Raw genomic sequence first — 135493 nt, 5'->3', positions numbered from 1 at the left:
TAACTCTCTGGGCAGTGGAGTGAATTCCTCGGTGCCTATGATCTACCTGCTTGGAGGACTGTTCTTGTATAACTGGCATCCTTCGAGGCTGTCCCAGAGAAGACCAGTGGGTAGGGTCTGCTACAGGGAGTTGTGAGGATTGTGCCATTCATTTCCTACTATTGCTGGGCTGGTGCCCTTTTTATGTGCTTTGGGACAGAGTCTTCCAGCAACATCAGTTAAAGAAAATCTCAGGCCTCTGCTTGCCAGCATTGTACATATATTTTTCTGGTGCTACAATTCCCATAAAACCTTGCTTGCCTGAGCATTTTATTTGGGGCGGCGGGGGTGGGGGTCTCTACTATAAAGCCCAAACCAGAAATCTTATCTTTCTTTGATAATCCCCAGGCCAGGTAGGGTCAGAACCTGGCTTGGCTAGGGTACTCTGCTCATCTATAGCAATTCCTCTTCAGTTAAGGGTCTTAGCCCCAGGGTACGAATGGTGCCTAATGAGGGGTGGAAGTGTCTAAAGGGAGCATTTCTCTGTTAATCAGCCTGGAAGGTTAATTAACCTGCACTTTTGCATTCCACAGCTGTCCTAGGTCTTTTAAAAGGGAGGCAATTTCACATTTGTCCAGCAGAGGGGGCTCAAGGGAAGATACTTGGGAGAGACTCCGAAGTTTGGTTTTGGGGGTTTTGTTTCTGTTTTTTAAACAAAGCTGGTTTCTCTGACACCCGACATTCCATCCCAGGAAACCATGCTGGTTCTGCCTCCAGACTATATCCAGGTTCTGGCCACTTCTCCACACCTCCAGGGCTACTGCTCTGGCCCCAGCCCTTTCCAGTTTCTCATCTGGATCACTACAGAGAATGCCTAACACTTGTTCTGCTTTTCCTTGCATCCTTATCATCTCTCCTCCACCCAGCCAGCAGCCAGATCCTTTTAAGATATACATACATTATGTCAACTCCTCTGATCAAAACCCTGCAATGGCTTCCCATTTCTTTAAGAATGAAAGCTAAAGTCCTAAAGCCCAACCCACTTGGTCCCCCAATGCCTGCCTGACAGCTTCTACACCTCACCCCCAATGCTCCCCTCCTGTTGCTTGAACACCCAGCCATGTTCCTGCTCTTCCCCTTTATGTCCATGGAGCTCACGCCTTGTTTTTCGTTTTTGTTTTTTTATGTCTTTGCTCAAAGCTTGCCTTTTCCATGAATCTGCCCTGACCTCCCTCTTTAAAATTGCAACCACCACCTCCCACTCTCCCCAAACTCCTTCTCTAGCTCTATTATTTCCTTTATAGTACTAAGCACCTTAAAAAAAATTATTTATTTATTTATTTATTTGAGGGAGAGGTGGGGGGAGGGGCAGAGGGAGAAAGAATTCCAAGCAGACTCCCCACTGAATGCAGAGCCTAAGCCCAGGACCCTGAGATCATGACCTGAGCCAAAATCCAGAGTCTGAGCCGCCCAGGCACCCCTTAGCACCTTCTAACATACTGCTGTATTCTGACCATAACAAATGTAATTGTTTGTTATGTTTACTGTTTATCATCTTTTGCCCTCCTACAGTTTGAGCTCCTCAAGGACAGGGATCTTTGCCTGTTTTGTTCACTGTGCTGTTCAAAGGAAAACCAATAGGCCCAGAATGGCATTACTTGGGCCAGGCAAGTCACCAAACAATCTAATTGCAGCTTCAACCTCCCCCAGAAAGGTCAGTCAGGAATTTTCTGATAAGCACCAATGAGGTCATGTGTGCATAGGTCTCCTCCATCTCCCAAAGGAAGATGAGGCAATCTGCATAAGACCCTCTGCCCTTCCCACTAAGGGAAAGTACCTTGCCTGGAACCATCTTTTCTTTTCTTTTGCTTATACCTTTCTCCCCCAACCCTCCTTCCTATAAAAACCTTCCATTTTGTACAACCCCTTGAAGTGGCTTTTCCTGGCTAGATGGGATGCTGCCACAATTATGAATCATTAAATAAGCCAATTAGATCTTCCAATTTACTTGGCTGATTTTTTTAAAAGATTTTATTTATTTGACAGAGCACAAACAGAGGGAGAAGCAGACTCCCTGCTGAGAAAGGAGCCTGATGTGGGACTCGAACCCAGGACCCTGGGATCATGACCCGGGCCGAAGGCAGCCGCTTAATCGACTGAGCCACCCAGGCGTCCCTGATTTTGTTTTTTTAAGTGCTTAGAATAGTACTTGGCTCAGACTAGGTGCTCAATGAATATGTGTGGAGTGGATCCATCGATACCCTCATTCCCACAGCTAAGATCTTACAGTTTTCTAATCAATGCTCTAACTTCATCTCGGGTGTGGAGGCGGCGTAGAGAATCTGCAATTCAAGGTTCATTTTTTTTTAAGTTTATTTATTTGTTTTTAGTAATCTCTACACCCAACATGGGGCTTGAACTCACGACCCAAAGCTCAAGAGTTGCAGATGCTCCTCAAGGCTAATTCTTGATTGGGATCGCAACAATCACAGTTAGGCTACCCTGGGTTTTACCATCTTCTGTCAATGCGGTCATTGCTGGGTAACAGATTGTCTTTGGCTGCACCCTACAGAAGCCCTTTGCAATGACCCACCCACCCTGTTTGCTGTGAAGTCACCTGAAGCCTCAGTCTCAGAGGCTTGAACTGAGCACATAAGACATCAGGGAAGCACTTAACCACCCACTTCACTACCCCATGTCAAGGACTGCCACCTCCCTTTCTGTGGTCATGTGTCTCCTTGCACCCATCCCCCCACTCAGCCGAGTCCTCAGTTTCTTCCAGGCGTTATTATGTGAACCCTCCTCTGGATGCTTATGTCTGAATCATTTAGGACTCCTTGGTCACAAGTAACAGACTCCAACACAATTTATTAAAACATTGGAAGGATTTATTATAAAGATACAGGGGTGTTTTACAGGGAGCAAAAGTGAGGTCTTACCTTTCATAAAACCCCAAACTTTTCTCCTTATACAATGGGAGCCCAGATGTGACGGAATTACTTCTTTTCTTCCCTCAAGAGTGTTACTTGTTAGAGCACCTTTTTTGGTTTGATGGCCTTACCAATTATCATGCCTTCCTCTTCCTTCTTAATCGTCCACCCGTTTGGGCCAGGTGTTCCTTCTCCATGGTGTTATGTGTGTCAGACTCCATCCCAAGCCTGGGGGCAGAACTTGAAGTGCATCGGGGCAGCTCCACTACCCTGGTTGTTGACTGGTTTAGTAACGGGCAAGTATTGGGTTAATTAGAGCAGAGCCTGAGGCAGGGATGCTTGCACAAGTGATTGATGGACAGATTGCCCTCAGGAAATGAGGGAAGCAGGGAAAAGGGAAGCGAGGATGTGGTCTCATTTGGAGATTAGCTTCAATCTGAGTACATGGGGGGCTTCGGAGTGTGAAATGCACCACATAGTTGCTCCCATCTGGGAACCAGGGGCCAACCTTTTGTATCTCCTTCCTCTCTTGGCTACAGGCTCCCCTGAGGAGGGGCAGTGGTGGTGGTGGTCGAAGCTCCATAGCAAGGTGGCTTTGGTCACAGCTGCAAGACTTTGGAGTTGCAGACAGCTGTGAGTCATTAGTGGTCAACCCTCAGCAAAATCCCCAGCCCAGCAAAGGGGATTTGAGTGAGACACCAATGGGATCTGCTACAGGATGGGGACTAGGGTGACCCACCATCTCAGTATTCCTGAGACTGTCTTTGTTTTAGCCTGAAAGTCCCACATCTCAGACAATCTCTCAGTCCCAGGCAAACCAGGATGGTTGGTCCCTCTACATGGAACCCAAGTTTGGCCAATGATCTGTAGGGGATGTCTGCCAGGGGGTTTCTGAGAAAGAGATACAAAATGGATAAATGATTCCTTTTCTTACTCTGGATGTTGTTGCCTGGATTTATACCTGGAACTGTTGTACTTGCGTGGCAGCCAAGAGAGTCTTCAGGTAGAGTTGACACCAGGAAAGAGTGATTAATAGTTACTCCACCTAGAAATGTAGGGTGGAGGGTGAACCGAGCCTTCTAGGTAATCTCAACAGTAGACCACTGTGAAATGGTGTACCTGTCTTCCCTTCACGAAACACACAGTGGGAAACAGTAAATGAAGGAGCTCAAAAGAGCAATAGCATGTGGAAAAACCAGGCAGTAATTTAACCTTACCTGTCCCGATTGTACTGCACAGGGGGAGGGTCTTCCCACCCTAAGCCTTAGAAAGGAGGGTGTTTAACATGGATGCTCCCTCTTCCCCAGCTTTCTCTGTGCCCTTCCCCCACTTCCCTTGGCACCTTTTCCCTCTGTAGGGACTGAGGACAGGCTGCCCCAAGATGGGTCACTTTCGCATGAAGAATATCCTAAGATGAAGGCAACAGAGATCCTATGAGCTCAAGAGAAACTTAAAAAAAGATTTTATTTATTTATTTGAGAGAGAGAGTGATGGCGACAGAGAGAACTTGTGGGGAGGAGAGGGAGAAGCAGGCTTCCCACTGAGCAGGGAGCCTGACACGGGCTCCATACCAGGACCCTGGGGTCATGACCTGAGCCGAAGGCAGATGCTTAACTGACTGAACCGCCCAGGCGCCCCTCAAGAGAAACTTTTGCCCCCCTGAGCCACCCAGGTGCCCCAATATTTTTTTATTTTTAAGTCATCTCTACACCCCACGTGGGGCTCGAACTCACAACCCCAAGATCAAGAGTTGCATGCTCCACTGACTGAGCCAGCCGGACAGCCCCAGTGTTTACATTTTATGACAAATAACTATGGCTCCTAGCTGAGCCATGGAGTTTATTATGATGACATTTCTTTTCTTATGCAATTTTTTGTTTTGCCTGGAATAAATAGTCTCATTTCTTCGGTTGCTTAATTTTCTTTGCAGCTGCTGCTAACTCTGCCCTCCCCTCCAATGACTTTTCATTATGTGTCCTCAAGGTCAAGACTGTCCTTCCAGAAGCCCTTCCCCTCTCTGCTTGGCACTCTCACGTGTAGAATGCCCTGCTCCCTCGATCCCATTTGTGGCAGAGATTACTTCCAAAGGGAAGTCTTCTCCACATACACACTCTTTTGTACTTTGCTTTTTTCACTTAACAATATATCCTGGCTGTTACCCTATATCAGTTCAGAGCAAACATCCTCTTTCTTTTGTTAGAGCTGCGTAGGACTCCATGTACGGACCGACTGTGATTTCTTTAGCCAATCTCCTATCTTTGGACATTTAAGTTGTTCCTAAAACTTTGCTATTATAAATAATGCTGAAAAACCTTGTTTTTTCCATATTGTTAGAGGGTTAGATTCAGGGTAAATTCTAGATGTGGGACTGCCAGGTCAAAGCATAAACGCCTATCTTGTTAGAGATTGCCGATTCCTCCTCCACAGGGATCACACCATTTTGGGCTTCCAACAGCTAAAGGAAAACTGTTTCCTCTATTCACTTCTGACCCCAAACATGCGGGACATTTTCCCACAGCCAGTTCTCCAAGACTTGGGAGAAGGAGAAGCAGACTCCCTGCGGAGCTAGGAGCCTGATGCAGGGCTCAATCCCAGGACCCTGGGATCATGACCTGAGCCAAAGGCAGCCGCTTAACTGACTGAGCCACCCAAGCGCCCCTTGCTCACTTTTCTAACAGAGAAGGATTATTGTAGGTATGCACTACACACAGTGCTATAACAAAGAAGCCCCATAGCACAGCGGCTTAGGTCAGACAGAGACCATTTCTTTCTCAATAGTGGTAAGAGGCGAACAGCCCAGGGCTTCTAGAGAGTCCCTGCCACCCTCAACATGTGGCTTCCAGCGCCCAGTCTTGGCCACTTCTCAATCAGCAGGGAGGGGAAACATGAAGAGCAAGCAACTTTTCCTCTAGGGAGGGGATCCAGAGGCTGCCCACCTACCTACTGCTCACCTCCTGTTGGCGAGGACACCTACAGCAAGGAAAAGAATGAAATCTGGCCTCCTGCTGGGCCACCACTTATCCCACTGAGGCTTAAGGGTGGGGTTTCCATTACTAACAGGAAGGAAGGAAGAATGGGCAATGCAGAGCACTTCAGCGGGTCATTAGATCTCTCTGCTCCCAAATGAGATGAAAGAGATGATGAATTCATCCTGCCTGGATGACTCACGTTTACTGAGTGGTTACTATGTGGACACTTCATTCTAAACACTTCGCATGTGTAAAAAAAAAAAAAAAAGCATTTAATCTGCCCATAATGTATGGAATGGGTAGTATGCTATTATTATAGAAAGGAAACTGGGGCAGAGAACAATTAATCTGCCTGGAATCTCCCAGGCAATATGATGGAGCCAGGACAGTCTGGCTCTGAGCAATAAATACTCTTAGTCACTATTTTATTCCACTTCTGGACCATATTTAGGTATTTTGAGATATTTTTTGCTCTCTGGGACCAGAACTTTCTTTCCTCTAACACATAAATCTATTTTTCAACTTTCAGACATGTGATGCTCATACACTTTTGTGGAAATGTGACTCTTTTCCAGTAAAGGGCTGCCTTCCCACAGTGGCACTGGAGACTTACGGACCACTCGGTCACCTTCCAGTCACCACATGGCGTGGCTGTTTGGTGGCTGGGACTCCTGTCCTCCTGGCTTCCTCATGTGGCCTCATAATAAACCCGCATTATATAAATAACTTCAGTGTGGCTCAGGTCCTGGATCCTTGAGAGAGCCCAAACCTCACCCCCTTGTGTGTGAGGCTGGGAGTCTGGCCTTTGTCTTGTGCATGTTGATATGCCATGAAGTGATTTCGGTGGGGGGCGGGCGGAAGCCAGGAGCAGCCCCGTGATGTAGAAGCATCCTTCGGTGGCCCTGTGGAGACCAAGTGGGAGGCGGAGTGGAGGAGAAACGAGGAGGCCAATGCAAGACCTTAGGTGTGGAAGGATCCAGCAAGTTCTAGCGGTGTTTGGGAATTTGGGAACGGACAGGTCACCGGGAAGAGGAGAGAAGTCTAGTGTGGACTTCGGTTTCCCAGGTGGTTGGGGGGGGTGCCATCAGTCAAGTTAGAGAGAACGCACGCTGGAGTGGAGCGGAGAAGACATACCTTCTCAGGGGTTGGATGTAGGCTCCTGAAGGACCTCTGTGTGCAGGTGTCTTATGGGCAGCTGTGTGTAAGGGCCTGAAGCTCAGATGAGAGAGGTCTAGAGAGAGATTGGGGAGCCATGAGGGTACGGGGGAGAGCTGCAACTAAGGAGTGGGAGTTAATATAGAAGACAAGAGGTTCAAGAATGAAATTGTGGGAACTTGCTAACATTTACTGAGCTTCTACCATATGCCAGGCACCAAGTTAAGGACGTCCTTTCTATACTTTCATCTCCTTTAATCCTCAAACAACTCCCATATGTGGTATCATTATAATATGTGGCATTAATAATACCCTGGTGTGGGTATTATTATTATATTCCACTTTTAGGCATGGGGAAACCGGCTCTGCATCATGAAGTGACTTGCTCAAAGTCTCCCAGCAAGTTCGTGGTGGAGCCAGTCACCCACCAGTCCACTCGTACATAGTTTGTACATAAATTTCATTTTATGTGGGATGTGCCCAGAGGATAGAGGGGCTCCGGAAGCTCTCCTGGGTCATCTGCTGCTTTGTCCCAGCCCCCACTCCCACGGGGCTCCCCCCTTCCATTGACTCAGCACTCATGTTTTCACCTGTGTCCCTTTGAGGACAGCTGCTGTGTCTCCATATCTGATGTCGTGGTCCTGGGTATGTTCGATTCCCCCTGATGCTGGGACTCTCTGCACGGCTGGGTCAGGCCTCCCTCTTGTTTGGTCAGAAGCATCACATTTTTGTTTTCCAAATGGGAGTTTCCTCACCATCTGCCCCACCTGCCTCTCTAGATGGGTCTTGCGCTGTTCCACACTGTGCACACTCCAGCCACACCACACCTGTCACTGGCCCCCCCCCCCCAAGCCTGCACCCCTACAGTACGTTGTCTTTGCTCATGAAGTCCCCCTGCCCAGAACGCCTTTCCTCCCCAGTGTGGCCTGGCCATCTCTTACTCATCCAAGGCCCAAGTTAAATGTCACCTCTCCTCTGATGCCTTCCCCTTTTGTTCCAGACTTACTCCCATTCCCCCTGTGCTGCCATAGAACTTGGTTCACACCGCTGGTAGGGTAGTCATGGTACGGAACTGTAATTGTGTATTATGTGTTTGCAGTCGCCATTAAAAAATGGTGACCTCCTGGAAGATAAGGATGAGCTTTATTCCTCCTTGTATTAGCCTTTGTTCCCAGAGCATGTGCCGGGTGCCTGGTCCAGGTGGGTGCTCAGTGACTCTCAGTGAACGAGCGGCGGGGTGGATAACCTGGCGGACAAGGGCATCCCCACCTGCACCTTCCCGACGCAACCTCTAGAGGGCAGTCTCACACCGCACGCGGCTTCTCGAGTCTCTGCCCCCAGTCCTTCCTGTCCATCCTTGGCAACGCCATAGACACAGGCGTCCACGCTTTTCCAAAGTCGTCAGGCCCCTTCGCTCTTACGCAAGACCTACCTTAGTACCTGTTTTCACTAACTGAAAGAAACCCAAAGAGGATCTTTGCTTTTATGAAAAAAGTGAGAATAGCCCTTGCTCAGCGTTAGTCTTGCAGCGAGACCGCCAGCAGCACAGCGGCCCCGCCAGGCCCCCCCGCGCCGACCCTCCCAACCACACTCAGCGTCTCAGCACCCAGCCTCCAGAGCTCTGCGCAGTCTGTGAGCATCTGCTTTATCTCCCTCTGTTTTGTGCATCCATTCGCAAGAAGCGTCCTAAGGTATCAGAAAGGCCTAAACGAATTTTCCATATAAATTAATGGTAATTGCTTCTTCACTTTGTGCCGTTTTGGCTTACAAAAGGTTTCACAGGATCACTCCACTTTTGGATATTGGGGAGAAATCTGTAGATAGATAGATGGGTGGGTGAGTGGGTGGGTGGAAAAACGGGTAGGGTGTGTATGGTCCAGATGGGCTCTGGGGTTGACAAGCTCTGGGACACAGGATCTAAGCAAGCCGGTGTAGGCGCTGGAGGCACTGCGGCCCGTCCCTTAGACACACAGGCTTAGGCCTAGGGACTATGGTTGAAACATGGAAAAATGTTATTGGTTTCAAAATAAAAAGAGAAGATTGCAAAATGTAAACTCAAATATTTAAGTAAATGGCTACAAAACAAAACATCAACTGATCAACTGCAACACCATTTGTGCATAGTTTGTCTGTAACTCACATTGCGTGTGGGATGGGAGTGCATCTTAATATTTTTAACATGATGTGGGCACAAGTGTCAAGGGCCCTGGATGCCCTTGAACAGGCCCTGGGAGGGAGTAAACCCAACAGAGTGTTCTGTGGAAGCCGGAGTCCCAGCCAGAGGGCTCTGGGCGCTGCTCTGGAGCTCAGCCGCCCCGTGGCTGGGTCAGAGGCTGCAGGTCCAGGGCCCCCTCTTCCTGCTGAGGGCTGTGGAGCCAAGCCCAGGAAGATAAGGCTCAGTAACAAAGGCCGCCCTCAACCACCCTTTCCTGATCTTGAGATGAGATGAAAGAGGGGTGGTATTTCATTTACTTAAGTTCCTACCCTGGGGAGATGCCGGATAGGAAAAGATGTCCCCTGGGACCTCCCGGGGCCGGGAGTTGGGGGGGGGGGGCATGAACAGGAGGCAAGAATGGAACTGAGTGATTCTGAATTTAAGTCTGAACCAGTCGGCATCGGATGGGGACCCAGGCAGGCTTCTGGGAAGAGGAAGCATTTTTTTTTTAAAGATTTTATATATTTATTTGACAGAGAGAGACAGTGAGAGAGGGAATACAAGCGGGGGGGGGGGGTGGGAGAGGGAGAAGCAGGCTTCCCGCTGAGCAGGGAGCCCGATGTGGGGCTCGATCCCAGGACCCCGGGATCATGAGCCGAAGGCAGACGCTGAACTACTGAGCCACCCAGGCGCCCCAAGGGGCAGCATTTTGAGTGGGCCTTGACCGGTGAGTCAGCATCCCTCGGGCAGTAGGTGGAGTGTCCTAAAAGAGCAGGAGAGAGGGAAAGGGAGATTCCAGGGCCTGTCCTCCAGGCCTCCCCAAATGCCTGAGGTATTGTTTCCAATTGACACATGAAAGGACTGAAGATTGGGGAGTTAATTATAGTCACAAAGGCCACTTGCTGAGTGCTCCCTTCCAACCAGACCCTGTGCTAAGCCCCTGACATATATTGTCTCATTTAATCCTCTCAATAACACTAATGCGAAGTAGATGTTATTAGGTTCATTTGACAGACCAGGAAACTGAAGTTTACAGAGCTTAAGGAAGCTGTTGAAAGTCAGGATTCAAGGGCAAGGCTGTCTGACTTCAAACCAGTGTTCCTTTTTTCTTTTAAGTTTTTTTTTTCTTTTCTTAAATTCATTTGAGAGAGAGAGAGAGAGACAGAGAGAGCACAAGCAGGGGGAGAGGGAGAGGGAGAAGCAGGCTCCCTGCTGAGCAGGGAGCCCGACGTGGGGCTCAATTCCTAGGACCTGGAGACCACGACCTGAGCTGAAGGCAGACGCTCAACCATCTGAGCCACCCAGGTGCCCTGAAACCAGTGTTCTTGATCCTGATCTCCTATCCTCTTTCAAGGAGGCCTGCCCAGTTTCACGGGGCTATTAATTAAGTGGTGGAGTGGAATATTTATCGAGGGCTTATAATCAATGTGGCGGACGCTGTTCTAAATGCTTTCCACATTTTAACTCATCGAGCTGAAGTAGAGACTATAATTATCATTGCCAAATGGGGAAACTGAGGCCAAGAGACGCTAAGTAATTTGCCTGAAGTTGTTGCAGGGTGGTCTGGTTCCAGGGTCTGGGCTCTTGACCGTGATGCTCTCTCTACTAGCCTGCCTCCTCGATGGAGACAGGAGGTGTGGGGTGGTCAAAACTTGGAGCCAATGGCAGACTCAGGGGGCTAGCGATGTGGTTGGTGGTTTGTGAGGTGTGTGAGGGAGCTGGGATAAGAAAGGACACCCCAACCAAAGGAGATACGGGCTGTTTTCCTCTGCTGTTTCCTCAGAAGGAATTCAATGCTGACTTCCCAAACAAGTCTACTGAGGGCATAACGCCTCCCCAGATATCTTCCTTACAAGGTGTTTTATTAAAGTGGTTTTTAATTAGCAAATACAGCCATTTTGAAATAGGGGCTCCTCTATCTACTTCGGCCATAGCACCGTGAATGCAAGACCTCATCTGAAATAGGGGTTCCTTTTTCCCTTGTGACCAGGGTTGCCTGTCTGCGGGAGCTTTCCTGAATGACTAGCACAGTCCCCCAGTTAGGGTTAGGAAACCTCTTTGTTAAGAGGGATGGGAGCAAGACAGGGCTGTACAGGGAATGGCTGGTGTGGACGTGGTCAGAGATGGACTTAAGTGATGGGAAGGAAACCAACCTTGGCTGTGGCCCCTAATAAATCTATTCAGCTTCTTTGGGACCAGTTGTAGGTTTCCCGGCTCAAAGGAGAATAATGGCAGGTTCATGGGGGTGAAAACTAGGGAGACACAGAGCATATTAATAATGAAGCACATGGGTTCTGAAGTTGGACTGTGTGAACTCAAATCCCAACTCTGTTACTATATGACCTTGGGCAATTTACTCAACGTCTTTCTTGATGTCCCATCTGTAAAATAGGTATATTAATGATATCTTTAATCATGAATTCTTCATTCATTAAGATTAGAGCAATGGCTTGTTGTGGGCATTAAAATCACCAAATACAAAGTGCTTCACACCGCACGCTTACCGTCTAAGCATTCAATGCCAACTAGTTTACTCAAGTCAAAAGGAGATACTGTGTAGTTGATGAGGAACAACAACAGAAACAATCCTATTGTTCGGGCTACATGAACAGAGACTGAAGTTGGCTACAGGTAGAATTTCCCACCCTTTCCCAACAAAGGGTGTGGAGCCCTGAGCAGATTGGAAAAGCTCCTCGGTTTCTTCCTGAGGGCCATGTTCAGCAGGGGGTGGCATGGGGGGGAGTCATTTCTGGGGGCTGGGAGCTGGGAGCTGGAGGTCTTGCCCTGGTGATGGGCACGGCTGTTTGGTTTCCTGAATCCATGGCAGTGGATAAACAGATGTTCTGTTTGGCTCTGCGTCGGGTTTACAGGCAGGAGACGGAGCGCCTGCATTGTCAAGATGCCTGTTTATAGCAGTTTCCTGGACCTGGGTACATTCCTGTTTTACAAGTACTCCTGCCATCCTGCCTAAATCTCCCTCCTGATGAACTGTTACAGTGACTTCTCCTGGGCTGAGTGGGGGCTGAGCTGCGGGAGAGGTGGGGTTGTGTGAGGGGGGCAGCGGGGATGGGTCCCGGTGATGGGGACGATGGGGATGGACCTGGATCTGGGCAGCTTTAGAAGGATTTGTCCTGACTTGAAGGTAGGCTGGAAAGCCTGGCAAGGAAAGGGTTACCGAAGGGGTGGCAAGTGGTGAGGGCAGCTCTGGCCAAGCAGTTCTTATCTTCGGAGAAAGTTTCAGGGTCATTGTCATTGCTGGGACTTTCCTGGACTATGAACTTAATTGCGGAGGACAGAATGGCTGGATGAGAGGAAGTCAGGCTCCAAGCCACACCCACCCCTCCCATCCCCCACAGTGGGGTTTGCTCTTTCCCCAGATGGGTGTGTTACACACCTAAACCCCGCTCCAGCCCCGCCTGCCCGGCTCTGCCACCTTCCTCATCCTCGATAAGCCTTGGCTCCCTCCTCTATAAAAAGGGATAATGGGGCACCTGGGTGGCTCAGTCAGTTAAGCATCTGCCTTCAGCTCAGGTCATGATCTCAGGGTCCTGGGATCGAGCCCCGTGTGGGGCTCCCTGCTCAGCGGGAAGTCTGCTTCTCTCTCCCTCTGCCCCTCCCCTTGCTTATGCTCTCTCTGTTGCCCTAATAAATAAATAAAATCTTTAAAAAAAAGGGATAACAACAGCACTGACTTACAGTAAACACTCAATATGTATTGGATTTAAATAATATGATAATGAAGAGTCCTGGGGTCAGCGGGGGGTGAGCTTATAGAGAGCCTCTTTCCAGGGGCACAGACCAGGAGGCAGTCAGAGGTGGTAGGGCAGGGAACGACCTCTCAGGGAGCAGATGTTGAAGATGAACGACAACGGATGTGAAATATTGACCTAGGGAAAAGTGCCTGGTGTTTGTCCAGACCAAACCAGTGTGGCAGCTTCCATGGGAGGAGGTGCAGGAAAGGGCCCCGGGTCAGGAGGGCCACGCTCCCGCAGGCTTGCCCAGGGGAACCTCTCTGAGGTCCGGAGGAACTCAGTTACTCCTGCTGGGCACAGACCCTCAGGGAGGATTTAGGGAAGGATGCTTAGGTTGGGAATCTAGGCAGGGACCTTACCTGTGCACACGCATCTAAAAAATTGGTCTTTTTTGGGGCGCCTGGGTGGCTCAGTCATTAAGCGTCTGCCTTCGGCTCAGGTCATGATCCCAGGGTCCTAGGATTGAGCCCCGCATCAGGCTCCCTGCTCCTCGGGAAGCCTGCTTCTCCCTCTCCCACTCCCCCTGCTTGTGTTCCCTCTCTCGCTGTGTCTCTCTCTGTCAAATAAATAAAATCTTTAAAAAATAATAATAATAAATAAATAAATAAAATCTTAAAAAAAAAAAAGAAACAGATGGGAATGTTAGTAGTGATTGTGTTTGCTTACTAGAACCACTTTTTCTCTCCACTTCATGCATTTCAAATGTTCTTTTTAAAAAAATTTTTTTAAATAATTTTTTATTGTTATGTTAATCACCATACATTACATCATTAGTTTTTGATGTAGTGTTCCATGATTCATTGTTTGTGCATAACACCCAGTGCTCCACGCAGAACGTGCCCTCTTTAATACCCATCACCAGGCTAACCCATCCCCCACCCCCCTCCCCTCTAGAACCCTCAGTTTGTTTTTCAGAGTCCATCGTCTCTAATGGTTCGTCTCCCCCTCCAACTTACTCCCCTTCATTCTTCCCCTCCTGCTATCTTCTTCTTTTAAAAAGATTTTTTTTTGTTATTTATTTGAGAAAGAGAGCATGAGTTGGGGGGTGGCAGAGGGAGAAGAAGACTCCCCGCTGAGCAGGGAGCCTGATGTGGGGCTCGATCCCAGGACCCTGAGATCATGAACTGAGCGGAAGGCAGCCACTTAACCGACTGAGCCACCCAGGCGCCCTATTTCAAATGTTAACAAGCATGTAGTGGTTTTTAAAAAGGGAGAAAGTAGGCGCATCTGCATGTCTGTTCAATTCCTAAAATCAAAGGTTTCTTTCCAGCCCTTCCCTCTCAGTATTTGACACTATGTATTGAACCTGTTTCCTGAAGCTGTTTTCTTGCTTGACTTCCAGGCTGTCACTTCTCTCCTGGCTTTTCTCCCCTTCTTGGATGGCTGCCCAACCCCTAAAGTTGATGTTATTCAGGGTCTGTCCTAAACTCATCCTTTCTCTCTTCTCCGGCCAGGCCAGCACCTGCCCTATGTCAACAATAACTTCCAGCCCCAACCCAGCCCTTTGCTGGAACATTTCTCCCATGGCCTACTGACTATCCCTATGAGTCCCTCAGATTCAACATGCTTAAAACTGAAATTCCCTCCCTGAAAGCCCCTCTTTCTTCTGTATGGTCTCCCTTGGTGGCCTGGGTCAGAACCCTAGGAATTATTCTTCCCCACCTTTCTGTAGTGGGTTGAATGGTGGTCTCCCGCCGTGCCACCGCCCCCCCCCCCAGAGATATCATGTCTTAATCCCCAGAACCTGTGACCATTACCTTATTTGGCTAGAGAGTATTGCCTCATAGGACAGAAGATGTGATCAACTTTTCTCTTGGATTATTCAGGTGACTCCTAAGTCCAATGACAAGTGTCCTTAAGAGACATGCAGAGAACACACACTGGGGAGGTATTGTGGCCATGGAGGCAGATTGGAATGAAGACACAAGTCAAGGAATGCCAACAGCCACTGAAAGAACGGACTGTCCCCGACAGCCTCTGGAGGGAATATGGTCCTGCCAACAGGTGAAAGAATAATTTTGTTGCTATAAGTCACCCCGTTAGTGTTCATTTGTATGGCGGCCCTAGGAAATTAATATACCCTCATTCTTTGGCATCTAATGGATCACAAAAACCCTGTTGATTTCAACTCCTTGAACAGCTCTGGCTTCTGCTTCCTTGTGCATCTCCAGTCTGGTCCAGGCCCTGGTTATTCTCTTGAACCGCTGCAGTGAGTGGTCTCCTAACTGGACTTTCTTCCTCCAGGCTTCCCCTGCTTACTATCCCTACCACCCAATTCATTCTCCAGTGTTCTTACAACCCAGAACCACGCTACAGGGATCATTCTAGAAGACAAACTTGATTACATCATTCCCCTATTAAACATCTCAAAAGCTCTCTATTGCTCCTGTTAAGACCAGGTCCACTTTGTTCCTCAGAATGGGACACAAGGCCCTTCCCAGACTGGTTTGAACCTTCTTTCCAGCCTCCTCTCTTACTGTGCCCCACTAGGGACACAGTACTCTCATCACATGGATGGTGGCAATTCTTTCATCTCAAACTGCTCTTTTGAAGCTCCTGTTTTGTTTTGTTTTGAAGATTTTATTTATTTATTTGAAAGAGGGAATGAGAGAGAGAGAGCACATGAGAGGGGGGAGGGGCAGAGGGAGAAGCAGACTCCCCGCTGAGCAGGGAGCCCGACGTGGGACTCGATCCCGGGACTCCAAGATCATGACCTGAGCCGAAGGCAGTCGCTTAACCAACTGAGCCACCCAGGCGCCCCTGTTTTTTTTTATTTATAAATAACATCTTTTATTTTGAGGTAATTGTAGATTCGCAGGCCAGTTGCCGAAAAGAGTACAGAGAGATCCTATGTACCCTTTACGCAGTTTCCCCCAACATTTTGCAAAACTTTGGTCTAATCTCACAACTGGGTTATTGACACTGACCCATCCGATGGTCGTACTGAGATGTCCCGGTTTACTGGCTCTCATTCACGTGTAGTTTCATGCAGTTGTATTGTGTGAAGGTTTCTTATCCACCAGCAGAGTCAGAGTGCAGTTCTGTCACCACATGGACCCCTGACATAGGCCTTTAGACCACACCCCCCTTCCCTTTCCTTCCGAGACTAGCTGCAACCTAAGCTCTGGCAATCACTGGTTTAGTCTCCATTTCTGTAATGTTGAAGTTTCAAGAGTGTTAAGTAAATGGAATGTATAGTATGTAACTTAAAACACTTTGCAAATTTAGCATAATTCCCTGGAGACTACAGTCAAGTTCTTGCATGGATCAGGTTTGTTCCTTTTTATTGTTGAGCAATATTCCATCCTGTGTCTTTTTCTTTTTAAAAGATTTTACTTAGGGCACCTGGGTGGCTCAGTCGGTTAAGCGTCTGCCTTGGGCTCAGGTCATGATTCCAGGGTCCTGGGATCGAGCCCTGCTTCGGGCTCCCTGCTCAGCGGGGAGCCTGCTTCTCCCTCTCCCTCTGCCTGCCGCTCCCCCTGCTTGTGCTCGCTCTCTGTCAAATAAATAAATAAAACTTTTTTATTTGCCAGAGAGAGAGCAAGAGTGAGAACGAGAGAGAGAGAGCTAAAGGGAAGAGGTTTCTGTGCCACCTAGAGCTCCAACCCGGAATGCTGGGAGTCCTGAAGCCTGGGATCCTGAGACACTCCTATATCCTGACAACCACCATGCTTCCCCACCCTCAATCCTGTCGCTTGAGCTCAAATGAGCTTGTTAGATGTGATTCACCTAGATTATAGTCTTTTGGGACAGAAACTGGTTTCTTTCCTTTTCTTTTTGATTTTTTAAAATTTTTTATTTTGAAATAATTATAGATTCAGGGAAAGTTGCAAAGATAGTACAAAGATGTTTCCTGTCTGCTTCACTCAGTTTCCCCCAATGGTTATGTTTTTTATGTCACTGTAGTATAATACAGAAACCAAGCAAATTACCCTGGTACGATGTGTGTGTCGTTCTCCTTCTGAACTATGACTTTGTTTTCACCAAGAAAGCAGGGGGGAAAGCTTCAGTGGACACAGCCTAAAGGCCCCTGAGTAGGCACTGGCCTAAGGGCCCCTGGAGTGGGGGTGGGTCAGCCCCCTCTTTTTATATTCTAGTACTTCTGCTTAAAGGTCCTTTGCGTTCTGGGCCCCTTCTCTGACTCTACTGCTCCCTCCCCCTTTGTAGAGACCCTCGGAATACAACCCCATTTTTGCCTGCCATTTCTGTTCCTCAACCTCTTCAAAAGCACTCTTTTTTTTTTTTTAAGATTTTATTTATTTGAGAGAGAGAGAGAGAGACCACAGAGGGAGAGAGAGAAGCAGACTCCCCACTGAGCAGGGAGCCCGAAGTAGGGCTCGATCCCAGGACCCTGAGATCACAACCTGAGCCGAAGGCAGACGCTTCACCAACTGAGCCACCCAGGCACCCCCAAAAGCACTCTTATAAGACATCATTGACTTGGTCACACCTTTGTTAACACTCAGGTCTCACAGCCCTTCCATCCTCAGTCTGTGAGATCACTTCCCTTACCTTTGCATCCTTAAATTGCTTTTGTGGGTGACTGTCTCTTTTCACCATCAGATCAGGAGACCCCTGAAGCCCGAGACACCCACCCTCAGCAGTTGAAGTGTTCCCTGAGGGCAGAGGGGATGTCTTCATTAATCTTGTAGATACCTCAAGGGAAGAACTTTTTTATTTTTTAAAATCCTGGCCCTGTGCTAGTTCTGCACACTGTGGGTGCTCAATAAATGTTGATTGACTGAGTAAACAATAGACTTAGTCCCCGGAGTGTCATACTCCTTCTTTCCACAGGGAGAAAATAATAACATTAGCCAGAGCAGGCTGGATCCCTTAATATGATTATCTGAAATTTGTGGCTGGTGACTCTCTCCCCCAACTTTATTGGGTACATTCATCTCCACAGAATAGATATTCCCAGAGACCACTAATGCTGCCGGCCCAAATGGTGGACTACTAATGATTGCCTGACCCTGTTCATCTTGATTCCCTCACAACTGAAGCTGCTGCCTGCTTCCAGCCCAAGACAGGGGGAGGACCCCACGCTGTTGTGGCACGGCCTCTACTGAAATAGGTACACTCTAACCAAGTTTGATAATGTGGGCCCAGCTCTGCGTCTGTATGTAAGACATTCTACCGTGAGTCAATGGATGACCTTGGCAAGTAATTTTTTTAACCTTTTAAAAAATACAACTTCAGATAGAATTCACACAGCGTACAGTTCACGCATTTAAAGTGTATAATTCAGGGCCCCTGTGTGGCTCAGCTGGTTGAGCGACTGATTGCCTTCGGCTCAGGTCATGATCCTGGAGTTCCGGGATCGAGTCCCACATCAAGTCCTACATTGGGCTACCCGCTCAGTTGGGAGTCAGCTTCTCCCTCTGACCCTCCCCCCTCTTGTGTTCTCTCATTCTCTCAAATAAAATATTAAAAAAATAAAGTGTAGCCCCGTATCGGGCTCCCTGCTCGGCGGGAAGCCTGCTTCTCCCTCTCCCTCTCCCCCTGCTTGTGTTCCCTCTCTTGCTGTGTCTCTGTCAAATAAATAAATATAATCTTTAAAAAAATAATAAAGTGTATAATTCAAGTTTGTAGCATATTGAGTTGTGCAACCATCTCCACGATAAATTGTAGAACATTTTCTTTACCCCCCCAAAAGAAACTCCATACCCATGAGCGGTGACTCTCCAATTTCCCCCCAACCCTCAGCCCTAGGAAAACATCTATTTTGTTTCTACAGATTTGCCTATCTTGGGTGTTTCATATAAATGGAATCATATACTACGTGGTCTTTTGTGATGGGCTTCTTCCACTTAGCATGTTTTCAGGGTTCTTCCATGTTGTGACATAGCAATACTCAATTCCTTTTTTTTTTTTTTTTTTTTTAGTGGGCTCCATGCCCAGCGTGGAGCCCAACACGGGGCTTGAACTCACAACACTGAGATCAGAGTTATATGCTTAACCAACTGAGCCACCCAAGGGCCTCTCTTTTTTTTTTAATTTTAAAGTAATCTCTACATTCAATGTGGGGCTCAAAGTCACAACCCCCAGATCACGAATCACATGCTCCATCAGCTGAGTCAGCCAGGTACCCCTCAATCCCTTTTTTTGGCCAAATAATACCTCATCCTCTAGAGATACTGTTTTTTATTTACCCATTCATCAGCTGATGGGCATTTGGGTTGTTTCCACTTTAAGCAAGTTATTTCTCCAGGTTTCAACTTACTCATCTATAAAAATGGGAGTTGATAGCCGTCTGCTTCAGAGACTACTGAAAGTAGACATGGAATATATGAATATATGCTTCCTAGTCTGAACTAGGAAGCACACATGCAGAGACATTACATTAATATTTACATGAGAGCAACTGAGAGTGCTGGGGCTTGTGGCCCAAAGTCTGGCCCATTGTTGGTTACTTCAGGGCAATTAGGTGTCTCTGGGTCCCCATGTTGAGGCCTGTTTGCTTTTTTTCTAGGTGGCTGTCTGTATCTCTCAGCCCGGGCCTGTCATCTCATTACCATTTGTTGCTAGGAGACCAGGTTAGAGCTGAGCTCGCCACTGCCACCGGAATCAGAGGGGAAAGATACTGAAACATCAAGGCCGTTTCATGTCATCCTGATTTTTAGCAAGACCAAGGAAAAGTGCTGAAGCCACAGGTGTTCTGGGGGGCCCAGGTTTATGGAATATCTTGCCAACTCTCACTTTTCTGATTTTAATTCGCTTCCTCTCGCCTCTCTCTCTCTCTCTCTCTCTCTCTTTCACACACACACACACACACACACACACACGTGACCAAGTGACTTCCCCTCCCCCCACCCATCAATTAAGTGTTAAGTAATGCAAAAACATTTTAATATTAGACCAAGAAGTGAATTAGGAAGGAAAGCTTGTTGCATAAGCACAAAGATGATAAAATCCAGTTTAGGCATACGTACTGTTTGCTCCCAGAAACTCCTGCTCCTTCCCGCAGGTATTTTATAGCCGTAACATGTGTGGGTACAGGGAGGTTAGAGGGGAAAGGCTGGGGTGAGGAGTGGATTATAGAAGAATGATTGTTTCCTTTCTCTAGGAGCTGCCTGGAGCAGAATTTCCCCTTCAAAGCCTTGGTAAGAGCAGCTGGGGATAATGAACAGTGGTTAAAGATGCTTTGTTTTACATCCAGCAAAAAGGATCATTAACACTTGGGTTTTTTAACCAAGCCTGTGGAAGGGCCCCTGCTGCTGTTGATAATCGCGGTAACCCTCGGGGTAGTGGGGGCAAAGGGGTGGGTAATTCACCAGAAAATGGTATTCACTGATTTGGATTATGTGCGCCACTGCGCTTCTCCATTCACGTGCTTAATTAAGGGCTTACGAGTACAAAATAAATGAAACTGCACTTCTTCACTGGAACAATCTGGGGAGCAGCAGAAATTCTGCAGAGAGGGAGAGGATCTGCCAGGAAAACAGTGGTACCATCTCCTCATTATGTTTCTGTACTGGAGTTAGTCTTAATGTCACATGACTCTTAAGGGGCAAAAGGCTTGAGACCAAGAGACATCTCCTTGAAATCGTGGTACGGGAGGAGGAGTATAGTTTTTCTTTTCTTTTCTTTTTAAAGGTTTTATTTATTTGAGAAACAAAGAGTGAGCGCAGGGGAAGGGGCAGAGGGAGAAAATCTCCAAGCAGACGCCCCACTGAGCACGGAGCCCAAAGTGGGGCTTGATTTCAGGACCCTGAGATCATGACCTGAGCTGAAATCAAGAGTCGAACATTTAACCGACTGAGCCACCTAGGCGTCCCAGGAGGAGTGTAGTTTCATCTTCATTTTATCAAAGGAGAAATAAAGACAAGGAGCCATGACCAGGACAATACTAGACAGCTAGTCTAGGGTGTAACAGGGAAAACCCCAGAAGGAAGTTGACTCAACCTTATTTGTGACATCATGTTTTACATCATTCAGAAGTTTTTGTAGAAGTCTCTATAGTGACCAACTGGTTGACTGCCTGAGAGTCATTTCCATTTGTTCAGTCCCGAGGCAGGGGCAGGGGAGCGGGGCAAGAGTAGGGGGTGGTGGTGAGAAAATGGAATTGCTTTATCATTCATAGGCAGATCTGGATGGAGGGAATTGAACCTAGTTCACAAAGGGTTCCCAAATGCACACTGACCACTTTCACAAAGTGCATGGAAGAAGCAAGAAGCCAGGGCTCCAGATTGCTTAAACTAATGCTCCACCCCCTTCCTCTCCATCTCCAGAGAACTGCCAGGACACTCTTGTTGACTAGTTAAGACAAGTGAAATCGACTGGAGGGCTCTACAATTCCCACAAGCCTGTTGGTTCCCCTTTTCTCAGAAGCTTAAAACAAAGGACCTGAAAGTCAAATGACCCAATTTAAAATGACCAGTGTCCCCGAAATAGGACGACTTTATTTTCAGTATTAAAGAGATTAACAATAGTTCTCATTATTCTGACTTATCCATATTCAAACTCACCTGCTCAGAAAGTTGCAGGCCCAGTTTCTAACAAGTCCTACTAATCATTAAGAAAGGACTTACAATAAAGGTTATGTGCATAGGAAAGATCAAAGAGTAGAAAATGCCAAACAGAGGTATCCAGAGAGAAAGAAGGCTTTCTGTGACTGAAATATTTTGTGTCCATGGTTCAGGAATAAGATGCTTCTGCTGGGAGCTGAGAAATCAAGATGAGAAACCTTTGGCATCCCAGTTGGATGTCAGAGTTCTCTGCGGTGGTATTTGTGGCTAGTTTAATGCAAACAGTGGGAGAGAGACCTGAGGAGGAGGAGGAAGAAATTCTCAACCTCTACTCAATCACCAGCTGCAGGGTTAGGACTGAGAACCGACTCCGAATACACTCAAGGCATGACCTTGAAGGGCACTGGGACAACTCGGAAGACGAATCACTTAGTACTCAAGTCAAGCCTGTTGTGAATGAAGGGCCAGCTCAGTTGCAGCCCAGGGCCCTTGTACTGGAGACCCTCAGAAGAGTGGGCACCAGAGGCGAGGATGACGCAGCTAGTTATGTGATTTAAAAGGTAGTAACCCACAAGGATGGAAGTAACAGCCCTCACCACTATTCTGCAGATAATCGACAGGACTCCAACCTGAGGGCAACAGGACTGACTAAATCCCTAGTAATTTCATGTTAGGCAGGATCGTGGGTCATAGCTCTAAGTAGAAGCTATAGGTTCTACTCTATAAAAATCGATGTACAGTATAGATCCAGGAGGCTGGGACACTTAGAGAGTGTGGCAGAACACATGGTCTTCAAAGATCTGCTTCTCTTTTGCTGGGAAGGTCTTGTCACAAACTGGACAATTCAAACAAAGGGTCTGCATGTGCTGCTGCTCCAAGGTGTGATCGAAAATGCCATCAGCAAAGTCAGATTTGCAGGTGGGGCATCTCTTCATGGCGAGCTGGGAGGAAGAGCAGAGATGTCAGTACAGATGGAAGCTGTGTGTGGCAGAGGCCATGTGTCCTGTTCTCTTATACCCTCAGCACGGAGCATAATGCTTGGCCCATGGGAGGTGCTCAAGAAGTAGAGGATGGATGAACAAAGTCACATCTGGAGACACTCACTGAGGCTTTCTCTACCCCAGGATTGAAAGGACCTACTATTGTTAAAGTACTCAGAGAGCTTTCAGCAGAATGGGCACTGGACATACCTTGTGGGGCTGGCTGCCTAGTTCTGGTACCAAACTCAGCTCACAGGGGGAGGTCTACAGCAGAAAGCTGATGGGCGAACTCTGCTTTCTTCTCCGCACCTCAATGGGCTCCCTCAGCTTCGGGTTTGACCCAACTGATCCAGCTGACTTCTGGACTTATCAAAATGAACCAGTCTCCCTATGGTTCTCCCATAACTGGAGCAGGAAGGGACTTTCCTCAAGGATTTTATACTTACCAGGCTCGGGGCCGAACTTTCCTGGATACCTGAGGATCATAAAAAAGATTTCATTCAATGAAAGAAATACCATCCCTGGATTCTCCAGCTATGATCTAGCAGCTGGTTTCTGTAACTCCCTCCCTTCCCTTTCTCCCCGCTGCCTTTGACTCTTTCGCTCTCCGACGTACCATTAACTGCTGACAGAGGGGATCTAGGTCAATGATAAAGGGAAAAGAGGAAAAAATAATGAAGTGGCATTTTCGATAGTCATGTTTATGCTATAGAATCAGAAAAAAACAAACCTCTTTTCAGTATGGGGAAAATGAGATTTTAATTAAAACAGTCACGATTTAATAAGAAAGCAATTTGAGAACAGATTTTAAGACTGAAGCCATGCAAACAGGTATTTTTAAATGAAATGCTGAAAAATATTTTTAAGGAGAAAATAAATGTGTACCCCTGACTGCTGTAAAGATTTGATTGTGACTCTTAAGAGAACACGACTGCTTTAAACTGTCCAAGAAAAGGAAACGAGGTCTTCTATCACTTTTGGAGACCAAAGAGGAAAAGTTCCCTGTTCCTTTGTCCCTGGCAAGAACAATCTGACCCTCTGTCCTTGAGTGACAAGACTGGTTTTCATCCCCATTTCCTGTCCTCCAAACCACCCCGGGGTCTCTGTGGGGCACGTTCCCGCTACCCTTGGTCACGTCATCGGGGTGGCTACCATAACTGCCCATTCCTGGGCGGCATACCCCACCTTTTACGCTTCCATTTCCAACTTAATTAGCTTCCTCAGCTTTGTATGTGTATATCTTCTACATAGACACATTTCTCTGATTTATATATTTGGAATAGAGCCACGGGACTCAATTTGTGTCTGCTGCCTCTAGGCGAATGATCTGATTTGCGTCTTCTAGATTCAGATTTATTTCTCAATTAACACTGCTCGCCTGGCAATCTTTCTATTGGGTCCTCGGCTTCTGCCCAGCAAGTCTTAACAATGAGACTGGCCTTAATTAGCATCTCAGGCCAAAAAAAAAAAAATGTAGTGGGGGAAAGGGATGCAGGCAAGGGCCTTCTAGCTCAAATGGCAGTTGTCTTACCAGAATATGGGTTTCCAAAGACAAGTCCTGGGTTTTGTCCGGCACCTCCTTGATCTGAAGTAGGTGCTTGATAGGGCAAAGAGTCAAAATCCAGACCCATGTAACTCAGCAATCTGCTGTTCTCCCTCTTCAAAAGCTATGGAGAGAACGTTTAGAGAGACATGTTGGAAGACGACAGCAAAGAATTGACCACAAGCAACTGGCTAGGGGATGCCCATTAGGGGTGGTTCTCAATGAACAATGTGGGGGTGGAGAATCCCAGGAACTGACAAATCGTAATTCTTCTAGGGGAAGCACAACCTCCACACGCAGAAGATCTGAGTTCTTTATGCCTGAATTTAAATGTATACTGAATTTTGTTTAGATTAATACAAAAAAGAATTTTAAGTCTCTACATACATACCAACTGAAGTGGGGTACAAACGTTGTATGCATATATGAGGGGGGCGGGAGCTATATTAAGGTTGAAGCTGTTGCAAATTATTGAGAGCAAAATGCTTCTTTTAGTCTTTCCTTCCTAGAACAATTTTCTTACACAATGTGAATATTCATCTGATACAATTTCCCCCTTTTTTTTAATTAAGATTTTTTATTTATTTATTTGACAGAGGGAGACACAGCAAGAGAGGGAACACAAGCAGGGGGAGTGGGAGAGGGAGAAGCAGGCTTCCTGTGGAGCAGGGAGCCCCGATGCGGGACTCGATCCCAGGACGCTGGGATCATGACCTGAGCCGAAGGCAGACGCTTAAACCAAGTCACCCCCCACATCTTTTTTTAAAAGATTTTATTTATTTGACAGAGAGAGATACGGCGAGAGAGGGAACACAAGCAGGGGGAGTGGGAGAGGGAGAAGCAGGCTTCCCGCGGAGCAGGGAGCCTGATGCGGGGCTCGATCCCAGGACCGTGGGATCATGACCTGAGCCTAAGGCAGATGCTTAACGACTGAGCCACCCAGGCGCCCCTACAATTTCCCCTTCTTCACGTTTTATCCTTTCAAATGGATATACCAACAGAGAGAGTGAAAGGAGGAAGGAAGAGAGAGAGGGAATGAGGGAAAGAATAAGAGAGAATAAGTTACAAGGAGAACAGATAGCATTTAAAAAGTTCTTAGAAAAAAAAGTAAACTGCCCCTTCACATCTTTTTTTAAAAGATTTATTTATTTATTTGACAGAGAGAGACACAGCGAGAGAGGGAACACAAGCAGGGGGAGTGGGAGAGGGAGAAGCAGGCTTCCTGCCGAGCAGGGAGCCCAACACGGGGCTCGATCCCAGGACCCTGGGACCATGACCTGAGCTGAAGGCAGCTGCTCAGCGACTGAGCCCCCCAGGCACCTGTGCCCCTTCACATCTTAAGAGGGCTTTACTATAGCTCTTAACAAAGCTTTCAATTATCAGATCGTTTCCTCCCTGTTGCAAATTGTGTATATCTTCCCTCCCTCTCACCGCCCTGTCAGACTATACCAGAAAATCGGGATTTCAAAGTCAAGCTCTGTTTATCTAAATCGGAGGATGAGGATGAGGAAGACAGGGCCCGAAACAGACCCCTAAGGTCCCTACAGTCCTGAAAGGCATTGTAATAAATGACATAATCAAAGCTAGAGATGATCACTTGGAGGCACAGCCAGGAAGGGTTACAGAGAGGGGAGAGATGGAGAACCATGGCAGGTGTAGATCTAGGAGCACAAGCCAGAGTGCATGGACACCTAACTTTGATGCAAGAGCAGGAAAGTGCCTTTAAGTACAGCTTTGTAAAAAAGTTTTTTTTTTTTAAGATTTTATTTATTTATTTGACACACAGAGAGAGATAGCAAGAGAGAGAGAGGGAGAGAGCACAAGCAGGGGGAGCAGGCAGGCAGAGGGAGAAGCAGACTTCCTGCATGAGCAGGGAGCCTGATGTGGGGCTCGATCCCAGGACCCTGGGATCATGACCTGAGCCGAAGGCAGCGGTTTAACCAACTGAGCCACCCAGGTGCTCCTAAAAAAGTTTTTATTTATTGTTTTTAATAATCTCTACACCCAATATGGGGCTTGAACTCACAACCCCCGAGATCGAGTCGCATGCTTCTCCAACTGAGCCAACCAGGTGCCCCCAAGTGAAGCTTCTTTATTTGCTGCCATCATCCTCAGTCAACCAAGAATAGCTTGTGTCTAACCCACAGCAGAAAACAAATATTGATTGGATGAATGAATGAGTGAGTGAATTAATGCAGAGCATTTTATTAGGAGCCTACCATGGGTCCAGCCCTGGCACAGACTGTCACTACTGCCATGGTTTGGCAGCAGAAGAAAAGGAAAAAGTTGTGCTGAAGGAAATGGGTCCCTTAGCTAGCCTAAAAATGATGTAGGATATTATTCTCCAAAGACAATACAATAGGTGTGAAGTTAAAAGCAAAATGAATTAAGTTAGATCTTCATCAAGGCTGTTCCTTTCAAGTTGACTATTGCCATGGCAAACAAGTTTCAGTTATAGAACCAAGAGAGGGTTCGTGGTAGATGAGGAAACCAGATTAAATTTACTCGTAGGAGCAATGGTCTCACCCATTGTCCCAGAAAGGGCTCTTTTATTTAACTTGTTAATCACCACATCTCTGGGTCACCCTGCTCCTTCTTAAAACCTTGGGGTTTCCAGGGGTGCCTGGGTGGCTCAGTCAGTGAAGTGGCCGACTTGATTTCAGCTCAGGTCATGATCTCAGGCTAGTGGCACGGAGCCCTGCATTTGGTTCCGCGCTCAGCACGGAGTCCTCTTGAGATTCTCTTTCCCTCTCCCTCTGCTCCTCCCCACCACAAGCTCGTTCTCTCTCAAATAAATAAATAAATAAATAAATCTTTAAACAAAACACCTTGGAGTTTCTAGCCTGTTGTATACACTTACATCATTTTCTCTTTCCAATCTCTCTTTCTCTCTCTGCAGAACATTACATATAATCTTGTTCTCATTCAGTGTTTTTGACAGACCAGAGTTCTCGTCCTGTCAATAACAAAAAACAATTGGGATTAGGATCACATATTGTCATCTGGATCCAAGGTGGGGTACCACAAGGGCCTGTAGAGGATCTGGATTCCCAAAGTGGTGGGGGGGACTGAGGTGGGGGAGGAGGCAGCTGGGGTGCAGAGGACGTATGGTGGAGGCGATGCTGACTTAACAGGGAAATGATTTAATAAAATGCCTGAAGGCCTGCCCTGGCATCGAGATGCCGTTTTCTTTTGGTTTAGCTGGTAGTATAAGTGACCAAAGAGAGGAAAAGTCATAAGCTTGGGAAAAGCCCCAAGGCTGACTTATCAGAATTAGGGATAAGTGGAGCCCTGTTTTAACTGCACCCAACCATGGAAACAAGCATCTTTGTCTTGAATAAACATCTCACTCGATGTAGTGTGAGGCACTTAGGTCGATGTGACGCCCTCAGTGAGGACAGGCATCTGCACTCAAGGAACACTGAGGAAGAAGGAACCCTGGAAGGCATTTATCCAAGGCTACAGGGAACCCGGACTGAGGTGTTGGGCGTCCCGGTGTGACGGGCTGACCTAATTTCATAAACCCCACACTGGTAGGCATGCTTCCGTGCTTCCCATCTCCTACCTACAGACAGACACGTGCACATACCTCACAGAAACACTTAAGCTAATCCTACTAGTTGTGTTTTTTGTTTTTTTTTTCCCGAGATTTTTTATTTGAACGCTGGTGCCCAAACTGCTGTGCGCTTCTAGCCGACCCTGAGGTAGTAACTCGAGAGGGGCTACCCGATGACAGGGCTCACTGCAGGCTCCCGGCTCCCCATCCCCAGTGGCTCTTGTTGGCTCTTCTGGTCCTGCTTCACTTCCTCAAAAGGCAGAAATAAGAAAGGGCTATCTGAGTCTGCACAGAAACCTGCTCAATGGTTACAAAACCTTCCCTGAGACCCGCAGCTAGACTGGGGCCACTACTTCCGGGGACCCCCAGACTGGTTTCTGGCCGCACACTCCATCCCTCCTCTTTTTAGCAGAAAGAAATGTTTCTCTTTAACAAGGGGGGGCAGTCCTCTGGGCTTGGTCTAGGAACCACAGACCTTCACACCCCTGGCTTCCTGGGCCCCTGAGCTCTGTCACCTACCAGTTGTGCAGTGGCCCTGAGTTGCCTGATCTGTCTGTGGAGTCGTTGACATTCTTTGTACTTCTCTAAGAAACAGGCTTTCCCGGCCTCTACCTTTGCCTTCAGGCGCTCCACCTCTTGTACTAACTGCTTCTCCACTGCTGTTTTCTTGTTCCTAGGCGCCTGAAGTATAAGACACACAGTCCCTCGTAGTTAGGGGCCCTTTGCGTATGTGAGGAAGAAAGAATTAAGCCCCTGGGTCTTGAAAAATATGCCACGAAAACCCAGGAAACCCCTACCTGCCACAAGGAGGTTCAAACCTTTGAAGGGCTATAGCTTATTTAAAACAGTGTGGCCACAGCAGAGGCCACAAGCTCCAATGTGCTGGCGGGGGGCCGGGACAGTGACGTTGCTGAGAAGGAGCTGAAGGCCACCGGCCAGTGGAGGCTGGAGGCGTGGGGCAGAGGGAGCAGGAACCACCCAGCCCGGGTGTCGCTGCTGGGTGGGGATGCATGCTCCGTGCTGCCAGAGCCTCCAAGTTTTCAAGAGGCTAGAAATACATTTTTTTTTTTTAAATGGAAAATGTTTCCATTTTTAATTATTGGTAGCCAGTTCAAGTTTTGAAAAACACCCTCTAGGCCAAATAAGACATTTCTCTGGGCTAACCTTAACCTGTGAGCGGCAGCTTTTCTAACTTCCTTCTCCTCTTTATCATGCTAAAGTGTCTAGTAGCTTCCATATGGTTGGTACTCTGCTAGTTGATTGAATAATGGCTGAGTGAACGATACCGCATACACTGCAGAGACGATATGACTTAAAATCCCAACAGTTGGACATCCTCCAGACACCGGGGTTTCTCATACCCTTATAGCAATTCAGATAATGGGCTTCCTGGTAGCCGTCATCACCACGAGGCCTCTTTTCCAACAATCTATTCTAGGAATTTATCAGTCAGTTGGGCTTTCGTTACTATATTACTATAGCTCAGAATAATTTAAAATGATAATTGCTAATATTACATTAACTATAACAAAAATTTTGACGGCTGTAATATTTTCTAACCAAAGAGCTTGACTTTATAATCCTTCATGTGTCTGCCCCCATGATGAGAAGGGGGTAGGGGGTGACTCTGGGTGATTCTTGACTCAAGGCTCTATTGACGAAAATCTGTCATGAAGCTCTTTAAATATCCCTCTGCCATTCATCACACCATAGAAACGGCCACCTCTCCTAAATGTTTTGTAGATGACAAATTCTCTGTCCCTCTGGGACATCTTGTTAGATGTCCAACGGTAAACACTATTCTCCTCTGCCTTTTTTAGCCTTTCCGTCCCCTGGAAAGAGGCCCTGTCCCTTCCTGCGCGCAGGCTCCCTCCCACAAAGCCGTCCAAAGACAGACGTGCCGTTAACTCCCGTTGCTTCTTCACGGCCGTCATTTCTTCCTCCTTCATCTGCTCTACTGTCTGCTCCAGCTTCTTCTGGTGCTGCCCCTGTACAGAAACAGATGTCGGTACCACTGCTGGGCAAAAAAAGGCACACACGCACTGGGGGAGGGCCTGCTGAGCCCATGGGCAAGCAGCCGGCGGACAGAGAAGCAAGTCTCCCCTTACTACTTCCGAGAAGAGCCACGAGATCCCTCATCTCAGATGGCTTCCTCTGAGACCCTTCCCACAGCTGGCAACAGCCGTATATGACAGAGGACACAAAGAACTATGTATATATTTTCTCGCAAAGGCCCAAAAACGTTGGGTCCGTCCGTGACTCTACCTGTTGTGTCAAAGTGAGAAGGAGCTGGCTATTTTCCTTTTTCAGATGCTCCAGCTGTTCTGTCTTATCTTGGTCTCCCTGCACAAGCTTCTCCATTTCTTTCTCTTGAGTTGACAGCTGGGCCTAAAGCAAAAACAGTGAATATAGCCAATATGATATAAAAGAAAGAAAACTGAACAGGAACAGTGCTGTTTAATGTGCACTAACACACAGAAGTGTGCGCTCCTTGGCAGCTCCCAACTGCCAAATATCCCTAGAACGCCCACTTTTCCGCTCTCCGTCACTCCCTGTGTCTAAGACTCAACTGAGGAAAAGTCAACAAACCACTCTTTAAGGCATAGCTTAGAAACCAAGAGTGATTCAGCTGTTATCTGCTTTACATTCTAGACTTTTTTTTTTCATTCTAGGCTTTTGAGAAAGACTTTGCTTGAAAAGATTTTGTAGCTAAAAGCAAAAAGTTTGAAAAGCACTGGTAGAGCTGACAGTCCTCCATCTTAAGAGTTCATGATAAATATAGACTGAATAAATTATTCAGTTCCTTGTGGACTGGGACTATAAAAGTTAACAGTGTGTGTGGGGAGGGTCAAGAATAGAAAACTCCGTGAACATTTAGTCTGATGCTTTGAAAGGTCCACTGGGGCACTCGCTACAGTGAAATGCATCTCTCTCTCTCCGGGCCGCCACGGAGGAGTGATGGCCAGGGTAAGACAATGCACTTTGGCAAAGATTTGGAATTACCTACCTGGAGCTGATCCACTCGGACTCCCATCTTCTCATTTTCTGAGGACATCTTTTGATTTTGTTCTTTCAGTCTGTGGAGGTGAAGAGGACTAAGTGAAAAAGACGCTGATTCTGGGTCAGATGCCCCAGGCCTTCAATGACTTAAGGCTGCCTTGACCCTAGGCTGTGCAATTAGTTTAAAATCCATTCTTGTTCACTCCTGTTTCAGCTTCCTGACCTCAAACTGCAGGTATTCGACACTTCACGCTAATACTTGAATTCCCGTTACTTCGCCTTACCACTTGGATACTAATGCTCCAACCTAGAATCATACCTATCACTGCCAAAAGAGGAACACTGTTTTCTAACGAGTTCTGCAGATCTAATCTCACCCTGCCCCGAGGTGTCTGTAACACAGCAGTTCCTCCCATCTGAGAATCACACTCACTGAAGCAGCTCTGTCTCCCAGTGGTCCTTCTGCGCCTGCACTTGCTGTTCCAATTTCTTATTGGTGCTCTTTAAAGTTTCTAGCTCCTCCTGCAGATTGAGACGTCAAAGGAACAGACCATTTCTAAGACAAGTTTTAGTATCTCAGCTAGCCGACAAATATTTACTGAGCGTTTACTACATGTCAGGCACTTATTATATGTCATGACACAACAGTGAATGAAATATCCAAGTAAAGGGGTTTCCAGATTAGAATGTTCTTAATCTGTTCTCTCCACGAAATGCATTCACCTTAATTTCTCTCCCACCAGAGCTTGTTTTTGTCCATTAACTCATTAAGCAAATATTTAATGAGTGCCTATGAGGCACTGTTCCTTCACTGCAGACACAGCAGCGAATGAAATAAAGTGGCTTTTCTCTTTGAAAGGTGCTGTCCCATAAATTCACGAACACCGCATACATAATTCAAGTTTAGGAGCCACATTTAAAAAATTAAAAAGAAACAGATACACTTAATTTTACTAATGGTACATTTAACTCAATATATCTAAAATATTGCTTCAATATGTAAGTAAGAAGGAAATACTTTAATTTTTTTCATATTAAGTCTTCAAAATGCGATATATCCTTTACGCTTACAGCATATCACAACACGCCATGTTGCCAGTGTTCAAGAGCCACGGGTGGCCAGTGGCCCCTGTACTGGGGCTACACATTTGGTTTTTCTTTCCCAACTTCATTCTGCACTGAAGCCAACCTTGTCCATCAATAACAACTCCCTGCTTTTAGCTCCAAGATTGACAAATTTATTATCTTTTAAAAAATAATTTTTAAAAAACTGTAGGAATCCATACATCAAATTTTCCCTCTTAATCATTTTTAAGCCTACAGTTCAGTGGCATTAAGTACATTCACATCGTTGTACAACCGGCACCACATCCACTCACAGAACTATTTTCATTTTGCACACAACCATGAAAACACTGACTCCCTGTTCCCCCCACCGGTGCCCCCACTCCCAGCAACCACTCCTCTACTCTCTGTCTCTAAGAAGTTGGCTACTCCAGGTACCTCATCAGTGGGATCACATGCTATTTGTTTCTCTGTGTCCGACCCATTTTACCCGGCTAATGTCCTCAATGTTCATCCATTCTGTAGCCTGTGTCAGAATTTCTTTCCTTTTTAAAGCTGAATAATAATCTACACGCTAAACCATGTCTATCCATCTATCTGTCACTGGACACTTGGGCTGCCTCCACCCTTTGGCTGTTGTGAAAGATGCTATTATGAACATGGGTGTACTAGTCTCTCTTTCAGAAAACAAGTACTATCAATCTCTCTTTTATAGAGAGGGAAACTGAAGTTCAGAGATGTTAAGAAATTTCCCCTGCTTCATCAAATAATAAGTGGGAGAACCAGTCTGTGTGACTCCAAAGATGGGGTTCTTAACCATTGTATGGTCCTGGCTCTAAAACACATGGGTTTTCCTGCCCATTTTTATTGTTTTTAATTTTTAATTCCTAAAAAACATGGGTTTTAACATCAAAAAAATCTGAGCTCAAATCCAAGCTCCTTTCAAAGTCATGAACTGTTGTGACATTGAGCAAGTCGTTAACCTAACCTCTCTGAGCTGCTAGGTGGTTGTAAGGATTAAGTGAAGCGATCTGCTTAATTACAGTGCCTCACTTACAGTGTACATAGTAGGTGCTGAATAAATACTGGCTTGTGTTATCATGACAACTAGTAGCTAGTTGGTAGGAGAGCTAACCCAAAAAGCCAGACCCTCTGATTCCTTGGCTAGAACCTGGCAGGTGAGCTGTAGGGCTCCTGGCCAGGACACCGGTTCCTGACAGACAGACTGAATTACACCTCTGCCACCTCTGTTTGTTATCTCACTGCCTGGAGTAGGCCAGATCTGTAGCCTGGACCTGTCACCCACACTTCTCTACCAGCCCAGGGCTGAGGACATCACAGGCGTTTGTGTGACAGCAATGTATAAAGAACAAGCTGTCTGGGAGTCAAGAGAAGTGGGTCCTAACCTAGTGTGGTCACTAAACTGACCGCTTCCTCTCTCCTCTGGGCCTCAGTTTGCTCACCTGTAGATCAGGGGCTCTACAGATGGTGACTGCCAAGGTTTGCATGTTCTGGAACTTCTAAAGTATGACCTCAGTGTAATTAGTTTATAGTCCTTAGAGAAGACTCTCCTCTTTAGCTCCTTGCATTATCAACTCTCATTTACTACCCACTGATTGGAAGGATGTTTCAAAAGAGAAGTAACAAAGAGTTTGGGTAACCTGAAACCTTGCTTTTATACTCGCTACTCTCTCAATGTCCACATTCTAGCTAATCAGAGCAAATAGATTACATTCTACATAAAGTAGGAAGAAGCAGTCAGACTGCCTGGGTTTGAATCCTGGCTCCATCACGGATTAGCTGTATGAGAGATTATGTACCTAAGCCTCAGGTTTACTCATCTGTAAAATCGGGGTAATAATAGTACCTATTCCAAAGTTTAAATAAAGTAATCCATATAAAACTTTTAACACTGTGCCTATTCAAAGATATTAGTATAAGAGAGTAAGATCACAAGCAAAACAGAAGGTGGTGCTGGATAAGAGACACCATCCAATTCTGACCTCTGTACTCCAGCTTCATGTTTTTCGTTTGTTTTCAGGTTCATGTTTAACTAGCAGCCATACCTCCTTCTTGTGGAGCTCAGCCTGCATGTCTGAGTTCTGCTTCTGGAGGCTGACACAGCTGTCCTTCAGCTCCTGGTTTTCTTTGCAAAGCTCCTTATTGTGCTGCTCAATTTCTTCCACCTCACCCTACGAAAGAGCATCTGTGAATTCATATTTGACCCTTTATAGCTTGATAAATATTCAAGTCCCTCTAGTGGAACATTCCCATAGGCTGGGATGCTGAGAGTCTGGTGGATTCCCACTCACACAGCGACATCTATGTACCCTGAATGGGATCACCTCCTCAGTATGTAGGGAAGCGGGTAATGTAGGTATGTCTGTATAACTGCAACATTGAGCCTGTCATTACCAAGAAAGAAAGACAAACAACATTAAGGCCATAAAGAGTTAAAAGGCAGAATGACAGAAGAATCTTGCACGTAGATTCTTCTTGCAAACACTTACTACTCTTTGTCTTTCCTAATGGACTTAGCTCCTAGAGGCCAAGACAGCAGGTGATAAAATCGATTCTTCACTGCCTACCAGAGTGCTAGATGGAAAGAGGATGTCCTGTGAGATAACTGAGCGAATGAATCTAATGAGAGATAGGGCGCCTGGGTGGCTCAGTCGGTTAAGATCTGCCTTCCGCTCAGGTCAAGTTCCCAGGGTCCTGGGATCGAGCGCCACATCGGGCTCCCTGCTCAGCGGGAAGCCTGCTTCTCCCTCTCCCACTCCCCCTGCTTATGTGGCTCACTCTCTGTCTAATGAATAAATAAAATCTTAAAAAAAATAAACGAACTGAGAGACACAAAGCACATTTGGTGTATCCCTCCTCAAAGGAGCTTATAAATTTACCGTCGTGGTAAGATGTGCAGATGACCAGATGTGTAGATGCCCAAAATTAAGCAACTGGAAAAGTTAAGGGAAAACTGAATGCCAACTGAGTTACAGCAGCTTTAGAGAAAGGAGAAATCACTTATTGTTGTGATTCTTTTCAATGTTCCTAAGTCATTCCTGAGCAGGTTTGAATGGGTACTATATACATTTTTCCCAAGAGTATCTGTTAAGACATTCAATAAAGGCTTATTGATCCAAATTCCACCCTATCCTGAAATTACTACTCTTAATGGCAGGAAAGGATTGAGGTGAGATGTTCACAGACCTGAGTGGTAACCACCAGGATGTCCTCCTCATTTTCTGGACGGAACTGGAAAGGGATACTTGCTCCCCGGACCACACCATCCTGATCCACATAGCAGAACTGGTAATACTCATCATCCTTGGGCAGGTAATAAGCTGAAAACACAACATGATTTTTAATCCAAAATAAAGTCTATTAAGAAAACTAAAAATCTGGAAGTCTTTTATCTGCCCTAGAAATCTTAAGCTCAAGGGAATTAGTCTTAGCTGCTGTCTTCAAATACCTTTGATCTAGGATTTTTCTCACCTTTGAACTGGACTTCCTGCTGTTTGGCTGATTCGCTTTTTAGGTCAACGGGCAAAGTGACCCACATGAAGGTGTAATACTCACGGGTTGTCTTCCATCCCACCTGCAATGACAGAAGGCTCTCACTCAGCATCTGAAAGTGCTCAGGGGAAAACTCATGTGTGCTAGGTCTTCTTAAAATGCACTTACTATTTATTTGTTTATGTTGAAAATACAATAGAATGAGTCCCTTATGATATGTGGTATGAGGTCTGATACGACTAGAAACTGGCACACACACAGTCCAGAATACCTGGCTCAGAAGGAAATGAAAACCGACCCCTTGACACCCAGCACCAGAGTTCTAAAAATTCTATCACCACATCAGACAGAGAACGGTGAGTGGCTGGGGAAAACAGTGAAGACAGTTCTGGGGTTGTGAATCTGATCCCGCTACCTTCTCCCAACAGTGTTCTTAGAACTTCTTAATCAGAAAGCCCTTCTGAGCCGCCGTCTCCATGGGTCAGTCCTCTCCTGTGTCCAGGCCAGTCTTGTCACCCACACTGACCTGGTTATACTTGTGTATTTAAAAAAATGCCGTTTTTGAATCAGGTGCATGTGGAGGGGCAAAAGGGTTCTTAGATTATGAGGTAGGTCCCAGATAACAGAGTCCAGTCTATAGAATTTTCGTGTTTTTCTCTTTCTTTTTTTTTTAAGATTTTATTTGACAGAGACACAGGGAGAGAGGGAACACAAGCAGGGGGAGTGGGAGAGGGAGAGGGAGAAGCAGGCTTCCCGTGGAGCAGGCAGCCGGATGTGGGGCTCGATCCCAGGACCCTGGGACCATGACCTGAGCCGAAGGCAGACGCTTAACGACTGAGCCACCCGGGTGCCCCACGTCAGTGTTTTTCTTAATGCATGCTTAATGAAGGCTTTTTGGTACAGATACTGACAACAATCTGGCAGTCATAGAGGCCTCCTCCAGGTCTTGAATGCAGTAAGTCATGATATAAGGATACTATAAAATATGCCTCAGAGCAGAAAGCTGGCTAAGTGGAAAATATTCTCAGTAAATGTGAAGAGGGGTAAAAGATGCCTCAAATTGTATCTGGAGGATAAGGGCACACCAGAGAATAGAAAGGGAGCCATTGTGTCTTCGAGGGGAAAACACTCAGCAAATGAGAAGTGAAATTACATTTATTGCCATATTCTGACCCTGCCTGAGCCCAGTGGGAAGAAAAAGAGCTAAAAATAAATTCCATTTTTATATACGAAGGAATCAGTGCAGGGTTGAAAAGGCTACACTGAAAGCTCATCAGAACATATCAGGGCATGTTTTAGTGTCTCATTAATACACACCCCATTGCTGTGTGCATCTCAGGGCCACCGCGGCCTATGGTGGTACAGGAAGCAAGAATTTTATGGAGTCTTCATTCACATCCTGGAGTTTCTTAATGCACTGTGACCAAAATACCATCTGGGAAGGCCTAAGAATTACAGCAGTCTTGGAGCAAGGAAACAACTTCTGGCCACCTGCAATTTCAGGCCTTGGCCCCTCCACCTGCGTAGTTGTAGTCCCGGGTGGGCCTCTCGTGGCATATGTCCCCTCTCGGAGCCCTTGGAAACATTTAAATGCCCAGGGAAAGAAGAACATGGAGCACAGGGTTGTGCACTAAAGGCAGGACAGCCAACTCCCACTTACTTTAGGCTCTCTCATTGCTGGGAGCTTTTGCTATATTGAGAAGATGAAGCATATAGCACATTCCCAAAAACAGTTCACAAGCATCCGCTTGGTGCCAGGAAGGACCAGTGTCAGGACTGCTGAGGAGCTGAGGAATATGGTTGAGACTGCACCGCAAATGGTTCAGTTGATGGAGCATGCGACTTTTTTTTTTTAATTAGAAAAAAGGAAAAAAAAAATTTTAAGTGATCTCTACCCTCAGTGTGGCGCTTGAACTCACAACCCCGAGATCAAGGGTAGCGCAGCTCCACCGACTGAGCCAGTCAGGCACTGCGAGCACACGACTCTTGATCTCAGGGTTGTGAGTCCGAGCCCCATGTGAGGCGTGGAGTTTACTTAAAATAAAATTAAAAAGAGGGGTGCCTGGGTGGCTAAGTGGGTTGAGCGTCCCACTCTTGATTTTGGGTCAGGTCATGATCTCTGGGTCGTGGGATTGGGCCCTGCACTGGGCTCTGCACTCAGCTTGACACTCTCTCCCTCCCTCTGCCCCTTCCTCCCCCTGCTCGCTCTCTCTCTAAAATAAATAAAGTCTTTAAAGAGAGAGAGAGAGAGAGATTATACTACAAGAACACCAGATGAGCTTTCCAAGGGAGATATGAAAGATAACACTTTATAGTCAACTCTCTACCATCTGTTGTTCATATGAATTCAGCAGAATAGGAAAAAAAGCAGAGGTTTAGGAATCACACAGACTTGTTCAGCATCTACTCACTGGGAAAGCCACCATCTCGAGTATATTCATTTTATTCATCTGTGCATAAGAGATAACACCCCCTATCTAAGGGTACTGCTGTGCTGTGAGGTTCAGTTAGAAGGCACACACATGCACACACAAAACCTCAAGGACATTGCACATATGTTCTCAAAAAGTCTGTGTTCTCTTTATTAGTCTTAAAACTTTCTTTCAGGCTTCTAGGCAGCCATTCGAATCAACAGCTTTATGGACAATGAACGATAAGAGGCCATTTTTTGCATTAATGGTTTTCTTTATGGAATCATGGGGATACCTCTGAAATACACATGACATTCCAAAGATGCATTTCTCAAAAAATATTTTTTAAAGATTTCATTTATTTATTTGAGAGAGAGAGATCACAGAGGCAGAGGGAGAGGGAGAAGCAGGCTCCCCACTGAGCAGGGAGCCCGATGCAGGGCTCGATCCCAGGACCCAGAGATCATGACCTGAGCTGAAGGCAGCCGCTTAACCAACTGAGCCACCCAAGCACCCCTCAAAAATGTTTTTAAACATTTGTTTTTAAAAAGCGTTAAGATTTTCATTTGGTTTACGGTCAAGTCCTCACTGGAAGTTGCTAAGTCCTTGGAAAATACAACCAGTCTAGGCAAAACAGAAATATAACTGTGTTGAAAAAAAAAGTTATAGGTTACATTTCATTTTTTTTTAATGCTTTTATTTATTTGAGAGAGAGAGTGAGCTATCACGAGCAGGGGGAAAAGGTAGAAGGAGAAGCAGACTCCCCATTGAGCAGGGAGCCCGACATAGGACTCGATCCCAGAACCCTGGGGTCATGACCTGAGCCAAAGGCAGACATTTAACCGACTGAGCCACCCAGGAGCCCACAGATTACATTTCAAAGATGAATAAGCAGTTTTCAAACTGTCCTCTTTTTGAATTATCTGTAGCTGCACTGTCCAGAATGATAGCCACTAGCCCATTTAAATTAATTAAATTTTCATTAATTCTAGCCACATTTTAAGTGCTCAATACCCACATGTGGCTAGAGGCCATCGTCCTGAACAGTGAAGGTACAGCTCCATTGTAGAAAATTCTACTCGACAGCTTTGCTACCTATGGGGAAGAAAAAAACAACAATCATCTTCCAAAATAGGAAATACTCCAGTGTGTCAGTTTTCTGTATCAGGACATCCTTCAGTCTAACGAGTCAATATCCTGCAGTCTCAGGAGGTGTCCTGCTATCCCTGCCTCTAAACACGAGCTTCCATGGCTCCATCAGTTAGCTTAGAATTCCAAACAATTAAGGAAAAGTAACTCTGTGAGGGATGTGAATGAGCACCAGCTCCTCCACAGTGCAGTCAAGAATGACGTCTGACGAACCATGAGAGACGATGGACTCTGAGAAACAAACTGAGGGTTCTAGAGGGGAGGGGGGTGGGGGGATGGGTTAGCCTGGTGATGGGTATTAAGGAGGACACGTACTGCATGGAGCACTGGGTGTTACAGGCAAACAATGAATCATGGAACACTACATCAAAAACTAATGATGTAATGTGTGGTGACTAACATAATAAAATTAAATAAAAAAAAAGAATGATGTCTGATTTCAGGATGAACATTGGCAAACAAGCACATGACATACTGAGGTGTCAAAACAAAGGTCACTGATCTTGGAACTCAGCAGTGTAAATTACTTAAATTTGACCTTTATCTTCTGTCTCTGGATATAATAGGAAGATCGGTCATTACGTGTGTGTGTGTGTGTGTGTGTGTGTGTGTGTGTGTGTGTGTGTGTGTGTGTGTGTGTGTGTGTGTGTGTGTGTGATGTGAGGGACAGAGAGAGACACAGATTGGGGGAGAAAGGGAGGCAGAGAATAAGTTGACTATAATTAAAAAAAAGTACCATTTCTGTACTTGAACTAGGAGAGGTCCCTCAGGGACCTCAGAAAATTTCTATCCCTGGAAATCTTTTCAAAGCAAGTCACACTTATTCAGTAATAAACTTCCTGCATGCAGGACATCAAACCAGGTAACTTCTTGACCTCCTTTTCAGATATTTAATACTCATATTAAAACAAATTAAACACTCTTCTAAGTAAGAAAGCAATGTTTAAGGTCACAGAAATTACATAAGGGGCCACTCATCCCAGTCAACTCATAGATGAATATTTCAAAATAGGATAATTTAAAAACATTTACATTTGGTCTTTGAAAGCATAATAAAACTTGGGGGCTATATGATTTGCCATCTTATTTTGGCTTGCGACTGAAATTAAAACTTGAGTCCCACAGCACAAGTAGGTGTGTGAAGGGGGAAGTAGGGAAGTATCAGGGAGTTTAGTTTAGTATTTTATTTTTATTTTTTTAAAAGATTATTTATTTGTTTATTTGACAGAGAGAGCGCACAAGCAGGCAGAGCAGCAGGCAGAGGGAAAGGGAGAAATAGGCTCCCTCCTGAGCAAGGAGCCCCAGGTGGGGCTTGATCTCAGGACCCCAGGATCATGACCTGAGCTGAAGGCAGTTGCTTAACCAACTGAGCCACCCAGGTGCCCCTAGTTTAGGATTTTTTAAATTGGCCAGGGGTGCCTGGGTGGCTCAGTCGGTTAAGCATCTGCCTTTAGCTCAGGTCATGATCCCGGGGTCCTGGGATCAAGGCCTGTGTTGGGCTCCCTGCTCAGCGGAGAGCCTGCTTCTCCCTCTCCCTCTGCTGCTCCCGCTGCTTGTACTCTCTCTCTGTCAAATAAATAAAAATCTTAAAAAAAAAAATTGTTTTTTAAATGGCCAGACAGAAAAAAAAGAAGAGGTGTGGGGCTCCTGAGTGGCTCAGTCAGTTAAGCGTCTGACTTCGGCTCAGGTCATGATCTCAGGGTCCTGGGATCGAGCCCTGTGTCAGGCTCCTTGTTCAACAGGGTGTCTGCTTGTCCCTCTGCCCCCTGCCATTCATAGTTTCTCTCAAATAAATAGATAAAATCTTAAAAAAAAAAAGGCCAGACACAAGATGTAAAATGCTTATAATACACAGACGGTCACACACGCAGGTATTGAAGAGTCACCTCTAGTTCCCAGTCACTTGGTACTAAATTAACCACTTACTCTAAAGATGCCAATCCAATCCTTTCGGCGGGGAATGAAATGCTGGGTGAGTGTATAATAGCATGTGACATCCCCTCCAGGGACATAGAACTTCTCCACGCTGTTAAAGATGACCTGAGAGAAATGACAATGGTCCAGCAAGACAGCTGACGTGGGGGGATCTTCTAGTGTCTCTTCCATGGTGGGCGTCCTGTTACGAGATATGGGATAGTTATTAAGGCTCAGAAAGGGCTGTTTGAAATGTTGGAAGATTTCTGGGCTCTCACCCAGGGAACATTCCATTCGAGGCAAGTCGGGAAAAGCAAAAGCCTGACAGGGATTGAGATCATACAACTTGCTTTCTGTTTCACTTTGAGCCATTTTGCATTCATAGCTTCCTGTGCTATAAGAACTTTCTAAGAATGTCTTTGATCTCCACCACAGGCACCACCACCCTCACATACCTTTATTCTCTGCTCATAGCTTGTTTGTTCCACTTCTTCTAAGTGCCTTAAATAAGTAAGGCAGCCTCGAGGAAAATAACCTGAGCTGGGAATGGTTAAGACCTAGAGTCTAGATTTTTCATCCCAACAAGTCCTGTGACTTCCTGAATATCAATTTCTCTAGATTTCAGCTTCTCGATTCATTCCATTTATCCTATAATTATCGAGTCTTTGCACTCTGCTAGGAGCTGGGCATGGGTGCAGGAAGAAAGGTGGGGTTGAGAGTAGATTATCTGACATGCACCGGTGACAAGCATGGGTTCTGAAACCAGAATGGTGAAGTTCAAATTCCAGCCCCACTACCTATTAGATGCATGAGCTTGGGCAACTCACTTAATCAGCCGGGCTCTATGCCTGTTCCCTCACCTGTAAAACGGGGCTACTAAAACACCTACGTCATTTGGTTTTCCATGAACATTAACTGAAATAATGTAAAGTCTGCAGGCCTTAAATCACTACCTGCCATAGCATCACACAAAGTAGAAATATGTAGAATGACAGAATAAAGTATTAGCAGAGTCTGCAAGAAGAAAGGACTTGCCAGATGTTAGTGATTTTCTTAATATTGTGGGGTGTTTTGTTTTGTTTTCTGGCATAGGCTTTGCCCTCGAAAGGGTCCCAATGCAATATGGCAGTTAGATGAGAAAACAAGTGACCGACAGAAGGATGGAATCAGTGCAAAACGCTCTTGGGTTCAAAAGCGGGAGAGATGCAACTGGCTAGGAAAATGAAGAAGAGCTTTGACGGGTGAGTAGAAGCCTGGATAAGCCCTCAAGGAAGATGAGCCTTTGGGCTTCGGGGTGAGGAAATTCCAGGTGAATGGAATGGCATGCATAAAAGCAATGAGGAAAGAGAGAAATGCCGCCCACGTTTGGAGGATAGCAAGTTGGATCCCTATTTCTAACACTGGGGATATAACCTGTATTTCACCTTTGCAGGTCACAGTACAGATAAAATGTGATCAAGCATGGCAAACTATTTGGGAGGTAAAAACAATATAGAAAAGAATCAGAGTCTTTTGAATTGCTGAGATCTGACACTTACTGCCTCTCAAAAGTCACCTGCTCCATCTTCTAAATGCTCCCCGGGTCTAAGATTTAGTGAGCCCATGCTCCTCAACCCAGGGTTTCACTGGGAAATGGAAACAATATGGTGGCAGTATACAGCAGCTGAAGGAGAGCTGTATACAGGGGACTACTATATGATACCTTACAACTTCGGCTGCTGGAACACGTTGGAAAAATGTATACAACTCAATTTTTAAAAATAAGTACAATAACCAAAAAAACACAGCCCTTCTAGTCCTGCCTGACCCTACTTATTTCCTGGTTTTATTTTCAACGCTAAACCACCAGGTCTCTTCTTCCAACTCCTCCAGTAGTCAATTTTCTCACAGAGAAGGCAGGGGGACTTTGGTGGCACTGAACTGTCTATTCTTGGGATTAAGCTAAGGAACTAGGAAATGTATTAGCTTTCTGGTTTATGACACAGTTTTGCCACATCCTTAACCTCAAAACTCAGATCAGTTTTTCTGAGGAAGGGGGACGTCTCATTCCAGTCTAGGTCAGAACTAGTTCCACATATACGCTGTTGCCTGTGTGATCTCTTGGATGCTATGGGAGGGTGGGCAGGGAGATATCTCAGCTTGCAGACCCCTTTCTTTTCCAGGGGTCTCAAGTCTTACTGAGGCCAGCATATCCCCTCTGTCAGCCTGGAGCAGCATTTATCTGAGTTTGTAAAATGACTTAATCTGTTGTCTTTGGATCATAAAGAACACTCAGGTAAGAGTGGCTTCAGGGCCTATCTCTCAATTAACCTAAGTACCCAACTCCCTCTTCTTTTACTTCATAACACTATCACCCCTGTATACACGACATAATGCCTAGCCTGTAGTAATTGCTGATTAACTATTCACTGAGTAAGTGAAATGCATGTGATTCATCAAAAAGTGAAAGGAAGGGGCTTTGTAGGTAAACAATGGTGTGAATGACCGCGCGGGGCTAATTCTTTTTTTAAGCCCTGCTCTTAATTTGTTGGATACCCTTAGAGAAGCTGCTGTTTCTCAGCTTTCTCTTCTCTAAAATAGGGTGAAGAGATGATAATCTCCAAGTGCTATGTCAATTCTTGGTATGGCTGGTTCAACTGGCATAGCTGGTTCAAGTGGCATGGTGCCAAAAAAACAAAAGGCACAGATTTGATTTCCTTAAGGACCCATAAAATTCACACTCCATTACCCACCTTCTACACACTCAAACTCTCTGGCAAGCTGTTTTGCAAATGGATGTTACTCAGAAAGGCAAGACCAGCCAAGGGTATGAGGGCTTCGTACATCCTCTTTCCTGCTAGAAAAACAATCAGTCTATAAGCTCATAAACAGAACACTGAAGAAAGGACATGTGCGCACGCGCACACGCACACACACACACACACACACACACACACACAAAGACACAAAAGAGCTCATGTTGAGGCTTGAGAGTAGGGACAGCCAGTGGAAACTAGCTCTTTTCATTCATCTGAACACCTGATCATCTATCTGGAAGTCAACAGTCTTGGTTCCTTGCTTATCAAATATGTAAGACTCCATGAAGTCTCCCATTTCAGAGATCTCATCACCTTCCCGGGATGACTCAGAGGGCACCTAGTGGCTCTCTAGGTATTTGGAATTCAGTTGTTCTTGAAATAGGAAACTCTCCTCTGCGGGAGACTGGGGAAGGGGTTGAGGAGGCAGGCAGAGTGGAGAACAGCCATGGCTTGCTTCTCTGCTTTTTACCAAAGCTGAGGACAGAAAAGGCCATGGGTGAAAGGCCATGAGTATAACCATGCTAATCTGAACTGGGTCAGCAAGGAGTTACCTCATTTAGCTCTTCCCGGAAGGAAGATATCTACTACTATATTAATTTTTAAGGTCAGTGACCCTTAAAACCCTTTCCTCCCTCCCAGTGATTAGGTTCCTTGGGAGAAATGGGTTCTGACAATGGCTGGGGAAATCACCTTTCTGGCAAAGCGGTCCAGAAAGGACTGTTTGTGGAGGGGGCAGAGAGGATATGGAGGAAAAAGTAGAATGATTTAAGCATCAACTTCTCCGTCTTTAACAGCTCCTCCCACTATAGAATCTGCCCACCATCCGCTTCTAATTCTGACAATATCCATGGAGGGAAGTGAGACGAGCTAGAAAAAGAGCAAAAGTTAGGGGCACCGGGGGGGCTCAGTTGTTGAGCGTCTGCCTTCGGCTCAGGTCATGATCCCAGGGTCCTGGGATTGAGCCCCGCATCGGGCTCCCTGCTCCGCAGGAAGCCTGCTACTCCCTCTCCCACTCCCCCTGCTTGTGTCCCCTCTCGCTGTGTGTCTGTCAAATAAATAAATAAAATCTTAAAAAAAAAAGAGCAAAAGTTAAATTTAGAAAACTGGAGAGCTACGAAGTCATGGAAAAGCAGTGGGATGAATTTGGCCCCCTAGAAATCCTGGGATGGTACTCCACCTAATTCCCTCTTCCTACCCTCATGCCCAAGACTAGCCACACGAGGAGTGAGCAGGGAAAACAAATAGGGATGTCTAAAAGCAAACCACTGAGTAGGGGAATATAATGCAGAGATTCTACAAACTGTCAGAAGCACTTTACTTGGACTCTGATTTTTTTCAGCTCAGTTTCCAAAAGGATTAGGGTCCTCAGAGGATGTATGCAATAACAGGCGTGTGTTTTAAAATGAGTCCCCTGAACTGGCTTCTGGCTTCTAAGAAAACCTGACACATTTTCATCTAATGAGCTTTTCAAGCCTAATATACTACTCCCAGGACTGTTCCATGAGGGCAGAGATTCTTTTACGTTCTCCTGAAGAAAAGGAACAGCTAATTCTACTTCTGCCCTGTGTGAATCTGTAAAGTACACAGATATGCTTTTTAGCAGAAAAATTTAAAAATATTATAAAGCTTCCTGGTTCAGATTCTAACAATGCAAATACTCAACCAAATCAATTCACCAACTTTCCTAAAGATTTTCCCCATGTGTGCTGAACCATGAAGAAGAAATAATCTTATTTAAAAATAACTTAAGTTCTACTGTAGAGTTATGCCCAACATTTTTACATTAGCCTTTCATACTGGTGGGCACATGTTTAGAGAAATGAAAGGCTATCAGTTTATCTGGATTAGTTCACAAAAGGAAAGCAAATGTTCCCACAGCTAAGAAAGAAATGCAAATCAATTCATTTGGGAACAGTAAAAACAAAAGATAAGCAAAAAAACCCCAAACTGCATTTCATCTAATTCCTTCATCCTGCTTATGTAACTTTTTAAACTAGTAGCCATTAGCAAAATGTATGAACTGATTTGAATCCCACTCCTCCAGGCCCTGGAAGAGATGCTTGCTCGAAACTACCCATAGAGAACCTGGACAGTGGCTACTATGGCCCTGAGCAAAAGCAAAGACACACAGTCACTGGCCTTCAAATTCTTGAGCTCCTTGTTCTAATCCAAAATTTCCAAGTTCATTCTAGTTCTTTACCTAAAATCTTTCAGAGTGCCTTAGAGAACTTGTATACCTCCAGGAGGCTTGTAATACTCCTCATTAACAACTGCTGGGATTGGCTGCCCCACTTGTTCGAAGCAGGCCCTCAGCCATATCCCACACCAGCAGCTCCAGCAGTATGGGGCAAGGAAAGAAAAACAGTTGTGGGACATGAGATGCAGGCAACCAGAAGAAACTGTGTGAAAGCCTCAACTCTGTGTCCTAATCCTCTATTTAATTTAACTGAGATGGTACACTTTTCCTTGAAAGGGGTGACTGTGCTAACCCCTGAAGTGACATGAGTGGTGACAGGGTTTGAAGTGTAGTGGAAAGGGAACTAGGCTAGGAGCCAAGGGACCTGGGTTCCTGTCTTAGTTCTGCCACTAACTAGCTGTGGCATCTTGGCTAAGTCGCACTACCTCCTTTTAGGCCTCAGTATCCTCATCAGTAAAATGCACGGATCAGGCTAGAAAATCTCCAAGAAACCTTCCAGCTACAATGATGATCCCAAGTGAAAGAAAAAGAAAGTGAAAGAGGTCATATTAATGATCTTTCTTTTCATCTAAGGAAATAAAGAACCATGGTATTATATCAACAAGCACAAAGTGTTTAAAGAGCCCTAGATGTACTATCTGACTTGAAAGATAATACTTGTTAGTGCTGTGTAACTCTCACCACCTTTCTTGGGGTCCTTTCCACTCCACAGCTGTCATTATCTGCTAAAAGGTAGAGTTTCAGGTGGAGGCCCTTTGAAAATATCTGTGAAAGTGAATCACCTGGATATTCCCTAATTATGTACTCTACTTAATCTACACAGACATTAAAAGTCCTCTGTTTTAGATGGTTTTTGCAACCGGGGAAGTAAGTTACAATAGATAGCATCTGTATTATTCTACTCAGCTCCAGCAATGGCCACTTGTTGGCTTGCATCGGGAGCAAAGAATCCAAGTGATAGAAAAAGGTTAACATGCCCGGGAGGGGTTGAAATCATAATGGGGGAACATTAGCCCTTAAATTAAATTGGGTTGATGGTAGCTGTGGGGAGGGGCTTCGGGAGATCAACGGTAAAGAAGCAGGTCATTACGCTCTGGTTGCTTTCTTCTGCCTAGAGTATGTCCAATTACAGAAGGCTTTATCTGAAGGAAAGAGACTTTAGGGATCAGGCCTACTCATAAGACAGGGAAACTGAGGCCCAAAGAGAAAGTAACTTGCCTAGGGTGACGGGGCACAGTCCCACCTCGGCCTCGTAGCAAACAGCGATGCTGATGCGGTCAAGGGCAGGGATTAAGGAACTACCAAAGATCTCGGCCCGCGCGGGAGGCGGGGGAGGGGGGGGAAGAGGGAGGAGGAAAAGGGGGGGCGGGGGGTGGTTGACGCCGTGACGTCAAGACCCCGACTCCCGTCAGAGGGGTTCCTTCTGCTCAAGAAGCCTGCCACCCGGCCACAGGCACTGAAGCTCTGCCCTCCTGGGGAGAAAACTGCCCCTCAACCCTCCAAGGCCGCAGACGGGGCTCCAGGGGCTCCATGGCGCCACTCACACTTACTGTCACCCTGGAAAGATGAAAGGAAGTGAAAACCGAAACCAGCCGCACCTCTGCCTGCCCAAGGTCCTTTCTGAAGAGTGGAAGCCTGAATTTGGGGAACCCGAAGGCCCAACTGCCCCTAATTGCCCTCCTTCAGTCCAGGGACTCACCAGGGGGAGCAGCCGGCGTCGGCGCAACAGCAACAGGGCAGGGACAGGGACAGGGGCGGGGCTAAAAACCCAGGGGAGAGCTGCTCCCATCTGGTCCCGCCCATACGCCACAACGGCTACCAAGCCCCGCCCCCGCCGTGGTGCTTGCTGGGGCTTGTAGTGCTCAGGTGAATGGGCACCCGGGTGCTTAGCTGCACTATGGGGTTTTCGCCCATCCCGAACAGCTCCCCAAGGAGCCTATTTCTTCCCCTAGAATGAGCCGTTTACTTACCTTGAAAAAAAAACCCAGAACTTTATTTCTTTCAGTCCTGAACAAGAAAGGGCCATCGAGAGGTCATCTTCATTTTTCTCCTGCCTCTACATAGCACTTCACTAAGAGCCGTACAGATGAGACCCCCTTCGGCATTTAATCATCCTTCCCCCTGCCCCTAAAGGAGACCCAGCAATCTCCCTGGATTCCCCCATTTCTGTGTTTCAGGCTTCCTTTTCTATAAAATTATTTTTTAGCATTAGCTCTGTCAAGGTGGTGTTCGTCCTAATTGCAGTAAGAATAAACTCAGAATCCTGCTAAGTCAGGTTAGAGGGAATTCCTTACCCTTGAAAACTGATCAATCCCTGGCCTGTCTTCAGCAAGAATCCTGTGAAGTCGGTTCAGCAGTAATCTCCCCCGCCCCTACCCTCGATGTCTTCTCTTAGTAATTTTCCATCCACTTGTCCTTAATTGTATTTGTGGAGCTGAGCTCAATCTCTCTCCTCTATTGTAATGTCCCTATGGCAATAATCCTGGATAAAGTCTCTCTTACTGGTTTAACAAGTGTCAGAATAATTATTTCTTTAACACTGCACATGCTATCTATGGATGGTTAAATTTAGAAGTGCCTCTTCTCCAAGGAGTAGCATCCTTCTAAATCTGGGAAGAAACTTTCTATGCAGTCTAACTGGGGAATTTATGCACCTGAAGACACTTTATGTTTCAGGCAGGAGAATGAGCATTCCTTTTACTGCCTTATCACAAAATTGGTGGCATTCAACTGAGAAGAATGGATGGCGGGAAATAAGTAAACCAGTAAACTTTTACCGGGGGTTCTGTTGAAAGTTTAAATCACCTTCTGCGTTACCAAAATTATGCTCTTTCATTTTAAACTCTGTCTACAGGGATAAGTGTCCTCAGTATCCTGGATACATCTCCTTTAATTTTACTTAGTAGCTTTTTAAAAAGCTCTTAGAATTGACACCTCCTACACCCACACACCTTAGTGTCCATATTAACACAACTATTTCATGAAACTTTTGCCTGGATGTTAAAAATGCAAATGAATCCATTGTGCATTTTAGGAGTCGCCTAGAAGAACCACCAATTTTTTTTAAAGATTTTATTTATTTATTCGACAGAGAGAGCTAGCGAGAGAGGGAACATGGGGGAGCTGGAGAGGGAGAAGCTGGCTCCCCGCAGAGCAGGGAGCCCTATGTGGGGCTCGATCCCAGGACGCCGGGATCATGACCTGAGCCAAAGGCAGACACTTAACTGAGCCACCCAAGCATCCCTGAACCACCAATTCTTCAATAGAAAGCATCACATGATGATAGTTCTATACTTTTCAAGACTCTTAGAACCCCTGGCCTCAAAATCCTTGCTTGGCTGTGTCCACCAATCCTAAACTGTTATATCATGACTCTTACCCTATCCTAATCAACTTTTGCCTTTACCCTCACATTGAAAGATCCACCCCCTTCCCCAAACTAAACTTCAAAGTCTCAATAAATACCACTATTTTGTCCTTCTGCCTCTGAGCTGCTGTTACAACTTTGCCAAGACACTGTTCTTCCTCACTAAGGTAAGAATAATCCCAGTTTTTTTTGAGGGGGGAGGGGCAGAGGGAGAGAGAGAATCCTGAAGCGGACTCCCCGCTGAGCGTGGAGCCGAACACGGGGCTGGATCCCAAGACTCTCAGATCATGACCTGAGCCGAAATCAAGAGGCAGCTGCTCAACCAACTGAGCCACCCCGGCATCCCTCAGTTTTGTCTTATCAGCAGGTTGTTTTGTTGATATTTTGGGAAGCTAAATTTGACAGCATAGAATAAAAAAAATTAATTAGTCTGATTTATTTCCAATAGGAGTGTCAAGGGAAGGCTACAGGGACAACCATTTGTAACTGGATATTGAAGGAATGCGAATTGATATTCAGACCTACAGAGAAAATCCTCCAATTTATCTTCAAGTGTTGGGAACTGTGAAAAAGACTGGGGCTGGGAGTAGTTATTCTGTGCCTGACACAGTAGGTTTTCTCATTGACTCCTTACAAGGGAAGCACTTTTATTATCCCCATTTCACAGATAAGACAATTGAGGCTTAGAAATACAAAGTTACTTGTGAAAGCTCACCGGGCTAATGTCATCAGAAGGCTTTGAACCAAGCATTCTGACTCAAGCGACTATGCTCTTAATCATGACACTCACTCGACTCTTTACGAGAGTCCAGTAATCCATAAGGGAAGACCAGTGCATAAATGAATATGGTACCACATGATAGTGGCTTTATAAGAGGAATTTACACAGTGATAAGGTAGCATGGAATTAATTTTTAGGTTTCAAAAAAAGGCAATAGAGAAAAAAATTATTCTGAAGCCTATTAAAACAGTAAGGAAAACTTTATTTGGGCTATTGCAATAGGAATATTACAAAAGGGAAGAGAGATTGTGCTCAGTTCCAGAAACAATGGGAACAAGTGGGGATTTATAGCCGTCAAGGAGGATGAGGGAGTCAGTGGGTGGAAAATTACTAAGAGGAGACGTCAAGAATGGGGGATTCTTGCTAAGCTGATTTAATAGGATTCTTCCTGAGGCAGACTAGGGATTGATCAGATATCAAGAATAAGGATTCTCTCTAAGCTGATTTAGGATTTTTGCTGAAATTGGACTTAAAAGAGGACTTCAACTACCTCCATTTTGACCTCAGTCTGTCCTTTCTAATTAAGTTCTTTGCCACCTATCTCTTAACTCAAGGCAAAAGACCCTGCAGGTAAAGCATCCTGTGATTGGAACAGAAACTACCCCCCTCCCTAAGCAACAAGGACTGCCCGGAGCCAGCAGGACTCTGCATGACTAACCCCAAGACAATGATCAACCTGACCTTTACTGCCCACCTGTTTGTACCCACCAACCTTTGTCTCACATTTTCCCTATATAAGCCTGCACGTATTTTCAGGACCTTGGAGACGGTCTTTGAAACTGTCCACTGTCTTCCTCGTGTTGGCCTCCCCGAAATAAATTCCTTTCTTGTTTCTCTGTGACTCGTGTCTCTGCCTTTGGATTTTGTCAGTGGTGAGTGGCAGAACCTGGTCTGTTTGGGGGCCCCAGAACCAAGTGCCTTTGCACCCGTGAGCCCCAGCTACAGATTTGGCAAGGACATAGAAGCCCAAGGTTGAAGCCTAGTCAAGAAAAGGGCTCAGAGGAACCTAGCTGACTAAAGTTGGTCAAAGAGAGAGTCTTTGTCAAAGGAGACATCTGGTTTATTTGAATACCAAGCTTGGCCTGCAGAAAAAGGGATGGGAGAGAAATTTGACGTGGAGGGAGGGGGTAGTCATCTACTGTTGTGCTGTCCAGGAGAATTCTCTGTGGCGATGGAAATGCTCAGTATCTGCACTGTCTGATCTGGTAACCACTAACCACATATGGCTATAGAGCGCTTGCGCTGTGGCTACTGCAACTGGGAACTGGGTTTTTAATGGAGTTTAAGTTTATTTTACAGGAGAAAATCAGATTTAAGAGCATATGTATGTATGTATGGGGAACCCACACAGACATGAAACTCCCTATCGAACTGAAATTTATTTATTTATTTATTTTTATTTATTTTATTTTATTTTTTAAAAAGGTTTTATTTGTCAGAGAGAGAGAGCGAGCACAAGCAGTGGGAGAGGCAGGCAGAGCAGGCAGAGGGAGAAGCAGGCCCCCTGCTGAGCAAGGAGCCCGACTGGGGACTCGATTCCAGGACCCTGGGATCATAACCTGAGCGGAAGGCAGCCGCTTAACTGACTGAGCCACCCAGGTGCCCCTATTTTTTTAAAAAAGATTTTTATTTATTTCTTTATTTGAGAGAGAGAGTGCATGAGCAGGGGGAGGGACAGAAGAAGAGGGAGGGAGGGAGTCCCAAGCAGACTCCTCCCTGAGCGTGAGCCCCACTCGGAGCTCGATCTCACAACACTGAGATCATGAACTGAGCCGAAATCAAGAGTTGGACGCTTAACCGCTTAACCAACCGAGCCACCCAGGAGCTCCTCAGACTGCAATTTAAATAGACATATGTGATCACTGTCCTCGCTGATGCATATCTACAGCATCTGGGTGACAGGGGTGTGGACTATGGGAAGAAGAGGGAGGTAGCCTACAAGGAGTCCAAGCAGCTCTGCTGCTTAGTTTCACCTCTGCTGTCAGCTCCAGCCCCGCCCAGCTCTACCCAGTGGCAATGACTCTGGCCTTTGGACTCTCAAGTCCATTTAAAAAAGAGGGTGGAAGGAAAGTTATCCTTGAAGTTTGCTGTCTCTGTAACAGCCTGGAACTCTGTAACTGGATGCCTTACAAAGTAGAGAGAGTTTCTATGCCCAGGTTTGAGAAAGAGAAGGATTGAATAATCATTGGCAAGGAGACTACTAACTAAGTTGGGATGCTGTTACGCTTTCACCATATGCAGCTCAAGTATGGTGTTTTATAAACTTGTGGAGAAATAGGAGCTAGGTATGCCTCACATTAACCCCATGTTTCTAGAATGTGTGGGCAAACCAAGTCACCTGTTAAACACTTTTAATATTTAAAAGTGGTCCCTGTAAGAATTTGGGAGGGCTATCTTTGTTTTAAAAAATTGCATTAAGTAGGGGGCACCTGGGTGGCTCAGTTGGTTAAGCGACTGCCTTTGGCTCAGGTCATGATCCTGGAGTCCCGGGATCGAGTCCCACATCGGGCTCCCTGCTCAGCAGGGAGTCTGCTTCTCCTTCTCACCCTCCTCCCTCTCATGCTCTCTGTCTCTCATTCTCTCTCTCAAATAAATAAATAAAATCTTTTTTAAAAATTGCATTAAGTAAAACAAAGAGAGAGAGACATTTCATAATCCCACCCATATTTTCAAAACTGTTGTCTGTAGAGAAAGATCTCTCTGTTGGACACCCTTCCTTGATTAGCTGATATGAATTGATTCTATGAGAATTATTTTACAACTCTGTAAATTGTAGGTAACTGATAGGCAAGGAATTCCTGTCTGGTCTGATAGAGGTTTGACTATTTTCCCTCCTTTCCTTGTGGAAAAAAAAAAAAGCAGTTTTGCATCCATTTACAATTTCTTTCAGCTTTCCTTTCGTCAAATTGTGCTGCTTTTTTTGAACCAGCTGAACCATCTGACTATCTGACTGGTTCCTTCACTGAGTTACATAAAATCTTTAACATGTGTACATTTTTTAAATTAAAGATTTTATTTATTTGAGAAAGAGAGAGAAAGAGAAAGAGAGACAAGATAAAGTCAGAAGCCTGGGAGCTCCATTGCTCATGGGCAAGCAGCCCATTCCCAGGGGCTCTGTTGGCCCCGTCAGCTATATGTCAAAACGGGAGTGCTGGGCAGCAGTTTCTGTTTCTATTTCACCAGTTAACAGTAATAAGCGTGTGTGAAGGAGGGAGTAGTGGGCTCTATGAGCCCGCTGCAAGGCCTTGGTCAAGCCACTACATTTTTCTGAGCCTTGATTTCCTCTTCCAAATGCAAGGGAAATACTCGGTTATAAGAGCTTATCTGATTTAACAGGAACTCTGATTCTGTGATTGTATACAAACACTTCCACAACATTCCCTCATACCTTGTAGACTTAAAGCAAAAAAATAAAAATAAAATAAAATCTGGGGGTATGGGAAAAAAAATCTTCTAAGAATCTTTGTCTCATTTCCACTCCCTACCCCGTCATCAGTACGTATACCAAGACTTTCTTTGGCACAGACAAAAGTGAGATTCTTTTTTTCCCCCCATTAACGACTTAGAGGAAGGGTCCCAAACTGAGAAAAAGAGTCTTGTGTCAACTGTAGAGCAAACAACATTCTGAGAATGTTGTTATTGTCTTATTATTCAGTCAGGTAAGTGCTTTAGGAACAAAAAGACAGTGAAAACAAGTTTCATACCTACGTCCTGCAGTCCCGCTTGCACACTCTTGCCTCTTGAGCTCGGGGGAGGGGGGACACAGTCCCAATTTTCTGACCACTGGAAGGGAGACTCTAACACACTCCTTCAAACTTTCACACCCAGGCCCAGAAAAACCCTTGGTGTTTGCCTTGGGGATTTGTCTTCTTTTTCCTTTTTAAGATTTATTTATTTATTTATTTATTTATTTATTTATTTATGGGGGTGGGGGTGGGGATGGGGAGAGGCAGAGGGAGAGGGAGAGGGAGAGAGAATCTCAGGCAGACTCCCTGCTGAGCACTGAGCCCCACGCTGGGCTCAATCTCAGGACCCTGAGATCATGACCTGAGCTGAAATCAAGAGTCGGACGCTTAACCGACTGAGCCCCCCAGGTGCCCCTGGCCTCAGGGATTTTTCTGTTTCGGGTTTGCCTGGCACAAATCACTGATGCTTTCTCATTTCCTGGCTGTCGCTCTGGCCCTGGAGGGGATGCCTGATAGGGTTGGAGCCTGCTTTGCTCTCCAGTGGGGGCAGCTCTATGGTTCACCCCGGGTTTGTTCTTGTCATCACCCCTGAAAGGACAGGGGTGCCCGCCTCTGGCCTATTAACTCCCGCTGCAGCCAACCCTCTCATAAATAACCAGTTGTCGGGGGTTTTAATGGAAATCCTCTGGAAGCTGTAAATCTTTGCTGCTCCCTCCCGCATCCTTTCCCTCATTTCCATCACAATATCACTCCAGAGGGACCCGAGACCAAAGCAGGAGCTTGGCAGAGCAGATTGGTAGGACACTGGGGAAAGAAAGAGGCGGGGTAGGGGGAGGGGAAGAGGGCTGGGACAGTTGGTCCTAGGGAAGCATCTGCCGTGGCCAGTTGATGATGGTCACCTGGGCCTCCTGGGCCCTGGAGAGGGGGCGGGGCAAGATAGCCCAGGGCCACGTGTTGGGAAGGGGGAAGAGGGAAGAGGAAGAGGCTAGGATGGCAGAGAGGTTTCTGGAAGAACAGCAGACGGACCGCTGGTTCTACCTCAGGCCCTGCAGGGGGTATTTAAGCATCCTGAACTAGACTTTCATTGTCCGCTTGGGGCTAAGCCATGCCTTTGCCTCTAGGCTCCTGCCTGGGCGATCAGCAGGTTAAAAGGGCAGCGTCCTGTGCTGGCAGGAAAACTTCCTCCAACTTGGGTCCAAAAGGTAACAGTTTATTTCTATGCATATGAGAGCACTCAGTAGTGAGTAACTGTCCAAATAGCTAGGCATAAAGGTTTATTATATATCAGTTTTATAAAGGGTGGGAGTTAGGGCTTCAAAACGGGCCTCTGCTGAGACTTGTTTACACAATTTTTGGAGTGTCCATGTGTCCAAGGACAGAGCCTGCCTGACTGAAGATCTCCACCCTCCCCCCCCGAGTTTGGGGGGGCGGGTATAAGGGAGAGGGCCAGCTAACTGTTTTAATTGTACATTACAGTAGCATCAATTCAAGCGTCTGGAAATCTCCAGAAGGAGAGGAATGGATATGGGCAACAAGTATCTTTGACTCAATCCGTTTCCTAAAAACACTGTGGTTCAGAAATTTTAAATCGATCCTTCGTGTTTTCACCAATCCCGAACTAATCCAGGCAGAAACAGCTCTACCGGCTGCCAATCCTTTGCAGGCAGTCTGGCACGCATTAGTCTGGGCTTAGACAGGTGGAAACGGAAGGAAACCACAATTATCTGAATCCAGTCACTATTCTGATTCCCTACCTGCCGACGACAGTCAAAATGTCGCTGTGAGAAGCCAAGACCCCAGAGCCCTGGGCGGCCCTCTCTCTCGGCCAGATCCCCCACTCTGAGATATCATGGTTTAAGAAGCCAGAGCGAGGGGCGCCTGGGTGGCTCAGTTGGTTAAGCGACTGCCTTCGGCTCAGGTCATGATCCTGGAGTCCCGGGATCGAGTCCCACATCGGGCTCCCCGCTCAGCAGGGAGTCTGCTTCTCCCTCTGACCCTCTTCCCTCTCATGCTCTCTATCTCTCATTCTCTCTCTCTCAAATAAATAAATAAAATCTTTAAAAAAAAAAAAAAAAAGAAGCCAGAGCGATTCATTGTAGGTTTTCGATTAGCTACTTTACTGTTAGAGAAGCTAAGCCCGGAGAGGTGATATCAACTGCCCACGATGACACGTGCCTGAGGTCTTGACTGGGGTCTCAATCCGGTGCTCTCTGCAGGGCTCCCCCGGTCCTGGTTTCAGCCCCTGGTCCTTGTTTCGGCTATTCCCCCCTCCCACCCCGCCGCGCCCCGGCCCTGAGTACGGGGCGGCCCGGCTCAGCGCTACCCACCCGCCTTCCCCTCCCGAGCAGCCGCAGCTCACGAGGCCGACGGTTCGAGTCCGCTCGGCCCCGAGGCTCCGGCTGCGCCTGCGCCTGCGCACGACGCCCCGACGCCCACACGGCTTGGGCCGGGGAGGGCGGGGACCCGCGCTGGGCTAGCGGTAGTGGGGCCTCCGAGCGCCGGGAGCGCGGCCCAAGCGTCCTCCGCGTCTCCCGGGACAACCTCGGGCGCTGCCCTCTCAGAGAGCAGGGGCGGTTAATTGGATTCGGGAGGGAGGGAGGGGAGGGGGCACGGCAGCCTACCGCTGGGGCCAATCGAAGACCTAGAAAGCCCTATATGCAAATATATGAGGGCTGGGCGTACCCCAAGTTAGGAGGGGCGAGGGTTGGGCTTGCGGGTTGTCGGGCAGCCAATGGGAGCGTGTCTCCTTAATCTTTTTGAGGAGGGGGCCCGCAGGTGTGGTTGCGAGCGGTACCGGCAGCAGAGCAGGGGCAAGACGGGGGAGTAGGAATCGCGGGTAAGAGCCCCCCAAACCCGGTGCTGGCCTTAGATCGTGGCCACCTAGTGTCTCCCCGCTGGAAACCCGGTCCGTCATACCCCCAAAGTCCCCCTCGATGCCCCGTTCCCCAGGGCTACCCCCTCCGCCCTCCCCAATGGCGCTCTACCGCCAAAGCCACTCCCCTCCCGGTCCCTGCTCTTCCTTGGCGCAGTAGCTCGTCTCTTCCCAGTCCCGTACTCGCGTTCAGCTCTCCAATACCCTCGCTCCCTTTCTCGTCCTCAAAACTCCGATGCCAAGACCTTGCCCACACGCCAACTCTTCTTTTCCTAGCTCCATTTCCCCTCCTGTCCCCACTTTCGTTCACTTCCTGCCCTCCCTCGATTTTCCGAACCCGGTGCGCCCAGGGAGCTGTTCCTTAGATACCAGAGATCCCTGGGAATCGCAAAACTCTCGCTGCCTCCTTCCCCATCACTGGGTCCTTCTCCTGATCACCTTTCTTCCTTTGTCTGGAGAAATCTTCCAGAGAGACACTTCTGTTTTGGATAGCCAGCACAGCCCTCTGCAAATAGCCCTACCCCTCCTCTCCAGCCCTCCTCCCCCTTCCAGTTATTATTTCTCACCTCCTGAAGGAGAATTCTTCTAGGCTTGAGGAATGTTCTCCTTTGGGATTTGAATGCTAGGAAAAATTAACTTACATTTGGGGATGAGGTGGGAAGGGAGCTAGCCTTTATTAAGCACCAGCGTGTGCCAGGCACTTCAAAAAGTTATTTAATAGGTACACGAACCCTACTGTCATATTTTCATTTTACAGTAGAGCTTTTATTTCGAACCAAGCACTGCTTTAAGAGCATTATAAATATGAACTCATTTAATCTTTAAAATAACCCCACAAGATAGATATTATTATCCTCATTTTAGTTATGAGAAGACTGAGGTACAGAGAGGCTCAGTTTCTCACCCACAGTCACCTGCTAGTAAGTAGAGCTGGGATTTGGATCCAGATCCATCAGTCTTTGCTGGTGATACACTGAGTATTGTGCGGAAAATGGCTGGACATGAGTCTGCCCCGTAAATTGCACCTTCCTCTCAGCTTTTAGCAGAATAAAAAATGTCATCGGAGTCAGCAAGATTCTTAGTGTTTCCAGAGAATGGGGCCAGTCATTCTCAGCACTTTTTACTGGCACAGCCCTTGAGCAATTGAGCGCCCACATCCCTCCCTTGTTAGTCCATGTCTTGCTAAGAACCCATTCAGTCCCTGTACTGAAATTTCAAGGGCGGCTAGAATGGAAAGCCAAAAGGCCATAAAAAGCATCTTAATTTATCCTGCCTGCATCAAAGCTCAAAGCACTTTTCTAGATGTGAAGTTTTTCTCTTCCTAGTGGTCTTTTAATCACAGAAAAGACAGGGAATGAGGGCACACCTGAAACTAATGTAACGTTGTGCATCAACTATACTAAAAAAAAAAAAGACAGGAAATAAGGGAGGAGATATTACTTGGCTTCTCATGACATACAAAGTCAAAGAAGCAAAGGTGGAAGCAAGATCCAGAGGTCTTAACCTCCACATCTTCTCCCCCCATCTACTTTGACCTTTTCCAAGAGCTGGATCCTGGAAGCCTTCAGAGAGATTCTTCTGGTAGGGGAATGAGGACCAAAAGATGAAAAGGCGAGGAGATGCAGGAAAACCTATTATTTGGGAGAGGAGAAGGAAGTCCACAGCAGACACAATAGGATAGCTCTTCAGTGCCATATATAGTACTACAGACTGAAAGAAAAGTCCAGGCTCTGAAGGTCAGGATGAAAAAAACTCGGTTAAAACTTTAGACATGTTCCACTTTGGTTAAAACTTTAAACATGTTCCACTCTCTGTTCTTAATCAATCACCAAATGATTCTTTCCTCCAGTTTCTTGACACCTGTATTTGAATTCAGCTTTGCAAAAGAAAGCCCTAAATATTTTCCATGCTCTGCAGCACCTCCAGGGGTAAGAAGAGTAGTTTACCTGTAGAGCCCTTCAGAAGTGGAAATGAAATATGGTCCCTTCTTTGAGATTTTCCAAATAACCTGCAATGTGTTTGCACAAAGCCATCCCAGGGCTCATTCCCTCCCCCTGGTGGCCAATGAAGTGCATTTTCATGCTGTCTAACCAGGGTTTGGTTGGCTTTGGCTGGCTGGGAAGATCCAAGATCAAACCCCACACTAAAATGACAGGAAACTTCAGCTGCCTCTTAGCAAGTGATTTCTTAGCAAGTCACATCTCTGGGGGTGCCTGGGTGGCCCATCCGGTTAAGCATCCGATTCTCTCTCTCTCTCTCTCTTTTTTTAAGTAGGCTCTACGCCCAGTGTGGGGCCCAATGCAGAGCTTTAACTCATGACCCTGAGGTCAAGACCTGAGCTGAGATCAAAGAATCAGATGCTTCGCCTGGGTGGCTCAGTCAGTTGGGCATCCGACTCTTGATCTCAGCTCAGGTCTTGATTGCAGGGCCGTGAGTTCAGGCCTTACGCTGGGCTCCACACTGGGCATGGAACCTACTTAAAAAATAAATAAACAAACAAACAAACAAATAAATAAATAAAAGTCATTTCTCTGACTGCAGAGGCCCTTACACCAGGGTGTATGTATGGCTCAGGATGCTGGCAGCACTCTTCACTCTTTTGTATTCTCCTTAGGCTTTGTCCTTAGAATTTAATGCCTCTCCTCCTTTGATTCCTCAAGGCTGCAAGATTACTTTTGACAATGAAATTGTTGGGCAGGAGAGTAGGTGGGGACCCCCAGGTTAGCAGGGAGTGGCTGCTGAGACTCGTAAAGAGAAGACTGATAGTGTTTAATAAGACTTGAGAGGTCCTGGGGGGAAGGAGCTTTTTTTTTTTTTAAGATTTTATTTATTTATTCATGGGAGAAAGAGAGAGAGAGAGAGAAGCAGAGGGAGGAGCAGGCTCCCAAGGAGCAGGGAGCCCGATGCGGGACTTGATCCCAGGACCCTGGGATCATGACCTGAGCCGAAGGCAGACGCTTAAACATCTGAGCCACCCAGGCGCCCCAGGAAGCAGCTTTTGTTCTAACTCATTGCTGCTTGGGGGCCAGGGATGTGCTAAAGGAGGATGGCTCAATCCAGATGTCCATGAGACTGGGCCTCTGGCCTGAAGGAGACAAATGACCTGGTCATACAAAAATGTTCCCTCTCTCTTAATGCTACTGTAAGGAAAATAATAGCACCAGGGCACCTGTGGCTTGGCTCCTGTATCAGGGACACTGTGAAGACGGGACTGGGGCCGACTGAAAAATACCTAAGAGGGAGCCACGACTTGGCTCTATTGGATAGCTGGCGTGAAGTAATGGGGCCCGACTTTCCCAAAAGAAATGGAAATTCTGGATTTTTATGAGAAATCTACATTGTCTGGTTATTGGCAACTACTTCTATTTAAAACTATCCCAAGGACACACGGTGGTGGGCCAGGTACCATGTCAGCGGGCTAGGTTCGGCATGCAACACATGCACCCCCCACCCCAGCAAACTCGGAGCAAGATACTCTCTGTCAGGAGCCTTTGAGAGAATTCAGCAGGGATTTAGTGTTGAGGATGAAACAGGAAGGAGAGGACTGGGGGAAGAGAAAGCTGGGGGGGCCAAAGGCAAAGCCAAAGTAGACGCCATGTGGCATTGACTGCTCTCCACCATCTTGCCCCTGACTCGGGTACCATTCAAGTGGCTCTCACGTCATAGGTAGCCTAGAATCCAGGGGAAGGCAGCTAAGTACGCTATGGGGACCAGTTCCTTTAGAAGTACGTGGGCTCAGCTCCTTGGTCTATGTGCCTGGGGCCCTCTCGTAGTGCAAGAGTCCACAGCATTTGATCTTTTTGCCGTTGTTGTTTTTCTCTTTGATGCAGACAAGTAGCAACAGCCATGACTTGTTCTTACCACTTGGGCAAAGACTCAAAAAAGAGCAAAGACAACTCGCAACTCCAGAGGCCAAATTCAGGGTCAGTTTTCTCTCCTCAAGTTAACATTAACCTTTAGGTAAACGGAGGCTACTCCTCCAGGGCCTGGTAAACAGAAGCTGGTTGTGGAGGGCTAGGCGAGTGGAAGTGGCTGTTTACCTGGAACCAAGGGAGCAATTCAAGGTCAAGAGTTCATGCACCTTAGTCCTTTTGAACAAGAATGTGCCTGTTCACTGGGAAAAGGGACTCACAAGGCCCAGGTGTCATTGGTTCATTGTGCCATGTACAACGCTTTCTCCCCCTGCTCAGGTGTCGCCATAAAGGGGCTTGGCTATAAGTGGCAGTCCTCTTGAGCAAGAGAGAAACCCAAGGTGATCCCTGGCTGACTTAATACTGCTGCCCTTCCTCTTGGCGATGCTTGTGAGCATTCAGTGCGATGGTGTATGGGATAACTCTTTGAAAAACATAAAGAAGTACATTCATATAAGGGCTTATTATTAAGTTATTCCTAGGTAGCCTCCAAGTTAGAGCCCTCCACTCCCCAATTTTGGTTTGAGAAAGGGGCAGAGAGACATGGAAGGGTGCGGTTATGGTAAAAGCTATATAATTTTTATGTTAACCTAGTAATCCTGGTTCTGGATATATATCTTAAGAAAAATAATCCTCAAGAAGTAAAAGGCCTTCTATACACGAAAGAGCGCATTTCAGAGCTATTAATATAACAGCAAAATTGGAAGCATCTTACATAGCCAGCGATAGGGTAATGGTCAGTTAAATTCAGGCACATTCCTTCAGTGGGGTTTTATTACACAGCCATTAAACACTGGAAACAAGTAAACTTTGTCATCACCAAAAGGAAGTTTCTGATATGATATTAAGTGTGTGTGGGAGGGGGAAGCAGATAGAAAATGGTTTCTATAGTATGGTTACAATTATAGAAGAATAATTGTGCTTAGAAATTAAGAATCAAAGAGAATATACAAAGGGGGCAAAGTTGCTCTTCCAGGGTAGGAAAGCCACATGTGATTTCTCACCCTATCCTTGTCTAAACTCCCTTTAATGTTTTATTATTTCACTGTAATAAATTATCATAAAGATATTACTATCTTTTTTTAAAAGCCAAAGAGTTGATGAGGGAAGAACAGGTAGTAAGTAGCAAAGGCATCAAAGGACAGGGGTTGCCGTGGTGAGGAGGTCGGCAGGATTTGGGCGGTAAAGAGGAGGAGGAGCCCCAGAAAGTTGGCTTTATGGTCATAGAAGCCTTGGATGTGAAGGAGATGGATCCGTTGATTGGATCTGGGCTCTTCTGGGTTACCCAAAGGCACCTTCCTAAGGATTATTGAAACAGGGGCATTAAAAACCATTAAAGATTTTGATATTTGAAATTTCAAGCAAACAACAAAGAAGTCATCATGGGAATGGTTGGGAGGGGGGGACAAGAACTTTGCTAGACTTCCCTATTGGTATTTTTACCATTTGGTCTTGTTTTTGTGTTGAATTGAATCAGGGAGATGCTGTACCTTTTCTGTGGGTGGGGTCTCTGAAGGTCTCCGTCTGGCCCTGGGCTTGAATTGTGTTCAGTCAGCTACGTATTGACCCTGTGCTCCAAAGCTACCTTTGCATTCAGCATCAGCGGCAGGTTGGGCGTGGGGGGTTCCTTGTAGTGTCGAAACAGTTAACAGACCTCCTCAGAGCACCTCATCTGCACCCACTGGGACTAACTCCCTCAGTTGGGAAGGCTTAGGGCTTGGTTCTTGAGGGCGTCTCCAGACACTCACTCACTTTAATAAGATTGTTTACCAGGTGGTGCCATGCATAGCCTCTCAGCCTGCTCCTGAAAATCCCAGGACGGCAAAAACCAAAGCCAGGGTTGGCTGAGTGAGTCCCCAAGGTCAGAGTCCCCGAGGGCAAAAGGTGGAATCAGCTCTCTCCCGGAGCTTGTACCAACCGTGGAGGTGGGGTGGCATTTTCCAAGAGGCACTCAGCACCTGGTCTCAGAGTGGGCCTACCACCCACATGAGCAAGGGAGGGGGTCCCCCTGCAGGCAGATCCAAGTAACTGCTGCTCCCTCTGCTCTCTCCCCAGGGTGCGCAGGGATTTCCCCAGAGCCTCCTCCCAGGCTGGGGAGATGCTCCAGTGCCTGCCTTTGGACGGCGAGGAAGGGGCAGACTTGGAAGAGCGGGAGGACAGTTCCCAAGAAGATCCGAAAGAAATCATCACCCTGGCTTTTGTGAGCGAGAACACTGGGGCGCAAGAGGGGCTTCAGAATGCCCAGCAGCAAGGCAAGAAGAAGAGGAAGAAAAAGAGGTTAGGACTGAAAGACAGGGAATGGGGGTCCATGTTGTTGGGAGCAGAAGGGACCTGGAGGGGAGGGGGCCTTGGCCACTAACGAGAGGTTAAAGAGATGTTGTGTGCTGGGACCTTCAAAATCACACCTCCTTCAGTTCATTATGAGAAGAATCCACCTGATGATCTGTTTGATTGATTGATTGAAGATTTTATTTATTTATTTGACAGAGAGAGAGAGCACAAGCAGGGGGAGTGGCAGGCAGAGGGAGAGGGAGAAGCAGGCTCCCCGCTGAGCAGGGAACCCGATGCGGGACTCGATCCTGGGACCCTGGCATCATGACCTGAGCCGAAGGCAGATGCTTAACCGACTGAGCCACCCAGGTGTCCCTGATGATCGGTTTTATAGAATCAAATAATGGTGTGTGTAATCTCAAACCACACCTTGTCCTAATCTTCATTCTATTTGTGTTTAGAATGCTTTTTTTTTTTTTTAATTGTGTGGGAAAAGACAATTTCCTCATTTTAAGGAAGTGCTTATTGTCCTGGGAACTTAGTACATTTTAAAAATAATGAAACTGACGCTGACTTCTTAGGATCTGCCTGTGGCTTCTGCGTTCTGGTTTCTACTTACTATTCCGTCACACCTTGCTCCTTTCAGGGACAACGAATCACTCCTCAGACTCACTGATGCTGGAAAGCTTGTCCACTTTCTAACTCACCCCTTCCCTTAGTGGGGGGGCAAGAGGAGGGAGACCATGAAGTAACTTGGCCCAAACATTTTTCACTTCCCTTTCCTGATGGGCCACTGGAGTAAAAGGATTGAGGAGGTGATGATGTTCATATGAAGCTGAAGCAGAAGTAGTTATAACCGCAGTACAGAATTTCTGCCTCCGTGGGGGGCATTGGTAGAGTCCGTGTCTTCCGCCACTCTGCGACCCTTGGGATCCTTGTCTTTAGTCATGGGGGGTAGTCAGACCAGGCTTAGTGTGGCAGGATGGGTTTCATGCAGCCCCGCCTGGGACCGATGCTTCTGGGTGTGGTCACCTATTCTGGCAAGTGTGTCTGTCTCTGTCTTGCTTTCCTTTTTCTCTTTCCAGATGATTGGTGATCAATCTCTCCACCTGCCGATATGAGAGCGGTGAGCACCTGCCTTCAAGGGATCCATGACGGGGACCCAGTGGATTACCCCAAAGGGTTGGGAAGGGTCATCTTGTATATTCTTGAGGATGAAAAGTGGATATCTCCACATTCTGTTGTTTCCTTTCTCAATGAACTATTTGAGGAAGTTGGGAATCTCATTCCAAGGAAATATGGGTTTTGACCACAGTGGTGTATATTTTAGCTCTCTATAGTTCCTCTATAGGGTTATTTGGGAATCTGATTGTAGAGAAGGCAGCTGTTTCTGCTTTTTAGAGCACGAGTTAGAGACTGGCAGTCCACAGGCTGAAGATGACCTACAGAACTATATCAAACTATAGAGCAGCATTGTCATTATATGGATTTCAAATTTGAATGTTTTACACTGGTCCTGACTCCCCTGGGTCACTATAGGTACTTCTTCCTTTCCAGGCCCTTGAAAGCGTTTGAGTTTGTGTTGGAGTCATCTCCCAGTTACTAATGCTAACAGGGACAGGGAAAGAAGGATGTGATAGCATATATGTGGTTTTGAAATGCATTGTATACTTTTTTTTCTGTCAATTTACCTTCCTAATTAGGCTTGGCTCTGGCTGATGTTAAGGATTAGTTTATATTCCCCGAACATTCTGTGCTTAGTGTTTGGAGGAAAGCCAGAAGCCTACTTCCTGGCAAGGGGAAACCAGGGCGGGTAAAACATTCTTCCCAGATAACCTTCTGTGGGGTTCACCGGGTATTGGCTGTGTGCCTCAATAGCTCTTCATGTTCCTTTCTTGGCAATGGTGTGTTCAGACCAGGCAAGATGGCTTCCAGTCCCAACAAGCTGCGGTGTCTCTCTTCAGTGCAGGGTCTGTGAGCACCTAAAAGCATAACCTCCCCACCCTGTGCTCCTCCCCCACCCCCTGCACTAACAGGCCTTTCTTTTTCCAAATCCATGGCAGTGCGTAGGGCTGCCCAGCGGTATGGCCTTCAAGAGGGAGGGGAAGCCAATGACTGGACTCTCTACTGGACGGACTACTCAGTGTCACTGGAGAGGGTGATGGAGATGAAAAGTTACCAGGTATTGTCCGGGGCAGAGCTGGGTCTCAGTAGAAGTGTGGCATCTACCCAGTGGCCCCCCCCTTTTAGGACTGTCCCCCAAGGGGATCTCATGGGTACTCCCATGGCCCCCATTGTTCATGAATTCTGGCTTCCTTTGTAGAAAATCAATCACTTCCCTGGGATGAGTGAAATCTGCCGCAAGGACTTGCTGGCCAGGAATATGAGCCGCATGTTAAAGATGTTCCCTAAGGATTTCCACTTTTTCCCTAAGACCTGGTGTCTTCCTGCTGAGTAAGTGCCCACCTGTGTTTCCTTCTGCACTACCCACCCCTGATTTCCATTTCCCTCTTGCTCGGGATTCCCGGTGCTACTTTCCCTTCCCAAAGGATCTCCCTTCTCTCTCTCCCTTTCTGGGAAGAGAAGGGATTAAGGGTGTGTCCAAGGTTGAGAGAACACAAGGCTCTGCTATAAAAAATTAGATGACATTTAGGGGCTGGGTGCCTTGGAGCCTGTGCCTGCAGTTGGGATGAGAATTTGTTCTGACCCTGAAAGCTGTTGATTTTGAACTTGTTCCAACCTTTTAACTGCAGTTTCTGAATTTTTAAGGACCCTGAGCACTTCTGGAGGGAGTGAGATAATGGCTAGTGCCCAGATTAGGAGCCGGGAGGGACACCTGGCTTCTGTTCCATGGCAGGACCATGGATGGCAGCCAGCCTTTCCCAGTCTCCTGCCTCACTCTATCCATCTTGAAACTGGGCATCCATGCTTAGTACACAAAATGCTCTAGACCACACCAGTAAGAAACAGAGGGAGTGTGGGATGACATGAATGTGACCTGGGTACAGTCTGGTCTTTGGGATGAGGAGGAGGGGGGCAGAGGGACATTGCCATTGGAATTCTCTTCACATGGCAAGAATCCCAGTCTGTCCTCTGTGCCCAGTGCTTTTCCAAACCAAGAGCCCCAGGATTCCCAGACTTCCCTAGCTTGTCCGGAACAACTTTCAGGACTCAGTAGCAACTTAGACGGAAACATGTTTGCCTTCAGGCCAATGGGCTCCTCCAGATTTCAGTGGCCACTGAAGAACATTGCAGTGAAGGGACTTCGCAAAGGGTCACCATGCCAATGAGTTCCAATGCAAAACAAGAAGTGTAGCAAGACTGAGATTTAGAATGCCTTAAATTGGTTTCCTTCTTCTGAAGATAACTTTCTTCAGAGTGTGTTCAAGGGTAGTAGTTGCGCACTGAGACTCTGGCTGGAGTGGAGGTGTTCCCGGGGAAGAGCTGAAGCCTACAGTAGGGGAAGAGACTGGTTGATCCAAGGTCACACCACCGGTCAGGGCTAGAGCCATGTGCAGAGCTCCACATCTCCTATCTGCAAACCCAGGAAGCCAAAATACTTGGATCACAGCTACCTTCACGGGGCATGCAGCACGTATCAGCACCTTGCCTGCCTTCTGTCACGTAATTAACCACCATACAAGACAGGTGATCTTATCCTCATTGTGTAGATGGTGGAATTGAGGCTTAAAGAGGTCAAGTCCTTGCACAGGGTTACAAAGCTGGTGAGTGGTGTCGCCTGGGTTTAAATCCAGGCCTGAGTTCCCTCCGAAGCCCACACTCTCTCCACCATGTGTGCACGTGCATGGCTGTCTCTCTTGTTGCCAGATCTCCCAACACGTGTCTGTTGACTCTGGAGCTTTGTCACATTAGATAGCTTTAGTGTTTTTGTTGTTGTTGCCTTTTTTTTTTTTTTTAAATAAAGAGCTAGCCTTCCTTTTCACTGCTCCCCCCGCTAACAGTGTATCTCATTCCCTCCCTGCTGCTCTGGTAGCTGGGGGGATTTGCAGAACTACAGCAGGTCAAGAAAAAATAAGACATACATTTGTAAGCCGGATTCAGGCTGCCAAGGGAGAGGTATATTCATCACCCGGACGGTGAAAGATATCAAGCCAGGAGAGGATATGATCTGTCAACTCTATATTTCAAAGGTACTTCTTCATTGTGATCATTTCTTTCTATCCCACAACAACCTCAGGCTCTAGCTCCGCTGCACTATGGGAAATGAGGCAGGCAACAGGGGCAAAGCTGAGTCCTGTCTTCTGCCTTGAAAGTTGTCAGACCAGGCCTTCTGACCAGGGATGTGACAGGTGTCTGGTCCAGAGCATCCCTCACCCTTGTACCCTTGTACCTGGTGTGGCCTTACTAGGCTGGCCCGTCACCTCTAGCAGGTGACAGCTGGAGGGCACCTTTAGTCTGTGGATGTCCCACTTCATTTGGGAGAGGGCAATAGTCCTGGAGGGATCATGGTAACCGGCTTTGCTCCAGAGCCAGAGGTCAGAGGTCACAGTGGCATAGCCCACTGCAGGGAGGGAGCCCTCTGGAAGTGTGCGTGGACTGGAAAGGACTGGCCAGCATTGCAGGAAGCACTCTTGCAGAACTGCCATGTAACATAGCCCTAGATGGTGACAACATGTCCTTCATCACAGGACTTGTAATGATTTTTAAAGATTTTTTAAAAAAGATTTTATTCATTTATTTGAGAGAAAGAGAGAGCACACAAGCAGAGGGAGCAACAGAGGGAGAGGGAGAAGCTCCCTCAGCAGGGAGCCCGAAGCGGGGCTTGATTCCAGGACCCTGGGATCATGACCTGAGCAGAAGGTAGCCTCTTTTTTTTTTTTTTTTAAAGATTTTTATTTATTTATTTGACAGAGAGAGACACAGCGAGAGAGGGAACACAAGCAGGGGGAGTGGGAGAGGGGGAAGCAGGCTTCCTGCTGAGCAGGGAGCCCGATGCGGGGCTCGATCCCAGGACCCTGAGACCATGACCTGAGTCGAAGGCAGACGCTTAACAACTGAGCCACCCAGGCGCCCCCAGAAGGCAGCCTCTTAACCGACTAAACCACCCAGGTGCCTCATCACAGGACTTTTTCATGTTACTTTGCTTGGTTGCCAGGAGATCTCTGGGAGGCAGTTACTTGTGCTGTAGGAAACTGAGGCACAAGTGGGGTTTAGTGACTCCCACAGGTCAAGTCCCCTTGTCCTCCTCCCTGGCCCCAGCCCAGCCCGCACTCTGTAGTATCAGGCAAAACCAAGATCAGGCACTAATCTTCAAGTCTGAATCTCTCCTCTGAGGCTTATGTGACTTTTCTTCCCTCCTCACAGCCCTTTATCATTGACGGATTCAAGTTCGACCTACGGATTTATGTGCTGATGACCTCCTGTGACCCTCTGCGGATTTTTGCATACAATGAAGGACTAGCACGCTTCGCCACCACCTCTTACTCCCACCCCAGCACAGACAACCTGGTGAGCTCAGGGGTTGTGCCCTGGCCCCTCCTCCTTAGGGGGATGAAAAATCCCAGTTCAGTCCACATTCTCAAGGCACTGTGGACATGGCTGTTGTTGGTTGAAACTTACCATGTGCCAGGTTGCAGACGTCCAGACGTCCCTTCCTTTAGCCCTCTAAGGAGCCCTCAGAAATAGAGATTATCATCTCCATTTTACAAATGAGGAAATGAAAACTCAGAGTTGAAGGAACTTGTCCAAGGTCACAGAACTGGGAAGAGATGAGGCTGCGACTCGTGGCCAGATCTGCCCTACTGCAAAGCTAGTGCCCCAGATCTGTGGTGCTGGAGGAGAGGCGGCCATGGGCGAGCCCCCGTCCCTCCCCCACCCCCTTCCTGCACTCTATGATCTCCCAGGATTCCTGAAATGTCTCTCAAGCAGTGAACCACCCAATCTCAGGAGTAGCTGGACTCTCTTCTACCCCAGGCTGAAGGCTACCATTTTACTTCCTCTGTTTTACCAGTTTAAGTAAGCCCCAAGACTTTCCCTCTTTTCCATCTCTTTAAGCCACAGGGGAGGGCACAGAGAAGAAGCAGGAGGCCTGCCCTACCTCCTGACCCCACAGACTTGTGTCTCTTTCCCCAGGATGATATCTGCATGCACCTGACTAATTATTCCATTAATAAGCACAGTTCCAATTTCATTCGAGATGCTCACACTGGAAGCAAGAGGTAAGGAGGCTGCCTCACTTCTCTCTCCTTGCCCTGCCGGGCTCAGAGCTCAGACCCGGCCCGTCCCCATCAGTGTTTCCATCTTGGGTCACATGGGCTCAGCAAATATTTCTTTGCCTCCTTATTCTCTGCCCTCTGGCTGTTAATCATTAAAAGAAGTCTACATCGTAAACCCTAGGAGGTTGGGAGGAGGAGAGATAAACATCCCCAGCAGGACACACACACACACACACACACACACACAAACACACACACACACACACACACACACACACACACACACACACACACCAAAACATATGCTTCTTACACTGGGCCCTTCTGACATTTCCAAACCAGTAGATATTTATCGATTCCTAGTCTGCCAAGGGAGAAGGACATGTCAGGCCATTGTTCCTTTGGCCTGTGGTTTTCTGGGTTGCTGCTCCGACAGAGATTCTCGAATGATAGGTCATGCTGCCTGGTGTGGGCTGACTGTGGCTGACTGGCTTTGAGATTCCCCAGAAGGGGAGAAATGGGAAGATTTCATGAGTGTCTTCCCAGTTATTACATTCATGTTATTGTCTGATCCTGTCTCATTTGGGTTTTAGGAAAAAGGGGGAGCTGGAGGAAGTGAACATGGCCAGGTACGAGGGGAAGGGAAAGCAGCGCCAACTAAGGCCCCCGGTGTGGTGGGGCCCGTGCCGGGGGCTCTGTGTGCATGTTTTTCCCCATTGCGTCTTTCCCTCACTATGACAGAGGCATCGTAATCTGCCCTTTGTAGGTGCAGAACTATGAGTTAGGTGCCATCTCCATTTTACAGACAAGGAAACTGAGTCTCTGAGAGGTTAAGCTGCCCAAGGTCACACGGCCGTAAATGCTAGAGCGGGATGAGAAGGCAGGTCTGTCAGATTGCGAGGCGCATGCTCTGTCCCCCGCGCCGGGCTTCAAAGGACTGATAAACACACAGTCGGTTTGGCTTCAAAGCATCAGAGAGGCACGTGAAATTTCACAACACCCCTGGTGGCTGGCAGACTTCCAAAAAGCAAATGGAAAAGCACTGGCTGAAGCCTGCTCGAAGGGGAGGTCTCCCCTGTTTCAGAGGGCGCCAGCACCCGTCTTGCCCGAAGCTCTCCCACCTCCTGGGCTCCCCACCCGGCCCGCGGGCACTAGCTCAGCATCCTTCGCTGCTGTGGGCCGGGCCCAGAGCCGTGCTCAGTGAGGCCTGGCTTTCAGGCTCGGCCCTGCCTCTCACCAGCTGAGTCCGCACGGGCCGGTGTCTTCAGCATTCTGAGCCCCCGCCCCTTGGTGTGTAAGGTGAGGGCAGCGAGATGCCCTGCCCTGCCCTCCCCCGTCCTACGTGCCCTGTCCACCTCCCAGGGTCACTGTGAGGCTCAAATGACCCGTGATAGCCAGGGGGACACTGCCTATGGTTACTGTGATTTTTCCTCAGTCCGAAGGCATGTAACCTAAGGGCCCCTGTTTCCCTCCTCTTATGAGAAGACACCCTGACGACAGGGTTTGGGCTCTCAGGCCATGACGGAAGGGGTGTTAGGGGGTGCCAGGACTCAGGGGAGAGTGTGTAGTATTGTTTGGTCGCCCTGCACCCCCTCCTGCCTTCCTCCTCTTTTTCCTCACCTCTCTTCCCCCCAAGGTGAGGCCTTGCCCCTCTGCTCCGCTACCCTGGCCTCCACCCTGTCCCCTCTCCCTGAGCTCCAGGCTCATTCCTCCTCAGAGCACCCTGACATCTGTTGCCTCCAGCTCAGCGTTTTCTCACTCCTTGCTCCCACCCCAGCCTTCCAAACCGGCTGCCCTGCCCGGCTTCCCCCTCTCTGCCTCCGGACCTGCAGGATTAGAGAGTTTGGTGTCATCTCTGCTGTTGAGTCCTGAATGTTCCTCCTGCAGATGTCCCTGTGTCCCTTCCTTTCCACCAGACCCAGGCCTCGCTTCAGCCTCAGACCTGATGGGTGCTCAGACACCACTTTCCACTGTTATCCTACTACACTGGTGGTCAGCATTCTATTCGTTGAGGACTTGCTAGGTGCCAGGCACTGGTCTAAGAAACAGACACACCACAGCCCATCTAATCCTCACAACAACACTCCAAAGTAAGAATTATTATTATCAGCATGATTTTGCATATTAGGAAACAGGTGTCAAAGGTTAAGTAACTTGCCCAAGTTTCCACAGCTCAGAGGTAGGAGTATCGCAACAAAAACTCCCGAGTCTCTACCCTTCACCACTAGGCCACACTGTCTGTCTGTCCGCTCCGTGGTGTTCCACCAGGACACTTGGGGGCTCACATTCCATATATAGGCTTGCTCATTTCCACTTCTCCATCTTTGCTCAGCTCTAACCGAAAATATGTGAGAACATCCTTGAAGGACCTTCTGGCTCACTAGGCTTCCATGTTGCCTTCTCTGATCTGGCTCTAGATCCTGGTCCAGCCATATGGCCACTGTGCAGCCAGCCTTTGTTTGCTCACTTAATCAGATGAGAGAATTGGGGTCCATCTCTGAGGACGAGCCTGTGGAATCTGAGTCGAACCACCCACAGGAACTTCCCATCTCTGGACTCCCACCACCCTCTGGGCAACATCAGCCATAGCCCATAACTGCTCTTGGCTTGGTGCACATGTTCATCATGTGTTCTCAATTGTACTTAAACTCCTTGAGGGTTAGAGTGGCGCCCTGGCCTCTGGGCGCCTCCATGTGCCAGGCAGAGTCTTTCTTTCTGTCCCTTCCTTTTCCTTTCACCTTCCCTCTTCTTCCTCTTCCGCATCTTCTGAGGCGATCTGCTTCTCATGCTGACTGCCTCACCTGCTCACACTTCCCCCATCCTCAGCGTGAGGCCATCTGTGCCCCTGGTAAACCCCCCAGCAGCCGCACACTCAGCAGGAGCAGTGAAGGAGGGGAGGCAGAATGACTGGAAATCTGGCAGGGCTTAGGGGCAGAGACCAGGTCCTCTGCATCTTTCAGGGTGCCTGGCACATGGCTGATGTGTTAAATTGAATTGGCTAACCACTGGGCATTATGAAATTATACAATAATGTATATTCATTTTGATGTGCCTGAGTCATCAAGAAGAGGTTATGTTATGATTTGCAGTGTCTGTTATAAGAAGGCAGGGAAGTGTATAATCTATTTTGGGAAAATTTATTTCCCAATTAAGCAAATTAAATACATTTTTTTTGCACTTGAATGGTTTGGCTTCAAGCGATCTGGAAAATTCATTTAGGTGCTACACTTTATTCCCTGACAATGGCAGGTAGAGGCAGTGGGCCTCTGTATTGAGCGGCCTTTGCTAATCTGTCTTTATATAAATGCATCCTTGGTTGTTTCATATGTGTGTTGACTCCCCCAATGGTCTTTAGGCTTCCCATGACAGTGGGGGGCAATTTCTTAGGATTCTCTCATTTCCCGAGCTTTGCATGTACAGCAGGCTCTTAGCAAGTTTGCATTGGCTGACCACCCCTGCTTCCTCCTTTTTGGCTCCACTGGCTGGGGCCCAGTGAGCTCTTTGAACTGTCTGTGAGCCATGTCTCTTGTCTTATTTTCCTCTTCACGCCCCTGCGTCTCTTCCTTCCATATTTCCACTTCCCATTTCAGCTCTGTGCCTATGAGTGGATGTGTATGTGTCCCCACCATTGTCTTTCAGACCTGTTAGATTTGCCTCCTTTCTGTATGACCCAGCTCAGAGCTGACCAGAGCACCCCTTTATTTTTTTTTATTATTATGTTGTATTAATCACCATACATTACATCATTAGTTTTTGAGGTAGTGTTCCATGATTCATTGTTTGGGTATAACACCCAGTGCTCCATGCAGAACGTGCCCTCTTTAATACCCATCACCATGCCAGCTCATCTGCCCCTCCCCTCTAGAACCCCCAGTTTCTTTCTCAGAGTCCATAGTCTCTCATGGTTCATCTCCCCCTCCGATTTCACCCCCTTCATTCTTCCCCTCCTGCTATCTTCTTGTTCTTTTTTTTTTTTGACATATGTTGCATTATTTGTTTCAGAGGTACAGATCTGTGATTCAACAGTCTTGCACAATTCACAGCGCTCACCGTAGCACATACCCTCCCCAATGTCCGTCACCCAGCCACCCCGTGCCTCCCACCCCCCACCACTCCAGCAACCCTCCGTTTGTTTCCTGAGATTAAGAATTCCTCATATCAGTGAGGTCATATGATACATGTCTTTCTCTGATTGACTTATTTCACTCAGCATAATACCCTCCAGTTCCATCCACGTCGTTGCAAATGGCAAGATTTCATTCCTTTTTATGGCTGCATAATATTCCATTGTGTATATATACCACATCTTCTTTATCCATTTATCTGTTGCTGGACATCTTGGCAGAGCACCCCTTTAAGTGTTTCCTCATGAACCATAGACATCCTCTGATCTCTGTAATAGGGTGACAGGTCATCTCAGTTTGCCCGTGACTGAGGGGTTTCCCAGGATGTGAGACTTTCAGTTCTTTTTTAAAAAAATTTATTATTTTTTAAAATTTTATTTGATTTAAATTCAAGTAATTAACGTAGAGTGTATCATTAGTTTCAGAGGTAGAGGTCAGTGATTCATCAGTTGCATGTGACACCCAGTGCTCATTACATCACGTGCCCTCACCATCATCACCCAGTTATGCCATCTGCCCTCCCAGCAACCTTCAGTTTCTTTCCTAGAGTTAAGACTCCCTTATGGTTTGTCTCCCTCTCTGTTTTCATCTTATTTTATTTTTCCTCCCTTCCCCTATGTTCATCTGTTTTGTTTCTTAAATTCCATGTATGAATGATATTATATGGTATTTGTCTTTCTCTGACTGACTTATTTCGCTTAGCATGATACCCTCTAGTTCCAACCACATTGTTGCAAATGGTAAGATTTCATTTTTTTGATGGCTGAGTAATATTCCATTGTATATATCTACCACATCTTCTTTATCTAAAATCGGGACTGTCCTGGTTTGCCTGGGACAGTTGGTAACCCTATCTGTGGAAATGCCCCAGGGCTGCCTTTTCTTTGTGGATAGTCCTCAAGCAAAGTTTCTGTGTCTTTTTTTTTTTTTTAAAGATTTTTATTTATTTATTTGTCAGAGAGAGAGAGAGAGAGCACAAGAAGGGGGAGCAGTAGTGGGAGAGGGAGAAGCAGGCTCCTCACTGAGCAAGGAGCCCGATGTGGGACTCGATCCCAGGACCCTGGGACCATGACCTGAGCTGAAGGCAGACGCTTAATGACTGAGCCACCCAGGCACCCCAAGTTTCTGTGTCTTTAGCATCCCCAGAATCCTGTGCTGTGGGACCCAGGTATTGGTGTTCTTAAAAGTCTCCCTGTGTGTTTCTAATGAACACCAAAGGTTGAGAAACTATTTGCCATCAAAGCAAAGCCATGATGTAGGGTGTTTTTTTTTTTTTTTAATATTTTTTATTCACCCATTAAGCTTTCCCCTTGGAATACCCAGTCCCTGCCCCAGCCTCACAGGTGTTTTCTGGATCACAGTGATAGTGCCCAAGCCAGGTCTTATGTGTCATCATCTGCACCCACTTCCAGGCTGTGGAGGCTTAAGTACTGTGGCCCTGTGGCTCCTGCAGGCCCCTCCTGAGCTGACACAGCCCTGTTGTCACCCTGGGTCCTGGGTGTCTGTCACCATTACCTCTGGGGACTTAACGTCTCCAAAAGTTTCTGGTTTCCCGCAGGAGATGGCCTTAGGTGACCAGAGGTGGGCTGCCTTGCCTCACGGCCTGTGGTTTCCTTCCAGGAAGCTCTCCACCTTCAACATGTACATGGAAAACCATGGCTACAACATGGAGCAGGTCTGGAGAGATATCGAGGATGTCATCATCAAGACGATCATCTCCGCCCACCCCATCATCAAGCATAACTACCACACCTGCTTCCCCAACCACACACTCAACAGTGCTTGCTTTGAAATCCTGGGCTTTGATATTTTGCTGGACCACAAACTCAAGCCCTGGCTGCTGGAGGTAGAGGGGCTGGGGCGAGGGGTGAGAACTGACTGCTGTTCCTGGGGTGAGCCAGTGTCAAGGCTCATCCCTTCATCCCCGGCTCAGCCAGATCATTTTAATCAACTTCCTGGCCAGGCCTATTTATCCGGCGGCAGTGCTGGCTGCCTGGGGCTCCTCCCTTAGCTGAGAAGTGGCCACCAGAGGGGGGTAGATGGCCAGGAATTAGAGAGTTCCTTGTGCCTTCTTGAGGTCCACCCAGACCTGGAAACTTTGATCGCAGGCACAGAAAGACTCTAAAGACAACTTGATTTTTTTGTCACAGAATTGTCTCCCAGAAAGGGGGTGTTCTTCATCAAAGCTGGATGATGATGTTCCAGATCAGAACCAGGCCTGGCTCTCAGGGGCTTGGGCCACTCAGGTCCAAGCACCAACAGAGAGTGGCCTGGTGTGTGTGGCCAAGGGAATGGGTGGGGAGCCCCTCAGTGAGTTTCCTGACTTCCCCAGACCCATGGCAGGGTGGATAGAGGAGGACAGGGTGGCTGTCTCTCTTCCCCATTAGACCTGCGCTCAGCAGCCCTCAAGGGACCCTTCAGTCCGCATTATAGGAGGTGGGGATTGGAGGAGCCAGGTGCCAAGTCGGAGTTGCTAGGGCTGGTTGGCACAGAGTCAGAGTCTTCAGAAGGCAAAGCCAGAATCCTGGGTCCCCTTCCTGGGGCCTTGCCTTTCCTCCATTCCCAGCCCTTGTTGACAGGTGTAGGTGGGAAGGAGAATATGGCTGTTTGAGCTCTTATACAAAGAGCGGAATTGGCCACCAGGCACAGGCCTTCAGAAACTACTAGAAATCTTCAAATGTTACAGAGTGCGTCTAAATGATCTGGTCTTTTCTGTGAGCAGGAATGAGGCCTCTCCCTCCTCCCACCTGCCTCCCTCTCTCGATCCTGGTGAGGGTCCAGAATGCATCACTCTGGCTTCTTCCCCACCTCCCAGCCTGGTCCTTTGGACTGCGCCCTTCTCTCTGCTTTAGGGCATGCTATGTAAGCAAGAGAGCACACCCACCAGGGGGAGGGAAAGCAAAGACAGGGCACCCCTGATGCTTCTCAAGAGGAAAGGACTGAAATCGAAGCTGGTTAAACTAGAGGAGGTTCTGCTTTCTCCTCTCTTCACCGTGACTCTGGGGCAGACTTCCTCTCCCTCTGTTCCATCTGGTAGCCAGGGCCCCATGCTGGGCTTAGGTAGCTCCCCGGAGGTGGCATTTTGGCCTTGCTCCCTGCTTCCACGCTGGACAGCCCAGCCCCCTGCTGCCCTCACAGGTTAACCACTCTCCAAGCTTCTCCACCGACTCCTGGCTGGATAAAGAGGTGAAAGACAGTCTGCTATATGACACCTTGGTTCTGATCAACCTGGGAAACTGTGACAAAAAGAAAGTCTTGGAGGAGGAGAGACAGCAGGGGCGATTCCGGCAGCGATGTCGTTCTTGGGAGACCAGGTACGGAGGTGCCCCCGCACCCTGGGGACCCCATTCTCTATGACTTCCCTGCTCCCAGTAAGACTGGCCTGTCCTGGTCCTCGACAACGTACTAGTTATGTGGCCTTTACGTCTCTTCTTTGAGCCTCAGTGTTCCTTCTGTGAAATGGAGCCAGTGATCCATAAGGTGGAATTAAATGAGATAAGGTATAATAAAAGGTTCATCATAGTGCCTGGCACTATAGTGTGTGTTAGAGGTGGTGAAGAGTCTTGCCTGGCGGGGGCAGGCAAAATGAGTGAAGGGGGTTAAGAGGTACAAACTTCCAGTTATAAAATAAGTCATGGGGAGGTAATGTAGGGCATGGGGACTGTAGTTAGTAAGGCTGTCTTGCATATTTGAAAGTTGCTAGGATCTTAAAAGTTCTCATCACAAGAAAAAACATTTTTTTAAAAGATTTTATTTGTCAGAGAGAGAGAGAAAGCTCATGAGCAGGGGGAGGGGGAGATGGAGAAGCAAGCTCCATGCTGAGCAGGGAACCCGACGCGGGGCTCGATCTCGGGACCCAGGAATCATGACCTGAGCCGAAGGCAGATGCTTAATGGACTGAGCCACCCAGGCGCCCCCCCAAAAAATTTTTGTTAACTGTGTATGGTGACAGATGTTAAGTAGACTTATTGTGGTGATCATTTCACAATACACACAAATAGCGAATCGTGTTTGCACACCTGGGAAACTAACAGAATGTTCTATGTCAATTATACTTCAACTTAAAAAAGTCATTACATTTAAAGAAAGAATCTTGCTTGGAGCTGGTGGGGAGTGGAGTCAGTTCTAACAAATGATAATCCTATTTGGAATATTAGTTTATATTTGCAGAATGTGGCAGCTTGTACAGTTTTACTGTGAGCATTTTTTTGGCACATAAAAATAGGAGATTAAGTTATAGACAGACTATATATCATGGATATGAGTTTACTAATATAACATGAAGATTTAGGGATTACCAATCAAAAAATAAAACCGTTGCTTTATGGAGTGCTTGGGTGGCTCAGTCGGTTAAGCATCTGCCTTCGGCTCAAGTCATGATCCCGGGGTCCTGGGATCGAGCCCTTCATCGGGCTCCTTGCTCAGCGGGAAGCCTGCTTCTCCCTCTACTCCTCCCCCCCCCCCCCCCGGCTCGTGATCTCTCTCTCTCTCTCACTGTGTCTCTCTCTGTCAAATAAATAAATAAAATCTTTCAAAAAACAAACCCGTTGCTTGATTTTTACAGAAAGACACACTAGTCTGACCTATCCCATGTCACTGGGTTGGTGGGGGCGAGGGTCCCCTGCTCCCTGCACGGCAGCATTTGCCTGTGAACAGGGGCCTTGGTTCTGCAGAGTGATTTTAGTGCCTGAAGACTCGGAACGCAGCCGAGGAGACGCCTGTGTTGCTTTTCAGACCCCGCGGCAGTTGCCGCACCCCCATGAGCAGAGCCTGCTGAATCTTGGGGACGGAGCTTTGGGAACTGGGGCAATAGCATCTGTGTTCGGAGGCCACTGGGTTTCTCAGAGCACTTTTGCCTGTGAACTGTCTTCCCTCTGAGGAGGGTTGGTAGCAGGGAGTATTGTATGGTCCTGTGGCTGGAGCTAAGGAGACCAGGCTTCTGGGAGGGGAACTGACTTGTGTGCAAGGTCCCCTCGCTGGGAAGTGGCAGGGCTGGGGCTGGAGCACAGCGAGTGTGCTGCTTGGGATCCCAGAATAGCTTCCCCTGTGCCAGTGTTCTCCCCACTTCTCAAGGAGGAGGCAGCATCCGCTAGGGCAGAACTGGGGCCCTCCCCTGAATCATCCTCTTGGTCATGACTTGGCCCTGGGTAGCTCAGTGCCCTCGGTTTGCCTGCTGTAAAAGGGGCTTCTCATTCCTCCCTCCCTGACCTCCACCTCCCCGAGGGGCTGTGAGGGAGAATGAGATCATTGCAGCTCATAAAAGCACATCCGTGAAGCCCTCAAATTTAGCCAAACACAAGCTGCCGTTCTCCAGAGGAGGGTTATAGGGGCTGCGAATGGGGAGGTGGCGACAGTCTGCCTCCTCAGAACTGAGCCAAGGGGAAGGGGGTTTTTGTACGAGGAGAGAGTCTGGTGAGCTGTCAGAATGACTGTTCTGACCAGCTTTCCTTGAATCATGACATTGGCTGTCCCAAGAGGGCTAGAATCTCCTTTCAGCAAATACGGGCGGGCCACTGTTGTGCGCAAGGCCTTGGCCTGGCCCCAGGGGACATCCAGCTTGGCACGTCCCTTCCAGGCTCTGTCCCAAGAAAATCCACGGCAGCCCTGTGTTCTGTTCCCCCCCAGGATGGAGGAGGTCAAGGGTTTCCAGGCCGTGCAGTTGGAGAAAACTGAGAAGTACGAGAAGGAGAACCGTGGGGGGTTCCGCCTGATTTATCCTACTCTGAATTTGGAGAAGTATGACAAGTTTTTCCAGGACAACAACTCCCTCTTCCAGAATACTGTTACCTCCAGGGCTCGGGAGGTGTATGCCCGGTAGGAAGGCTCTGGGCGGGGTGGGTGGATGTTGGGACGGGTTGGGTCGTGCTTGAACTTCTGGGGGACCGGCCTGGGATGGTGAGGAGGGTCTTTGAGCTTCTGTCCCCAACCCAGAAGTTGCCAGGGGGAACATTTGCTTTAGTCTCACGAGAACCAGGAATCATGATTCCTTGGTGTGGGGTGTTCAGTAGATATGTAGCTGTTCCTAGAAACTCCCTCCCAAGACAGGCACCTTCACCCTTCTCCAGAATTCCCAGGGAGCTCCCTCCTGGATTCACACAGGCATGAAATCTAAGAGCTGGAAGGGACCCATCCTTTCCAGTCCAATCCCTACCTATCACCTCATTTTTTTTTAATGATTTAATTTATTTGACAGAGAGAGACACAGCGAGAGAGGGAACACAAGCAGGGGGAGGGGGAGAGGGAGAAGCAGGCTTCCCGCCAAGCAGGGAGCCCGACGTGGGGCTCGATCCCAGGACGCTGGGTTCATGACCTGAGCTGAAGGCAGACGCTTAATGACTGAGCCACCCAGGCGCCCCCATCACCTCATTTTATGGACGGGGAAGTCAGAGCACAGAAGGGGTCATATAGTAGGTGATGACAAAAGAGGAATTGGAACATAACAATAAAAAAATTAAAAAAAAAAAGAGGAATTGGGATCCCTGTCTCCTGACCCATGTGACTGCGTTATTCCCACTACATCATTGGCCAGAGAGGCCCAGGATATAAAGTGGTCCAATGTGGGGGCCCCTTGTTTGACCACCCACCCAGACCCTCTTCCCAGCACCTGCCATGTGTGGGATTTGGCCTCGGTAGAGCGGCTGACTTTGCATCACTCCTTGGATGCTATTCCCCAGACTGGGAATGGTGTGGTGGGAAGCATGGCTGTCCCCTCCACCTCCTGCTCTGGGCCCTGCAATCATTTGTGCAGGCTGGACACGCGGAGGGAGGACACTGCACTCTTTGGCAAGCATCATCCACCCCTCAGGGAGGGTGCCCACATTTGTAGCCCATCCCTAACCTCCACGACCCTCCCTGTTCCTCCTGGACAGGCAGCTGATCCAGGACCTAAGGCTGAAACAGGAGAAAAAATCCTTCCAAACGAAGGAGAAGGTGGAGATGCAGGGGGAGTCAGCAGGCGAGCAAGCGAGGGGCAAGAGCATGAAGAGCTGCCGACAGAAACCACAGCAGAAACACCAGGCCGCCACCCTCACCTTCAAACAAGTAAACCCTGCTGGGAGGGGAGCGTGTGTGCCTGGCACCCTTCCCTGGCTGGGGCCGCCCCGTGGGGGGGTGCTCAGGAGACTGCTACTCAGATCCCTGACGCACTGAATGAATGGGGCTGACAAAGGGCTGGGCCACAGGAGGGGGAGCCTGGAAGTCGCAAGGAGCCTGGCATCCTTCAGAAGACTCTCACTGGTCTGTCCTTCTTACCTCGTCCGGCGGGAGGAAAAGCAGCCGGGGAGGCTGAGCACGATCCCCACGTAGGGAGCGGGCGCCAGGATTACTTAATACTCATGGGTCCCAACCCCAGTTTGGGTTGGAATGTTCCCCTCTAGCAGGCCAGGGGTACAGCTGAGAGAGGGGGCCGCAGAGAAGGGCTGCAGGGAGGCAGGACCCTCACCATTATGTGGGGTGATGGACCGCAGCTGGGTCCTTCCAACCTGCTCTCTGCTCAAAGTGTGGACCAGCCCTGGACGGGGGGCCCGCAGTCCCGTTGTCCTACAGTCCGAGTCTTTGGATTGCCCCTCTCTGCTTCACTGTCTCTTCTGGCTCAGTGGAAAGACTCAGTTGGCCTTTTGGTCCATCTCCTTTTTCTTGAACCCTCACCTAAAGGAACAGGATGAGAGCAGGATATTTTTGGGTTTTTTTTGTATTTTGTAACTTTGCTAGGGTCATAGGCCTTTTGAGAAACTGATAAAAACTATGATACTCTCTTGCCATAAAGTATACAAAGATACAGTTTTAAAACTGCAGTTTTAAGTGGCCCAAAGACCCCGTGAAACCGTCCATGAACTCTCTAGGAGTCCCTGCACCCCAGGATCAGAACCTCGGATTAGAGAGACTTTGATACCATTTGCTTTCCTTCTCCTCCTCCTCCCCTTGGCACCTCCCCTTGGTGCAGATGAATCTGGAAGTGGACAGAGCTGGGTTCCCACAGGCTGTGTTTGGTTTCCTCCTTCCCAGCGTCTCCAGCCAATGGCATTGGTATCCTGCACACCTGACTTGCTCTTGAGTGTCAGAGATGCAAAGACAAATGAGACAGACAGCATCCTCGACCAGGAGACCCCCACGAAAGGGGCCAGCCCTCCTCCCTGCAAGCCTATAGCTGCAAGACGATACACCTCTGTACCTGACCTGAGGCACTCAAGCCTTCTCAGCTGCCCGGGGCTGGGGCTCAGTCAACCCATCTCCAGAATCGAGGAGGTCAAGTCTGCCTCTGCAGTGAACATATTCACCAGCACTGGGGTGAGTAGAGCGGTCTACCTCCCCAGAGGGCTCAGCTCAGGGGCCAGTGGTAGGAGTCTTGCTTTCTGGTCCCTTCTATCCTCCTGACTTGCTGTCTCCCTTTGAGTAAGCCACTTAAGACTCGATATCCCCACCTGTGAAGCCCAAGTTATGCAAGAGCATACGTGCTAGGAGAATGGACCTATACTTTGAGGGCTTTTCCAATGGCTGTCTTCTGCACCCCAAGTTTTTTTTTAAAGATTTTATTTATTTATTTGAGAGATAGAGAGCGCGAGAGGGAGGAGGGTCAGAGGGAGAAGCAGACTCCCTGCCGAGCAGGGAGCCCGATGTGAGACTCGATCCCAGGACTCCAGGATCATGACCTGAGCCGAAGGCAGTCGCTTAACCAACTGAGCCACCCAGGCGCCCACTGCACCCCATCTTTAAGCATGTTCCCACCTGCTGTGTTAGCTTCCTGTGGCTGCTGGAGCAAATCACCATGGACTTGGGGGCTTAAAACACAAATTTATTCTTTCACAGTTCTGGGGGCTAGAAGTCTGAAAACAAGGTGTTGGCAGGGCCGTGCTCCATCTGAAGGCTCTAGAGGGAGGATCCTTCCTTGCTTCTTGCTAGATTCTGGTGGTTGCCAACAATCCTTGGAGCTCCTTGGCTTGTAGCAGTGGGACTCCAACCTCTGCCTCTGTTGGCACATGGACTCCCTCTTTGAGTTTCTCCTCTGTAGATCTTCATGTGGCCTTCATATAAGGACACCAGTCATTGGACTTAGGGCTTACACAGATCCATATGACCTCACTTTAACTTGACTCATGATATCTGCAAAGACCCTATTTACAAATAAGGTCACATTCTGAGCTTTGTGGCAGTGTTGAACCCAGTACATCCCTTAAACAGTGTTTCTCAAACTCCATTCGTGTATGGACACCTGTTGAAGGAAAGAAAACTCTCTTAGATCCCCATTGTTGCCGTAAATAACTTTTATAGATATATACAAACATAAAACCAGATATATAAAATCTTTATAACTCTTATACAACTATGAAATCAAAACAAACATCACCAATGAAATTCACATCAAAAATATTAATTGAATGTGACAGCTGATTTTTTATTTTTGCAGACACTAAGATGCCACATGAATGTGGTACTGACAGTTCTAGAACGGGTTTTTTGTGTGTTTACTGTAGTCAGGCCCACCAAAGGCTATGTGATGACTGTATTGTAAGTACTGGAAAACCTTCAGCATTGTTGGGCCTTTGCCAAGTCCAAATGCAGTATGGAAGAGTGTAATGCTTTTCAAGTTCCTAACCATAGCCCACAGTAGAAATCTGTTTTATTTTATCCATCCATACACACACTGGAAAAAAGTTTCTAAAACAATGATGAGCCATACAACATATGGTAATTCCTTTGATATTTTTTATTCTCTTCTGTTTTGTTCTTTCAAAAATACCAGTTCCTGGAGCACCTGGGTGGCTCAGTTGGCTAAGCATCTGCCTTCAGCTCAGGTCATGATCCCAGGGTGCTGGGATCGAGCCCCACATTGGGCTCCCAGCTCCGTGGGGAGTCTGCTTCTCCCTCTCCCCCTACTTATGTTCTCTCTGTCTCTGTCTCTCTCTCAAATGAATAAATAAAATCTTAAAAAATAAATAAATAAAAATACCGGTTACAATCCACTAAATTAATTTCATGATTTATTAATAGGTTTACAGCCACAGTTCGATAAACGCCTTTAAAAGAATAGGCTTTGGGGGGGCGCCTGGGTGGCTCAGTCATTAGGCGTCTGCCTTCGGTTCAGGTCATGATCCCAGGGTCCTGGGATTGAGCCCCACATGAGGCTCCCTGCTCCGCGGGAAGCCTGCTTCTCCCTCTCCCACTCCCCCTGCTTGTGTTCCTGCTCTTGCTATCTCTCTCTGTCAAATAAATAAATAAAATCTAAAAAAAAAAAAAGTAGGCTTTGGAACTTCATGACATTGGATTTCACAGATATGACACCAAAAGCAGGGCCGCCTGGCTGGCTCAGTCGGAAAAGTGTGTGGCTCTTTATCTCAGGGTGGTGAGTTCAAGCCCCATGTTGCATGTAGAGATTACTTAAACAAACAAACAAATAAACTTTAAAAAAAAGAGCAAGGGCGCCTGGGTGGCTCAGTTAGTTAGGCGACTGCCTTCAGCTCAGGTCATGATCCTGGAGTCCCGGGATCGAGTCCCACATCGGGCTCCCTGCTCAGCAGGGAGTCTGCTTCTCCCTCTAACCCTCCCCGCCCTTGTGCTCTCTCTCTCTCTCATCCTCTCTTTCAAATAAATAAATAAAATCTTAAAAAAAAAGCAAAAATAGGTAAGTGAGACTATATCAAACTTGAACAATCAACAGAGTGAAAAGGCAACCTGTGAAATGGGAGAAAATATTTTCAAACTATGTATCTGATAAGGGGTTCATATCTAGAATATATAAAGGACTCTTATAACTCACACCAAAGATAAACTGATTTTAAAATGGGCAAAGGATTTATGGATGGCCCAGTTGGTTGAGTGCCTGACTCTTGGTTTTGGCTCAGGCTGTGATCTTGGGGTCATAGGGTCAAGCCCCCCATTGGGCTCTGTGCTCAATGTGGAGTCTGAGATTCTTTCCCCCTCTTCCTCTGCCCGTCCCCCTGCTCTTTCTTAAATCAATCAATCAATCAATCAATCAATCAAACAATCTTGAAAAAAAATGGGCACCTGGGTGGCTCAGTTGGTTAAGCGTCCAGCTGTTGGTTTCAGCTCAGGTCATGATCTCATGGGTGTGGGATTGAGCCCCATGTCAGGCTCCCTACTAAGCGGGGAGTCTTCTTGGAGGTCTGTGGCACAGCAATGGGCATATTGTTAACACTATTTACTCTATACTTAAAAACGGTTAAGGTAGCAAATTTTATGTGTGTGTGTGTATGTGGGGTTCCTTTTTTTCCTGCAATAAAAAAAAGAGTAAAGAGTGTGCATTGGGATCTGGCTGCCTCTGTTTGGATCCTGGAGTCTCCTCTAATGACTTGCATCTAGTCACTCTTCTCTCCCTAAGCCTCAGTTTCCTCATCTAAAAAAAAAAAAAATGGAATTTTGACACCTGGGTGGCTCAGTTGGTTAAGCGTCTGACTTCAGCGTAGGTCATGATCCCAGGATCCTGGGAACCAATCCCCTGTTGTCAGGCTTTGCACTCAGCTGGAGTCTGCTTCTCCCTCTCCCTCTGCCCCTCCTCCTGCTCTTGCACTCTCTCTCTCTGTCTCTGTCTCTTTCTCTCAAATAAATAAATAAAATCTTTTAAAAATGGAATATTAATAATAGTACCTACCAGTGGATTGCTTTGAGGCTTAAGTGGAAGAATACATGAAAATGTGGAGAGTGACACCTGCCACATAGAATTCAGGAAGCTTTAGCTGCTATTTTAATATTACTGCGACTTCTTAAGACTGCCTTTGTTCTTCTCTCATTAATCTAAGATGTAAAGTAGTACTACTTAACTCCAAAGAGATTTTTAAAAATAAGACAGTAACATTTTATTGTTTTTTTTTCTTTTCTGGATTTCATGTGCAGAGGGTTAATTTAATAAAAAGCCCTGGTTCATTCAAAGCCTTTGCATCTTTCATTTATCTATTTTTCCCTTTTATCTCTATGCTCACCTCCCATTCTCCTATCCACCATCTTTTGTTAGTATGTTTCCTGGCAAAGTAGGGATTTTTTTTTAATATATGCATTTAAACTTTATTTAAATGTGATTGGGTCATTTATCTCATTCTATGACCTATTCTTTTTCTTGTTGAGCCTGTTTTCCTTTTTTTTCTTTTATTTATTTTCTTTTATTATTTTTTTTAAGATTTTATTTATTTATTTGACAGAGAGAGACACAGCAAGAGAGGGAACACAAGCAGGGGGAGTAGGAGAGGGAGAAGCAGGCTTCCTGAGGAGCAGGGAGCCTGATGTGGGGCTCGATCCCAGGACCCTAGGATTATGACCCAAGCGGAAGGCAGACGCTTGACTGAGCCACCCAGGCGCCACCCCCTTCTTCTTCTTCTTTTTTTTTTTTTGCTGTGTCTCGCTCTGTCAAATAAATAAATAAATAAAATCTTTACCAAAAAAAAATAGATTTATTTATTTTAGAAAGAGAGAGCATGTGCACACACACATTGGGGGTGGGGCTGAAGGAGAGAGAGAGAGAGAGAGAGAGAGAGAGAGAGAAAAGAGAGAATCTCAGGCAGACTCCCTGCTGAGCGAGGAGCCTGAATGGGGGCTGGATCTCAAAACCCTGAGATCACGAGCTGAAATCAAGAGTTGGACGCTTAACCGACCGTGCCCCCCTCTTTTCAAAAGTTTATTTAAGTAAATCTCTACACCCAACATGGGGCTCGAACTCACAAACACAAGATCCAGAGTGACATGCTCTTCTGACTGAGCCAGCCAGGTGCCCCATAATGCTTGGATCTTAACTGAACAATTCTGACAAAAGAAATACACCCATGTATCCTATATCCCTATTGAAGTATAGAAATTTCTAACCTCTCTGGAAAGTTCCCTCCTGTCCTTTCCCAGGCAATTACCCCCCAGTCCTGTGCGTCTCTCTTCAAGGAATCCACTGTCCTGACTCTGACTTTTTTGACCTTGGACTATTTTGCCTATTCTAGAATTTTCTATAAATAGAATGATATAGTACATATTCTTTTGTGTTTGGTTTCTTTACCTCAATATTATATCTGTGAGATCCAGTCACGTTGTTGGGTTTATCAATAGTTTGTTCTTTATTGCTGAATTATATTCTGTTGTACAAATATACTGTAGTTTGTTTATCATTCTCCTGTTGATGGACATTTGGGTTATTCCCAGTTTTTATTTTTTATTGCTATTGTGATTAAAGTTCCTGTGAACATTCCTGTATTTGTGGGCATATGTTTTCATTTCCCTTGAATAACTACCTAAGAGAGGGTTGCTAGGTCAAAGGGTAGATCTATGCATAACTTGTAAGAAACTCCAAAATCTTTATTTAAAATGATTATATCATTGTACATTTCAGCCAACAATGAATGAGAGTTCCAGTTGCTCCATCTTTGTCAACATTTGGTGTTATCTTTTAGATTTTAGCCACCCTAATAGCTATTTGTGATTTCACATTGTGGTTTTAATTTGCATTTCCCTGATGATTAAGTGTGTTGAGCACTTTGCCAGGTGCTTATTGGTCATTCATATATCTTTCTTTTTTTTTTAACAGAAATGTTGACATTCTTTTTTTTTTTTAAGATTTTATTTATTTATTTTACAGAGAGAGACACAGCGAGAGAGGGAACACAAGCAGAGGGAGTAGGAGAGGGAGAAGCAGGCTTCCTGAGGAGCAGGGAGTCTGATGTGGGGCTCGATCCCAGGACCCTAGGATTATGACCCAAGCGGAAGGCAGACGCTTGACTGAGCCACCCAGGCACCACCCCCTTTTTTTTTTTTTTTAAGATTTTCTTTATTTATTTGAGAGAGAGAGCATGAGAAGGAGGGGCAGAGGGAGAGGAAGAGAGAATCTCAAGCAGACTCCTAGCTGAGAGCAAAATTGGACACAGGGCTCAATCTCACGTCCCTGAGATCATGACTTGAGCTGAAACCAAGAGTCAGACACATAACCAACTGTGCCACCCAGGCTCCCCCATTCATATGTCTTTCTTTGTGAAGAGTGTGTCAAGTTTTTGCTTCCCTCTTTTAAAAATTAGGATTATTTATTTTTTATTATTGAGTTGGAGGAATTCCTCATACATTCTGAAAACTTGCCTATTCTTTTTCTTTTTTTTAAATCTTTTTTTAAAGGTCTATTTATTTGAGAGAGAGAAAAATAGAGAAAGAGAAAGAGGCGTGAGTGAGGGGAGGGGGAGGGACAGAGAGAGAGGGAGAGAGAATCTCCAGCAGACTCCCCCCTGAGCACAGAGCCCGATGCAGGACTCAATCCCACAACAACTAGATCATGACCTGAGCCGAAACCAAGAGTCGGATGCTTAACTGACTGTGCCACCCAGGCGCCCCAAGAGAAAAGATATTTTAAAAAAATATATGTATGTATGTAACATATGTATTTGTATATATATATATATCATCTGATGTCATTTCTCTTTAGCCTGAAAAACTCTCTTTAGCATTTACTGTACTGCACACCTCTCTGCTGGTGATGAATTTTCTGTTTTTGTTTATCTGAAAATGTCTTTATTTAGCTTTCATTTTGAAGGCTATTTTTGTTGGACCTAGAATTCTGGGTTGACGTTTTTTTTTTCTTGCGGCACTTAACAAATGTTGTTCCATTATCTTCCAGTGTTCTTTTTCTTTTTTAGTGAGACGTCAGCTGTATTCATAACATTGTCCCCTATATGTAATGTGTTATTTTTCTCTAGCTCTTCTCTTTATCTCTGGATTTCGGCAATTTGACTATGATGTGTCTGGGTGTCGTTTCTTTTTTAAGATTTTATTTTTTTTCAAGTAATCTCCATGCCCAATGTGGGGCTCGAACTCACAACCCAGAGATCAAGAGTCGTACGCTCTTCCACTGAGCCAGCCAGGTACCCCATCTGGGTGTGGTTTTATTTGTACTTATGCTATTTAGGATTCTTGAACTTGTTGGTTTTATAAATTGATGTCTTTCACCACATTTGAGAAGTTTATGGCTATTATTTCTTAAATATTTCTTCAAATATTTTTTCTGCCTTATTCATTCCTCTCTGTTTTACTGTCTCTATGACTACTCTAGGTACCTCAGATAAGTAGAATCATACAATATTTATATTGTTGTGTCTGGCTTATTTCACTTAGCATAATGTTTCAAAGTTCACTCATGCTGTAGTATATCTCAGAATGTCCTTCCTTTTTAAGGCTGACTAGTATTCCATCCATTGATCTGTTGGTGGACATGTGGGTTATACCCACCTTTTGGCTATTGTGAATAATGTTGCTGGGAACATTGGTGTACATACTTTTTAAAAAGGAGTTATCTAATAACTCATTTAGTATGTATACCTAGAAGCAGAAATGCTGGGTCACAGAGTATTTGTAATATTATTTAACTGCGTGTTTCCAGATGGTTCACCAGAATGGCTGTACCAGTCTACATTCTCATCCGCAATGCATGAGGATCCCTATAGTGCCCCATCCCACCAACAGCTTTCTAATTTTTGCCGGTCTAGTAGCTTGGAAATAATACCTATTTTTCTGATGGCCAATTTCTAGTGTTTAAAATCTCTCTTTTGTTAAAAAAAATAACAATAAAACAAAAACAAAAACCCAGAGGAAGCTCTGTGGACATACCCACCATCCTTTGCCCTAGTATTTAGCCAGTTCCTGGTTAGGAAACTATTCTAACCTAATCTTTCTTGCTGCTGATGAGCTTGGCTTACTTAGTCTGTTTGTTTAAATCAAGAAGGCATGGGAAGGAGCCCTAGGCTTCCACAATCTCATTATGGACTGTTTTCTCCTCCAGCCCTTAACCTCAATAGAAACCTGCCCAGATCCTGCCACTCAGGTCTCAGACTCCCCAGAGTTTCTGCCAAGCAGGACCGGGACTACCAGCTCTGGAAGCAGTAGCCCCAAGGTGGATACAGTGGTCTTTAAATACAAGCAGCACCCCCTCCCCCAGGACCTCATCCAGGGGAAAGTATCAAAAATTTCTCTTCCAACAAAATCCCAGAGCTTCTTAGGAAGTCTGAAGCCAAGCTGGACTGCGCCACAGAATGAGACGACGAAGCAGCCTCTGATGCCAGAGCTGTTCACCAAGGTTCCACTGAGGGAGAAGCTCGCCCTGTTCCCAGCTTACTGCAACCCAAAGCTGGGGCCAAATCACAAGTCACGTGAGTGCCAGTGGGTCCAGGCGTGTGCCAAGAGCTTAGGGGACGGGGTCGCTAACAGAAGCAGTCCTCGCCTTGGAGGAGGGCCCAGTCTGGGGTGGCGGTGGGGGATGCAGCCCCCGCCCTCAGGGAGACCCCCCCGGCCTGGTGGTGGAGACATAGTCCACATCCTTAGGGAGTCTCTGGTCTTATTGAAAATACAAAAAAAAGGTAAAAACAGAACGCTTTTGACAAGCACCCTGTTCGACAATTCCTTGTTGTCGTTCAGGTGAGGTGCATTCAGCTGAACGTTCAGTGGAGGGGCAAGAAGTACGAAAACAGGGAAGAGAAGCTACTTGCAGGAGAGGACCAAAGGCGGGTTCTGGTTCAGGAATGTGAGCTGGCCTGAAGCCAGCAGACCCCGGTGGGAGGTGGCCTCGGCCAGCAATGGGCGCCTTGCCCCGCAGCACAAAGGGATGATGCCAATGACTTCGCCTTTCCAGAAACCCACTGCCTGCCCTGGGAGTGCTACTGCAGCAGCCGAAGCTCCAGCGAGAAGAGGCAGCTGCATCTGTCTTCCGTCCTGCTCCTGCCCGGTCCTCCCAGCCGCGACGTGTCTCCCAGTGATCTGCTGGTGGTTGCCACCCCGGCCCGACTGGATCCGAGGCCCCGCAGGAGCCACAGTGGCGCCGCGAGAGACCCGAGTCAGGAAGCGTACAGCCGCAGCCTGATCTCTGGCCCAAAAGGATATGAGAGGGACTAGGTAGGTCCACCCATGTGCTTGTTTCACCGGCTGGCACCGCGTGTGTATGTTTCTGGAAAGTCGGGGAGGTAGGTGGATGGCTGGATTGATAAAAGACATACAGCTAAGTGAACAATTAAGACTGACCTCAGTCAGGGGCGCCTGGGTAGCTCAGTCGTTAAGCGTCTGCCTTCGGCTCAGGTCATGATCCTGGGGTCCTGGGATCGAGCCCCACATCAGGCTCCCTGCTCAGCGGGAAGCCTGCTTCTCCCTCTCCCACTCGCCCTGCTTGTGTTCCCTCTCTCGCTGTGTCTCTCTCTGTCAAATAAATAAATAAAATCTTAAAAAAAAAAAAAAAGACTGACCTCAGTCAAAATGTGACACACACAGCTCCCCCCTTGCAATGTGTGATTCTGCTATGACCACCATGTCCCCACTGCTTTGGGGGTACTTTGCTTGTCTTCCACGATGGCTACAGTTGAGAGTCATTAACGCGGGTCCCAGAAGTAGAACCACGTCAGCTGTGAGGTTGATTTCCACATGTTTTGTTCTGTGCCAGCCTGGCCTTGGCCCAGGTCGCTTGTCCCCAAAGCTGTCCCTGTCATGACAGGCACTGAAGGGACAGAACCAACAGGACACTAGGGACTGAGAAGATCTGAAAACAAAGACCTTGGAGAAGCTTTGATGCCACCGCATGCACGGACAGAGGAGAGAACGAGGAGCCCTCTGTCAGAACACAGGGCTACTGCAGGAGGGTGGGGGGTACCGACTTAGAAGAGCTCTACAGCGTAGTGCCATGTGGGGTAGAGGGACTCGTATTGCTTGGCTGCCTAGAGAAGAAGACTATGCATTTTTTAAAAAAGATTTTATTTACTTGTTTGAGAGAGAGCATGCATGAGCAGGAGGAAGTGCAGAGGGAATGGGAGAGGGAGAAGCAGGCTTCCCGCTGAGCGGGAAGCCCACCACAGGGCTTGATCCCAGAACCCTGAGATCACGTCCTGAGCCGAAGGCAGATGCCCAACTGACTGAGCCACCCAGGCGCCCCAAGGCTACGCATTCTAATCATCTCCCTCACTCCTGCCACTAAAGTGGCCTGTGACCACCAGTTTGGCCCAGCCCCCTCGTGACCAGTAGCTCACGCTGCAGGAGGGCGGACGAGTAAACATCAGCCCACAGACATCACTTTGGGTGCTCGTAAAAATCCATATCCCAGGGCCTGCTTCCAGAAATTCTGATTCAGTAGGTCCTGGGGGGGGGGGCAGGAATCCGCATTTGAGAAGGTCTTCTCCATGATTCTGATGCCCTTCTCACCACCCTCAGAGAAAAACTAGGCCTAGTGTTTCCCAAACTTCCCTGGCAATATGAATCATGGCGGGGGGGGGGCCCTTGTTAAGCCTACAGTTTTCTGGATCACACCCCTGAAACTTCTGACACAAGAGGCTTGGGATGAAACCCTGGGAATCTGTCTCTTGAATAAGTATCTCAGCTGTGGTAGTGAGGACTGTCCCACATCTAGACCTAGGCCTGGGCAGAGGAATCTGTGACAGGCAAGCCTGAGCAATGGGCCTGTTATTGGAACAAAACTCCCCGACCCTTATGGAGCTCGAACCCACCCCTACTCTATTCAGTTTGTAATTTTCCAGTACTAAAATTAAAAAAAAGTTTTTTAAAGATTTATTTATTTATTTTAGTGAGAAAGAGAGAGAATTGAAACCAAGAGTTGGAGGCTTAACCGACTGTGCCACCCAGGCGTCCCCGTACTGGTACTTATGTGCCTGATAACTCATCATCAGGTTTGGGTTATAGTGAGCTAGAAACAGGGAGATCTTTTTGCTTAGTTGAATCTCTGACATCAGGCGCCCCTCTTTGTGTCATTTTTCTTTTCTTTTTAACTTATTTTATTTAAATTAAATTAGTTAACATATAGCGTATTATTAGTTTCAGATGTAGAGTTCAGTTACTCCTCTGGTGCATGTTAACACCCAGTGCTCATTACATCATCTTTGTGTCATTCTTTAGCAAAGTCCAGCTTGGGTTCAGACTCCCTGAGAAGCTCGGGGATGTTGTTGGCAGAAAAGTTTTTGGTATTTTCTCCTCAGTGAGTGAAAATAAGTTCAAAAGTAAAGATAAATAGGTAGCTAGTTCTTTAGGAGAGACTTGTTTCCCTGGCTCTAATTTCTAAGAGCAGTTTGTCATACGGAGTCTTCTGTTACAGACTTTTACTATTATATTGGACAGTGGCTGAAGACACTGACTTTTTAATGAATATTAATGATGGTAATAGTTACCCCTTTTTTGGTAGCCTACCATAGAGATGCCAGAACACTTCTACATATATTTTTTTATCTAATTTCATTCCAATCACAATTGTGCCCTTTAGAAAAGAAAAAAAATTGAGGCTCAAAAAGCAGAAGGCCTAACCTTTGGGAGGTCCCATAGCTTTTAAGTGGCAGAGCGAGGATTTGAGTCAGATGGTTCTGATTCCCAAACCATACTATCCTTCTTTCCAATGGCATTTTTAGTAGTCTTCAGTTTAAGCTAAGGGCATAGTAAATAGCTCTGCAGGTAGCAGAGGTAGTCAAGACCAGGCAGGGCCTCTTAGCATGCTGTGTGGGGTCCCCAGATCTCAGAGCTGGCTCTCTGCTCTTATGTCAAGTGATGGCTTCTAAAAATCCCCAATTAATCAGTCTGCAAAGGACTGACACATACAAGGCAAACTCATAAAATCTAGTTATATACAGGGCAATGCCCCACAATCGATGCATTGATTTACAAATGGAAGATGATGTGGCTTAAGAATAGGGCTTCTGCGTAATAAATAATGGTTGAATGAAAAAAGGAAAGAGTAGAGCAGAGGTCCAAATTATGGATCAGGGGCTCTCCTGGTTGGTGTAATACCTTCCACACATCAAGTAGAGGTGCCATGTCTCATGTAATCCTCAGGTCAATGCTGTGAGTTTGGCAAGAAGACATCATTATTTATCCTCAATTTGCAGATGAAGAGAATTAAGGTTTGGGGACAGTAAATGACTTGCCCAACCTCACATAAGTGATGGCTTCTGGACAAATAGCACAATGTTTCTTCCATCTTGCCCCATGTGAGGAAGGGAGCCCTGACAAATTCCTCCATGTTTCTACTTAAATCACTACAATCTCATCATCCTTCCTCTGGATCCGCTTTCACAGTGGGTCGGTCAATGAGCCTCGGGTTTCAGATCTGTCAACAGTTGAGTTTTAAGGGATAAATAGCCCTTTCTGTAGATTTTAAGATGATTAAGAGCTTGCTAAAGTGGGGTGCCCGGCACCCTAGTGAGTACATGGTAACTGCAGTGGTGATGATGATCATGAGCATGAGGATGGTGATGATACTGTGTTGATGGTGATGAACCCAGCTGGGACTGAAGCAAGACACACTTGCTTTTGGTGTACTAAAAGCTTTGCATACATCCTCTCAATCCTCAAAGCAACTCTGTGTGGTAAGTGCCATTGTAATTCTCTTTTTTCAAAGGAGAAAGCCAAGGGCCAGAGAGGTTAAGTAACTTGCACAAGGACACTCAGAGCTCCTACGCTTGTGCACTTAACCACTACCACTTCTTGTCTCTGACCAGCCATCTTGGCTGCTCTTAAATGGTCCATATCAAGTGTCTGGGGCCGTAAGGATGCAGGAAGATGAATGGTACGTAGGTAAAATGAGTTTCTGGTGACTGGATGTGGATCACTTGGGTGCCTCCTGACCTACTAGACAGGATGGTGACGAGAGTTAATTGACTTGGATATCCTAGAGGACATTTTAAAGGAAAATCTAAGAAAAAAAATGTGTTTTTCTTTTTCTTTTCAGAATCAGACTGGATCCCTGCCATTTTCCCCCCTTTCCACCTCTTACTCCCAGGAAATGATTTATCATTTCTTAAAGTGTCTACAATGTCCGTAGAGTCAACTGAAAGTTTTATTTCCTCATCTAGATATCCTGGTCTTATAACTACCTCCCATTAACACCACTGGGCCAACAGCCTTGTCTTTTGTGCCCTCCCAGTTAGCTTACAGTGCTGTAGGACCATGACTTCTGAGACGTATTGGTGCTGCCCCAGGACACACCCCAGTTGCCCCACCAGTGGCATTCCTATGGGTCCCTCAGATGGCACTATCATCCAGAACACTCCCCCCAGAGAAAGCAATGTGAAGGGAGGAGTGTTTCAGAGAAAGACTCAAAGTTTCCAGGAATCCAAAGCCCTCAGTCTACCAACAGGTCTGTGTCAGTTGGTTTTGAACCCCAAAGAGAAAAGACAGAGAAAGGGCAAGGCATGGTGGAGGATTCTGAGCCCTGAGTAAGGGAATTGGGGCAGGTATAACTTTACCACATACAGATCAGACCTCCTCCCACCTGAGCCACCTCAGTGCCCAACACCTTCCTGCTACCTCCCCTACCAGTCCACATCCACATCAATCCTGCTGATGAAGAAGTGAGGCGAGAGTACCCAGCCTGCAGGTGTTTCTTCCACCAACCTGCAGAAATGATGCATCTTCCCCTGAAGTGTACATTAAAATAAATTGCCATGCTCAATGCCGGGATTGTGAGCCTGATCCAGAGTGAGAATGGGAAGGGGGAAGTGGGAGAGAGAGTTCTCCTGAGCACTCCTCATTAAGAAAGCTCCAAATTCACCAAAAATGCGTCAGGAGCCTTTGAAGAATTTCTTTGGATGAATGGTAAGCCCTGCCCTCCTTGCTGGGAGCCTGGTGTCTGAGGTGGTCCTTTTGCGGGCTCTGAGGCTGCCATGTATCTGCCCAGTATCAACCCTGGCTAGACTCCAGGCATAACATTTCATTTTGCCAGTTCATTTTCTACCCTCTCCAAGAATGTGATCCAAGACTTTGCCTCACTTGCTCTTTCTGAGTTAGATCCCAGGAATGAGCTTTGGAGGAGTATGGGGCAGGGGTGGAAGAAGAGTGAGGTCTGAAGTCAAGAACCCGCTTCACAATATTGATTCGGGTTTGCTTTATGAAGTCCTAATGGGATGAATTTCTGGCCTCAAGGATGTCAGGGGATTCTAGGATATTTGAAGCCTATAGTACTCCTCACTTAATTATCCAAAGTAGTGAATGGAGAAGCCATTTGTGTCCAGCTGTGAAGCACACATATACACAACACCTTCATCTCTACCTAGGCCTGGTTTTCAAGGACTCCTGGTGTAGAGTTCTTCTTAGTAAGTAAGTCAAGGCCCATCTGGATGGCAGAAGAAGGAAGCCCTGATTACATCTAGGGAGACTAGTAAAAAATTAACCCTCCTGGGGCACCTGGCTGGCTCAGTCAGTGGAGCATGTGACTCTTGATCTTGGGGTTGTGAGTTTGAGCCCCACATCGGGCGTAGAGAAAACTTAAAAAAAATTAACCCTCCCTCTGCCAGCCCTTTCCCAATGCCATTTAGAAGCCTCCAAACGGACTGATTGAAGGCCAATATTTCCATTGTCATTATCAGGTTGCCATAGATTATAGCCTGGACTACATGAAAGCTGTAAGAATTGCTGAAATGGGGCTTTCTAGAACCTCTACATCTCTCCCCTTTTCTCCCTAGTCACCAGCCCCAGCCAGTCAAGGTTCCTAAGCTGATAAAAAGGAAGTCTTTTAATAAGGTGAAGTCAGAATTATTTGTCTTTCTAGGGGACAATTTGGTGCCAGCACCTTTGATCCTAGAAATAGGCTCAGCTTCATGGGCATGCCATCTGTGTAGTCTCACATGGCTCCACACTTAGAAGGGCCCTGCACTTGGTTAAATGCTCTGTTGTCACCCTCTTGAAATTCTGAGCAGTTTTTGAACAAGGAGCCCCGCGTTTTCATTTTGTACCCACCACATTATGTAGCCAGTCCTGCTTAGAGACTTCAACAGGTCTGGGTTAGCCAACGAGAAGGCAAAATGGCAGGCCCCACCCACCTCCTGCTTGTTCACCCATAGGGCTATGCAGAGCAACTGTCTGCTGAATGCTTGTGGGGGACAAAAAATGCTTGTGGCAGACCTTACCCTCATGGAGTGTGCAGTGGAGTAAGATAGGTCCACAGACAGCTGGCCTGAGTTAAGTGCCACTATCAAAGAGTGTCATTAGTTGAGAAGGAAATGCCTTCACACCAGCTGAGAGGATCAAGTCCCCTTCTTCAGAGGAGGTGACATTTGAGGTAACAGGAAAAGATAAATATGATCTTAAACTGTTTTAAAAAGATTTATTTTAGAGGTGGAGAGAGGGGCAGAAGGAGAGGGAGAAGAGAATCTCAAGCAGACTCCCCACCGAGTGTGGAGCCTGACGTGGGGCTCGATCCCACAACCCTGAGATCATAACCTGAGCTGAAACCAAGAGTCAGGTACCTCACTGAGCCACCCCGTCTCCCCACAATATGATTTTAAAAAGTGGATATGAGGTGTGGTATGAGGCATACTGGTCTGGAAGAAAACAAAACAACCCCGAACATGGTCGAGAAGTAAAGTTTAGTCCAATCTGGCTGGATCTGAAAGGAAAATTGGGAGGTGACAATGGGAAGATAGTGTGTGAGACCATACTGGAGACCACGGTGCCCTCGTTTATTTCATCCTTGTGATGGTGAACTTGTTTACGTGGCTGTGTCTCTGAGGGGCTGTACCATGTCTTTAAATCTTTATATCCCCTGCTTTTAGCCTAGTGCCTAGGACATGATAAAAATTCAGTAAATATTTGCTAAATAAGTGAATATTGAGGGTCTAAAATGTTATCCTGGGAAGTGTTTACATAATTCAGTGGAAAACCACTGGAGGCTTTGAATGGGGGATTTTAGTGTTACAAAGTCAAATCTGGTAAAAGATAGTAGAATGGATGACTGGCAAGGGGAGAGACCCAGTGTGGGTGAGTGGTTAGGAGGCTCTTCTGGTGGCCCAGGTTTCAAGACTTTCAGCCCCTCTTAGGATGACGGCCCATGGGAAAGAGAAGGAGGCAGGTGAGAAAAGCACCATAGAGCTGGGACATTGCAGCTGAGTGAATGGAAGGGAGTAGAAAAAGGGAACAACAGTGACAGCTTCAAAAGAGCTGAGTCCCGTGCCTGGGTAGCGCAGTTGGTTAAGCATCTGACTCTTGATCTCAGCTCAGGTCTTGATCTCAGGGTTGTGAGTTCAAGCCCCATGTTAGGCTCCATGCTGGGCATGGAGCCTACTTAAAAAAAAAAAAGAAAGAAAGAAAAGAAAGAAAAGAACCAAGTCCCCTCAAAAAAAAAAAAAAAAAAAAAAAGAAAGAAAGAAAGAAAGAAACATTGGGAGAGGGAGCTTTGGGGGCAGGGAAATCAGAGCATCCATTTCGTAAAGCAGATGGATGAGTTCCTGTCCCCAGATATATTTAAAAGAGCAGCACTGAAGGAAAACCCTCCAAGTACAAAAATGATTTTCCTGAAGACCAGCTGGTTAAAAATAGCCATCTTGGACTGGGCAGGTTCTCCAGGCTCAGAACTACCTGCGCAGCTGAAAAGACAAGTGAGCTCCCACCCCCTGAAAACCAGAATAGTCAGTCTGAGGTAGGGTGTTGACCTGGATTAGAAAGCTCCCTCGGAGTGTTCTGATGCATAGCCATGTTTGGGAACCACTTATCTGGCTCACCCCACACTGGACAACCCCTAGCCCACCTCGCACAGGCCGGGGAAACTCTCCCTAGCCTTCAAAGGGCTATTATAGATTCCAGTTTTCCTTCTACTCTGATGGGGAGTGAAAGTCAGGCAGATTGGCCGCTTGTTCGAGCATCCTCCCCCACCCGTCCTGGTGATTACATGAGTCCACTGTAATCATTCACAACCCTTGTCTTTAGGGCTGGCATGTCACTTAGCTTAATTACAGCACATAGTGGCATTTCAATTCAAGGAATCTAAAAAAGCAATGAAATGAGTTTTGCAAATTGTCAGGAAGGCAATGAAGGCGGTGGAACTGCAATTTACTAAGCATTGCTTTCAATTATTTTGCATTCTTCAGCCATGACTCTAAGTTATTAACCAGCAGCCTGGGAAAGCCAAGTAGGTACTGTGTCGTGTGGAGGGTATTTCATGACTCGTGAGTGCGCACTTTGTGCTGGGGGAGGTGGCTGGAGGCTCTGGGAGCGGTCTCGGGGTGGGAGGGATTGTGATTGCTCTGAGCATGTGTTCTTCCCATCAGTCCCTTGCTAATCATACGTCCTCCATGACTCCCCTGACCCATAGACTCCGACTGGTCTGGGGTGACCTTCAGCAAGGGTCTCCCGTCCTCTTTACTCCTGAACTATCTACTATCCCCCAGAAAACACGAGGAAAGAAATGTGGGAAAACAAAACAAATCCTTTAAAAAAAATCTAGAATCGGTGCCTGGTTTCTCTGGCTGGCTGTCTGATTTCTTTTCCTGGCTTATTTCCTGATTCCTCTCAATCCTTGAGAATGTACTTCTTGTGCAGCCATTTTAAAAGGGAAAGACTGTGCCATCACTCCCCCATCCTGCTTTCTCAAGCCCAGGAGTCTTAGGAATGAAAAGGGCCCCCATCGATCTGAGAAAAGGGTGGAAGCAGCAGGACATTGAGCAGGCGTGCTGAGACCGATCCCTCTTGATATGAGCAACATTGGTTGGCGGGGTAATTGGGAAGAATGCCAGCTGCCTCAGCAGTCATGCCAGGCGGGAGAGCAAACACCAAAATCCTGTTGGCAAACCCAGCAGGGCCATCACAATGTGGCCAAAGCAAACAGGGGCTGAGGCAGGCCCGCCGCAGTGGCCTCTGGCTTCCCCTTGGCTCTGGCACGGGGGGAAGACTGAGCCAGCAGAGCCACGTGTCAGGGCATCGAGTTGCCGTGGGGATGCTTATATCCATCCCTGGGTGAGGGCCCAAGCTGGACCCTTGCTTTCCTTGCCGTGGTCCCCTTTCAATTTGGGATAGGCCAGGGAAAGTCTGATACTGATAAAGCACGTTCACATGTATTGCTTTGTTTATTCTTCACAGCAGTCCTGTGAGATCAGTATTATCCCCCTCTTGCAGATGAGAACACTGAGGCTAGGGGCCATCCAGGACACAGAGCCAGGACTTAGTCTTGGAGCCTCTGACTCAGTGCCTGACGCACTTCCCATTCTCTCCCCTTCCACCTCTCCACCCTGAACTCACCGAAGTCAGTTCCCACCATCTGAATGGGACTTGGGTTCTTTCCATTTCATAGCTGAGAAGCAGAAGCTCAAAGGAGATGTGTGTCTGGGTGTATGTTTGTTTTTATTTTTTATTTTTTAATAAAGATTTTATTTATGCATTTGAGAGAGAGAGAGAGAGAGAGCACACAAGCAGGGGGAGAGGCAGAGGGAGAGAGAGAAACAGATTCCCTGCTGAGCTGGGAGCCCCACATGGGGCTCGATCCCATAATCTGGAGATCAGGACCTGAGCCAAAGACAGACACTTAACCATCTGAGCCACCCAGGTGCCCCGGTATGTTTGTTTTTAGACCAGAAAATAGCTAGTTGAGGTCCCAGATTCTGTCTGCCACACCCACCAACCAGAGGCCCCGTGAGATGAATATATTTACGAATATTTCCAATTATTTGGCTATTTCAAAAACGTCCCCCCCCCCTTTTATTTGAACATAAAAGATCTGAATCAAGACCTCTGGTTTTCATGTTCTAATTTGGTTGTATTTTGACATAGCCTGAATAGACCCTCTTATGGCCTTGTGCCCCTCAAGGGCTCAGTGTACCTATGAAAATTCATATTCCTTGCAGCCTGGTTGGGAAATTTATATTTCATGGAAAGATGCACAGTAGCTGTATTCATATCTGATGGAGGGGCTGGGTTCTTATGGGAAGAAGAAAAGCTGTTGGATTGCCTGTTCTCTTCTGGGTCTCCATCCCTCAGCAAATTTCCTGATTCTTTGAAAATTCCGGATTTTCCAACGTGCCTGTTTGAGGGGAGGGAAAGACAGAAGAAGGGAAAGGGCATCCCTTATTAGACTCAAACCCTACAACCTGTCCTCTTTTCCTTGGCATTTTCATTTGCTCTGCCTCTGGGGACTCTGCCGGGAAATGCCATTCGCCAGAGGGGGCCTGGGAAAGTGGAGGCGGAGGGCATGACTGGAGCGTGTTCTCCTTTCCCCATATCTGGAGAGAGGCCTTAGAGGGCAGGGTGGGACTGGGGATCCGCCGGGACAGAGAGGCCTGCGCGGGGCTGGTTTGGAGGTTCCGTCGGAGAAGGTGCGCGCGGAAAAGGCGCATCCGGGCGACACACGGAGAAGAAAACCTCGCTGCCCACGACCCAGGCCCGCGTTGATGCTCCATGCGACCGGAGGAGTTCGGCTGATTCGGGGCGCTGAGCTCCGCGCTCCTGGGCGGGGAAAAATCTCGGGTGGACCGCTGCTCCCTGCCTGCCTCCCCGACGCCGCGCTCCAAGCGCTGCCCAGCCCGGCGCATCCCGCCTCAGGCGCCGGACCAGGGTCCCGGCTCAGCGGCGAGGGCAGCGCAGGTCCCCGCGGCTCCCGCAGAGAAGCGGGCCTTCGCCCCAGCGGGGTCCCAGGAGGATCCGCTCGGGGCTGGACGAAGTATGACGGAGGCTGGAGGAGAGGCGCCAGAGCTCCCAGTAGCAATGCTCGGGGCAGGGCCGACAGCCAGTTACCAAGCGCCTCCCTCTCGCCGCTCTCCCGGCTGCGCCCCAGCGGCTCCTGCTCAGATACCCCAAAGCAGCAGAGGTAAAGTCTCCCGCAGGGGCCATTGCAATCAGTTGCCTCCGGTATCTATTTAGGAATACGCGTCCCTGCTGTTTATTTAGCGCGTATTATGTGCCAGGTACTGGAGCCAAAAGCTTTAGGAGATTTATTGCTCCCCAAACCACCTGACGGGGGGGGGCGGGGTTCAATCCCCATTTACAGATGAGAAAACTGGGCCCTAAGAGGCGGAGTCATGTTAGAGGCAATATGTGTGGGAGGCAAGACTGAACTCGGGCATGACTCCAAGACCTCGCAAAACCTCAGTGCGACCCTTCCAGGCCCACAGTTGCTTGAACTAGAACTGCGTGCTCACGATTAGTTTCTAGCGTGGAGATCGGTGTAATACCATGCAGGGGACAGAGCATTCCAGTGTCGTCACCGCCATTCTGTCACTGTTCCCATAAGGGCCCCGCCCCCCCCCCCCAGGGTGGGAATGGCGGTTACCCCAGTTTTACAGACTAGGAACAGGTGCAGCCACATCTGGAGCAGATAGTCCAGAGGCCAGCTCGAAGAAAGGTCTTCTGATGTCCTAAACCCAGGAAGGGTTTTCAGCCAGGCCCTCTCCTGAATTATTTTCATTTTTAAAGTAAACGGGGTGCTGAATGGAATACCTGGGTGGCTCACTTGGTTAAACGTCTGCCTTCTGCTCAGGTCATGATCCTGGGGTCCTGGGATCGAGCCCTGCATCGGGCTCCCTGCTCGGCAGGAAGCCTGCTTCTCCCTCTGCCTGCCGCTCCCCCTGCTTGTGCTCTCTCTCTCTCTGACAAATAAATAAATAAAATCTTAAAAAAAAGAACAACAGGATGTTGAAAACACAGGCTTGTGGAGTGTCTCTGGACCACAGTAGCTAAGATCTACTCACATCTACCTCCTCTCAGAGCCACTGGACCTCTTGGTGTGGAGGGATATCAGCTGGGTGCCAGAGCCAAGGAAACTGAGCTCCCTGACTCCCTCCCTTGCCCAGGGGCTGTGGAGAAGAGCCAAGCAATACTTTTCCTTTGATCCACTTCTCGGTGCCTCTGGTCATTTGGCTGGGACTAAGCAGAGGGCAAGTGGCCAAGGGTTTCTCTGGGACACCTGCAGTGGGGCTTGGCAAGGTCCAAAAGGATGCTGAGGCTGGCAGAACATCCCTGCGGTCACTAAGAGCTGGGCTATGCTGTGCTGGGCGTGTCACTCCGTTGGTTGACTTCATTCCAGCATCAACTCTGTAGCTGTTAGTATCAGCTCTCTTTTATAGGTAAGGAGACTGTGCTCAGGGTGACAAAATCACTTGCTGGGACCTGAAGCTGGTGGGCACTGGGATCCAGATCTATGCTGGATCTGTTTGACTTGACAGCTTCTCTCTACCAGCCTAAGAATGGCTTTGAATTGGGAGTCAAAACAGGCTCTTTTCTTCCACACCATCTTCAACATTAAAAAAAAAAAAAAAGATAGCCATAGTAACCATGTTCTTAAATTTAGTGACCAAGTCCTTCCTTTCCTAAGGAGTGAGGATTTCCATTCTTAACCTGCCTCTATCCTTAACCCCTCACACATGCCCAGTTTCCCTTCAGAGGGATGTCCTTCAGGTGATCCTGGGGGAATGGGAACAGGGCCGGCACCTCTCAGCCCTTTCCTGCTCTGCACCACCCCCCAACGCCTCCCCAAGCCTGGGACCTTTTCCAAAGACACATTTCCTAGATTTGAGCAACAAATTCTTTATCCAGCAGGAGAAAGACAGCACCCCATGGGATGCTCCTTCTTTGGCCTCCAGTAGGCTGCACAGCTGTCCCCAAGGAAGGCCACCACTGGATTCCTGGCAGGAGACAGACAGGATTTCAGAATCTCCCCCTCTTTTCAGCCTCTCTCCTACCGCCCCCCCTCACCTCACCACCCCTTCACCTTTCTGGTCTCACCAGTTTCCAGAGCGCAGAAGATGTTTACCCTCCGGAGTGAGGCTGACTTGGGGCTGAGGTCAGAAGCCTGATTCACTGTAGGGAGGCACCCGAGCCGGCCCCGGCCCAGCGCCCTGAGTGAGCGTGAGCAAGGAGGTGGAGGCTGGGAAACGCCACCCCACCTGGCCAGTAAACGCCTGCGACTCCCCAGCCCTGAGGGCATCCCTCCCGCCACTCTTTCTCCACACCCTCCTAGGACCCATGTTCCCACTTCAGAACCCAGAAGGGGTTAATATTTCACCAGCGACCCCCTTCTTTTCCATCTGGAGGCTGGGAAAGGGCAGGTCCCGGGAGCCCAGCCACCACGCGGTCCCAGGTGGGGTCAGTGGGAAGGCCTGGGCCCCGGGGAAGCCCCTCCTCACCTGTGCAACCCCCACCCCGGCTGCGTCTGCCCTAGCACGTCGCCTCATCGCCTCATCGCCTCGACCCCAGCCTGACCCCGACACACTGATAAACCCCCAGACAGCCAAACATCGTTAACTTCTTTGCCTTTCTAGACTCCTGCCTGTCCTTTCTCTGACCTGGGTTGAAGGGTTGCCTGGTGTGTGCCTGTAGTTCCCCCAGGAACCAGACTCCTATACACCACACATTTGAACTTCGTCGCACATCCCCTTCGCCATCCTCCCGCTTCTGGACCAGGAGCCAACTTTCTGCCACATTCCGTTGGTCTAAAATAGTGTTCCCACTCATCTCTCCGGTGTGAACCTTTTCTTAGAAGACTTCCAGGAAACAGTAAAAACCAAGAGAGAAAAAGAGGAAGTTGATGTCGGAGAATGTCAACAACGGTTTCAGAAATTGAAACTTAAAATCCCTCTCAGCTCAACCCTGAGCATGAGGGGAAGGGAGAAGGGTTGGATTGTGCACTGGGACTGCACAACCGAATAGTGTTCTCGGTTTCTCATTTCCCCTTGCCTTCTAAAACTTCACTCACACACAAAAAAGGAGGAATCAGACAGATAGGAGACAATGTCTACACCAAAACAGTTCCTGGGAAGTATGGGGATGGTGGTTTTCCCGGGGTATGGTGGAGCGTGGACAAAGTGTGGGTCATGGTCCCACGTTTGCAGACCAGACCATCTGTCCAGGGCGGAGGGAGCCACTGTTCAAAAGCTCATCATTCTTGGGGCTCCTGGGTGGCGCAGTTGGTTAAGCCTCTGACTCTTGGTTTCAACTCAGGTCATGATCTCAGAGTTGTGAGATTGAGCCCCACGTCGGGCTGGGCACTGAGCATCAAGTCTGCTTGAGACTTACTCTCCCTCTGCCCCCCCCACCACTTGCTCTCTCTCTCTCTCTCTCTCTCCTTAAAATAAATGAATAAATTAAAACTTTAAAAAGGAAGGAAGGAAGCAAGCTGGTCATTCCTGTTGCAGCTGCTTGCTCCAGGCGCCCCCCCCCCACTGCCACCAATGGCATGGACTCTGCCCTCAAATCCTTTCTTAGCTCTCTTCTCCCCACCCCTTCTCCAAAGAAAGAGAAGGCTCCTAGAAAAGACCCCTGGAAGTCAGGCTCTGGCCAAAGAGGCAGGGTGGGGATGTGGGGCCGTGGCATCCACAGGAGAGGGCAGATGGGGTGTGGATTGGAGCTGCTCCAGGAAGGAAGAGCTGAATTATTTTCATTTTTAAAGGACAGGAGCTGAGGTCTTAAGTCCAAGTGTGCAGTTTCTACCAATTCTAACAATTATTTGAATAAATCAGAATATTTTCTAACTTAAAATAATGCAGTAAAAGGACCAAAAAGCTAAATGTCGTTTGATCGGAAATTAGGTAATAAAGCCCTTAGACTTCTCCTGAGAGAGAGGTCTTTTTTTTTTTTAAAAGAGATTTTATTTATTTATTTGTCAGAGAGAGACAGCGAGAGGGGGAACACAAGCAGGGGGAGTGGGAGAGGGAGAGGCAGGCTTCCCGCTGAGCAGGGAGCCCGATGTGGGGCTCCATCCCAGGACCCTGGGATCATGACCTGAGCTGAAGGCAGACGCTTAATGACTGAGCCACCCGGGCGCCCCGAGAGAGAGAGAGAGAGAGAGAGAGAGAGAGAGAGAGAGAGAGAGAGAGAGAGAGGTCTTTTGACAAAAAGAAATAGATATTAAGTCATTACTTGAATACTTAAAAAGCAAAACCTTTAAAATTTGATTTACCCAATCTATATGTCACTTCCAACAATTCTGAAGAGATCAAACTTAATAACAAAACCTGGGGGGGGGGAGTATATTTCATTTTCAAACCTTCCACAGGGCCTTGAGGCATTTAACCAGAAGGGAGACCCCCGCAGCCCCGAAGTTGTTAGCAAGTTCCTGCCTCGCAGTAAGTGCTCAGTAAATATTCGGGACATCCTCTCCGCTGCGGTGGGCCTGGCTCCCATCGATGGAACTCTGCAGGGCCCGAATTCTCTCTTGACCTTCCCTCTAAAGATCTGCTTAGGGTTTTTGCCCAGTTTCTCGGCTGGTATCTCAGGTGCATAAATGGACGAAAACTATTCTGTCTTCCAAAGAACGCGCCGGGAGTGCGGGGCTGAACAGTAACCCCCACCAAAGCGCTGGCCACGGCTCCAAAGGGCGCTGGAGAAAAATCCGGTGCAGCCGCAAGGGGCTGCGTTTGCGACCTAGCCTGAGACAGCGGAGACCCTGCCTGGAATTTTGTGCTGTGGGATGGTGGGGGGCGGGCGGTCGGCTCACTGCAGGGATCCCGTGGCCGAAAGAACCGTCTGGGCCGCCCCTCGGATCCCTCTGACTCCTTGCTTGCCTCCCTCGCCCCCCAACTCCAGCCCCACCGACGCTCCTACCCACCCCCCCGCCGCCAATCTGTGCTGTCCCACGTGTCCTCTGGGGACATAATAAGCGCATGGCGATCTCTAGGTGGTGGGAGGGAGCCACCAGGGGCACTGGCTGTTTTCTCTCAGTTCCCCAGAAAACTGGAGGCCTAGAAGACAGACCATCACCCTTCGTGAAAGGGTAGAATTTCCAAAGCCCACCTACCAGATGCCTGGAGGAGCTCATCTTGGACACCACCTCAATTTTTAGTGTTTTTTTTTAAAGATTTTATTTATTTATTTATTTGTGAGAGAGAGAATGAGAGATAGAGAGCACGAGAGGGAAGAGGGTCGGAGGGAGAGGCAGACTCCCTGCTGAGCAGGGAGCCCGATGTGGGACTGGATCCTGGGACTCCAGGATCATGACCTGAGCCGAAGGCAGTCGCTTAACCAACTGAGCCACCCAGGCGCCCTCAGTTTTTAGTGTTTTGTAAGCCGGTGGGTGTGAGTCGGGTGAGCTGGGGCGGGGAGGGCGTTGCCCTGGGCTGAGGATCAAAGGGAGAGAGGATGTGTGGCACTGGGCCTGAAGTCTCCGTTCTGCAGCTCTGAAGTTTCCATCACAGTCCGACGTGGAACTTTTGTCTTCTAATCTTTTTTTTTTTTTTTTTTTTTTTTTTTAGGTAACCTCTAAGCTTGAACTCACAACCCAAGATGAAGAGTCGCATGCTCTACGGACTGAGCCAGCCAGGTGCCCCTGTGTCCTCTAATCTTTTTTTTAAAGACTTTATTTATTTATTTGACAGAGAGAGACACAGTGAGAGAGGGAACACAAGCAGGGGGAGTGGGAGAGGGAGAAGCAGGCTTCCCGCGGAGCAGGGAGCCCAATGCGGGGCTCGATCCCAGGACCTGGGATCATGACTTGAGCCGAAGGCAGATGCTTAACCGACTGAGCCATCCAGGCGCCCCTGTCCTCTAATCTTAAGGAGAGTGGAGAAGACGAGATGATTAAGGAAAAAAAAAAAAAAACTCCCTGCATTTTTCAATACAGATGGAATTCTGCAAGAGAAAATCCAAGTGGGCCATAGTTCAAAATCTACACCCCATTTCCTCCATTCTGTTCTCCATCTCCCGGAAAAAAATTGTTGGGAAAACTCCAATACCTACAGATGGATAAACTTTAAATCCTCTGTCACATGTTTAACCTTATCTTACATTTTAATAAAGTATCATAAAAACAAATGAGTAAGAATCTAGATCAACAAAAAACATAGAAAATGGGAGGACACGAAAAGACAGTTCTCTAAAAATGGACACACAAATTGTTTAAAGTAACACTATGAAAATAAGTTTAAACTCAGTGAACATTAAAAATGCACAAGGCTTTTGATATGACCCATTTCTAAAAATATATCATACAGATACACTTGCATAGATACACAGAGATGTGAATATTGTGTATAGTAGCAGAAAAAAAGGAGGAAAAAATTGGAAACAATTTAAATGGCTATCAGTAGTTGCCTGGTTAAATATGTTATGGCACATCCATACAATAAAATGGAGCCACTAAAAAGGAAGCATTAGTAAAGATACAGAACCATTATCAACATGATTTTTAAAATAAAAGACAAAATATAAAGCTTTCTGTATAGTATGCTGCCATTTGTGGTAAAAGCTATATTTGTAAGGGTACAGAAACTCAGCGCAGTGGTTGCTTCTGCGAAGGACTGAGGTAAGAAGCGGGCTTTTCTTTTCAACGTATGTCCTTTGGAAACTTTTGAATTTTTCCTTTAGCATACATTATCTGTTTTTTTAGATAGACTAAAATCAGGGAATTATTATTTTAATAGTGTTCATTTTTAGTTATATAGGCAATAGAAGTTTATTATGAAAAAAATTGAAAACAGAAAAATTAAAAACGAATTACATTTCTGTTTGTAAGTTCTCCTCCACACAATCTGAATAATAACTTAAGTGTGGACTTTTCTCAGATAATTAGAACTAATAAAAATCACATCGTTGACTTAATTCATCTAAAAAAATAAAAAACAAAAGTTTGTTTGTTTTTCAGAAGCAAGTTTGCCGAGTTTAATCCAACGAGAAGGCCAAAGCAGGTACTTAGCTGGTGGTTCGGGTGAAGAGATGTAGTCGGTGGGGGTGGAGGGTGTATAAGAACTCACTCTTTTAGCTCCCAGACCAGGTCTGTACAGCTGAGACCTCCGAATGCAGAATGAAAAAGGGAAACAGTTGGCACCATTCAGACTAAAAATGAAGCCAAAGTCTGACCGTAAAAACATAGGCACTGTGTGTGTCTATGGGGGGCTCTGTAGATGTCCGGCCCTTTTGGCCCCGGGCCTCGGAGACGCTGCGGCGGCGGCCACTGGGCCACTGGGCCGCGGAGGCCGGGGGCCCAGGGCATCTGGGAACGGAGACCCGGCAGAAAGAGCGTGCACCGTACCCCCGAGGGAAAGAAATGCTTCTCCAGGGAAATGCGCCCCCTCCGCGCCCCTCGGTGCCCTCTCCCGACCCCCAGGGGACAGGTGAGGGCCCCGACCCGGAGCCCTTCACTCCCCAACCCGCCCCTGCCGCTGGGGCCCCGCTTCGGGGCAATCTCACCAGGTTGGGTCGGTTCCCGCGCCTCATTCAAGAGGAGGTCGACCCCGGGTGCCGGTCGTCCGATGATTTGGTGGGGAAGCCTGCGGGCCTGAGGTTCTCACGCTGCCTGCACTGAGCTGGCTCCCCCCGCCCTCCCCCCCGGGAATACGTGGGGCGAGAGCCGGGTGCCTATGGGTCCGCCGCGCCCACCCGTTTCGGTTGGGGCGACTCTGGGCGCTTGCTCTCCGTGTCCCTGGAGCGACCAGCGACCGACTCCGACCCGTGCGGGAGAAACCTGGGCTTCGGTCAAACCCCCTCCCCACAGCTTTGCCCAAATCCTCTTTCCTGCCTAGACCGAGGCCTGGGCTGTCTTCTGGGTGTCCCTCGCTAAAAATAGAGGGAAACGGAGGCACAGAAGATTAAAGAGATTTGCTGGAATTGGATGAGGAGGTCTTGGGGATGGTTTCTTAGTCAGCAGGATCCTTGGCAAGGCTGGAAGATGCAACGTGTGAAGATGAAACAGGTAAGGGTGGCCCAAGGTGGGGGTGAGGAATATCTGGGCCAGGAGAAGGGGTGCTGGAGGACAAGGAGATCCCACCCCCAGGAGCCCCAGAAGGAGCCCTGGGGAGGAGGGCTCTGACTTGAGAGCCAGCAAGCCAGCCTCCCCAGCTTCTGGTGTCTTCTCAAAAAGCAGCCTGTCAGGGGCGCCTGGGTGGCTCAGTCGTTAAGCGTCCGCCTTTGGCTCAGGTCATGATCCCAGAGTCCTGGAGTCGGGCCCCCGCATCGGGCTCGCTGCTTGGCCAGGAGCCTGCCTCTCCCTCTCCCACTCCCCCTGCTTGTGTCCCCTCTCTCGCTGTGTCTCTGTCTGTCAAATAAATAAATAAAATCTTTAAAAAAAGCAGCCTCTCAGATGCTAAAATGATCCAAACATCACAGGAATTATAAACTGACTGGCTTTACCCCTCCAAACCAGCAATTTCCTCTCTTTTCTCCTTCCTCTCCCTTCCTGGGGGTTCTGCTGTGCCTTGTCAGCGTTGTCAGTTCCAAAGAAACTGCTAAATGAAGGATGGTTAGAGTCAGCTGAGCAGGGTCCTTGGAATCTTATTCCTTGGTCACCCCCTTCCCCTACCCCCCCATTTGACTAGTGTGGCTAAAACTGGGGGAGGCTTGGAACCTGAATGCTCCAGCTTTCTTTGTGTAAATGTGACTGTGGCTCTGTCACACCAAAGAGGAGATGACCAAGAATATGACTAACGCTAAAAATAAAAACAAGGGGCGTCTGGGTGGCTCAGTCATTAAGCATCTGCCTTCAGCTCAGGTCATGATCCCAGGGTCCTGGGATCGAGCCCCGCATGGGTTCCTGGCTCAGCCAGGAGTCTGCTTCTCCCTCTCCCTCTGCCTCTCCCCTCTACTCATGCTCTCTCTCTCTCTGTCTCAAATGAATAAATAAAATCTTAAACAAATAAAAACAAAACCTCATTGACTTTGGAGGACTTTAAAATTGTGGGTGGGTCTCTGGTCTTGCTTCTGGACATGAGATTAGAGTTGATAAAACTTCAGGATCACTCTAGATTGTTTTGTTTATAAGCAACAAACCAGACCACTTTCTCTCCGATATTCAATCAGTGGAGGTGAGAGATTTTCCCCCATGGGGGTGGGTCTCTTCCTGGATAAGGGCAAAGGGGGCCTGACAGACTGACTCCTTACAGGAGTTAACAGCTCAGGTAAAGTGAAGATTCTATCCAATCAAATAGTGTTTGGTCAAAGAAAAGCCAAACAATGGCTCTGGCTGATTTCTCCCATAATTGGCTGAGTCGGCTGGTTCTTTTGGCATCTTAGAAAGCCAGCCTCGGGGGTGGTGGGGTGGTGGGGTGCTGAGCTGGGTGATCTGTATCTGTGCCGACATGGGTCCTGGGTGATCCCAGCTCCTGTCCAGCTTGCTAGGACTTCCTTTTGCTCTGTGTGCTGAAATCCCCTACGTTCTTTAACTTCAATTTTCATCCTGTCCCCCTCTACATATGCTCCTATCTGTTTCTCTGTCTGTCACCGACTGCATCCATTTCTCGGGGGGGGGGGTCGGGGGTTCCTCTGGGTCCAGTCCCCACAGGTCTGGCGATGGAATTAACTGGTTACCGCTTAATTGCCTCATTCAAATGCTCGGTCAGAGCATCTGTATGTGAGGCCGCAGCTGCTGTCTGGTTCCGTCAGTCTGTCTTTTCACAGGTGGGTGCTTGCGGGTCAAGTTTGCCTTCATGGGGAGGGTGACCCACCACCGCCTGAGTTTATTAAATTCCCACATACTTTGAAATGGCATCAAAATTCCTTTTCTCCTGAAACTGAAAATTCGAGGAAGTCAGAGACGAAGAAGATTTTATTTTTTTCACTTTGTAGTCTTGTTGGCCTGGCCGTGAAAGGAAAAAAAAAAAAAATTTCCAGGCCAAGACTCCAGCTGAGATGCAGACTTCACCCACCATTTGGATGGACGTGGGGAAATGTACCAACTGGCTAGGACAGAGTTCTGGGGTCCAGAGGGAGGTAAGGGAGTGTTTAGAATCCAGCCTCCCTTTTACTAAAAAATAAATAAGTTCTGGCATCCAAATCAAGGAAGGAAATTAAAGGACACAAAAAGGAAGGGAAGACCAGGAAGAAAAAAAGCTGCGGGAGGCCTTTCTTAGGTCAGAACTGCCTCAGTTCTGGCAGAGCCTTCCACACCCAACTCAGGGGCCAAAGACTAAGAGAAAACAAGCCATCCTGCTTTCTTCCTTAAGTCTCCCTTTCTTTTCCCCCCTCAAAGATCCATACTCTTCTCTGGGGCAGGAACCCCGGACACAGTGCCAGAATCTTCCACCCCTTCTCTGGTTGAACTCTGTGTGGCTGGCTCAAAGTCAGTCTCGAATCCCTGCCCCCTCCTACCTTCCCCACCCCACCCCACTCTGCCTTGGTCAGGGGGCAGGAGCCTGACATACAGGTGTCCCTGCCCAGAGTCCCCAGACTGCCCCCCCACATAGTACTTCCAGATTTTCTTTAAATAAACGGTGTCAGCTTTCCAATCCCAGCAAATAACAAAAAAAAGTTTTAAAAATGTAGATTTGCTGGTGCCAGGAACCAGCCCTGTAATGCTAATGGCTCTGTAGGAATCCAGCACTCAATAGGGAAGGAGCCCGCTTTGTAGATGGGGGAGGGGCTGGAGTAAAGGGTTTTTAAGTTAGATGGAGGGGCGTCTGGGTGGCTCAGTCATTAAGAGTCTGCCTTCGGCTCAGGTCATGATCCCAGGGTCCTGGGATCGAGCCCCGCATTGAGCTCCCTGCTCTGCGGGAAGCCTGCTTCTCCCTCTCCCACTCCCCCTGCTTATGTTCCCTGTCTCGTTGTCTCTCTCTCTGTAAAATAAATAAATAAAATCTTTAAAAAAATAAGTCAGATGGAAAGGAGTTTAAATCCCAAGCGGAGACTCCATGCTGCACAGCAGAGACGTCGTGACGTAAGGCAAGCATGAATCTTGGGTGATAAAGACCCAGGGGCTCCAGGAGTAAGAGAAGCTGCCCTTCCCAGGTCAGCGGAAGCAAAATTCAGCATAAATTTCTTTTCTGCAGTGAGATGGCGTCACATGTCCCTTGCAGATATTGCAAAACAAATGAATAAGGTGTATAAATGTGTGTGTGTGTGTGTGTGTGTGTGTGTGTGTGTGTGTGTGTAACACCAGATTTTCTAAGAAAGAAATCCTATCAAACCAGCAGTTGAGAAAACCAGATTCAATCTCTTTAATACCCCTAGCATAGCCGGCTGAGTAAGCTCGCTCTCCCCACCTCTCTCTCTCTCTCTCTTTCTCTCTTTCTCGGAGACCCTGCTGCTGGAATGAATAAGCTCGCTCTACAGTAAAGTCACACTTATATTTCACTCCAAGACTTTCAAAGGATAAATTCAAGTTTTGTGTATGTCTCAGAGAGGACCGCAAGCAGCCCTGTTACTCAGGATGGATTATGTGAGGTTCAGTTTATGAGGGCAAATTGTGTTTCACACATGAGTCACCTTGAATAACCCAATAATTAATTAAAACCATGTCCTGCAGGGGATAATTTATTACACTCGCCAGCTTTTTATGAGCTAGGTGTAGTTTGGAAATGAAAAATGTGAGTACTCTTCAATTAATGAGGTCTGCACTGCATTCTGCACTGGTTCCTGGAGACTCCTCACCAGGTCCCAGAAAGCAAAATCTCCCGGTGGCGGGAGGGACTTGAGCTTGGAAGGGTAGAGCAGACCAGCTGGTTGCACCCCTCCCCCCCACTTCAGCTTCTATATCCAGGGCCCCCGCCAGCGTTTTCTGGAGATCTTCCTGGAAACAAGTTGGGGCGTTGGGGGTGGTTGTCACAGCAAAGCTGGGGGCCTTGGAAAGAGGGAAGGGGTGTGGGCTGTAGAGAGGGAGTTCAGGGATGAGACAAACTCCTGGCTCCAGGCTTCTTGGCAGTCCATGGGAAAAGGAACAGACATCCTGATACTCTTCTCCAAGCCTAGAGGTCACAGCTCCTGCTCCGGCTGGACGCCACCAAGTTCAGGTCTCTTTCCAGTTTGGAAGGTCCTGTTCTGTGGGTGTGGGGGCTGCGCTTCTCCACAGGCATGAGGCCAGAACAAGGTTGCAGGCTGGCTCCTCTTCTCCCAGTATAAATCCTCACTTTCTCCTCGGATACCACCAACTAGGAAAGAAACAACCCGATATTTACATATGGATAGTACACTTGACAGTCTTCACTTCCCTGCTCTTTGTCTCCCTAGCAGCCCCGTGTGGAAGGTTGGGCAGAGAAAATCACTTCCATTTTACAGATGCCGAGACTGAGGGTCAGAGAGAGGAGATGGCTAGCCCAAGGGCACACAGCTGGCAACACAGGACAGAGCAGGGATAGAAGGTCAAGCTCCCCCTTCAATGATGCCCTAGGGGCAGAACGGAATAAGAGATGGCAAAGCTAGTCTGGCTACTCCGCCTCAGAAACCAAGGGTGCTCTGGTTCCCTTGGGGAGCACGGACGTCTCTGGAGGCATCCCCAAGGAAGGAATTGGACGGTTCTGGCCCAATGGCAGCAATTTTGCTGCTAGGTCCGGGACTATATAGTCAATCCTTGACACTCGGAGAGCTGGATAACCCAAAGACCCGTCAGAGGATCTTATTCTTGGCTGTCTGGGAGTGGGAGAGGGAGGAAGGTTTCCCATTCCAAGATCAATAAGGGAACCAAAGCGAGTCCGAAGTGGTGATGGTGGGGAGGGGTCCTGCCTGACCCAGCTCCACTCTCTCTGGGAGGGAGCAGGGAACCCGGGGTAGCTCTCCTGACCACAGCCAGCTGAAGTAAACAATGAGGCGGGAGCCTGTAAGAATAAGTCCTTTGGCACAACATAGAGCAGTCATCTTTTTTGAGGACGACCAATACCTTTGAGAATTGGGTTGACCCAATAAATGAATAAATGGCATGAGAAAAAGGAGAGGAGGAAACTGGTATAGGTTACAAGCAAGTTAAGAGATGTAGCAACCAAATGTAAGGTGTGGATTTTGTTTAGGTCATGCTTTGAAAAACTAATCCTAAAAAGAATCTTGAGACAGCTGAGGAAATTGAAACATGGAGAGTATTAAGGGATTATTGTTAATTTTGTTATGCAGAATAATCACATGGAGGATTTGTTAAAAGAAAACAGAAAGAAAGAAGAAGTCCTTATCTGTTAAACACTCTAACCAAAGTAATTTTGGGTAAAATGTTGTCTAGGATTTGCTTTAACATGCTCCAGAAAAAAAACCCTGAAATAAGACTGGCTGTGAGTGATCACTGTTGAGGCTGAATGATAAGTATAAGGAAAGGGTTATTATCCTCTTCTGCATATGTGAATTTTACCTTTTTTTACTGTTTCTTTTTTTGTATATGTGAAATTTGCCACTAGAAAACAAATCAATAAAGTTATGGATCCATCTCCCAGAAGACCACACACATGCACCAACTTTCACCCTCAATTTCAAGGAGTGAGCCCATGGAATCAAGTACAGAATCTTCAGGCTCACCAAACACCCTTTTCCTCCAGGACAGGACAGATTTGGAAAGTGATTTAGGTGCTGTGGGTGTGGACAGCCCAGCGGAGAGACGCTAAGGAGTTTGGGCTTCAGTCATTCAGCTCTAGGTGAAAATTTCCCAGGATAGCTCCCTTGTTGCTCATATAGACTCAGCTCCGAAGTGAAATGGTGGTGAGAGTGGGGTGGAGGCAAAGGAGTTGAATTTAGTCCCCACCTTTATAGTTTTAAAAACTGGAGGGGGGGGGTCACTGGTCTAAAATTACTGTGTTTAAAGAGTTCCTTTATTTTGGAGTCAATATTTTATTTTTCTCAAACCCCTTTATTCTTCCCTTTTCCCTTTGATGACTTCTCAAATATCTTAGGTCTATCTTCAATATCAGTTTGTACTTTTTAATGAGATTTATTTCCATTTCAAAAATTGGAAACAGCTTAGCGTTTGAACGAGGAAGAGAAAGTGAAATGGTCAGAGCCAGGATTTGGTGCCATAAAGACACGTGCTGGGAGTCCAGCCTTCATCATTCATTAGCTTCTAGAAGTTGGACAAATTAGTCTCCTCAACTTGAGTTTTCTTGTCTACAAAGCCGGTAGTAACAATTGCCCCCTACCCAGTTCTCTCATTGCGGGGATTAAATGAAAGTTACACATAGGACACTTATAGTCCCCAGCACAGGACACACACTGGATTAGGATCACAAGAATTCTGAAGCGGCAGCCCAGGGAATCCTGAGGGGCAGCAGGACTGGGGTGTAGGGGTCTGCGTGTGGGGGTGGGTGCTGGCCGAAGTGGCGTGCAGGTAACACCATCCGAAGCCCTGTACTGCAGGCTGCAGCACGCAGCTCTCAGACGAACAAAGCAGGTTTTGGTCCGGTGGAAACTTCCGCCTGGATGTAGAGCCTCTGCTTCGGGGTGAGGGCTCCCAGGAAGGAGGGTGCACTTCCTGGCACAGAGGTCTCTGGGTGGGTGGAAGGATGGTCTAGGAGGAGGTTCCCACACTCTCCAGTGGCTCCATCTGAGGTTTTTTTTTTTTTTTAAGATTTTATTTATTTATTTGAGAGAGAGAGAATGAGAGATAGAGAGCACAAGAGGGAAGAGAGTCAGAGGGAGAAGCAGACTCCCCGCCGAGCAGGGTCCATCTGAATTTAGAGCCACCCAACCGCGGGGCCATCCAGAGCTGCTGGCTAAGCCTGGCAGGGTGTGGCGTGCTCAGCTGCATTACTGAAACATCTGCCCCACCACTACCACGTGTTTACACGCCCAGAAGTAAGGGAAGTAAGGTTCTTGGACTAAAGGGGAAAAGTCTTTAGGTCGCCCCTCCTCTTGATGGAGAGTTGTTCATAGGGCCCTTTGGTTCCTATGACATCTCCTTTCTGGAGGGAGCCGCCTAGCTGCCTAGCACAGATCTCAGGCCACAAAGCACCCAGGGATGAGGAGCTGGTCCACCGTCCATCTGTGGCTGCCCTGGTCCAAGCCTTATCCAGCATCCCTGGGACAGGTGATTCCTGAGGCTAGAGACACCAGGCAGAAGGGGCAAGTAAGGGACAAAGGAGGCAGAACCTGAAGGTAGGCTGGTGTGGGAGATTCTGTTCCAGGGCTGGAGGGCAAGCACCCCCAACCCCTGTCGGCATCATCCCCCAAACACACAAACATGGAGCTGGAGATCTGGGCTGAGCTTTGCTAGATCCCAGGGCTTATTAAGGAATTGGGGGGGGATGGAGAGATGGGGGTCTGCTTACCATGGTTCTTGTCCAGGCCTCCATCTGGGTCTCTGCAGCTGAGCCCCGTTCTTAGGGAAAATTTCCAGGCTAACCTTAGGAATAAGAAACTGAGAATTCTGGTCTTGCTCAATGGGGCCGAAACAGCCAGATCAGCAGTCCCTCAGCCTGGGAGGAGGTGCCTTTGAGGCCAGGCTTTGGCCCCCTAGAGCCTGGAAGACATGGAACAAAGCTTGTAGAGCTTCTACATCCTCATGCCCCAGCCAGCCTGGTTTTTGGGATTCCCCCAGGGCAGGCATGGAGAGGGACAGTCAGGGCATCACTGCAAGTTCCAACACTGCATCTAGCCACCGGAGCCATCTACCTTCTGTGTTCTTCATCTGTCCTCCTGCTCCCACTATGGCAGCTCAGAGCTGCCGGGAACCAAGGAACTGGCCACTCATTCTGAGGTCAATTCATTCTAACTTGGGCAAGACAGCTTCTTTCCCTAGGTATCTGCCCCCCCAACCACTTGAACACATCACTGGCTAAAACGGACTAGTTCGAGTCACTACAGAATTTGGGACTTCCTATTCTTCAAGGGGAGAAGAGAGAAAGGGGAGCCCCACATATTCCCCAATCAGAGATAGTTATGATTAATGACTTCATAGGAGAAAGCTTTTCTATCCTCTTCAGCTCCTAGATACTTAGCCCCTGGTGTGAGTTTCTACACGGCAGCCTCCAAGATCAGAGTCTTCTCCCAAGCTCTACCCCAGCCATAGAAACAACTTGAGGGGGAGCAATGTTCTTCATGTCTTTGGGGGAAGATTTCTGGCATCCAGGGCCAATAACAGCTACAGTTTCCTCTAATTGTGGACAAAGCTATAGACTCTGTGGAAACCAAATACAAAAAAATTTTTGGTGGGTGATTTTCCACTTTAAAGTAAGGGACATTTCATCTCCCCTCTCAGAGCTCTTAGAAAACCCCTGAAGGAGGCTGGAAGGGAAGAAGTACTAGTTTAAGCCCAAGTACTAGTTTAATCCCAAATCTCAAGTTAATGGAGGGGTTCCCTGTATATGGCCCAATATTGGCTCTGGACATTTAGGGTCGGTGTAGGCAGGCGGCCAGATTTCTCCAGACTCTTAACATGTTGGGGTCTAAGATAAAGGGCTGGCCCAGAACCTTGGTGGCCTGCCTAAGATGGACTTTTCTCCAGGTCAGAGTACTTAGGCAGTAACCAGGAACTATCCGATGTTCCTCTCAGGCTGGGGCTGAGGTTCAGAAAAGCACATGGGGTGTGTGTGTGTGTGTGTGTGTGTGTGTGTACAGCCAGACACTCTTGGATGCACTAGGGTTATTGGTTATTGTCAAGACTTTATTGAGTCCTAAGGAGGTTGTCCTTTGTGGTACTTTTTCCTGCCATCTTTGTTATGCTTCTTCTAAGAGAGGAACCCATGAGTCCCATGCACAGGACAGCTCTTAGTAGGCATGGATTTTGGGCCATTTTTCTTAGCTCCATCCTGTGTGTGTGTGTGTGTGTGTGTGTGTGTGTGTGTGTGTGTGTGTAATGCCTACCTTTCTCCTCTCCCAACTTTGTTTCTTGGAACAGATAACTTAGTGAAAAGCAAAGGGGAACTCTTTTTCTATAGAGGTGGAGGAGAGATAGAGAAAAAGGAGGTGGGCCACAAGATGGTCAGGTTCTGGACTATTGGAAAAGTCTCAGGCCTCTCTGCAAGGGAAATGGGGGAATCAGAGCAAGAAATTAAATCTTCCCCTAAGCCTCTCCCCTAAGCCTCAAACCTACAGCTCTACTTTAGGACATTTAGGTGGGTTTGGACTCGAGGGGCCAGGGCCTTGGTGCTGACATTTCACTTGATTGTCTTTGTCTCTGGCAGGGTCTATACACCAGGAGCCCCAACAGTAGCCAGCATTTACCCTGACATTTATCATCTATAGCCATCTCCCCCGATGGAAAAAATAACATGGAGATGGGGGTGGGGAGGTTGTAAGCGACTCAGATTACTTTCCGGAATTTGCAGGTAGGTTTTTTGATATATTCCCCATTCCTGAGTCCCATCCAGGATCGCAGGGGCTAGAATAAAGGAAGCCGAGTCTCTCGAGATCCAAGAAGCTGCTGCAAACCCCAAAGACGTTGGTTGTGAGTCTCCATTTGAGAATCCCACCTCTGCTACTCCACTTGCACCCCTGTATGATCAGGGAGGCTAGAGGGCTCCTCAGGGCATTACAGGCTGAGGGTGGAGGAGGTGATCTCCCACACCAATCTGGTCCTATTTAATGGGCCACTGTGGAGTTTACACCCTGGGGCCGACCATCCCAACTGAGTTAGTCCATGAAGGTTGACCCACGGAGCCAGGTCTCAGGGCAGGGCTCCCTCAGGACCTAATAAGTGTGCCCCGCCCTAGATTCTTGCAGAATAATCAGTGGTCAGCCCAGGGGCCTATTTGTGGCTCTCTCTGCAGTTTTCCTCCCCCACTAAGGCCCTCAACTTCCAGGAATGCTCCCTTCTCTTCTGCCTGTTGCTCTCTTCTGCCCGAAGGGAGCACTGAGGAGGACTTAGCTGGCCCAGCCCTCCTGTCCTTACAGAGGCAGCTGGGAAAGCAGAGGCTCACAGAGTGGAAATGACTGCCCAACAAAACCTGGCTTAAGACTTGTGCTCTGCAGGGGCGCCTGGGTGGCTCAGTCGTTAAGCGTCTGCCTTCGGCTCAGGTCATGAACCCAGAACCCAGGGTCCTGGCATCGAGCCCCGCATCGAGCCCCGCATCGAGCCCCGCATCGGGCTCCCTGCTCGGCAGGAAGCCTGCTTCTCCCTCTCCCACTCCCCCTGCTTGTGTTCCCTCTCTCGCTGTGTCTCGCTCTGTCAAATAAATAAATAAAATCTAAAAAGAAAAAAAAAAAAAAAGACTCGTGCTCTGCAGTGCTGCCCTCGGCCCCAAATCCCTAGTGGTTTGGGCCAGATCCGCGCTGGGCTTTTCTGGCTTGAGTGCCAGGGGTGGATGACTGAAGTCTCTCCCCAGCAAAGAAGAGGGCGCTGGAGACTTCAGCCCCAGTGGGCTTTCCAAGTCGGCGCACGTGGCAGGCGGAGAGCAGCCTGCTGGCCCGCCCACAGCTGCTGGACCAAAGGACTGGAGGCTCTTGGTGTCTGTTCAGCAACCCTCAGTTTTGCCCCCCCTTCCCTCCACTCCGGACCCCACTCACAGTTCTGGGGCTTGGCTTAGCGCTTCCTCTGGTTTCCAGGCACCATCAGGGCGGGCGGCAGCGGCCTGCGGTTGGAACTAGCCACTTCCCTTAGCAGACCATCGTTTCATTGCTCCTCAGATCCAGTGTTCTGTGCTGGAGGCCCCCATCGGCTCCTTTTGTAGCTCTCTCCTCTGGCCCTGCTTCTGAAGCACTTGGATTTGTCCTGAGAGGGTACTGATCCCCGGGATGTCGCCTGCCGGGCTTCCCTGGGTGGGGAGGGACAGCAGAGGTGATAGTGGCCTCCTTCTGCAGATCACTGTCTCCAGTCTCTGGTTCTTGTAACTCCTGTACCCGGCCGTCAAATTTTCCAAAAGACCTTTCTCTAAGGTCGGGAGAGGCCCCGCCTGACTTCATTTCTGAGAGAAGGGCCTGGGCTCCCTCTCATCGCCAGTCGCTGGCAGGGCTCCGCCGCCACGACCCACTCCAGGCCGCCCTGCAGACCGCCATTGCCAGGGGTAGGCTCCGAGCTGCCGCCCCACAGGCCCCTGCCAGACTTCGGAGAAGAACAATGGAAAATTGAGAGGACCGGAAAGGAAAAACGAGCTTGTGCATTGGGGGGAAGGAGACAGAGAGCAGTAAATCAGAGATACGGGAGAAAGAAATTGAAACAAAACAAAACAAAACACAACAAAGAAATAAATGAGAGGGAAAGACAGAAAAGGAGGAAGGAAAAAATGGAAAACGAAAGAAAGAAAAAGGAAAGGAAGAAGAAGCAAATGAAGAAAAAATAGTGTAAGGGACAGATAGGGAGATGGGGATAAATAAAGTATAAATAAAGGGGCACGGGGATGGGGGTGGGCGAGAAGGTAAGCACTACTGACTGAAAGAAAGAATGCAAGAAAGAACCCGCAAAAAGAAAGCTCATTAAAATTGAAGGAAAGAAAGGCATACAGGGAACTGCAAATGTAAAAAAGAAAAGAAAGATACCAAGAGACTAAAGACGGAGGAAAGAAAATACAGAGGGGAAGAAAGGACCAAAGAAAAGAGATTAGGCCCTTTTCATAAAGGAAGCGTGACTCCAAGCAGTTTAGCGGCAGCGGAGCCCCGACCTTTCCATAAAATGAATTGTCGCCACCACGGATAAGTTCGCATTATTCTTCACGGCCGACCTGAGGCCTGCGGTCGTCGCGATCCTATACACTGTTCCAGGCGGGATGATGAAGCCACCGGGCGCTCACCTTGCTTTGCAAAAACAAACAAACAAACAAACAAACAAACAAAAAACACCATAATTTCACAAATGCCCCAAGTGGGGCGAGTGGGCGCCTCTCGCCCCCTCCCCCTGGCTGGCGGCCCGAGCCCGGGCGGGGCTGGAGCTGACACTGAGGTTCCAAGTCCCCTTTGCCGGAACCCCTGGGGGCGCGGCGGCCGCACTCAAAGGCCCGGCTGTAAAGGTCATAGGCGGTCTGTGGGGCCGCGCTGAATGGGCTCCCGGAGGTAAACAGTCTCTTAACTTTCAACTTGGCCTTGACCTTCCTGGAGGTGTCTGGGCGGTATGTAAAGGAGCAGCTGTGAGGCTTTCAGAGCGTTTGGCTGGGTCCGTAAAGGGAGATGCGGGTGGGGAGCGGCTCGGGGGTCCCGGACGTCGGCACAGAGGCTCCCAGCAGGACACAAAGGAGCCTGTGGGGCTGGGGGAAGGGTTGGCTCGCCACCCGCTCCCCGCCCCCCGCCCCGCCCCAGGCTGGGAGGTCAGGAGGTCTGGGTTGTCCTGAGACCTCAGCTGAGCTCACGTCGAGCTCCGGGGAGGATTTGGAGGCTCTGAGCCTCAGTTTCTCTTTGTGGGAATCTCAGGCGTACTCAGGGCTGAGAGAGGCAAGTGAGAAGTGACAGGTACTCTTTAGGCCACTGTCCTTTTCTCTTCAAATAAGAACAGGCGGCTGTAGTTCATTAGACACAGATACACATACAGAAGCACAGATAGAACTCATTTTTATTCAGTTTATAAAATGCTCTCAAGAGCAAAATTTCACTTAATCTTCACAGCATTCCTGTGAGGTAGGAATTATTGTCCCCATAAGGAGACAGATAGTTTTTACAGCTAAGGAGAATTAGTCCTACCTTATTTGACTCCATTAAGGTCTATGACAGGTCACAGACAGATGCACATACATATACATGTACAGGAAGTGGGAACACGTGTTCATATGCTAATAAATATGACATCCAGAAATATTTCCTGGGATCTAGTAGATCTAAATAAATTGCAGATTATAACAAAAACAGAAATAAAAATCCTATGGAATTTATTTGCATTGAAATGTATCTGTCTACATAGGGGTCAACAGCACAGCTGGAGAGCTTCTGCAGGGCTAGGTGTGAGTTCATCCTCTGCATTCGACAGTAATGCAGAGCTTCGGGCATTTGGCTGCTTATTTCCATGGACTTGAACTAGAACAGTACATATCCTCATATCCCAATGACAGGCAGTGTTGCTAGGAATCTTTACATTTTTGTATTTAATTATTTTTCCTTCTAAAAAATAGGATAAAACTGATGGACAGTAAAGTGCAGAAATATCAAGTGTACAGCTTGAATTTTCACAAAGTGAACACACCCAGGTAACTAGCAAGCAGATTGAGATCAAGAACATTTCCAGCACCCCAGAAGGCTTCCTTATGTCACCTCCCAGTCAGGAAACTTCCTCCCCAGGGTAATCTCTTCTGACCTCTATCATCATAGATTAATTTTGCCTTTCTTGAACTGCACAGAAATAGAATCATACAAAATCTACTCTCTTGTGTCTGGCTACTTTCATTCACATATCTGTGTGACTCATTCATGTTGTGTGCAGCGGTAGTTTTTTTATTGCTACATAGTACTCCATTCTTTGATTAGAGCATGATTTACTTACCCATTCTACTACGGATGGACATTGGTATTGTTTCTGTTTTTGAGCTCCAGTGAATTGAGCTGCTTTGGATATTCCAGTATATGCCTTTTGATGGACAAAAGCATTCATTTCTGTTGGGTATATGTCCAGGAATGGAATTGCTGGGTCATAAGCTATGATTAGAATTATTTATTTCTAAATTTAGGGATCTATATGCCTGTATTGTCATCTACCAAGTAAAAACCAGTGAAAAGGGGCTCAGGGCTGGCTAAGTTGGTGGAGCATGCAACTCTTGGAGTTGTGAGTTCAAGCCCAACATTGGGCATAGAGTATACTTTAAAAAAAAAAGAAAGAAAGAGAAAGTCTTAGTCTTTAGGTACAAATGCTGGTAGTTCCGCCTTTCATTGTTAAACAAGCAAGAGGCTATGGCAATAAACTAGCGTCAAAGAGACATCTTCTCCCTTTTCTCTCATATTGTTTTCAAATACAATAAAATCTACCCAGGATTTTGTGCTTGGTGTCTTCTATTATTAGCAATGTTTGTTGAGGGTGAGCTATAATCTCCATTACAGCCCCACAGCTCAGGGAAATTCCAGTTTGCTTGGGCCTTTTCCTGAAAGATGGCTCAGGTTCAGGTTCAGGTCGGTAAGATTTGGCATGGCTGAGCCCACCGAGAGTGAGAGTGGTTTGTTCTATATAATTGCCATGACCTTGGCATGGAATGGAAAAGTTCCTGCCCTCTCCAGAAAAACCGGGGGTTCTAGAAAACGTAGACTCAGAAGGATTTGATTTGGGAGGGGTAGCAAAGGAAACAACACCTCTGAAGACTTGTGAAACAAACTGGTTTGAGTCTTCCGAATTGTACTGTACAAAAGGGCCCAACAGAGGAGCCTCCAGCAATTCTCGCAGTGGTGGGGCTCTCTCACCCATCCCTTTTTCCTTCTAAGTAAATGTAAAGCCTGGAGGAAGCAGATAGGGGCCCTGGGCTTTCTGGACACTCAGCTGGGGTGCCAGGGTCAAGGTGAGTTACCTGGGCCTCTTGGAACGTAAGAGGAGAACTGCAGGGCAGAGAGGCTAGACATCTCGGCACAGGGCAGGCTCCTTCTTTCTTGGGCTCCAGAACCCCTGCAACTAATGCATGGCCAATTAGGCCTGGCTTCCCAGAAATTCCTTAAATCCCGGAAAAGGGGGAAAAGAGGTCCTCTTTTTTGGCTGGTACTTCAGGATTTTGTAAGATCCTCTCCCATTCCTTCCTTCAGCTTTTCTCTTTCTCTCTTTGTGCTGCCCTCCCTGGGTCTCTGTCTCTGTCTCTCTCTGAATATACAGGTCATGCGTGTCGTCTCTCCGTATGCATCTCTTTCTACACCATTAAATGAAAATCCAGATCCCCTTTCACAGGCCACCTCTAGAAACTCCCATTTCCCCTTCAGATCTGAACGTTGCACGTCGGTCCCAGGCTCCAGATCCTCAGTCATCTTCCGAGAGCTTGCCCTCCTCCCTCTCCTGCCCCACCCCGATCCGGGAGCCGCCTGGGCGGCAGCTGGGATCCCAGGGGAAGGGGCTTCCCTGGCACTTCCTTGGGCAGCATATTACGCGCATCCGGAAGAGGAGGGGCACCTGCAGTGAACTGGGATGCTTGTACCCGGGACCCAAAGCCAGGGGCTCCCAGAAATACCCTCTAGTCCGCACTTCCCAGCCTCCTCTGGTTCACGCGCATTCCCAGGTTCCCCTTTCAGGCGCAGAGCGGCCTCCCGGCCCCACCCCCGACTCCCCTTCTCCCCTCCATGAGACGCACACTTTATTGGGAGAGCTTTTTATTTTCTCGTTAAACCTGCCAAAGCACAGGAGACAGAGAGCCAGGGAGGGAGAGGAGGAGGCGGAGGTGGGCTGGGCTCCGGGTCTTCTCTCCCTCCGCCCTCCCACTTCTCCCCTCCCCCACCCACTCACCCCCGCCCCGGGCGCGGAGCTGGATAGCCCCCAACTGGAAAGCAGCTTTCCTCGCTGTTCTTGTTTTCAAATGCAATAAAAGAGAGGGAGAGAGGGAGAGTGGGAAAGAGGGAGGGAGGGAGGGAGGGAGGGAGGCGGGGGGAGACAGAAGCTGGGGTAAAGTATTTTCGCGATTTCTGCCAGGAAGATTTTCTGAGCGTCTCTCCCCCAGGCCACAGCCAATGAGCGCGCGAGCCCCGGCACCTGCGTCTCCTGCGTCAGGACGGGCCGGGCTGAGCCGAGGCAGGCGCCGTGCGAGCTGGGAGCGATTTAAAACGCCTTGGGCGCCGGGGGGGGCCGGGGTGGGGAGAGCGAGCTGGGTGGCCCCTGGATCCACCACCGCCGGCACCCCATGAGCCGACCCTCGGCCCCATGGAGCTCGGCAGTTATGCCGCCTTGGACGGGGCCAAGGATATGGAAGGCCTGCCGGGAGCCGAAGGGAGTCGGAATCTAGTCGCCCACTCCCCACCGACCAGCCACCCAGCCGTGGCGCCTACGCTGATGCCCGCCGTCAGCTACGCCCCCCTGGATCTGCCAGGCTCCGCGGAGCCGCCAAAGCAGTGCCACTCTTGCCCCGGGCTGCCCCAGGGGGCGGCCCCGGCTCCGGTGCCTTACGGCTACTTTGGAGGCGGGTACTATTCCTGCCGGGTGTCCCGGAGCTCGCTGAAACCCTGTGCCCAGGCGGCCACCCTAGCTGCCTACCCCGCGGAGACTGCCACGGCCGGGGAGGAGTACCCCGGCCGCCCCACTGAGTTTGCCTTCTACCCCGGGTACCCGGGACCCTACCAGCCTATGGCCAGTTACCTGGATGTGTCGCTGGTGCAGACTCTGGGCGCCCCGGGGGAGCCTCGCCACGACTCCTTGCTGCCTGTGGACAGTTACCAGCCCTGGGCCCTCACCGGTGGCTGGAACGGCCAGATGTGTTGCCAGGGGGAACAGAACCCACCGGGTCCCTTCTGGAAGGCGGCCTTTGCAGGTAACTTGCCCCACTGTTTTGGGTCCCGCTGGTGCTGACTGTGGGTGTAGGCAGGACTGGCGCTGGCATGGGAGGAAGTGAAGGGAGCCGGGGCTGGTGAGGAGGAGCTCCTATTGGCTTTTTAGGATTCTGAAGGAGAGTTCAGGCCGTTGAAGAACCAAGGTGGAGGCCCCAGAGGGTCAGTGTGAGGGGTCTGAAACCTGTGGGCCACCAGGTGCCTTCGCCCCCCTAGGAGGCCTTGGGGCCAGCTTTTCATACGACTAAGTGTTTGGTTCTTTGTGCTGCTGTTGGGGCTCAGGCCGTTCGTACCTCTCAGATCCCAGGTTTAATTCTACCAAAAGGCTAAATGACTCAATTCAGTGAGTATGGGGGGTGGGGTGGGTAGGAACACAGATACTGGATATTCTGTAAAGAATTAAAATCCTCATGTTCTCTCAGATGAATTTTTCCATTTCCAAAGGAAATTTTAGATTTCCTGCAGTCCGAACTTAGGGGTGTGTGTATGTGTGCATGTTGTGTGAATGTGTGTGTGTGTGTGTGTGTGTGTGTGTGTGTGTGTATTGGGCATGGGGGCAGAAATGTGTTCCTTTCTCTACTTAATTTGCCTGTAGAACCTACAAGAGTGGCCAAGAGTCTGAAAATGCATGTGAGGGTGGATATATGTGACTGTGGGCAAAGGTCCGGCTGTGTGTGATGGGTGTGTTTGCAGACCTGCAATCGTGAGGACAGTGATAGGTGAGGGTGGCCTGCAGAAGCCTGGTCTTTCCAAGCCTAAGCGGTCATCAGAAACCAGCCGGAAGTCGAGGTGTCCCCCTGCGCTTTGGGGGAGTGGAGCGCATGCGTGTCTGAAGGGTGATCTGGGTGCTCCCCGTAGGATTACTTAGCTTGTAGGGCCTGGGTCTGCACGTGGGCTTGCGGGCAGAGGTCTGAGCGTGGCTTTCTCTCCCTCCTTCTGGCTCAGAGTCAGGCGTGCAGCACCCTCCAGAGGGCTGCACCTTCCGACGTGGCCGAAAGAAGCGCATTCCTTACAGCAAGGGGCAGTTGCGTGAGCTGGAGCGCGAGTATTCCGCTAACAAGTTCATCACCAAGGACAAGAGGCGAAAGATCTCGGCAGCCACCAGCCTCTCGGAGCGCCAGATCACCATCTGGTTTCAGAACCGCCGGGTTAAGGAGAAGAAGGTCCTCGCCAAGGTTAAGACCAGCACTACTCCGTGAGGGAGATCCCTGGCTAGGGAGGTGGGGGAGAAGTGGGAGTATCCTGGGGAGACCCGGATCCTGCCAGTGCCAGGACTCTGCTAAGGGGCTCCCAGAGGTTGCACTCTTCCCAGGCCACAGCTCCTGGGCTGTCCCTCAGGGATGGCCTGGGTGCCCCCATGTGTTCTAGGGAGCCAGTGAGGCCCAGAGTTACAATCCAATCCACCAGAGTAACACACCACCCACAGGACCGGTCGCAGTCACAATCATTCATCCTGGCGGTGGCAATAATCACCATAACCAGTATGAATTACCATGATAATAATTAGTTTCATATTTTCTATCTAGAGCTCTCTGAAGAGCACTTTAGAAACCGCTTGCATGGATTGAGCTGATTATGAATAAACTTGGAGGGAGACCCAAGGCAGGGAAGCTTCCTCTGGATCCACTTCCGTTTCCAAATCCCATCCCCCATCCCAGTGACTGCAGCGGAGAGGAGAAAAGGCGGATTCATCCTTGTGACTACCGGTGCTCATTTAGCATTTTTCTAAGATGACACTTGGGCAGAATGGGCAACACAGGAGGGTACCTCTCCCTCCTTCCTTCCTTCCCTCCCTCCCTGCCCACCCCCTAGGTTGTATGCCGTGGTCTCAGAAGTACCATCCTTAACTCTTAGATTTTGTCCTTGTGTGAAAATGAAGCCAGGGAGCTGCCCTCCCGACTCCTCCTTCCTCCAGAAAAACTTGAGTTTGAGAAAGCACTTGGATAATTCACCATCTCTCATTTCCTCCCCTAAAATTTCCAAGTCTTCCTTTAACATTCCCGGTGGTTCTGTCCAGGTTATGGTTCGTTGGGCGTTTGGGAGCTGCATGAAATAGGTATGTGTGGCCCTGTAGACGTGCCTCTCCCAGGCACAAATAGTTACAGAACTAGAAGAGTAGAATGTGACCCTATTGGCTGGAATGTCGCAGACACGCTGGAATAGCCAGGCTGGAGAGAAAACCAGAAAATGGCCCTTCACCACCCATTCCCCCTCTGCTTGCTTCCCCTTGACACCAAGAGAAGTTTGCGGGGTCTCAGGCCTGGGAGATGGAACAGGCCCTTTTGCAGGGGAAAGAACAGCGGGTGGCAGAAACCCAAAGACCCAAGTCGGGCGTCTTATGCAACCGTGGCTGCAGATTTCTTTTTGTGCTGGTTTAGTCAAGTACCCTGAATCCTGGGTGCGTAGAGGACCATGGTGGCGCCAACTCTCTTTTCTCTGTCCACGTAGACAGAGACTTATAGTGTGGAATTCCAGAAACCTGGGGCAGACTGGCTGTTTGCAGAGCTGCAGAGCCCAGGACCCTGACACGGAGTCTTCGCCTCTGTGCCGCCTCCCTTATGTCGTGTACCTGGGCCCAGTGCCCTGTGGAATTCACCACCTTGGCTCTGCAACCAGATCAGCGGGTTTGCCCTGGGTCTTCCTGCAGCCTGGGCTGGGGCATCCTGGCAGACATGCTCCCAGCAACCCAGAGCCCAGGCTCCACGTGGAGAGGACCTGCACCACCCATGATCCCAGGCACCAGCAGGAGCAGCCTGTGAGGCCCGCTGTGACTGTCCCAATGGCCTCTCGGAGCTGGCTCAGCCTCGTGGTTCTCCAGGAAGCCCTGTGTAGCTGAGGGATTGGGGGGTTTACAGCCTACCATCCTGGCTCCTCTCCTGGGAATGAGTTGGGAGGCAACTCAGATTCTTCTAAATCTATCTACCAAAGAGGAACCCAGGGCTGAGGGGAAAAGCCCCAAAGGCGGCTGGTCACCCTCCCCTCTAGTGTCTCAGACTGTGTCTGCTTGGGGGTGGTAGTGTCAATTTTGTGATTAAAAAAAAACCTTTCCAAGCTCCGTGGTCCAGTTTAAGCTCCTCGGTAAAGCGTCTGGCTCAGAGGAAGTTATTTCCTGCCATTCACATTCTCCTTCAAGCAAAGTCTCCAGCAAGTAGTTTTGAACTTCTCAGGTTCTCAAAGATAGGGTAGGCAGACCCCTCCCTCGCCGCTTCAGGAATGGTGAGACTTCAGTGCCTATAGGCATTTGGGTAGGGTGTGGGACAAATGAAGGGGGCTACATGGTGCCGGGGTCCCCACATGAGGAGAGGAAAGGCCACAAAAGGGGCTGACACTTGGACTAAACTAGCCAGCGTAGGTGGAGGCCTGGAAGGAGTTAGAGACCTCGACACTCTGCCCTCCCGGGGCTCTAACTCCTCCACACCGCTACCAGGGACTTAAAGTTTCGTTCTATTATTCGTTCGTAATAATTTCAGAACGAACAAAAGATTTGGGATTTTAGAGATTTATTTCTCTACCAGGTGAGTTTGTGAACTATAACAAAGGCAAGGGCGCCCCCTTCCGGCAGAAGTTTGCTATTTCAGGGAAAGCCGCCGGGCGGCTGGGCCTTAACCCCCCAACCGAGCCGCTGGCTTCCAAACGCCCGGGGCCTCCGGCCTCCGGGGTTGGAGAGTTTGGGGCAGCTTGTGAGAGCTCCGGGACCCGGAGCCTCCTGGAACTGGGCCAACACGTCGGCAGATGGATCGGTCCGGCTAGCGGGAGACCAGGAGGAAGGCAAGCAGGGCAGCACGAGCGATGTGGAATAGAGAGCAGGCTAGTCGGGGCTGCAGGAGCGAGGCCGCGGCGCCATCTGCCCCCGGTCTAGGACTTCGTGCCGCCGGAGTGTTCTCTTCCTCCGCAGAGCAGTTCGCGGCGACATCCCCTCATTCCCGCCCCCGCCCCCCCGCAGGGATGTACTTGTATGGAACCTGTGCAAAACAAAACAAATTTAAATTTCGTTTGGCTTTAAATCCTTTCACGAAACCCCTTTCCACACACCAGTTTTACTCCCGAAGCAAATTATACCCCCTCCCACCCAGACCGAGCATTTAAAAATCTCTCACTAATTTGTGTTCAATTTCAACAAAACCTATATATCTACAGTTGCTTGTCTGCAGTGATTTGCTTTTGAATAGGGCCATTTTTAGCTACTGGGGAGCGTGTCTAAAAATTATTCAGACCGAAACATGTGAACACAACGTTGATAAATAGGTAAATTCGGACAACATTCTTATGAACAAATGCATGCGGAAATGCACAAATATACTCCCGACAATACCCCGGGCGTCTTTCCCCACCAGCGAGGCGTAATTGTCCTCGGAGCTGCGCTCCACGCCCTCTCCCGCACCCCGAGCCAAACACCTCGGTCTTTGAGTCTCAGCAGGCGTCCAAACGGGATCAGAGAGTCCCGTCTACGCCGGCTCCAGGACCGAAATCACTTCTAACTCCAAAGCAGTTGTATTTTATTAGGCTTCCAGAGGCCGAATTAGGGGGCAGTGGTGGAGAAGTGCGTAGACGCGACCTCCGGGAGCTCTTTTCGTATCTAAATTCCGGCAGCAGCCCGGCGGAGAGCCAGGCGGGGGCTCCAGGCCTGGGGTCCTTTACTCACGCTGGCGAACGCTTCCGGCTGCTGGGGACCCCGCGAGGCCGCTGCCCGCGGAGAATCCGCACAGCGGTGTCCCCCGCCCCCCCCCCGTCCCCCCTACTGTAGTCGCTGCAGAGCCGGAAGCTGCCCCTGCGGCAGGAAAAAGGCTCTGTGGAGCTCCCCAGTTCTCCCAGCGGCCCGGCTCGCCTCCTCCAACGCGAAGCAAACTGCCCTCCCCGCCTCCCCTCCATTAAAGTTTTATCCGAGGCCCTAAGCGCTGCACTGTCATTAGGTTTCCTTCGGGGGAAACTCTGTGCCGCCGCCCGCGTCTGATAGAAACCGCGGAGGCTACCACGGTGGGTTAGATACGTAAACCTGCACTAAAGCGCCAAGGCGCCCGCTGCGCTGGGGCAAAGGGACGCCGGTTCTGATGTTTTTGAAGAAATGTGTATCATATTCTACCCCACCTGAACAGTTCCTCTCCAGGAAAGGGGAGAAAGCACTAGCGGCCCTCGGCCTCTCGCCCGAGTGGGACACCACTCCGCTCCCCCACCCCCCACCCCGCACCCGTTCCCCCCGCCCGAGGAGCTGATCTGGGCCTGGAGAGAGACTAGAAACATCCAGTGGGAAAGTGTTACCAGCCTTTCTGCCTCCCACAAGTTGCCTCAGTCTAGAAAGGGGAAGGGGGGTGGTTGAGCGGGAGAAGGAAAGAGTTCCACCACTGCCTTCCCCTAAATTGCCCCCCCCCCAAGTGAGAGAGGGGACAGCGGCAGTTAGAGTTCAATCGGCCCCAGAATGAGGAAGAGGGAGAGAGTTAGCCGGAGCCCGGAGGGGAGGGGAGAGGAGGGTCAGGGACTTTGCCATTGAACTTAAAGTTTCAGGTAGGTGGTCTCCACCGCCTCCGCCCCCACTCTCCTAAACGCTTTGCAGGAAGAGAGGGGGAAGGGTGGAGGAAGAGTGGTGATGGGGGGGTCACCTCCGGCCTTGGGAAGGAGGGAGAAGGTCAAGCTGCGGGGGAAAGGCTGGAGAGACCTGGAGAACGGCTGGAGACGTCGACCCAGCCGAGGTCGGCGGGGAGGCGAGAAGGCTTCGGTCTGCACTGGGGAGGGGACACTCCGGCCTTCGCCCCTGGTGGGGAGCCTTCCGCGGTGCTCCCTCTCCCTGAGCCTCGCCCCGGACTCAGCTGGGAGGGGGGCACCCAGTGTCGCGCTCCTGTCCTTCCTCGTCCAGCCTAAGGTGCGCGAGCCGAGCAGTGCGCCGCTCCGAGGCTGAAACCTTCAGGCCGGCGCCTGCCGAGCTCAGGGCCTTGACTCAGGCTGAAATCCCGGGCCTGGCGTTTGCAAACAGAACAAGAGTGTTATGCGCCCATTTCTCAGACCAGGGACCGGCCGGCTCCAATACCTCCAAGAGTGCGCTTCTCCATAATAAGGTAAACGAACTGCTCCGTGGGACTACGGCGTTACGCTCTCTCAGTCTGGGACCCGCCTCAGGAAGCCCTGGAGAGGTCTTCCCAGGAATGTGGGGCCTCCGCGGTCTAGGCGGGCAGGGAAGGGCGGGTAAAAGGGCCTTGAGACCAGAGACCCATCGCCCGGCGAGGGCATCTCCACGTTGATTCCTGGAGAGACGCGCAGCTGCCTTAGCAGAAAGCGCTTCGCAGCATGCGGGACGGGCGCGGCCTGCGCCGGGGGAGAGAGGCTGTCCGGTGGGAGCGAGCGCCAGCCGCCAGGGCCCCCAGATGCCCTCTGTTTGTCTCCGACTGGATGGAGTCCTGGCACAGACAAAATTAATATTATTGTTAATGCTATTGCTATTGTTCTTATTTAAAATCACAATTCTTTACAACACACCTGTTTTTGAAAACTCGGTGAAAATTAACTAATGATAACATTAATGATTGACTTACCCTTAAGAGAAAGGCTCTGGCCCTTAAAAAAGTAAATCGGGGGGGGGGCGCCTAGCTGGCTCAGTTGGAAGGGCGTGGGACCTGATCTCCTTTTCAGAGGCTTGGTAAGTGCCAGGATCTGAGAAGCAACTGGAGGGGATGCACGCTGCTGGCATACGTGGACTGGGGCTCAGGGCCCTGACCAACAGCCACGGGAGGGGGTCACATGCCCAAGTCCTTAGGCACTGACACTGCTAATCCGTTGGTTTTAGGGTAGACAGGGTAGTCTACAAGCACACTCAGGACTCACAGGTACCCCTTTTCCCTCCACCCAAGCTGACTCTGCTCATGCCCCCTTCAGAGCTACTGCTATCACACTGGCAAAACCTACAATTGAGTGCACACTTTATAAAATGAGGAAATTGAGACCAAGAGAGGGTAAGTTACTTGATCGGTGTCCCTCAGCCTGCTGTGGCAGAGCTGATCCCCAAAGCAGGAACTCTCAATGTCTGAGCTCCTCTGTCTACACCACCCGGAGGGAATAGAAAGCCCGGTCTCTGCCCACATGCCTCTTTTCACAAGGTCCCCTAGACACTGACAAATGCCTGTTTCTATCAGCAGCCAGTCCCTGATGCCACACAGGTGCACTTAAACTCCCCAGACCTAGCTTCTCCTGGGTACACCAGGCAGATTTGCATAACTAAAAAAACAAAACCGGGATTAAAGACAAATGGAAATTTAGTTCAATCCCCTACTCATTTACCAAGTGCCTACTGCATGCAAAATCTCCCACTGGGGGTGTGAGGCTGTAGAAGAGACAATGGAAAGACCATCTCCCATCCCCCTGAGCCCTGCCTCCCCCTTGCTGCCAGATCTTCGGTCTACAGCTTCCTCAGATGTGACCTCTGACGTGGGGTGGTGGGGTCCATGACTACAACCGGGACAAATCTTTCTCACAAGGAGTGAGAAAGATTCGCCCCTCTCCCCATGGCATCTAGGGGAGTTTCCCCCAGGTGGAGTGCACCTCGAAAGACGTTTATAATATCAAATCCGGGAGGGAAGATGTGAGCAAAACTCGGGGAGGAGGCTGGAAAACGCAGGTTGTGCAGAGAGATCGGTGGGGCACGGGCTCTGGCTGGGAGGGGCAGGTCGAGGAGCCCGCTGGACCCTTAGCACTGGGTTCTGAGAGCGGGGCGAAGCCTGCGCAGTGAGCAGACGCTTCTCGCGGTTCACACGGTGACAGCCCCTTGCCGCGCAGGCGGGCCTGCACCCGATGTTGGTGTCGGCGCCACCGGCCGGGCCCCGCAGGCCCCAGGCAGGGGAAAAGAGACCGCTCTCGGAGAGCGGGATCGCTATCCTTCCTGAGGACCTTCAGGCTCCCCGATTCTAGCCTCGCCCAAGACCTGCGCTTGGCCTTTGTCTGATTGATGGTTAAAAGTTCGCTGCCCTTCCCCCTCCAGGCAGGGTTTTGTCATTGAACTTGAGTCAGGCCGTCAACATTCCTTCACCCCTCGGGGAGCTGGATCCGGACGCGGAGCGGGTGGAGAGAAAGGGGGCAGGGGAGGGTTGTGGAAGGATCCGGAACGCGAGAGGCCGGGCCTCTCGCAGCCAAGTCTGCATTGCTTTATCAACAAGCGTCTGTTCTTTGTCTTCCACGGAAAACTCGCACGGTCTGCATTAAAAATCTCGGTTATTGAGGCCCTACGGCAAGTTAGAGCAGTATTTTATTCAGGATGGACATAATGTAACATTTCATTTTCCCTCTTTCCTAAGTCATGTTTTCTTACCTTATTTTTAGGCAGCAGAATCCCTTATCTTTTTTTTTTTTTAATAACTAGGAAAAACAAACGCATAAATAGCAAAGGAGGGGCGCCTGACTGGCTCAGTCGGTGGAGCCCGGGACTCTTGATCTCAGGGTCGTGAGTTCGATCCCTATGTTGGATGTAGAGATTAAAAATAAAATCTTAAAAAAAAATCGCCAGCGAATAATAGCTAAATCAGATGAATTATTGGAGAACATTCGAGTAGGTCATTCCGAGACCGCCGCCTCTATTTTCAAAGGGCCCCTCCCTCGGCCGGGTCGGTAATTCCAGCGGGCGGCGGCGGAGGCCCAAGGAACCCTCGGTCTCCTCAGGGTCTGGAACCTTGAACTTAGTAAATGGGGCGTCCTCCCCATCCCCAGGTCCGTGGCCGAGGAAATACTGGCTTGCGGAGACGCCAGACCTGGGATCCTGGCGAGGCCTTCCCAGCGACAGGCCGGCGGCGGAGGCTACGCAGAGCGGCCTGTGGAGACGGAGATGGTGTTTTGGTTTTTCCTCTTTCTTCTGTTTTTTAAAGGAATCTAGGATCCTGGAGCAAGGGAGGATCAAAGACTCTATCCTGCAGTCTCCTCCTGGCTTCATAAGATGCAGTGTCATGGAACGGGGCGCGCAGGGCAGGGGGGACACGCAACTACTCCGGGTCCCCTCCCGCGAGGAGCCCCGGCGGCTCGGCGACCGCCAAGAAGGCACCCAGTCCCGGCGAACCAACGAAAAGCTCCTGGCCTCCTGATTTGGGGCCGGATCAAGAGCCCCGGGGCAGGCCCACACTGGCAAACCGGAGAGGCCAGAGGGAGCTGTGAGGATAATGCTCTCCAAGTTCTACCCAACCCCCCATTTGGCTTTTACCTGCTACAGGACTCGGATCAAAGGGGTTTGTCGTTTTATTTTCCTCTGCAACCTTGGATCCTCAGGCTTTCTGGGCCCTGGAAAGAACCCAGTCAGGCTTTCTCCCTTTGTCTAACTTTGCGGGGGAGGAGGGGGGGAAGAAGCGTGATACCTGGGTCAAGTTCACCGACCTGGGCCGCATCTTTTAGGGCAAGTGGGGCCACGGTTGGCACCCGGATCAGGAGAACCCTAAGCAATCGGGACTTTGTGTGTGTGTGTGTGTGTGTGTGGGCGTCGGGGGCGGGGGATGACGGGGAGGAAGAAGCTGCGAGAAGGGCTTTCAATTTTAGTTTGTTGTTCCGCTCTCACAACCCTGCCCTCCCCTCCCCTCCGCTCTGTACAGGAGAAGTCACTCGATCGGAAACGAAGCCGTTTGTTTGGGAAAATAAATGCAAAGATCTCATGGAATGAGCTTCCCAGAAAGGGTAGTAAGTTTTGGGCACTTGGGTGGTTTCTGGTTACTCCGGTGCGGCATTTGTGAAACTTAAGGATTTACAGGGTTGGACACAACGGTTTCAGTGGAATCCGATTCAGAGTAAAAGAGGCCACATCTACAGTTTCCCAAAGGCTTCAGACTAAAACACATTGAAATGATTACCCCCAACATTCCTGCCTTAAAAAAAAAAAAACCCAACCCTCAAAGTGCAAAAAACATATCCAGATCTCAGAGAATAAAATAAAAAATATATAAAATAAACCCACACCTACTTTTTTAAAAAGATTTTTTATTTATTTGACAGAGAGAGACACAGCGAGAGAGGGAACACAAGCAGGGGGAGAGGCAGAGGGAGAAGCAGGCTTCCCACCGAGCAGGGAGCCTAATGTGGGGCTTGATCCCAGGACCCCGGGTACACGACCCAAGCGGAAGGCAGACCCCCAACCGACTGAGCCACCCAGGTGCCCCCAACCCACACCTACTTTTAAAACTTTTTAATACAAAACGGTTTTAAAAATTTGTTTTTTCCATTTGTGATTTCAGGACTCCTGTTTTACAAGCCCTGTATAATAATAACTTCCGTGCCTTCTCCTCCCACCTTAGTTATACGCAGGCTGTCCTGGTTTTCTTTTCTTTGTAATTAATTTTTTTAAAGCAAGCTCTACACCCAAGGGGGGGGGCTTGAATCAGACCCTGCTATCAAGTCCACATGCTCTACTGACTGAACCAGTCAGGCACCCCGTGATTTTAAAAAACACTGTACTTTGGTTATATCCTAGACAATTTCCCAAGTTATTACAGTCTTCAAAATGCCATTTAAAAAAACGCATAATATGCAACAAAATGAGCTGTCATAATTTAGAAAACCATTTCCCTAATGTTAGTTATTTCAGTTAACCCACACTTAAAAAAAACAGTTTTTTTTCCTATTTAAACATTTTTTTAAGGTTTTATTTATTTATCTGGCAGAGAGAGCGAGAGCACAAGCAGGGGGAACAGCAGAGGGAGAGGAAGAAGCAGGCTCCCCGAGTAGCAAGGACCTTATGCGGGACCCGATCCCAGGACCCCAGGGTCAGGACCCGGGGCCGAAGGCAGACGCCCAACCGACTGAGCCACCCAGGCGTCCCTTTTTTTTTTTCCTATTTAGAAAAGTAACACATTCTCATTGTCAAGAATTTCAAAGATAAAAAATAAAACCCATCCCATATTCTACCACCCAAAGTTTATCAAAGCTATTCTTTTGTTGTATTTTCTTCAGTTGTTTTTCCTGGCCTATGCATATGATTTCAAAATTGAGCTTCTGCATGAACATTTGTGTATCTTGCCTTTTAATTTAATTAATTATTCTCAGTGTCATTAAATATTCTCCAAGAGCATGATTTTAAGGATTTCATAGTATCCAGTCCTTGATGTGTGTCATCAGGTGGAAAAGCATTTCTACAATTATGGATCTTGGAGGTAGTTTCCATGTTTACTTTTAAAAATAATTCGTAAGTGAGAAAGAGAACACCGTTATGCCCCTAAGTATGTTCG

The 135493-nt window shown here is 48.3% G+C and overlaps 3 protein-coding genes across 8 annotated transcripts; 2 read left to right on the top strand and 1 right to left on the bottom strand.

The window, feature by feature from the left end:
* Positions 1-21306: 21306 nt before the first annotated feature.
* Positions 21307-47323, bottom strand: CALCOCO2 (calcium binding and coiled-coil domain 2). Of its 5 annotated transcripts, none has more exons than XM_088028306.1 (14): positions 47234-47323; positions 40552-40741; positions 35045-35147; positions 34760-34893; positions 33619-33744; positions 30921-31009; positions 30495-30564; positions 29753-29875; positions 29389-29475; positions 28007-28168; positions 26792-26887; positions 23920-24055; positions 22835-22863; positions 21307-22349 (listed from the first exon to the last, which is right to left on the bottom strand). In XM_088028306.1, the coding sequence occupies exons 2-14, from the start codon at positions 40729-40731 to the stop codon at positions 22173-22175; spliced, it is 1512 nt and encodes a 503-aa protein (XP_087884432.1). In that variant the 5' UTR covers positions 40732-40741; positions 47234-47323; the 3' UTR covers positions 21307-22172. The 5 variants fall into 5 exon arrangements, with proteins under 5 accessions (XP_087884432.1, XP_087884429.1, XP_087884428.1 ...); XM_088028303.1 differs by lacking the exon at positions 28007-28168 and adding an exon at positions 43272-43372 and having other exon boundaries at positions 47234-47281; XM_088028302.1 differs by lacking the exon at positions 28007-28168 and adding an exon at positions 43272-43375 and having other exon boundaries at positions 47234-47265.
* Positions 47324-56133: 8810 nt separating this feature from the next.
* Positions 56134-89573, top strand: TTLL6 (tubulin tyrosine ligase like 6). Of its 2 annotated transcripts, XM_028093726.1 has the most exons (16): positions 56134-56204; positions 60445-60451; positions 62216-62428; positions 63508-63548; positions 64486-64604; positions 64746-64876; positions 66417-66573; positions 67748-67891; positions 68516-68601; positions 74343-74568; positions 75861-76036; positions 78348-78536; positions 79592-79763; positions 80727-81008; positions 88468-88834; positions 89314-89573. In XM_028093726.1, exons 5-16 carry the CDS (start codon positions 64584-64586, stop codon positions 89571-89573), a joined length of 2211 nt encoding a protein of 736 aa, XP_027949527.1. In that variant the 5' UTR covers positions 56134-56204; positions 60445-60451; positions 62216-62428; positions 63508-63548; positions 64486-64583. The 2 variants fall into 2 exon arrangements, with proteins under 2 accessions (XP_027949527.1, XP_087883433.1); XM_088027307.1 differs by lacking the exons at positions 56134-56204; positions 60445-60451 and adding an exon at positions 60087-60163 and having other exon boundaries at positions 62207-62428.
* Positions 89574-123699: 34126 nt separating this feature from the next.
* On the top strand, positions 123700-125518 carry HOXB13 (homeobox B13). Its single transcript, XM_028093659.2, has 2 exons — positions 123700-124303; positions 125265-125518. Exons 1-2 carry the CDS (start codon positions 123700-123702, stop codon positions 125516-125518), a joined length of 858 nt encoding a protein of 285 aa, XP_027949460.1.
* Positions 125519-135493: the final 9975 nt, after the last annotated feature.

The sequence above is a fragment of the Eumetopias jubatus genome, unplaced genomic scaffold (assembly GCF_037043125.1).
Source record: "Eumetopias jubatus isolate StellerSeaLion01/CBP00866 unplaced genomic scaffold, mEumJub1_p1.0 scaffold_10, whole genome shotgun sequence".
In the NCBI taxonomy this organism is placed as follows: Eukaryota; Metazoa; Chordata; class Mammalia; order Carnivora; family Otariidae; genus Eumetopias; species Eumetopias jubatus.
This window is presented reverse-complemented; position numbering and strand designations above follow the sequence as displayed.

Excerpts from the sequence above, each read along its gene's own strand:
- CALCOCO2 (XM_088028306.1), bottom strand. The coding sequence starts at position 40,731 with ATGGAAGAGACACTAGAAGATCCCCCCACGTCAGCTGTCTTGCTGGAC. Across the intron at positions 31,010-33,618 it reads CTGAGCTCCACAAGAAGGAG|GAGGAGCTAGAAACTTTAAA; the intron begins GTATGGCTGCTA and ends CTCAATCTGCAG. Across the intron at positions 29,476-29,752 it reads TTCTCACTTTGACACAACAG|GGGCAGCACCAGAAGAAGCT; the intron begins GTAGAGTCACGG and ends GTTTCTGTACAG.
- TTLL6 (XM_028093726.1), top strand. The coding sequence starts at position 64,584 with ATGGAGATGAAAAGTTACCAG. Across the intron at positions 74,569-75,860 it reads TCAAGCCCTGGCTGCTGGAG|GTTAACCACTCTCCAAGCTT; the intron begins GTAGAGGGGCTG and ends CTGCCCTCACAG. Across the intron at positions 78,537-79,591 it reads GCTCGGGAGGTGTATGCCCG|GCAGCTGATCCAGGACCTAA; the intron begins GTAGGAAGGCTC and ends CCTCCTGGACAG.
- HOXB13 (XM_028093659.2), top strand. The coding sequence starts at position 123,700 with ATGGAGCTCGGCAGTTATGCCGCCTTGGACGGGGCCAAGGATATGGAA. Across the intron at positions 124,304-125,264 it reads CTGGAAGGCGGCCTTTGCAG|AGTCAGGCGTGCAGCACCCT; the intron begins GTAACTTGCCCC and ends CTTCTGGCTCAG.